The sequence below is a fragment of the Carassius auratus genome, unplaced genomic scaffold, assembly GCF_003368295.1.
Source record: "Carassius auratus strain Wakin unplaced genomic scaffold, ASM336829v1 scaf_tig00000296, whole genome shotgun sequence".
NCBI lineage: Eukaryota > Metazoa > Chordata > Actinopteri > Cypriniformes > Cyprinidae > Carassius > Carassius auratus.
Genome location: NW_020523292.1, coordinates 1 through 118,336, shown reverse-complemented (window position 1 = coordinate 118,336; position 118,336 = coordinate 1). Strand labels below are relative to the sequence as shown.

The following is a 118,336-nucleotide window of genomic DNA, read 5'->3' as shown; positions in this document are numbered from 1 at the left end:
AACAGAATCATCGGCGAGTTGTCTCTACACTAATAGCGAGGATGAAGAGCTCCCCTCGCTACTGCAAGGCCATTGGACACACATACCTGCTGTCAGGGTAAGTGGCCCAGACACTTCAGTGTAAATACTCATGGCGACAAAGCGGTATTGCCTCAGGATGAGCCGCTATAGAGAGAGTGCTGGACAAGAGATATGAATCTATAGAGAGGATTTCTGGTCGAATATCAGGACAGGGTGTGGTTAGCGGCCCTAAACAGTGTGTCATAGGCCAAATATTAGTAGCTGGATGACCAGATTTCTGATAAGCACAGGCTAAAACTGTTGGGTTGACCACATTTGGTTAAAATATTATAAACGCATTGTAAAGTCTTAGAATTCTACAATTAATCACTGTCATATAACTACTGAAATAGTCCTAAATCAAAGGAGGTATAGATGAGGAAAATATGTGGTCATCTGTGTAGACATAAAAAGAAAGGGAAAAAAGATGATTCGGAACATTAAGAGAACACGAGGTCAAAGGCCACTGCATTCATCTTCTAAGCTGTAAGGTGGGCAAACAAGAAGAACATAAAGTAAATAAGCTGACTGAATTTTAAAGCGATGTTAATTATTGAAACCAAGGGTAAAAAAAAAAATAAAAGAGGGAATGAGAGAATGTGTGACGAATATAGCTGCATAAGCATAAAATCACAGCATCTGAATGTTTTGCTTTCATAACCCTATGTTGATCTCAAACATCACAACCTGTATGATGTAGGCTAAGCAATAAACAACGCATTTACTATAGGAGGAAAGTTATTTGCAGATAAAGAATTATTATCAGGCCTTAAATTTGTCACAAACCTCAAGGTGATAAATGGCATATCTTAAGAGAAATCCACAAAGGTTGAGTACTACGGCTTTGGGTGTTATCCTAAATGTAATTTATACTGTCAGCACCTTTACACTTTGAGCTCAGGACGGAAGGCGCCCCCTGCTGGTCCCGTCACATCCATCATCCAAACGCATGTTCTTTAATTAATATATGATGAAGACATCCCTGACAAGGACCTGAGAATATGAAACAAAAATATAAAATAAAATACACTTATATATTTTCTATATTATTTAGACTAGAAACTTGATGAATTGGAATGTTTCTTCAGAGTGAAAAAACATTTACAATATTTCAGACCTCCCAATATGGTGAAATGGCTTACTCAACATAAATAACAGTAGAGTAATATTTATTTGGTTGACCATGGTGGAAGTGCAAACAAAAGAAAAGCATCCTGCTAAAAGTTTTTTTTTTTTTTTTTTTTTTTTAAGGGTTTAAACATGAGCCACTTTACAAGATCTGGCCCAGTTTGGTTTGTGAGCACTTATATGTGAAACATGACACCAAATAAATACAAGTGCAGAAAGTTGTTGTCATATTTTTCATTAAAGAAGGAACTTTTAACTCGTATTTTATACAAATATCTTGAAAACGGGATATAGGCCTACACCAGCTGTCCTTGTTTAGCATCAGAATCTGTCATTTGGAATAGAGTGAGTGAAAAACACTCAATATACCAAATTACAGGCATAATTAGTGCAATATGTCACTTTAGGCATAACATATTTACAACCTTAAGAAGACAGAAAATCAAGCCCAAGCATGGCACTTGTCGATCTCTGTTTCATTCATAACAGTATCATAATAAAAATGCTTACTTTTTTTCACGAAAGATTCAAACCATCCAACACACGGACATATGCTGGCCACATGGAGGTGCTACAACCGTATTTCTTCAAAACACAAACGGAGAACAATGGCTTTGAGAATCATTTACAACAAACTGAGATTTATTTCACATTCACATTCACTGGAGCTTCTCTGTAAGCAGTTAGTGTGCTATTCTGTATAAATCATCAGAAAATCTGCCAGGAACTGAGAAGAGATCTCACAAAACATCAGTATGAGTTATCAATATCACAGGCAGGCTGATGACCGTTTAGGCAAAAGACATCTGAATTTAAATGAACAATTTCACAATTATGCTCTACAAATAAGCATACGAGAAAAGAGACATGTAAAGCAAAAAAAAAAAAAAAAAAAAAGAAGCAAAAAATAAAAATACAAATAAAAATAAAATTGGACAAAATAAACTGAAGAATAAACATTTCATTTCTCCAGACGAAAAAAAAAATCCTATTTTGTGTTTCAAAGAATGAATGCGTTTTAGAACTTAAATTATTAACAACATGCAAGTACATATATCTAATACATTACATAGCATATATTTAATATAATAAGCATATAAATAAAAAAAATTATACAGCTTGAAAATGAAATATTTTTATTTCATGTTTTATTTATAGTTTAGACGCAAGACCAATGTAGTGGTTTATGTATTTACTTTTACAAATGGTAATCGATACGCCATGGTTACTAAACTAAAACCACGGTTAATTTTCGTAAAGAAGGTATTTAGCTCTTTCTTAAAATAGTCAGATAGCCTGACCATATTTATTGAAAAACGCGTTTTCGTGTCGACTGGAGGAGCCTAATCCAAAGATTTTTCCACATTGAACAGCAGGCTATGTTTGAAAACACTTTTAAAAATAATTATTTAGTGTATGCTACACTTGCGTGTATGAAATGAGCCAATGTTTTAGCAGATACTAACCATCATTTTAGAAAATGTTATAAGCGACAACTGCAACAACAAAAAAGGATGTCGTTTCGGACATCCTTGTCTGTCATCGAAAAATGTCTTCAAACACATCAAAGCCAAAAAGCATGTGGTAGTAAACAGATTTCGATGGGTGTTCAATTCTACACGTCTAGTTTAGAGGGAGGAGCGAAACGCTCCAGAAAGCCCATTGGCACCGTTTCTGGAAAGGGATGAGAGGAAACTGATGCACACATGGCTTTTTCTGACACTTTACTCGATGAGTGGGTCAGAAGACGTTTCGCCGTAATTAAATGACACGCAAAGAGAAAAGCAATTATACTGTGGACTAATTCATCGCCATGAAAGAGCAGGAGCTTCCCAGATAAAAGCGCAAAACTACAGGCCATTGAGAAGGTTACGCAGGTTATGTTTTTAAATGGCGACTAACCGCACCTCCTTTTCCATTCACAACATATTAAACACAGGACTTGATTGCGAGAAAATTAGCGGTCTTTCTGAGGAATGCGCACATGAGCGGGTTCACGGAGAGAGAGAGGCGCGGGATTGTTCGAGCTCATCTCTGCCGGTGAACGCTGGAGCTGAGAGCGCGCAGAGGCGCATCTCTTCCTGTGCGCTCGAGCTTGACTCCTCATCCTCTGAGCAGCACTCATGTGAGGAAGAATCAACGGGAGGAGAAGACAATTCACTCGAAATACCACACGGTGAGACATTAAGATAACCTCACGTATATAGCACAGATGGGACAATGGGTAGTGTTGTAAAACATTCAGTAATTACAATGTTTTTGCACTGTACGTGTTTCAAACTTTGATATTCCCATATTTGTCTGCTACGGATGAATACACTGTGTAGATTAACGTTAGTTATAAGAGTGATGTTGTCAGTAGGCCTGTCTGACATTTTAGATATTGTGTATTAATTTATTGTGGTAATCAATTTTTTGTCACCATTCAATTTCAGCTTAAACGTTTTAATTAAAAACGGCACACATATATGAAGCATTTTAAATACAACTGGAAACAATTACATAAGTAAAACATAGACTAATGTTTAATATAACAAATGTGTGTTATTCGCAATTTTGATATTAAAGCTTATATATGAGCTTATTAGCATTTTATCTGTGGGTCCAATTTAACCAAATTAACAGAAAATGCTAATTTACATCATACAAATCTAAGACATAAATGAAATTATGATTTCTTACTCCAAAACGGGGTTTGTCTTGTAAATACATACAATACATACATACAGAGAAACATTAGATTTATAGATTTATATAGAAATTTGATTTATAATCATGTTAGTGAAAATTAAATGACAGAACTGGTATCTTAAACATGGTAATGATAGTTTTTAATATTATTTGATCGAATAACATTCACACAAGCTTTATGCTACCACATTTTTTATGCCTTTAGCCTATATGATTTATGTATTTCTGTATTTTGCTTCTGATTTTATTTTCTGTTTAAAGAAAAGTCTTTAAAATGATTACATGATTACAAAATTGATTACAACAATAAATTCACTTAAACATTTTAAATATTAATGTTTGAAATTTTAGCTCTGCACTTGATACTAATTTATATGTTTATATATTAAAGTAATGCATCAAAATTCAAGACACAGCACAAAAAACCAAAGATGAAGAAGCTGAAGTCACTCATAATTTTCATATGGACAACTGTTTGTAAAACAAGGGCTTGTGATTTTCCAAACAAAGCCTAAACCTCTTTTTTTTCCATCTATACAGATCATGACACGGACCAACAGAAATCACAGAGCTGCAACTTTGAAGATAACAACCCCAAATCGAGCAAAAAGAGGTCACGGGCAGCGTTTTCTCACGCACAAGTATATGAGCTGGAGCGGCGCTTTAACCTGCAGCGGTACCTGTCCGGACCAGAGCGGGCAGACCTGGCAGGAGCACTCAAACTGACCGAGACACAGGTGAAGATCTGGTTCCAGAACAGGAGATACAAAACTAAGCGCAGACAAATGGCAGCCGAGCTTGCGACAACTCCTACGACAACACTGGCTAAGAGAGTGGCAGTGAAAGTCCTGGTGAGAAACGACCAGAGGCAATACAACACTGAAGAGCAGCCCAGTCCGTCTGTTCCTCCATTATACCAGTCATTCCCTTACTATCCTTACATGCTCTGCTTCCAGCCGTGGAACTCAGGCAACTCTTTAAGTGGTGGCCTGTACTGATTTACTGGAGTTATAGCATCATGTGGAAACTGATTGTGGAGACACAAACATACAGCCACAAACACAGTTCGTTTATGCAGAAGAGAACAGAGTAAACAAAACTGTCATTTCTCCATGGATTAAAAATGCAGCAAGTATAAAACAAAAAAACTATATAACGACTATGAAGCCAAAAAAGGAATATGATTTACTGATGTTCACTATCTATCATTTCAATAACGATCAGTAAGCCAAAGCTTAGACAATTCACTCAAAAGACATTCTCTCATTTGTTGTCATATCTGTCCTTTTTAATGTTGTACAGTTATGTATTTGGACAAGTAATGCACGCTTAAAATCAATGAACTGTCTTGCTTTAGATAACAAAATATTAAACCAAAAAGTGTTTAAAAATATATATATGCTTAGTAGAAGTTTCCCATTTCCCAAAGTGTCTAATTAGTTTTTATTGTATAATTTAAAAGCTTCCATTTGTAAAATGTTTTGCATGACCGTGCTATTAAACCATTCAGTTTAATATTTGTTATCTAGTGCAAAGGCATCTATGTATTTGTAAGTGTGGCACAAGTGTTCAAAAACTGTAGGTCCACTGTAAATGCTTTGATGTTGAGTGTGTTTAGCAATTTTGAGGAGTTTTTCTGTTAGCATTTGTCACTGATTAAAGTTCTTGTTTATTTCAATCACCTTGGAAAATACACTCTATAGTGCATTACATCATGTGCAATTCATTCCCTAAATCCAGCCTCAAAAACGCTGCCTTGAACAGAAAATACAGGTAGAAGAAAAGTAAAGCAGGTTTTAGAAAAAAAAGGAAATGAGCTATCATTTGTCTCGAGACAAACTAACCGCAAAAGCACAAAGCTTGAAGTGGGTTTGTCAACACAACATACAAAGATTAATGCCTTAAAGGAAGTAATTTAAGAGGATGAACTGATCAAAAGATTCTTATTAAATAATTACTTGACCGGTGACAGACAAACATACAGATAAAAGCCAATGAAAACACCATATGTAACATTAAAGTATTAATTCAATACAATTTTAGATCAACCCACACCAAAATGTACTATTGAAATTAAATATTAAATGAAGTATGCTCAAAGCGAGTCAATATAGGATTAGAAGTATCACATTATCTATAATCTGCCCCGTCTCTGACCTCGCATGCAAGACTGCGCCGTACATTTTCATAAAGAACAACAGAGACGGACAGACTGTTTTGAAAAGTCTGCAGACCTGTGTTTGAGAAGGACAGTATCACCGTGAGGTCAAACACGTTTACAAATGAAGTGCTGTTTACATGCCAAATCACATGGTTTGTAAAAGGGTATGAGATAATTAAAAAAAAATTTTCTCCAATATCAACTGTTTATATATTGAATATCTAATATACTGAGATTGGGAAGCAAAGCTGAATTAAGGGTACATTATAATGCATGTTTTAAAAAATAAAAAATAAAATAAAAAATAAGTAAATCATCTGCTGATCAATTTAATTTCATTGAGTTACACTGTAAAAAAAAAAGAAAAAAGATATATATTTTTAATTCGGAAAATGTCATGTTTAATTCAACGTGTTAGCATTTTTTTGTGATCCATTTTGTAATATTTCAGCAATTTGACTGAAAACTGTTTCTACACCAATTTTTTCATTCAGATCATTTAGCAATAAATCACAAATTGTCATTAAATTAATTAAATAATTAAACTTTAGCTAGTTAACTTAGCCTGTTCATTAACTGTAATGAATATCTGAAGGGTTTCAGGTAAATGTGTTGAAATGTGTGTCATTCCACGTGACTGAGACTGTGCTGCCTCTCACACACATTCAAGGATTAGTTGAAAAATTCGATTAAAAAATGATGGGGGCGAGGAATATAATTCTATTTCAACCATCACAATATAAAGCAGTTCACATGAGTTTAAGCAGCCCTTTCGTGATATCTGCATGATTCAGATACTGTCAATAAACCGTGTCTATGTTGCACAACATAGTCTGGCCAAAGCCCAGAGCACATTAATCAAGGGCACTTGAGGAGACAACACCCTCATAAAGGCAAGAGAAAGGAGGTTCAGTATCACCAAAATACAGCATCTATCTGCAGTCACACCCTTTTGAGACCTGCATCCATTACACATAGTCAATCCAGATTCATGGATGAAATCATAGCAACATTTTGTAAGAGCCATTTGAGGGCAAAACACGGATTTCTGTTTACAATTCACCAACAAAGTGAGGAAAGAAAATATACTAAAATATACTTTTATGCCACCTGTGTTGGCCTATCATCAGAGTCAATCACCTGGGCCTGAATGAAAACGTTTACTATAATGAAATGTACAAATTCTAGTAAATATGCTTTAACAATACTTGCAAATTTTGCAAAGATGTTGTTTAAGTGTATTGGATTATTAAATGTCTCCCAAGTTTCTGTATATTCGTTTTTGCTTTCAGTTATAAACTTTTTATATGATTAAAATAGATTAATGATGATGGCTTTTAGAAGCACAAGGCCTAAAGTAGCCTACTCTAGACCTCTCCACAAACACGTGAATAGTTCAGCTTCTGAAGAGGAATTAGGGCGCAGTTGAGAACCATATGGATGTCTGTGTTTATACAACAACAAAAAAAAAAGCTATCGTGGAAAAGTATGTAAACAGTTTTGAGTAGAGCAGACGATTTGTGCAGACTAGAGTGAGCAAGCTTATAAACCCTCACAAAGACAACAAAAGCGGTTGGGAGAGTTCGCCCACTGCATACTCATTATTACCTGCTACGACAAAACACCTCAGCAATTAAGCCTCACAATGACAGGAGGCGAAAAAAACTCAAATGTTATTTTGCCGTGTTTCACTCCGACATTCATCTGTGAGGAAATTAAAATAGGTGAGACAAAGAATTGATTCAAAACACATCAACCATGAGTCGGAGCCTCCCAGATCAACTACTGAAGAACAAAGTGTCTGTCTTCAGCCGGGACACTGATTGAGGGATTTCACACAAAGAACTGTAAGTACTTCCAGAATGACACACAAAAGGATCAGAGGTTCATTATATCTGGGGTGTCTTTTTTCTTGTTTCTGGAATGGGATAAAAAAATAAAAAAAGGTAATTGCAATGTTTTCTCTCACAATTCAGAAATTTTCTCACAAATCTGAGAGAGAGAGCAAAAGAATTAGAATTGTGCAAGATATAAACTTTAAATTCTGAGAAGAAGAGAAATAAGTTTATAAGAAATAAGTTAGAATTCTCCCTCGTAATTCCATTTTTTTTTATCTAAATTGTGAGTTTATGTCTTGCAATTCTGACTTCTTTTCCAATATTTGTGAAATAAATGCAAAATTATGAGATATACTCAGAATCGTGAGAGAAAAAGTTGCAATTGCTTATTTTATTTCATGGCAGAAATGGGCATCTAGCAGCTCATTTATTTCAGTGTCAGAGAAAAGACAAAAAATAGGTTCAATGCCCATCCTAAAAGGCATCATATACATTTTGCACAATTAGAGTCACTGAAAAGAACTGCAAAACTGTTTTCCCTATTACCCTATTTCGTCAATTTAAGATTTAACACATAGTCCCGCCCTAACCTCACACCATTGGTTGAGTCAATTTTGCAACAGATCAACAATACTAAAACTGTTTAGGGAAACAAGATACACAAAGTTGTCTCTTATAAGATGAGACATGAGAGGTATTTTATATTGGGGGAAAAATGACACATGTCACCTTCAAAATAAAAGTCATGGAGTCCATGACATGCACAAATGCCTTGCTATGATACTTGAATAGATGATCAAGGTGGGAGAAAGTAACATGAAGGTAAATTTTCACATGTGCACAGTGGAAAGAGACGTTAATGCATTCATCCCTGCTATAGAAAGGGCACGAAAGAGGAAAGAAATGGCCCAAAGTTAATACCTTTGTTTGGAGAGAGCAGAGCTTCACATTGACCTTGTCTCCTCAGGCAAATCATCCCCCCCAACACCACCACCAATACTCCAACCCACAGGACTCCACAGTCTGTTCCAGAAACGATTAGCTGATAACATCACAGTAACCTGGAATGTAAACATTTACAGTAAAACCATAAGAGATTAACTCTACGCCAGTGTGATGCATTTATCAACCATCAACTCTGAAAACACACACTTTCTAACTATAAGAACAGCTTTGTAATTCCACAGATTTAAATGTACTGGGTTTTATGAGTGTGTGGTTAAGAAAATTAATGTAAAAAATAATCAATGCATTAATGATTTTTTTTTTTAGAGATCAAATTGTTTTAGATGTTGGTTTTAGATGTCGATTGTGGTTTTTCTGACAGTTGGTGAATTAAACACATTTAAGTGTTTGGTACTCTAGATATTATAAGAGAAACAGTGTAAAACAGGAATTTTGTTTTGTTTTCAAGAGTTAATTAGACTGATTAGCTTACCTACCATAATTGTGCCTGGCCAGGTGGCCGGAAATTAAGAATTTTGTGATGTCAGCTGCAAAGGAAAGCTGTTTCAGATCAAGTTACATTTTGAGAAAAAAAATCCACCTTAAAAAGGGTTAGTTCACCCGTGAATGAAAAATTGTCCATCTTCTACTCACCCTCAAAGCATCCTAGTAGTGTATGACTTTCTTCTTTCAGAATAATCCAGTCGAAGTTAATTTAAATATTGTATTTGCTGTTCCAGGCTTATCATATGGGGTAAGCGAGTGTTTGTTGTCAGCTGTTCAGAAGACGTGAAATAAAGTGCGCGCATCTGTAATAAAAATTTCCCTCACATGGCTACGGGGGGTGAATAAAGGCCCCCTGTAGCGGATCCATGCATTTTTGTAAGATAAATATCCAGATATCAAATGTAATAATCACTTTTTTCCCACTTCTGCTGACTGTGGGGAACCGAAAGACGTGCAGGCGCATGTCGTAGTTCGTCCGAGCTGCGTGGTTAGTGATGAGAGCGGAGAAAGAACAAAACAAAATGCTGGTCATGAATTAGAGTTACAAAACTAGGATTTGTAAAGAAAACATTGGAGGATTTCGATATAAGCTAAGAGGAGACTGGTTTTCCATTGCTGAATTAAGGAAACATTGTTTCCTTTGCTCCTACATTTCCCAGAGGCGTGTGCGTGACACATGCGTCTTCCACGTCCCACAGTCAGCAGATGTTAGAAAAAAGTCAGCAGATGTTAGAAAAAAGTATTTAAGTATTTATTACATTTTAAATCTGGATATTTATCTTACAAAAACACATGGATTCGCTACAGGGAGCCTTTATTCACCCCCCAGAGCAGTGTGAGGGATGTTTTATTACAGATGTGCGCACTTTATTTCACGTCTTCTGAACTGTTGACAAACTGCTGACAGACTTGGAAGAGCAAGGACAACTTTTTATATAACTTTGATTGGGCTATTCTGAAAAAGCAAAGTCACATTCACCTAGGATGCTTCGAGGGTGAGTAGAAGATGGACGAATTTTCATTCTCAGGTGAATTAACCCTTTCAGGTAAAAAAAATTTGGATTCACTAAATTAAGTTTGAGATTATCCACTTTACACTTCCGTTGGATAACTACAGATTCACGGTTCCATTTACAGAAAAAGAAAAAACATGGAAATTTGCACGTGCGCAAGAAAACATTTTCATGCATAACCTTTCACGTCCAAACTGGAAAATAAGAGCGCCGTCAGTGCGAAGATGCAGAAGTTTTTCTTACACTTTCTCAATAGCAATGGAAACTGCTAAATAACAGATTTGTCACATTTTAAATAAACATTTAAACTAATATTACATTTTCTTTTGCTATGGTTAATTTTCTGTGATATAAAGATTTTTTAATTTTGTCACAGTTTTTGAATATGCTAATGTTAATTTGGCAACTAGGTTTTGTCCTGTTAGCATACGTGGAAACGTTTAAACCATGATTTTGTACAACTAGCCCTGCTCTCCTCTACATATTATTCTGCAGTAGTTTACAAACTCTAAACTCAAAGCAATATGATATTATATGCTGAGTTCAAAATATGCACATGAAGTTGTTTACCATAAAAAGAAATACCTCCCTATTAACAAAAAAGTGGTTTTCCTTTTTGGGCTGAAAGATGGGTTTGTGAGTGAGTGTGGGAACATGGTGTTTTCTGGCACCAGAGTGTGAATATTTTTACACTCCTCTGGCCATAGATGGCTTGCTGAGGGCTCTGATATGCTTCAACCTGTTACATTTCCACAAGATGCTTCCCAACAGGTCTGACTCTCACTCCCTGGGCTCTGTAAAAGGAATTTCAATGTTTTAATTATCGCAGATAAGGAAAAAACAAGGAGTGCATTGAAAAACACTGACACAAGGCAACTTCACTTATCAGAGCAGAGATAGGTCCTCCACTTAGAACCTCTTAGGGCTGCTCACCAACTCTGATTTGGCACACATCCGCTCCTCCACTGTCTGGAATGGTGTCCTGTTGTTCTTGCTTTGCCCGAATCATGTGTTTAATTGTCAGGAAGGTAAAATGCAAACATTCAAGGCCTTCATGACTGCTAGGTTAGAACAAAAACTACCTGACCTTGAACTGACGCTACCATGATCAGGTATTCCTGAGAAAGGATATGACTTTTTGTTTGTATTTTTAAATGATCTCTTTATGACTAAAAGGATACATAGTCAGTATTACAGTTTTACTGTGAACTAAAGCAAGGTTATATGCATTACATTTGTTATGGATCATTCTTGAACGATTCTTTCATTTTAAACAAATCTTTAATCTGACTCGGAACGGAAAAGTCGCCTCGGGAGTGATACCTTCAGTCGCGCATGCACAACATCCTATTAGTTCTGTACTGAAATTAGTTCACCTCTTTTGAGTCTTCGGGTTTTTCGGGTCATTCGTCATCAAATGACAGCCCCATAGCTTAAAGGGTTCATATAATGCTTTTTTATAGATTATTATTTGGTGTATTTGGTGTAAACGAATATGTTGACAAGTTTTAATGTAAAAAAAAAAAACGCATTATTTTTCAAATACTGTACATTATTGTAGGTCCTCTATGCCCCGCCTCTCTCAAATGCGTCATTTTCTACAAAGTCCTTCCTCCTGACAAGAGCAGTCTGCTCTGATTGGCCGACTGATCAGTGTATTGTGGTTGGCCAAAGACTGCAAGCACTCATCGTAAATTTAACGCCCCTTTTCATTATCGCGAGCTTCATCTTGTGAAGACAGTTAATAATGTCCTTAGTTTTACCATTAGCTCAAGCCTGAAAGGGGAACAGAGTTGCGTGACAGACACAGTGATGAAGCTCGTATGTGTTTGCAGTACACAATCCACAGATGGTTAACACAGCTGACTCCACTGTGTGACCCTGTCTTTCTCTCTCTCTCACACACCTGTGCGCAACACACAAATACACACACACACACACACGTGATGCGCAAAACTCCATATTAGCATTCAATAGCAAATACTTAAGTTAATAACCAAACATACTTAAAGTAGTTTATTCAGAAGCGCCAGATTGTCATAGCAAAGTCCGAATTACATTCTCTCTTAGGTTCATCAAACGGTCATCCATAAAATGCGTTGCTGTTCAGTGGTAAGTAATCTTAAAGATTCCTAAATGCATCTACTTTCGGAAAGCCAAATAAAGTGATTTTGCGTTCATCTAGAAATGCACAGCATCTCCCTGACATGGCTGCTTCAAAACTAACTGTGGTTACTGAAATCACGCCTTCTTTCTTTGCGTGAACATTTGGGCGGCATTACTTAAATATTTCCACATAGTGATGTAGACATGTGGGGGCGTGTTAGAACAAGCCATTTTAGGGGGGCATAGCAGAGTCTTAACTTCGATAAAGAATATCTCTTTGAATTTGAGACTTTAGTATTTGCAAAGAAAGCTTGTAACACTCCAATGAGAAAGAAAAAAAAAAAATTGCATCATAAAATCCCTTTAACAAATGCAGTTTGAGCCGGAAAGAGAATTGATTAGTTAATCTATTGAGTCATTCGCCCTCTCACTTTACTATGATGCCACACGTGACAGTCATTTGGAATCGGCGCCATCTCAAATCGGGCAACATTTCTAACTGGCATGCATTGCTTCAAGTCAGATTGTGATTGGTATGTGTGGCGCTGCATGAAGTCAAACAAACCTATAGGTTTAGTTTGTGGGACTATCACGTGATAAAGGAACACCTCAAACCCGAAGACCCAAAAGGTGAAGTAATCAATTCTCTTTACGGCTCAGACTGCATTGGTTATGTTTATGGGGCTATCACGATGAAGGAATGACTCACACCCGAAGACTTGTCAGATAAGAGGTGAGGTGAGCTAACTATTGGCTAAAGACACAGGTAAATAACAAATTAATATTTTCTTATTCTCATAGTTTTGTATTGTTTGTAGTGTGATCAACGTGTCCGTAAGTACTTGATGTGTTAGGGAAGTAACACGTAACATTTTAATTACATTTTGCTAAAATGACAAAAGATTTGTTAATTGTGATGGACGATACTCAAAGGACAGAGTCAGTAAAATAATCTCAAATTCCCATCACTACACTATATCAAGTAGCTTCTATTGTGGCAACAGTAATATGATAAATAAAACAAATTAAACATATTAAAAGCAATGATTACAATAAAGAAAATTACTCAATTAAATATAATGTAATATAATATCAGTTGCCAAGTAACAAAACAATTTCATTCAGGGTTTACTGATCTATTTGATCTTTACAGTGATAACATGAGGAAACTCTAAACAGATTTTAGAATACTCAAATAAATTGTCAGAGAAAAATATATGCAGTGATTATTAAATATACGCTTTACATTTGCTACAACTATGCTTCGAGTTAGTGTTTCACAAGCATTTCCCACACCACTGTATTTTTGATGTTTCCCTTTTCTTACAGTACACACCAAGTTTTAGTCATGGAGCCTTGTTAATGAGCTGAATCAGGTGTTAAATAAAGGAGACATCCAAAATGTGCAGTCTGCAATGCTTCGGGAATAAGGTCTGCATCCACTGCTTTGAGCTATCTGAACAAATTGGACCGTGACTAGCCATGAAATTTACAGCATCTCACTAAACAGGTCATGGAATGACCAGTCGAGGCAAGCAAAGAAATTTCTCAATGACAAACAGCTTTTTGTTTGTTGCTCAAGGTCAACATAGAGCAGACAGCTCTGTCCGGTACGCTTTTGTTCTGTCCAACAGGCTGAGATCCCTCCTCTTCGCTCAGCCCTGTCCACACCTGTGGAAGAGAAGTCACCTGACAACTGGCTGGCTGTGCAGTGAGAGCACATACACTTCCCTTTGAGGCTCTTGACAGGATATTTTATGTCCTTGTTTACTTTCTGACAGGCATTTGTCAAGAAAGCAGAAAAAAGAGTTGTGCTGGAGGGGTGCCAGGCTAAAGAGAGAAACTTTTGGACACCTGCACACAAAATCAGCTTACTATGAAAACCCTTTGTGGCCTTAAAGGGGTCATATGATGCAATTTCAAGTTTTCCTTTCTCTTTGGAGTGTTACAATCTGTTTGTGTATGGATAAGATTCCTAAAGTTGCAAAGCCTAAAGTCTCAGACCCAAAGAGATATTCTTTATAAAAGTTAAGACTCGTCCACGCCCTCCTAAAACACCCAGTTTAAACACGCCCCCACATGTCTACGTCACTGTGTGGGAAGATTTGCATAACACAACCCAAATATTCGCCATGTCGTGGACACGCAGTGTTTCATTGTGAAATTGAAACTACTTTGTTTGGCTTTCCAAAAGAGGACACGACTAGAAATCATTGGTTAAGTTGTATTTACAACACTGTTCCAGAACAGTTAAAAATGTGGGAGAATAGCCTACAATGCCGTCTGTGCACAAAGGCTGATTTTATAAAGTGGGGCAGTTCCATCTTTGCAAGGACAGTCTGGCACTTCTGACTCACAGGATGTAAGTATGTTTTCATATTTAAAGAATTTGTCACTGACGATTCAACGCGAGTTGTGAGCAGTGTAGAGTAGCACTTGTTGTTTGTCGTATCTCTGATCACAAATGCAGACATGGTTTTATGTGTACGTGGTGCGATACACAAAGCAACATGTAAAAAGACAGTATAAGTCATTATAATGTGTAAATTTATCCCCAATGGATGCAACAAATGGCACGATTTTAAGGGGTTTTATTGGTTTTGTCTCTTTGCCCCAGGATACGGAATCACAGTATGGTGAGGGGCATAACATTTCCGTCACATACTTGAGGTATTCAGCCAATCGCAATGCACTGGGTAGCTGGCCAATCAGCATACACCTCGCTTTTCATAACGATGAGCTTTGCAAAAATTTACTCTTTTCAGAAAGGCCGGGCATAGAGGAGCAGCAATAATATACAATATGTGGAAAATAATTCATTTATTGAACCTTAAACCACGTAAACACATTGCACTACACCAAATACACAAAATAATGCTCTTTTTAGCAATATCATATGAACCCCTTTAAAAGGTATAGTGAAAAATGAACATCCTGTTATCATTTCCAAAACCGAAAGAAACACAAAAAGAGACATTTAGCAGAATGTTCAATCTTTAAAGTGAATGGGTACTTGCTCTAAAAAAGCAATAAGAATAAATTCCATACAATTTGTGCACTATATTTCAAGACTTATGAATACCATTTGCATGGGAAATTTAATTTAAAGCTACACTATGTAACCTCTGTGCATCTAGTTAATGAAAAATAAAATTGCAAGTTACTTTCAGTCAGAGGACATGTTTTTGTTATTACATGGGTCTGAATCACGTGAATCTAATGGCTTGACATTGCTTTTGGTCATTAGCCTACATGTGTCTGAATTATGTGACTGATGGCTTGAGGTTCACCATTGTATCACAGTGAATATCAGTAACGAAAGGGTAACGGACATCCAAAAAAAAAGGCCTTATGGGCAGGTGGCTGAAATGCCTCTTTAAATGCATTGTTACAAAAGTTTAGCAGTGTTGATATTAGACATAACGATCGCTATTCATATCAGATAAGGTAATTTGGTGGTAACTATTAACCTGCCTATAGGCTATTTATAGGCAAATAAACCAAAGCATTGGATGAGAGATTGGCATTGAAACCAACAAAAACATTGTTTTGTGAAAACCTAGTCAGTGCAGAGCTCATTTGATGCTATGCAAACTATGTTGATTCGTGTTTTATTACGGGAACTGTCGTTTTAGTTTTTTTTGCTTGCTAACGCTTTTCGGTTTGAGGCTCATTTGTTTTGGCTTCAGTCTACTTAAACTGCTTACAGCCTAGTAGTAGTCTGTCCTTTTCTGTATTAACCCTTTACACCCTGAAGGCATTTTTAATGATTTCAACATTTACTTAAAAGTTGCGGCTTATAACTTTACATAACTTAAAAGAAATCAACAAGTTGGTCTCATATAATAGAACCCGTCTTAACATTTTATAAAAAAATATATTTTGATCATCATGTTTGGAGGCAAGACGTCACAACACCCAGTAAAATGTAATGCAATTTGTTTATTTATCTTGTAATTATTCAAGTTTGACATAGAAAGCATATGTGACTGGTCATAAAATCAATTTTGGGCTGGTTCACGATCATGTCAACTGCACCTGCGACTAATTTTGTGTTGATCTATGAAAGCAATGAAAAGTTAAGGCATTTTGAACCAAGGTAGCCTTTTTATCAAAAGTCCGAGAACCTCTACAAATCTGACCGTTTTACTGAAAATAAGTACTATTTACATGTGTAAATGCCACAATAAACTAATAAGATCCTGATGATCTTCCAATGCCCGTCACTGAGCACTCCTGATCTATGACGCATGGTGAAGCAAGAGCAGTCATTCCGAGCGATCAGCCCAATCCAAGCACGCTCCCGCTGTAAACGGTGACAGATTGTTCTCTACACACAATACCCAATCACTATACCCAAGATGAGATTATATTGTTTGAACTTTCAAATGATGTTGGAGAACACTTAGATCCAGGAAGTCCAATAGCTTTAGCAAAGCATCATATAATGTCATTCCGTGGGGATTTTCTCATGGTTTAGGTATCGTGTTATTGCATGTTGGCTCAATTGAGTTAAGACCACCTGCTCTAAATAAAGATATCCGATCTACTGTAGTTTACTAAGTTATAAGCCAAAGCATGGTGCAAATCTCTGTTTACATGTGCTTCAGCACATTTTTAGTTGCAACAGATATGCTTTTTGTATTCTTGTAGTTGAGACCTTTTCAACGATATATAACACAAGACTATCTGTTATGTATGATGCTGTTATGTATGATGACATTTTTTCTTTATGCTATGAAAATGAAGCACCTCTCATTTTTCAGTGATTTTAAAAGCACTTGTTAACAGTTGCACATATTCCTTCACATCTTCACTGTAAAGCCAATCATCTAAGCTTTAAAATGACACCTATTTTGTGCTGGTCAAGCAAGTGGTTTAGAAGCAATATAACTATTCCAAACTTTGCAGCGCCCCCTGTCTGCTCAGTACCAGGCAGCTTCGAGTTAAAGGGGTTAAACATAAATAAACATACACATACAGACTGATATGCTGGGTCCCGCGAAATCCGTCCAGTTAGCTCTAAAATATAATGTTATAATCTTACCATTTTGATTTAGGGTAAGGCAGAAACTGGTTTTGGAAGACGGTTGTATGATGTACTCGCTCATTATTTCAGTTCCGAACAAAATGAAGTTAGATAATGCAGCACTAATTTGAAATTTATTGGAAATCTTGCCTGACAGATTTGGTCTCTTTTTACTTTCACTACATAGGAAAGAGCAAATGACTTTCAGCTATAAATAACACCTCTAGCCTTCCACGCAAGCAAAAAGTCATGCAGGTTTTAAAAGTTGTGAGGTAAATGATAACAAGACTTCAGGATGAACTATTCTGTGAACCATTCTTTATTTATTAGATGTTTCAATTTAATCTGAAGTCGATATAACCATGCAAACCGCATATTTAAATTAAAATCATAACTTCAAACATGTCGTATCTTTTCATTTGTTTTCTCCTGTTGGATTAAGTGTATGTGATCTCGAATAAATAAGACCAGCCCATCCTCTCCATTCCCTTCTTTTATTTTCACAACTGTCTTCATGCGTAAATGCCAACACTCTGTGTGGTATTAATATATCACTTTTGTGAGTGCAAGATGGTGCACTGTGCTCTCAAGACTAGAGGCCATTAAGAGTGTCTCGGAACTATAAACATCTGGATTTATTAGGGGAAGCTTTCTGTTCACAACAAGCCTTGCATGAGATTCTTTTATTTCGTGGAAGGTGTGAAATATCCTGTTTCGCAAGCCTTAACTAGTGACGCAAAACAACACAGGCCTTCAAACACTTGAAAAAAACATGAAAACATGAAATAACTAAATCCAAACACACGCTGGGTGTATATTTAGGCACACAGATGAAGAACATGCAATTTAGACACCATGAGCCCCGTATTATTCAGGCTTTACGGATGCGTGTGATCTTTACAGTGATGACATGAGAACGATTTCTAATTCAATCAGACGAAAAAAAAAGTTACAGTGGCCCAAACAATTATTTAAAAACTTAAATCACACATAACACATGATGAAAAATACAGCTTTGCATCACAGGAATAAATTGCATTTTAAAATATATTCAGATAGAAAATAGTTAATGTAGTCTTTTTTCTCAATATTACTGTTTTTATGTTATTTTTGACTAAACACAGTTTTTTAGAGCATAAGAGAAAAGCTTTGAACTTTAGTGTTTCAGAAAGACAGCTTATCCTATATATAACAAACCAACTCAAAGAACTAAGGAACTGTCACGTCCTTCGGCTTGACCACAAGGTTTCTCAAACTGAGGAGATACCAGAGAGAGACAGACATATAGCAGCTTTCAGTACAGGCAGAGGGAAGGACGGGGGAAAGTCAGGGCAGGTGTGTTTTCAAACAGCTTTCAGGGTTTCTGCCTGACTCACAGAGCCACAAAGCTTCAGGTAATCTGTCAGAATGAAGACTTGTCATGTGCATATCTCGCCTGGGAAGTATCGTGCGAGAGTTACAGTGCGACTTATAAACAAATTTGTCAGGTTTAAGCTTAATATTCAACAAAATGATTCACGGTCTCCTGATTGTCAACAGTATAATAGAAAAAATGTTTGACTACTGGTGTGTAAACAAACTGCAGAACTGCCTTCAGGCCAATAGACATGAGACCAGACAAGCTGTATGTCAACAGAGATTCTATAAAGCAAGGCAACAGTATCAGCAGGGGATTCTAGGATATTGCTGCTTTCTCTTTTTTAGGTGTGGAGCATGTTGTCATGGGGTTTTACTCTACCTGGGCTGTTCCACAGGTGCACACGCTGAGGGGCTCTGACCTATAGATTATGTTTCCAAAACATCGGCTTAGGTACACAACAGAAGAGAGACAGATTGAGAGAGAGAGTGTGCGTGCGTGTGTGCACGTGTGGCTTGTATAATGTAACAGACTTACTGCTAAATGATTGCTTGGTAATTGAGCAAGTAGAATTGGCCAAAACTATTTGAACAATTAAGCCACACTTAAGAAAATTCATTGAATTAGATGAAAAAATATCAGGCGTCTGCAAACAAATAATTAAAAAAGAAGTCTCAGAATCGCTTTGTCTTCACTTTGAATATATATATATATATATATATATATATATATATATATATATATATATATATATATATATATAGGGTTACAATTGCAAAGCTATCCAACTTTAAAATAGCTTTTTTTATTAAAACTAAAAATAATTCAAAACTATTTTTAGCAAGTTACCAAGGAATTGTCATTTAGCTTTATTTGATCTACTAAATTATCAAAACTAGAATAAAAAACTGAAAATATACACATATTTAAAAACTATTTATAAAATTAGTATCTCAGTGATAAAACAACACTGATATGAACAAATAAAGTCACAACTGTGAGAAATAAGTCAAATTAAGAGATAAAAACAATTGTGAGAAACTGTGAGATATAAATAACAAAAGTTTCAATTAACTTTGTATTTTATTACTCTCATGGAGAACATATTGATATCTTGTTATCTAATGCAATGAAGATTTTTTATTTGCTCAAGTAAGATTTTAAGAAAACATTTTATTCAGTAAAGATGCTTTAAAATTAATCAGAAGTGACTGTGAAAACATTGATAATGTTATTTCCAATAAATGCTGATAGAGCATTAAATCAGCATATAAGAATGTTTTCTGAAGGATCATGTGACACTGAAGACTGGAGGAATGATGCTGAAAATTCAGCTTTGCATCATAAATTGCATTACAAAAATAATAAAACACACACACACACACACACACAAACATTTATTAATTATAATAATATTTCACAATATAACACTTCTTATTGTACGTTTGATCAAATAAATGCAGCTTTGTTCAGCAAAAGAGACTTATATAAAATAAAAATCTTATCGACCTCAAACGGTAGTGTGTAAATCATACTGGATTATCAGAGTGCTGAAGGAGGTCGTGCCAGTTTTTGGAGAGAGGGGAGTGTTTCAGTGAACCATGACATTACAGATTAGGCTGTGTGACAGAGAGACGGCACTGGTTTGTGTTGAGAGTTCGTCTGCCAGAGATAAGTGAGTCAGAGAGGCTATTGCAGGAGGGAGTCCACTCTGTCATGGCATATTTAGACAAGCCAAGTCCTGGGAACCACTCTCTACTCACGGGAAGCCAGACAATGGGATTCTTCAGCAGAGCAACTCTGAGAATTCAGATCCAGCACAGGTCTCCCCTCGCAGCTGAGAGCTTCACGTCTGTCCGTAATGTACACAGAAGCAACCGGGCGCCATACTGTCTATCCAAAATACGCTCTCTGTGAGAGAAGGATGATATGATCAAAAACCTTGCCAAAGGAAAGACTGCCTCTCACCCATCAGATTTAGCATGAGAGCTAGACATTAACCAGGAATTACTCAAAAAAAAAAAAAAAAAAAAATCATATTAGACCACTTCAGCCACAGACACTGCCAGTGTCCAATGAATATGGACTATTTTTGAACTATTAGCCTCATCCTATATATGGTTACCTGTTACTGCCTTGCATAGTACCAAAAGTTATTTTTCATTACTTAATTTAAACCTAAAGTATAGAATTATTTCAACCTGGTAAGTGTGGAATTAAGGTATTTAATAATAATAATAATAATAATAATAATAATAATAATAATAATAATAATAATAATAATAATAATATCAGCATTTATTTGAAATAACATTATTAAACAATAACAATAATTAATAAATGCTCTATCAGCATTTATTTGAAATAACATTATAAATGTTTTCACAGTCACTTCTGATTAATTTTAAAGCATCTTTACTGAATAAAATGTTTTCTTAAAATCTTACTTGAGCAAATAAAAAATCTTCATTGCATTAGATAACAAGATATCAATATGTTCTCCATGAGAGTAATAAAATACAAAGTTAATTGGGACTTTTGTTATTTATATCTCACAGTTTCTCACAATTGTTTTTATCTCTTAATTTGACTTTATTTCTCACAGTTGTGACTTTATTTGTTCATATCAGTGTTATTTTATCACTGAGATACTAATTTTATAAATAGTTTTTAAATATGAGTATATTTTCAGTTTTTTATTCTAGTTTTGATAATTTAGTAGATCAAATAAAGCTAAATGACAATTCCTTGGTAACTTGCTAAAAACAGTTTTGAATTATTTTTTGTTTTAATAAAAAAGCTATTTTATTTTTTTTTTAAAGTTGGATAGCTTTGCAATTATTATTAATAATAATAATAATAATAATATTTTTTGTCACTCTGTTTTGGTTTTCCTTTATAATAAATTATAATAAAAATGTGATTATAAATATAACATGTAAATAAATAAATAAGTAAACAAATACATAAATAAAGAAATAACCTTTAATGTTTTAATAATTTAAATGAATTGAATTAAGTGATTTCAGTATTGTTTTTACCTTGTGATAAAATATGAATGAATGAATGAATGAATGAATGAATGAATGAATTAATTAATTAATGAAGATAAATAAACAAACAAACAAATAAACCACCATAAAATTTCTCTTTAATTTTTTAAAAAAAAAATTGCCAACCTTTATTTCATTGGATCACTTAATTCACAGTCAATAATTGTACTTTTCTTTTTTTTTCTTTTTTTTTTACTTCAGTTGAAATAAAATAACTACAATTTTAGAGTTGAAATATTGAAACAGTAGGTCTATTTATCACTCATCCACCATATTTATGGCAATCAAGAGGGCAAAGTAAATGGCAGTGGATACAAAAACATGAACAGATATTCCAAGAAAAAACTAAGATACTTGGATTTGTTCTAGCCAGGTCCCTAAAAACATTTAGCACAGAAGCTACCAATTTAAGATTTAATCCACAATCCATCTCTGCATATAACACTGGTGAATGGAAAGAGCTGGAATAAAGAGATGGCTTCTATATTAAATATACATAAATGTCTGTGAATGTTAGATTTGGTAACTTTAGATCTTTTCTAACTTGAGGTCTGTAAATACAGTCTGGTTTTCCCCGTATGGATCATATCCAATGATCACTGTTTTGTCTTGTTATCTCTGTCATGATCCTGCCCTCGTGTCCTTGATTTTTCCTAGTCTTGAGGCAGGATCATGACAGACCCTTGTTTTGTGTACAAGCGCATGGCCTTGTCTTTGGGCCATGTGCTTGTGTTGTCTCGTTCCCTTGCCCCGCCCCCCTTGTTATCCTAGTCGTGTCGTGATTGCCCTATCTGTGTCACCTGTCGTGTCTTAATTGTTCCCCCTATTTAGATCTCCTAGTGTGCTCTGTCTTGCGTCGGTTCATTGTGTTACTTATGTGTTTCTCAGATGTGTTCCACACTTGTGACTGTGATTGTATCCTGTATCCTGTGAGTGTTTGTTTATAGTTAGTGTTTAGTGTCTTTATCTGGTCAGCCCTGTCTTGTTTGGTTATTTAGTCCTTACCCTAGCTCTTGTTTTCCCCCTCGTGGGTTTTTGTTTTCCCTTTTTGTATTTAATAAACCCTTTTGTGTTGAATCCTGTCTGCACCTGAGTTCCTCCCTTACCAATACCTGACAGAATGAACCGACCAAAAGGGAACTCAGCAGACAGGAGGCAATACTGGATGTTGTCAGCCAGCAAGCGAGATTGTTTTGAGGGCTCTCGCCTTGTGGTGTTCCGGGGGACCAGGGGAGGTCGTTCCGGAGCGAGCGGGCGAGAGGAGGAGCCCCAGAGGTCCCCACCTACCCAGCTGCCAACGGTTCCAGAGGGTCGTATCCTGGCCGTGGCCACTCTGGGGGATCAGGCACATCCCTCACCGAGTCCTGAGGTGCCTCCCACACCCGTCGGTCTCCCCGGGAAGCGAGGGAGACGGTTATCGTGGGAGTCTGCCTCGGAATCGTCGGAGTCAGCCCTGCCAGAGACCGAACTCCCCCAACCCGCCTCTGACCCAGCTGTGGTCTCTGCACCGCGCCCAAGGAGGAAGAGGAGGAAGAGGGGGCCTGCCGGTCCTGTGACCCCGTTTCCTCCCGTGCCAGCAGCGGAGAGCGCTGGCGTGCCCGTGCCAGCAGCGGAGAGCACTGGCGTGCCCGTACCAGCAGTGGTGGGCGTGCCCGTGCCAGCAGCGGTGAGCGCTGGCGTGCCCGAGCCAGCAGCGGTGAGCTTGCCCGAGCCAGCAGCGGTGAGCTTGCCCGAGCCAGCAGCGGAGAGCGCTGGCGTGGCCGAGCCAGCAGCAGTGAGCGTGCCCGAGCCAGCAGCAGTGAGCGTGTCCGAGTCAGCAGCGGTGAGCGCTAGCGTGCCCGAGCCGGGAAAGAAAGCTGTATGCAAGTCGGCAGTCGTGAGAGCGGAGGAGAGAGCCGCGGCCGACTCTGCAGCAAAGACTCTTGTACAGTCGGTTTCATCTCATAAGGAGATGCCAATTGTCCTAGCTGCTAAAGCATTTTCTGATTATTTGTCCCGTCTTGTCCAAATTTTAGAAATCCCCGTCAGTCCTGTCTTGTCCCCTGACCCTGTCCCCAGAAGTCCCAAATGTCCAGCCGTTGTCTCCCCGTGTCCTGTTGATGTGGCCCCGTGTCCTGTTGATGTGGCCCCGTGTCCTGTTGATGTGGCCCCGTGTCCCGTTAATGTCCCCCCGTGTCCTGTGGTCCCCCCGTGTCCAGTAGATGTTGTCCCCCCGTGTCCAGTAGATGTTGTCCCCCCGTGTCCAGTAGATGTTGCCCCGTGTCCAGCCGTTGTCTCCCCGTGTCCAGCCGTTGTCTCCCCGTGTCCTGTTGATGTGGCCCCGTGTCCTGTGGTCCCCCCGTGTCCAGTAGATGTCGTCTCCCCGCGTCCCGTAAGTGTTGTCCCGCGTCCCTTGTCTGGTCCTGTCATGTCCCCTGTCAGTTGTCCCGAGACCCCTCCCCGTCCCTCACCACCCAGACCTGCCCGTACCCCCCGTCGTCAGCCTTCGTCCTGTCCTCCTAGGATTCCTACCCCTCCCACCCGCCCTGGTCTGGCCCCCATGAACTTTGTGGTCCCGCCCCCTCCCCTTCCCTGTTTGTTTTTTTTTGATTTGTCACCCCAACCCTGCCGTTGTGTACTCATGTTTGCCTTTGTTATTATTTGTCATGTCTTGTTGGTTTGTGTCTGTGTCCCAGTCTGTCATGTCAGTCATGTCCCGTGTTTGATGTGCCCTTGAGGAGCGTCTGGAAGCCGCTCCTTAAGGGAGGGGTTCTGTCATGATCCTGCCCTCGTGTCCTTGATTTTTCCTAGTCTTGAGGCAGGATCATGACAGACCCTTGTTTTGTGTACAAGCGCATGGCCTTGTCTTTGGGCCATGTGCTTGTGTTGTCTCGTTCCCTTGCCCCGCCCCCCTTGTTATCCTAGTCGTGTCGTGATTGCCCTATCTGTGTCACCTGTCGTGTCTTAATTGTTCCCCCTATTTAGATCTCCTAGTGTGCTCTGTCTTGCGTCGGTTCATTGTGTTACTTATGTGTTTCTCAGATGTGTTCCACACTTGTGACTGTGATTGTATCCTGTATCCTGTGAGTGTTTGTTTATAGTTAGTGTTTAGTGTCTTTATCTGGTCAGCCCTGTCTTGTTTGGTTATTTAGTCCTTACCCTAGCTCTTGTTTTCCCCCTCGTGGGTTTTTGTTTTCCCTTTTTGTATTTAATAAACCCTTTTGTGTTGAATCCTGTCTGCACCTGAGTTCCTCCCTTACCAATACCTGACAGAATGAACCGACCAAAAGGGAACTCAGCAGACAGGAGGCAATACTGGATGTTGTCAGCCAGCAAGCGAGATTGTTTTGAGGGCTCTCGCCTTGTGGTGTTCCGGGGGACCAGGGGAGGTCGTTCCGGAGCGAGCGGGCGAGAGGAGGAGCCCCAGAGGTCCCCACCTACCCAGCTGCCAACGGTTCCAGAGGGTCGTATCCTGGCCGTGGCCACTCTGGGGGATCAGGCACATCCCTCACCGAGTCCTGAGGTGCCTCCCACACCCGTCGGTCTCCCCGGGAAGCGAGGGAGACGGTTATCGTGGGAGTCTGCCTCGGAATCGTCGGAGTCAGCCCTGCCAGAGACCGAACTCCCCCAACCCGCCTCTGACCCAGCTGTGGTCTCTGCACCGCGCCCAAGGAGGAAGAGGAGGAAGAGGGGGCCTGCCGGTCCTGTGACCCCGTTTCCTCCCGTGCCAGCAGCGGAGAGCGCTGGCGTGCCCGTGCCAGCAGCGGAGAGCACTGGCGTGCCCGTACCAGCAGTGGTGGGCGTGCCCGTGCCAGCAGCGGTGAGCGCTGGCGTGCCCGAGCCAGCAGCGGTGAGCTTGCCCGAGCCAGCAGCGGTGAGCTTGCCCGAGCCAGCAGCGGAGAGCGCTGGCGTGCCCGAGCCAGCAGCAGTGAGCGTGCCCGAGCCAGCAGCAGTGAGCGTGTCCGAGTCAGCAGCGGTGAGCGCTAGCGTGCCCGAGCCGGGAAAGAAAGCTGTATGCAAGTCGGCAGTCGTGAGAGCGGAGGAGAGAGCCGCGGCCGACTCTGCAGCAAAGACTCTTGTACAGTCGGTTTCATCTCATAAGGAGATGCCAATTGTCCTAGCTGCTAAAGCATTTTCTGATTATTTGTCCCGTCTTGTCCAAATTTTAGAAATCCCCGTCAGTCCTGTCTTGTCCCCTGACCCTGTCCCCAGAAGTCCCAAATGTCCAGCCGTTGTCTCCCCGTGTCCTGTTGATGTGGCCCCGTGTCCTGTTGATGTGGCCCCGTGTCCCGTTAATGTCCCCCCGTGTCCTGTGGTCCCCCCGTGTCCAGTAGATGTTGTCCCCCCGTGTCCAGTAGATGTTGTCCCCCCGTGTCCAGTAGATGTTGCCCCGTGTCCAGCCGTTGTCTCCCCGTGTCCAGCCGTTGTCTCCCCGTGTCCTGTTGATGTGGCCCCGTGTCCTGTGGTCCCCCCGTGTCCAGTAGATGTCGTCTCCCCGCGTCCCGTAAGTGTTGTCCCGCGTCCCTTGTCTGGTCCTGTCATGTCCCCTGTCAGTTGTCCCGAGACCCCTCCCCGTCCCTCACCACCCAGACCTGCCCGTACCCCCCGTCGTCAGCCTTCGTCCTGTCCTCCTAGGATTCCTACCCCTCCCACCCGCCCTGGTCTGGCCCCCATGAACTTTGTGGTCCCGCCCCTCCCCTTCCCTGTTTGTTTTTTTTGATTTGTCACCCCAACCCTGCCGTTGTGTACTCATGTTTGCCTTTGTTATTATTTGTCATGTCTTGTTGGTTTGTGTCTGTGTCCCAGTCTGTCATGTCAGTCATGTCCCGTGTTTGATGTGCCCTTGAGGAGCGTCTGGAAGCCGCTCCTTAAGGGAGGGGTTCTGTCATGATCCTGCCCTCGTGTCCTTGATTTTTCCTAGTCTTGAGGCAGGATCATGACAGACCCTTGTTTTGTGTACAAGCGCATGGCCTTGTCTTTGGGCCATGTGCTTGTGTTGTCTCGTTCCCTTGCCCCGCCCCCCTTGTTATCCTAGTCGTGTCGTGATTGCCCTATCTGTGTCACCTGTCGTGTCTTAATTGTTCCCCCTATTTAGATCTCCTAGTGTGCTCTGTCTTGCGTCGGTTCATTGTGTTACTTATGTGTTTCTCAGATGTGTTCCACACTTGTGACTGTGATTGTATCCTGTATCCTGTGAGTGTTTGTTTATAGTTAGTGTTTAGTGTCTTTATCTGGTCAGCCCTGTCTTGTTTGGTTATTTAGTCCTTACCCTAGCTCTTGTTTTCCCCCTCGTGGGTTTTTGTTTTCCCTTTTTGTATTTAATAAACCCTTTTGTGTTGAATCCTGTCTGCACCTGAGTTCCTCCCTTACCAATACCTGACAATCTCATTGTAACAAAACATAGTTGAATAAAGTCTAAATTTATTTTGAACTTCTTTTTAATCTATGAAACTCATTAAATGTAGTACTACAGAGCTAAATGTATCTGATTATGTTCATCATAGGAATAATAAACCATTGGGACACAAACTGGTTATTTCCAAGGCCATTGTATTAATCTGGCTATGTTTGGTCCACTATACAGAACAGAAGCACATATTTCACATCACACACAAAGGGAACAAACCTGAACAATCAAAGGTACCACAAGCACCACAGGTCTTTTAGCTGTTTATTAAGTCTCCAGGCCCAATGACACAAGTCAGTCAAGGAACGAGCACTTTCATGACTCCTGTAAAAGTGAAACAAAAGAGCTCATTAGAAAATAGAAAATAGAGATGGACTGGAGAGCTGAGGTGTCAGCTGTAGGGAATGAAAACAAATGGAGTTGAGTGTGGGTCTGAAAGCAGATCTGTGATGGAAAACTGGATAAACACAAGAGCTTCCTCAAAGCCTGCAGGCCTGCCAGTTACTGCTGTCAGAACTAAGAGTGTGTCTATCTGATTAATCATATGCCTTTCACCATGACTGCTAAGTGGTGCTATATCTAAAAACAAGATCAGAGGCTTTTGAGGTTGGTTAAAGGGGTCATTTGATGTGTTTTCATTTTTTCCTTTCTCTTTGGAGTGTTACAAGCCCTTGGTGCATGAAGAAGATCTGTAAAGTTGCAAAGACTAAAGTATCAAATCCAAAGAGATATTCTTTATCAAAGTTAAGACTGTGCCACGCCCCCCTAAAACAGCTCATTCAAACACGCCCTACATGTTTATGTCATTATGTGGAAATATTTGCGTAATGCCGCCCAAATGTTCACGCAATGAAAGAAGGTGTGGTTTCAGTAACCACAGTTAGTGTTGATGCAGTCATGTCAGGGAGATGCTGTGTGTTTCTAGGCGAAAGCAAAAGCACTTTATTTTTGTCTTCTGAAAGTAGATGCATTAAGGAATCTTTAAGATTACTTACAACAGAACAACACGCATTTTATGGACGACCGTTTTGTGGATTGTGTTCTGCAAACACATACGAGCTTCATCACTGTCTCTGTCACTCTACTCTGTCTCTGTTCCCCTTTTGGGCTCGAGTTGATGGTAAAACTAGGGACATTATTAACTGTCTTTACATTTATTTTGAAAGATGAAGCTTGTGATAATGGAAAGGGGTGTTACATTTCTGTCGAGTGCTTGTGGTGTACGGCCAATCACAATTTACTGGGTCAGTTGGCCAATAAGAGCAGACTGCTCTCGTTGGAAGGAGAACTTTGTAGAAAACGACATGTTTGAGAGTATTTGAAAAATAATGTTTTTTTGAACATTAAAGCATGTCAACATATTCTGTTACACCAAAAACACAAAATAATGATCTTAAAAAAGGATCATATGAACCCGTTAATGCCAAAAAAAGTAAAAGCACACTTATCCTATAGCTGAGGGTAATATATTACTATTTAATTATTATTTTAAATAAAAAGTCTTAAGTGTCACATGATCCTTCAGAAATAATTCTGATATGCTGATTTGGGGGTCAAAAAATCTTATTATCAATCTTGAAAATAGTTATGTTGCTTAATATTTCTGTAGAAACCGATTCACAACTTTTTGATTAATAGAAAGTTCAAAAGATCAGCATTTATTTGAAATATAACGGAGATATAATGAATCTTTCGAAATATAAGACATAATGAATCTTTATTAATGTTATAAATGTCTTTACTGTAACTTTTGATCAATTAAATGTGTTTAATAAAAATAAAAATAAAATACTATACTGACCCCAAACTTAGGAATGGTATGACACCAGATTTATAAATTAAATTGATAGCCCTAGTATTATCTTGAATAAAATATCTCTAGCCTCCAGAAAGTAGTCATTATTTGTATTATAGCACTGATCCTGAGAGGAATTTACAGCCAGACTAAATAGTTTAGATTAGGGAAGACTGTGTGCTTTTACAGAGACACAAAGGTGGAGGACCTCGGTAAAAGGCCAGAAGAAGATGACCACCACGTCAAAGTTCACAGTCAAGTGGTCTCGCAGTTGTAATCAGGCCTCTGGGGTCAACCAACACACAAACACATCTGTAATGGCAAAGCACAAGACCAATTAGTATAAATCACAGCTGAAAAAACCTGTTCTCTGCAATAAGTGGCTGTTGCGGATCATTTAAATGGCCTGAAGGTTCTGGTTAATGTTAGGAGGGTAAAACAAGCAGCTGTCAGTTCACATGATATGACAATGTGTCAACTACAGTTGGAAAGTCAGCCTCAGGGAAAGCGAGCTTCATATCAGACCTGCTGAGGCATCTTCTCAGGTGAACAGCTCCTATCTCAAACAATCATTAAAGTACGTTTTTAACTCTGTAAATGCATTTTTCGCGTATTTGTACTTTGTCAGAATATATTTTACCACATTCCATTGCAAAAAACCGAGGCATGATACATAAATTAATCATTGTTTTGAGACAATTTTTTCAAGGACAAGTTGACAGTGATTAACAACTCACTGATTCAATGATTCGGTCGTAGCAACTCACATTTTACTTCAGTTTTCCTCCATAGGCCTACTATAGAAGTCAACCTGTTGGTTACCAACATTCTTTAAATGATCTGTGTTTACCATTAAAAAATAAACTCTTACAGGTCTGTACCAACTTCAAGGTGAGTAAATGGCGACGTAATTTCAATTTTGGGGTGAACTATCCCTTTAAATATTCAAAAATATTAACTTTTACTTTAGCAAAAATATATAAATGTATATTTTTAATAGGGTAATATTACAGATAATCGTACTTTAAGTCATGTAAATTACTTCTGCATTTCATCCACCACTTTCATCAATCACTGAACAACTAGAAAAGAATACAAACATGGAGTTTCAATGCTCAGGACAATCCAGTGACAGAACCAGAGTTATGGACAGTTTTGGACCAGGTTAATGTCGCTCATCTGGTATAGGATTGCATTGCACAAAGTCATGGGTTTAATTTAGTGGTAAGACTTATTCAAAAACACTGAATATTAAATTCAATAAAAGTTCTTCATGTGTGTGTGTGTGGCAAAGCAATAGAGAAAAACCCAAACAAACAAGTGTCTCATGAGACACATCCTCTACCAAACCAGCTCTTTAATAGCATTAGAAGAGAAAGCAAACATTCAGCTGTCTGTCAGCAGTCCAGAAACTAAAGCAACACACATTTTCTCACACTTAAACTACTCCAAGTCCCTCTCTGACTCAGCTGATCAAACATCAGCCCAGGCACATGTTCTAAAACAACAATAACATCACATAATTCCCTACAAATACCTCATTTACCATCTCTGACTCCTTAAAGAACTGCGCAGGGCTGATCACTGGATGGATCAGGAACCATAAACACCTCCTCATAATCCCCTACAGACTCTACTGAGGAGGCTCATCAGCACCATTGTGGGCAAGCTCGTGCGGGCCACCCGCGACACGGATGGGAGGAGAGACATAAACGAATGCTAGGGTGGGGTGAAACACACCATCACACACTCTCAGACACTCAGAAAGTGTTCATTAACACTCCCTGTTTGAACAGATGTCTATCTGACAAGAGTATATGTCTGGAAGAGTATATAAAGACTGCATTAAAAAACCTCTTGCAAACTAAACCAGTAGCAAAACCACCCAGATTTTGTATTTTGTCTACCATTTTGTTCTCACCCGATGTTCTCACTGATTCTAAGCGTGCAAGGAGCGTTAAATCCTGCATTGCTTTAAAGATGATATAGATCATTTCCAAAAACAAATAACTCAATGTCCTCCACTGTGTGTTTTATTGCTTTATTTATTTTTATTTTTTGCAAATAGAATAGAAAGTTAGTTGAAGGACATGAACCCATAAGGTAGGACTGACGTTAGACTGTCTATCCACTGAGCCATCTAAGGATAGAAAGGTTTTCTCCAGACCTGATTTCCATGTCAGGTTTCTATTCAAATCGAATAAGTGCTTAGAAATGACAAACTTATGACAACATCACCATTCTAAGTTTTGGTTAATCAAGTTAAAATATAAAATAAAATAAAATAAATATCACTGTGCAAGAACTTTAAGATCATTCTGATCAGTTGTTGACCTACAAGTTTGAAATTGCATTGAGAATATTTCCCTTTTTTCCCCCTTGTCTTGGGCATTTGAATCAGGTTTGCTTGCAGTTATGTCCATGAGCAGCTCCATTACAGTCCACCTGGCAGACTGACTGTCAAGTTCACATTCAGCTGGCTGAGCCTGTGGCTCTCAGGAGTGGGGCTGATGATGGTTCTTCATCTCTCATCTGCTCTCTCTCATACCTTTAGAGTACAAAGGTAAAGTAAAGTAAATTTCCGAACCCTATTATCTGTGGCATGTTGTTACTTACCTGTTATATTATTAGGAAATAATTGTGTCAGCTAGGTAAAAAAAAAAAAAAAAACACACACACACACGACCCTAATAAGTATTTGGACATATGATACACTAAACAATTTATGAATTTTATTGCATTCATGTAAATGGAAATTCTCAACCAGCACACATGTATTTTAAACATTTTCAATAAAAACTAGATCAAATATTTAAAAATAAAATATGTAACATAAAATGATTATGACGTAATAAACAACAACCAAAGCAATAATATCTATATATATATATATATATATATATATATATATATATATATATATATATATATATATATATTAAAAAAAACATCACAATGTCGGAAATCTGAAATTGTAACTGTATTGTCTTATTTGCAACTTAAATATTTTTTACCGCACACTGCTGGTCAAACTTTTAGAAATAATTAAGATCGTTTATTGTTTATGAAACAGGTCTCACATTCACCAAGGCTGAATTTATTTGATCAGAAATACAAAGAAAACTGTAATTTTGAGGGAAATATTATTACAATTTAAAATAGCTGTTTTCTGTTTTAATATATTTTAAAATGTAATTTTTTCCTGATGCAAAGATGAAATTTCAGCTGCCATTACTCCAGTCTTCTGTATCACATGACCCTTCAGAAATCATTATAATATGCTGATATGGTGCAGCTTTTGCACACACACACACACACACACATATATATATATATATGTATGTGTATGTGTATATATATATATATATGTATATGTATATGTGTGTGTGTGTGTGTGTATGCAAACACAGTATACACTCATCTAAAGGATTATTAGGAACACCTGTTCAATTTCTTATTACTGCAATTATCTAATCAACCAATCACATGGCAATTGCTGCAATGCATTAAGGGGTGTGGTCTACACCCCTAATAACTCTATTTTTATTAACATTAACAGAGATTAATAAATTGTGTAATAAATGTATTGTTCATTGTACATTCATGTTCGTTAATACATTAATGTTAACAAATGGCATCTTATTGTAAAGTGTTACCATTAATATTTATTCATCATACTGTTGAACTTGACAGTATTTTCTCTCGTTATTTCTTAAGCGCTTCAAATGTGTGTGTGTGTGTATGTATGTATCAAGTTCACACAGGTGTAATTTATCTTATGAGCTATATCATATTAACTACTATGTATACGTATACATAGTAGTTAATATGATATAGCTCTTAAGATAAATAACACCTGTGTGAACTTGAGGGCAACTGACTTCATATATCTACTGAAAATGACTTTGACACCATTTGAATGAAAGCGAAACACACAATAGGTTAGTTCTTAGAAAAAGTGTAGTTTCAGTGTTCAAATACTTTTAGGACCACATTAGAGCTTGCCAACACAATAAAATAAACATTTAAACTCTCCTGTCCAGACATTAGCAGGCAGGTAAAGTGAGATCTACTCCACACTGCTGCCAATTGTTGGGAAACTTGAAGTCAAAGGTCACATGTGCACCTGTGTCTTAGACCAAACACTGAACTTGCCACCAACAGAGATCTTTCAACTCTTACGGCTTAGAGGTGCTGCTCCTTCATTCCCGAGGACACTGGCAGAAGAATTCCAGTACACACTGAGGAATTACTTGAGTCATGTACACTGGAAAAAATCTGGTGTAGGATTTGCTTTTCACTCAGAAATCACCAGGAAATTTCACAATTAGTTACAAAGAAACATTGTGACACATTGAAATAAATGCTAAATTTTAAAGTAGAAAGACTGTAATAATATTTTCTTGTAAAATGTACTCAAATAATAACAGATTTTTACAATAATAACAAAAAAAAAAGTGTCTATGTAATAGATAGCTTTTCCGATATTGAGTATTGATTAATCATCCTAGGAGGTAATTAACAAGTCTCTGAACTTAGCTATGTTCAGTAATACACTTTAAAAGGAAATCTGTGATGCATGTTATTTCAGCATAAATGCTTAAATGTACACTGTTATATTAAGTTATATATAAAGAGTTATATTAATTATACATCTGTTTATATATTATATTAGTTATTATAATACAATACACTTCTTGAGTACCAAATCAGCATATTAAAATTATTTTTGAAAGATCATGTGACCCTGAGACTGGATTAATGATGCTGAAAATACTGTTTTACCACCACAGGAATAAATTACACTTTAAAAACATATTCAAATTGATTTTTTTTAATTTTTTTTTATAGTTTTATTGTATTTTTGATCAAATAAATGAAGCCTTTTCATTTATAAGAGGCTGCTGCTGCTGCTTCTTAAAGACTTCTACAGCTAGTGCATTACTGCAACATTTTCTTTTTCTTTTCACAATTAAATCATGTCAACCCCGAACATACCTTTAACTTGAAACTTGAATTAGACTCTCTGAATAAATAATTGAACTCACACTGAAATCAGCTTTGCAAGTCAGGGAAATCCCTGCACTGCTGATTTCCTGAAAGCTGAGGAACAAAAAGGAATGGGGCAGACTTCTTCAAGTTATGAAGGGCAACGAATCTTAGAACTTTGGATCACCTGCAGAAATTGTTCCCACAACTGCTGAGGAAAAGCCACCGCCAATATACTACAAAAATACCTCTAACATAGATAGCTTTCATATCTCTGAGGTGCCATTCAGCCAATGAAGCAATAAATTACTGTACATGGTCTACCATTCTGCGGTGTAACACATGATTTTAATGATGTTCAAATCCCAAATTGGATGTACAGATGTGGCCTTTAATTGTGGCGTTAGTGGCTTTGGCTGGAAATGATCAAAAAAGTAAGAGTCAGGTTTGGCGTTCCAAGTACAGTTTAGAAGAAAGAAGATTTGTTTGAGTTTTAAGGAAGCTCTAAACCCCTCCCACAAACTTAAAGGACCACCCATTATAGCATATACGCCTAAAAGGCTTCTGATGCCCTTCTTGTGGGAGAGTATAATTTTGGGTTAAGTGTTAAGCAGGCGTTGAAGGAAACTGCCCAATTGCTCAAAACCAGTGTAATCATGTTTTGAGGGGATCCCCATGTAAAAGTCACATTTTGGTGGGGTAAAAATACACACTTTTGTTGGGATTCCCCTTGTAAAATTTGCATTTTAGGGACTCAAATTTCACTTGGGATAGCTTAAACTCGCAGGAAAACCACAAACTTGGCAAACACTGGTGTTAAGTAGGATGTCTTGAATAAAAAGTTGAGCCTTCACAGAGAGATCTTAGGTCATGATTATTAGTTGAATTACACAGGAAAGTTTAAGTATTAAATGCCAAATGAAAGGAATAAACAGACATGAGTGTTTGGACTCTATATGTGCGTATCATTTATTAAATTAGTCCCTTTGCAGCTCGAGTGTTTATCTGGTCGGTTATGCGAGAGACAGCCAAGGTCAGGCCAGCTGTGAGAGCTTACTTCTCTCCGTCCCTCTGGATCCTGCGCTTCTCGTGCTGGTGTTTGGTGATAACATACTTGAAGAACTCATAGACAGACCAACTGATGGCAGTCGAGGGCATTTGGTATATGACCCTGGCCTGAACGCCTTTGAAGTAAGCGGGAAGGCCGCCAAACCTGTAGACCGTCCGGAAGGCATGACCGAGGCCTGTGATGTGTCTTCCGCTCCGGCTGATGGAATTGAGTGCCAGAGACTCTTGTGTGTTCAGCAGCGTCTTGCAAACGTCCAGTGGCGTGGTGGCGGTGGCGGCGATGGCACCTGCCAGCGCGCCCGACACCATGTGGGAGGAGGGGTTGTAATGTCTTTGAGGTTCAACAGCTCTTCCAGGTACTCGTAGGTCATGAAGTGCAATGCCTGGAATGGGATGTTCATGGTGAGCTGTGTGGTGTAGCTGCGATAAAACGCCAACGCCCCCTCCTGCCGCCACACGCAGCGTATACAGTCCAGAACGCCACGGTATGGCGAGTATACATCTGCATCCTCTGCTTCACCACTGAATAAGGGCGGTCGTCGCAGGCCAGTCAGACAGGAAACAAAAGAGGACAGGAAGGGGAACATTAGGCAAGTGCAAGAAGTCAGGTCATGACTGAAATACAGTAGCCCCATCAAAGCAGAAATGTCGGACATGGGTGGATCAAACGCGTCTCCTGTCTGACCTACAGTCAAGCGGTCTGCAGGGAACAGAGGAGGTGAATGAGAGCAGGTGTCTATGCAAGGTTTTAGTCTGGCACCTGCGCTGATTAACCTTGAGCCTCAAGAGTGCAGAAACAGACACTGCTGTCAGACTGAGATTTGGCCCACTGGGGAATTTCGGCTAATGTTACTGTTTCAACATTGCACAGCTGTTAATTAGAGCAAGGCCAATCTGCTCCCACAAGGCTGGGTTTTGGAAATGTTTTTTATTTTATTTTATTTTTTTATGAAAATAGCCAGGAGATTAGATCTTTCTGCCATCTCCTGGCTGGGAGCACACAATGTCCTTCCAGACCAAAGGAGTCAAGGTTTGCTGGTTGGTAGGGCTGCAACAACCCCACTTGTGCATTTTTGGAACATTATATTCTTCACATGATCCCTCAGAAATCATTCTAGTATGTTGATTATGTGCTCAAGAATTATTATTATTAGTACTATAATTGATGAAAAAAAATTGTGCTACTTTATATTTTGGTGGAAACTGAATCAAAGAAAATCAAAGAACAGCATTTATCTGAATCCAAAATCTTTTGTAATATTACAAAATGTATTCACTGTCACTTTTGATCAACTGAATGCATCTTTGCTGAATAAAGTTATTAATTTATTTCAAAAAAGAAAAGAAAGTATTTCACCCCAAACTTTTGAATAGTAGTGAATGGTATAATAATTAATTTTTATAAAGTGGATATACCTTCAGCTGGATTCATTGCAGCATCATGAAGCAATGTGGCAACACATCCAGCGGCCCCTGTAACACATACCCTCAGACATTAGCACCAAAATTAGAGCATGCACAGAGTGGATAGTGACTGGACTCGAAATACAACAATAAGATATACGGACGGATCAGGTGACAGTCAGACTAAAACTGTGTTCTGAACAGCCACAAATATGATTCAACAGAGAGGTTAGGGATTGACTGGATAAACTCTGGGGAATGTAAAGTCAGGAGAAAAAGAACCTTTTGTTCAGGATACTGGCATTTACTCCACTCATCATGTCTCTGTTTATATTAAGAATCAAAAAACTGATGCAGCTTCAATAATCATTTTTCATTAATTTTCAGGCAATTCTACTGATAAACAGTAATATGGCAGCAGTTACTTACCACCCTTTCACTCTGACCTGGAGGAAAGAAACAGCACAATCTGACAAATGCAATAAAAAATATATATATCCATAACACATAAATAACAATTTTCTACTACTATACAGATAATGAAAAGGTGATGTCTTTAGAAAAGCTTATATTAGATTAGATTTGGATGTACAGCAGGCCAGTATAGTTTGCATAGTGACATTACTGTGGGTTTAGCTTAGCAATGCTATTCAGTTCAGGCATTTATGGCTATTTTTGGATTGACCTCATACTAGAAGATTTTTTAAAGAGGTACAGTAGATGTTGAGTAGTACATGATTCATGCAAATAACATAGTCACTGCCAATAGCTAGTTCCAGAATGTTGATAGCTTCAAACCACTGCCACAACTTCACTTTATTTTTGATGCTGTCCTAGCAACTAATAAATAAAGTTGAAAAGGCCTTCTGAAAAAGCAACAAAGATTTTAAAGAACATATTTAACTGATTGCACTATGTAGAAACATGCTGGCGAGAGAATTAGCAATGCTGATGGGTGGGAAAACTGGGTACCATTTGCCAAATGACTGTTCGCTCCTGGATGGATGATATCACTGAGGACCTTTTTCAACCTTTCGTAACAGGCGAAGTAAGTGCATGGGCTGGCCCCGCCCCCTACAGCTGTAACATTCAGACCCCTGATTGGCCTCCAGATTCCCTCCGTCCTCATGATTCGCCACAAAGGCATCCATCACGTTGCGGTAACGTGCAGCTGGCTCTGGCTGAAGACTCTGCATGCGCGTCTGCAACAAAGAACAATTGTTTAACCTTACAAGTCTTACTATGTAGATTAAAGTAATAGTATAAATACAGGTATTAAAAACTTCAATGGACTGCCAAAAGAATTGTATGCTTCATTTTCCACCATTTTTTCATAAAAACCTTTATAAGTTTACATTTGCAGTAATAATAATAATAATAATAAAACATTAGCTAGAATGGCAAAGCAGCACTGTATTTCACATAAAAACTTAAATCTGCAAGAGAGAAAAATTTTTACTTTTTTAAAAGTTTCCTTCTATTCATTTCTTTTTAATTTATTATCTCAAGCCTGCAACAAATATTTATATATATATATATATATATATATATATATATATATATATATATATATATATATATATATATATATATATATATATATATATATATATATTTATATATATATATATATATATATATTTATATATATATATATATATATATATATATATATATATATATATATATATATATATATATATAATAGCAATATTATTGTCTGACAAAGTTTAAGATTATCCTCTTTTTATATATATATATATATATGTGTGTGTGTGTGTGTGTGTGTGCATGCATGTTTTTGTGACATCAGGACACAACTCTGTATAATGACATGGGTATGACACAGGTATTACAAGGAGAGAGTGACTTATGAGGACATAAGCCATGTCCCCATTTTTCAAAACGCTTATAAATCATACACAATGAGTTTTTTGAGAAAGTAAAAATGCACAAAGTTTTCTGTGAGGGTTAGGTTTAGGGGTAGGGTTGGTGAATGGCGATAGAATATACAGTTTCTACATTATAAAAACCATTACGCCTATGGGATGTCCCCACTTTCACAAAAACAAACGTGTGTGTGTGTGTGTGTGTGCGCACATACACACAACATAGTGAAAAAAAATATTTAAGTTTGAATATTTATGAATCTTACATTGAAAGTAATTTAACTTAAAAACACATCATAAAAAACCAACAACCATGACAGAATAAAGCTTTACAAACAATCCATCACATATCCAAGTCATTGGATCTGTAGAACGGAAGTTTGCAGCAATACGGTCACACAGGACATAATCTAACCACCTAATCCGCTTTCCCAGCAGATCTACAGTATCACCTGACATACATGAGAATTGTGGATGCAATTACCTGTAACCAGCTTCTACAGAAACACTGGCATTGACTGAACAGGGGGAAAAGTTTATGTACTTAGTAATGTACTTGGTTGCACAACACATTTTTGTAGATTTACATTGCGGCCTTGAACCTATACCACAAAAGTCATGTTTGAACTGACATGGTCAGAGAGGCTGAAAAAGTTCAGAACAACAGCTGCAAGCCTGCAATGTGGTGAAATTTAAGATGCCTGCTGTGGCTGCATGAATAACAGTATTCCTGTAAGGAAACAATACTTCCATAAATGGCCTGGGAAATAATCATATATATGTGTCTAAAGAAGTTTCAATCTTGAAACTTCCTGTTGGAGGTTGTAGTTCCTCACTCCCCTGTCACGTTTAGACCCAAACAAGAGAATCTACAATTAATCATATAGTCACTATATAATCAGGCATTAATAATCAAGGATAATAAACCAAATCAACAGTATCAAGTTTTTACATTTTATCATATGCTAATCTAATGTTTAAATGCTTGTATAATAAATCCCCCAATGGGTTTTGAAACAAAGTAGAACTGTATTTGTTTTCAGTAATTTACTAATTATATCTGCACTTTCCATTTTAATTATATTTCCTATGTTTTCTTTTTGGGAAATCTAAGGACCAAAGATGTATCCAGACAGAATCCCCTGAGTGGGAAAAAGGATCAGCTGCCTTGTGTCAGAATTTTGTTGAACAACATTTTGCTTTAATTACAGCCTTTGGTCTGTTGGGAGAGGTCTCTGTGTCCACTAACTTTGCACATCTAGACTTTGTGATATTTACCCCACTCTTCTTTGCAGAACTGCATAAGTTCAGTTAAATTTGATGTTGAGCATTTGTGGACTTCAGTCTTCAAGTCATTCCACAGATTTTCAGTGGGGTTAAAGTCTGGGCTCTGACTAGGCCATGCAGGGACATTCACATTTTTCTCCTTCAATCAGTGTGCTCAGTTTTGCTGTGTGCTCTGGGTCATTGTCATGTTGGAAGGGAAACCTTCTTCCCATTGACAACTTTCTGGCAGAGGCCAGGAGATTTTAGCCCATCCATTTTTTCTTCTAAACAGAATCAATAGTACAATAGCAATATTATTGTCTGACAAAGTTTAAGATTAGCCTCTTGTTTATTTAATAGTATGTGTGTAACTCAATATTTTTAGCTAACTGTAAAATCTGAATAAAAGAACAAAGCCTCTTTGTTAATCTGTGAAATCAATGATGATTACTCGATTAATCGTTGTAATAATTGTTAGATTAATTGATTGGCAAAATAATTGTTTGTTGCAGCCCTAAAACAGAATCTACTGTTAGCTTTACCTTTCCTCATCACACTGCTGTGAATCAATCTCAGCACAGAATTGACATATTTTGTATGGAGACAGACTGCAAAAGTCTAAAAGCACATTTGAGAGAAAAGCTGTAAAGACATAAATCAAGACTCTTTGTTTCAAAAGAACCCTTCACTTCATCCTGACAAGAGCAGCTGAGCACTTAAAGTTATACTACCTCACAGTTTGCCAATGCATCTTGACCAGTGCAATTCCCGCATACACTTCAAATGTAAAGCAGTGTCAATGACACCTGAAGTGTCCTGTTTAGGGAAACACTAGTGATAAGTATACAGTCTGAATATCTGCCTAGTAGTTACACAACCGGTAGCATATCTATGGATGTGCTATGGTGTATGTCAAAAAACATAAAACCATTTCAGTTAGCGTACTGCCTCTATGGTAGTTCTCAGTAGACTGCGTTTGAACTACAGACCCAATGCGCATGCGTCAACAAGTCATGTGGTTTACTAGAAGCGCAGAAGCCACGTGACCTTCCTATCTCATGTTCATGTTTCATAATGACACCTCGCTGACAGACAGGTAGTACAAAGACAGATTACAATCATATCATAATCCACCAAAAAATTACAACCAAGCAGGTGCTTGTGGAATTAAATGCTTGGGACTTATATTAGTTATTACTAGATTAGTCCACATGGAATTAAACAGTGGAGAGATTACATGACTACAAATTATTCTTAACATTACTAACTTTCCTGCAATGAATATGAAGTGCAACAGTTAATTATATATGTAAACAACTAAAATCAGAGAACGGAGCAGATGGAAACTATATTGTCTGCAAAGCATGTGAGTTAGACTAAAATATAAAAGTTAGTATGGAAATCACACAGGGGAACTAACGTTAACTCGACCTTGCCAGCTTGGCGGATCTTTCAAGGGCCTGATGGTCATTTAAACTTTGCTTGAATTCTTCATAAAACCCTTGATGTTTTGCAACTGCGTTATTTACCTTCACACAATCAATAGGGAACATCAGGCAATGCTCCATGATTCCTGCCACTGCTCCTGCTAACATGTGCGTGCTGGTGGAGGCGCCCTGGGGCAAACCCTCATAGTCCGGTTCCGACAAATCATTGGCCTCCTGGGAACCATAGAAATGTCCAACAGTAACCTCCGTTTCTCCTGCAATCCGAGGTGTCAAAGTGCCAACGAGACTCTCGGAAACACCCCAAAACCTGCCGCCGAGCCAGTGTATCTCCTCTCCCGCGGAAGCTCCGGCCACCGCGGCATCGCTGCCTGATGTGTCCGCTGTCATCCGCCGCCTGCGCACAAAACCACCCGCTTCCATTTGCTGCACCCAGTCCTTTAAAATCATGCGTCCCACGCCCAGTGTTTACGCGTTTAGCTCGGGCCTCTCCCTCCTACGCACCGGGGAGAGGACGCGTCTCGTTAAACGAGAACCGCGCAGCAGGAGGTGACCGACAGAACAGGCCGCAAGGGGAAACGGAAACGCCCTCTCGCTCTGTCCTGCGCTTTGATTGGAGAAAATCGTTGTCATTCAAATCAGGACGCGCGCAGTTGTTATTTAATGGATACGGTGACGTAACGCATCTAGAGAGAGGGAAACCCGACTCATTTTTACTCTTTTTGTTACTGCCCTCTGGCCCGGTTTTCATATTAATGTTGTTCATATTTTTCTATTTTTCCTTAACATGTTAATGTTCCTAATGTATTGTTTGATGTATGGCATAATAATAATAATAATAATAATAATAATAATAACACATTTTCACTCTTTTGGACATGTTGTGTCAAAAAATCGTTCCAAAACAACAGCTGGTCTTAAGTACTTCATCATCAAGTGGCCCTTGGCCTCCTGGCTTGGCATATTTCTTGCTATATGGAACAAAATTAGGGTAATAAATTGTCAATTATGTGTGGAAAGTAGGCTACCATATACACAATATGGAGATACGATGTATAAAATACCTGAAAATATTTCAATTGTTATTAAGATAGTTAGATCCATAAATGTAACTTGCATTTATAAACATCTCCAAAATTAATTTAGTCTACATCTCTTGACTGAAAAGTGTTTTTGTTGTTGCATGTTTTAATAAAATATGTTACCCTCGACCACTTATTTGGTCTTAAGTGTACAATCTTTCTAAATTAATATTTATACATACAAGATGTATGGTTGGTTAGATAAGACAATATTTGGCTAAGATACAACTATTTGAAAATCTGGAATCTTGGGGTGCAAAAAAATCTAAATATTGAGTAAATTGCCTTTAAAGTTCTTCACATTCTTAACAATGCATATTACTTATCAAAAAATTAAGTTTTTATAGATTTACGGTTGCAAACTTACTAAATACATTCATGGAACATGAATCTTTAGTTAGTATCCTAATGATTTTTGGCATAAAATAATAATCTATAATTTTGACCAATACAACGTATTTTTGGCTATTGCTACAAATAAACCCCAGTGACTTAAGCATGATTTTATGTTCCAGGGTCACATATAATCTGCATAAACATTCATAAAACAAGTTTTTTTTTTTTTTATATTTAATCAGTCTTCATCTGTGATTCAGTCTGATCTGATCCATTGTTCAGACCGGCTCAATGAAAGATTCAACTCACATTAGCTGCAGCTATAACATAAAAAAACTGAAAGTGTTGTGACACACATCCAAGTATGGCGACCCATACTCAGAATTCATGGTCTGTATTTAACCCATTCAAAGTGCACACACACACACACACATGGTATTGAGAGTGGAGAGAGCACTGTGCATTCACTCCCACACCAACAATTCACACCAGCCTGAGACTCAAACTTGCAACCTTCACATACGAAACAGAATCTCTAACCATTAGGCCACGACTTCTATGTATAATTATAGGTGCCTCAGTCAGGTTATAAATAAAAAAAAAACAGGCATATGGATAAAAAACACTGTAAAAGTGGTGTTAAAAAGCAGAAAAAAATGGCCCATTGGCTCATAATCATTGGGCAACCACTTTTGCACCTATCTTTAAAAGGTGTTTTTAATCACTTTCATGCTTCTCTGAGGTCAAAAAGTCTTGTGAGGGGGCCCTGGAATATTTCCTTATAGGGGGCCATGGAGTAAAATGATTGAGAACCACATTATTTTCAGGAATTCGCTGTATTTGAATGTTTGCTTTAGGATTGAAGGTCAAATTATATCAACAGAAACCAGTCTAAGATGGTTCTGGTTTCTTAGCCTTATCAGGCCAGTCTGTGTCAGGGTTTGAACTGACCAGCTATAGTTTTACCAGGCATGGAGACCAGCTTAAATCATCCCATGCCAGCAAGCTAGCTCTCTGGAAGAAAATTAACTAGGGTTCTCAATAATGAGCTAATTATACTTTAAAGTAGGACCATTTTCAGCTAATTTCATTTTGGCCGTGAGTCCACGGTGTAGAATTTCTGCCGACAAAGGCAATGAAGTGTTAATTTTCGCTTACAAGAACAAAAATCCCTGGCCTTGATCAAATTAACGTTGACTGTGTGTTGTCCAGATGCGTTCCTTCAAGGAAAGCCAAGCTGGCGTGCCTGTAGAGTATCTCTTTCTTGACCATAATTCCCTGACGACATGCTCTGATAGAGGTGTCAGATTGTCTAATAGCAGGCTACTTTATTTCTTTTCCTTCTGAGAACCTGAATCAATAGGAGTTGTTTTTCACAGCATAAGCAAAACAAATAAAAGTTAAAGGATATTGTATACGGTGTCACAGCAATTACACATAATATAGACTCAAATTGAGGTGCTAATTCATTTAAGGTCTAACCTTTGGTTATCTTCGGCTACTTAAGTGAAATGCACAAAGCCACAAACCTCCTGCTTTTAAAATGTGTCTCTAAAAGCTGTCTGCAGTCCCATCAGCGTGACATTTATACATCATCTCTTATCATATTTAGCATAGAGAGAGAACCACTTATGATCTCTTCAGACAGGCTCTTCAGTCAAGATGATTTCTCTTAGCTGAAGAGAATATTTCTTAAGTATTTGAGTGTCTTATAATGGAAACAAATAATATTCAAATGGCTTTGAATTAACTGACATTCCAATCTTAAATATTCAATGATTCATGTTAGCAGGATATTAATTAAAGTTAAAGGCTGATACAGAAATAATACATCTAATACCTTACGATATTGTCTTCGTTTGTTAATGCATTAGCTAACATGAGCAATATTTTCGCAGCATTTATAAATCTTTGACAATCTATTAAAATATGATTGTTTTTGGTTGATAAATAAATATTGGATGACCACTGTAGATGTATTGTACATTGTTCAACTATTGACATTAAATTATGAAGTGTCAATAAATCATGCATTAATTATGCGTGTTTACATAAAAATTATGTAAATTATGTAATGATTATGTCTACCTGTAATGATAAATTATCTGAATTCGTATTTATTTTTTATATTTGTTTCTGATAAAGAAATGAGCCCGTCCTCTGTATGAAAACCCAAAGTCTTTGCTGCCACCTACTGGAATAAAATGTGGCTTTGATATCATCTCGGCACTTGTCTTTCTTTCTTTTTTTTTTTTCTAAATGCAGAATGCCTTTGAATCACATGCAAAAAATATTTTTTCAAATTAGGAATTATGTTCAGGTTGTTAAAGTTTTCATGTTTATATATATATAATGTCATTTCACTTCTCTTTTTTTGTCTCATAAACAGGATTTCTCAGGACAAGTCAGAGAACACAAGATATCTCACACTTCTCAGTGTAAGATACAGAAATGATGAGGATAGAGTAAACAGCTTGTACTTCTGTGTCTAGTTTTATTTTGTTGATAACATGCTCACAAACCTTGAGATCACAGGCATGCCACAAACAGGTGATATGTGTTCATCTTAATCATAATCAGTTTTCACAGTCTTCTCAGTAAAGCAGCTTTAAGAAGCAAACAGCTCAATACAATGGAGCTACTGTGAATCTGATGTGAGATCATTTGGCTCTGTCTTTGAATTTTTCCTTGTGCCTTAAGTAGCACGGTAGTTATAGACAAAGCTCTTTTAAATAACTTATTTTGTCTTGATATGTGCTTTCATCACACACTTTTAAAGGAGTGGAACACTCTCACTCTGTTAAGTATTTATATTGAGATCTATACCTTTAGGTTGCTATCCCTTTTATCAAGTACAGATTATAAAACAAGGTTAATGTCTTATAGGTTAATGTCAAGACTGGGTTTCTTTAAACAACACTTTGACCATAAATCTTTCTTTGGACCTTGGTCTAACACTGTCAAAATGCAAGATGTTGTCACTTTGAATAGTTATCTAGACATGAAAAACAACAGACAGTTAACCATGTACCATGTGGTATAAAGATTTACCAAGAGATTGTAGCTATTACAGTGACTCTATAACTGAACTTTCTGCAGCCGCTTCTCTATACTTGCCTCAATTCCAGTTATTAAGTGCAAAAAAGGCTCTATTCTGCAGATGTTTTAGACTGATGAATAAACTGTCACTGAAAAACCGCAATAAAATCAACAAAAGACGTGCTTTTTCAGCAGAATCAATGCAATCGCAATGCCCAAAAATATGGTATGTTTTGTTAGCATAAAAAGCACTGGGTTAAAAAGAACTCAATTTGGGTTATTTTCAATCCAAGGCCAGGGCAAATATTGGACAGAACACATTTTTGGTTAATTTTACAGCAAACTGGGTTGATTTATTTTTACTATATGCCTAATACAAGCTTATGTTTTTACTTCAGACATGAATTAATGGTTACAGATTAACTTAAATTCTCTAAACTCTTTCTAAATTCTCAATTAACCCCTGGTTGGCATGATAACTTCCTTTATTTTCCTTTTATTTATTTCATTTACAGTTTTGTTTATACTGTTTTTAATAAATAGGCCATGCATATTTAAACTGGCTTAACAAACATTAGAAGTCTCTGTTATTCTTTTTCAACAGTAACAGCGCTGGTCCTCGTGCCTGAGCTGGAATCGTGTTTGGTGGGTAACTGCCTTCAGACCGCCGTCCTGCGTTTCACTCATAGCCCAAATATGCTGTGACTGCCTGCATAACCTGCCAATAAACAAACAGTAAACAGCTCTGAGGACATATATTAACATCCTATATTCTGTTTCTTTATGAATAAAATAATTTATTTTATGCATGGCATCAGGCCTTTCCATCACATGAAAACATAGATGCGACACTGGTTTAACTATTAGGTTATTCACTCCGCTCCCCTGTATGTTGCTCTGCATTAAACTGAACGATGCGCAGCACAGTAACGATTTTATCTAAAATAAAATTTACACAAACCTGTACTTTACTGAAAAATGCACAAATTCGATGACACTTACAACTGCTCTCTTCAGAAGAGGATGAAAAAACCCTGCGATAAATAACTCAACTGCTGGGTTAAGTCTTGACCCAAGAGCCGGGTGACACAAAAACTACCCAAACACTTAACCCCCCAGCCCCCCCACACACAAAAAAGATCCAAAAGCTCAACCCATGCATTTGGGTTGAAAAAATAACCCACGACCATGCCCCATCATAGAATTATCTGTGTTTTCAGTCATTTATAAACTTTTCTCCTAGCATTCCAATGAGGACCCCTGGTCCCTTTTTCTTTTTATGTGGGGGAGGAGTTTTCCAAGGAGAGAAAAATAACTTGGTACTCCCCCTAGTACACTGTGAAGAGGGGCGCAGTTGTGGAGTTTGAGCTTTGGGTTAGCAGTGTCAGGACTCGTCATGGCTGCATCTGTCAGGGCAGGTCGCGCGCACAGGGGCTTTATTTCAGTGACACGACGCGGCAGTCACAGCACCACTGCCCTCAAACCTCAATATGATGCGATCGTTATTGGTGCAGGTAGGCTACAGGCATTCATTCACGGCCTTAAGACACACAACAAAAATGTAACATGGAACGAAATTGAGTGCCTAAATGGGGCTTTTCTTCGACTATGTAAATAATAATTATTTTACGTGACCTCTTCAGTGTGTGTTTCAATTGTATTTTTAATGACCATTTATCAGTGTCGTACAGATATAAATTATTATTCAGAGACCTTTAAAAGCAGCGCGCAGACAACTTGGTCACATGACCCCTGTTGTTTTTCTCAACGCTGGCCAGGAAGGACCAGTCACGAAAGAGAAGTTTACAAATTAATTAAGGCTATTCCCAGTGGCATAACAATCTTAACCAAATTCTCATATATAATAATAATTAAAACGTAAAAATATCACAAACTTTTTGTAAATGGTCTCTCCTTTTTTTGACAAACGTTTTAATAACAGTTTTGTAACAAGCTCCTTTAATGTCGGACCCATGTAAATCCAAATGGCTTAAACCTAATTATCTTGGCATAGCATTTGGACATTACCATACAAATATGATATTTCTAATAAAGTAAAATAAACACTTTACAAAATTATTCACAGGTATAAATGCAGTTTTACCAGATAATTTACCTTTTGTAACATATCAATTGGAGATATTTAAAATTTATTTTCCGATGGCCCTTTTTCTATGTAATTTTCCTGAGATAAGGGATGAACTCTCTGTTTACTCTGATACCTAATTTGCCTAATTTGTTCATGTTCATGTACCTGAACTTCAGCTGGCACTGGGGTTAACCTATAGAGGTGAGAGCAGCAGAAGACGAGGAATCAACACAGTAATATGCCCAGTAGTGTCCAAGGGACGCACAATAGTTTTAAATTATTATGATATTATGTTTACAAATGTCCCAGTGAGGTAAAAAATGTCCACAGATTTAATACAGCTCCACCAAAGACTCAAGATATAGGCTCCACAGAGAATTCACCTTGCTGAACCTTCCATGCTTTTCCTGCAGGAGTAAAAGTTATACTGTAAAAACATGCAGAGTGTTTTATTTGTGTCCTTTTTATTATATGTAAAAATGTAGTTGCACACTCCTGCATACTTTGAACAACAGTCATACTTTGTTTTGTAACCTTCATGTTTCATGAGAAAATGCTTCACTGATCAGCTATTATTCAACATCTATAAATGATTGTAGAATTTTGGCTCCTTCGAACAAACCTAAAATGCTTTTCTTTATTTGCAGGTCACAATGGCCTTATTGCTGTAAGTACACACCAAATGTGTTCTCATGTGTTTGACCAGTTGCACAACAGTTTCATCTCTAAAAACCACCTGTTGTGATTTGCCCAGTCAGCATATCTGCAGAAGGGAGGCCTGAAAACAGCAGTCCTGGAACGCAGGCATGTGCTCGGAGGAGCAGCTGTATCTGAAGAGATTATTCCAGGTGCAAGTTCAAGTTTATCACCAGACCATGCTTCCCTAAATCCCCTACAGATTGGCCAAAGATCAGTTTCTCAAAGCACTCTTTTATCATCAATAATTTGAATTTGAGAATAGATATAGCATGTAGTCTAAGCATTTTAAGTCTAGATTGCTGGTTGACCCTGACGATGTCTAAAAATTCAGCTGTGAATCAATGTAGTTTGTCTGTTGATTTCAGGGTTCCACTTTTCCAGGGCCTCCTATCTGCTCAGTTTACTGCGCCCACACATCTACCAGGACCTGGAGCTCAAGGTGATGTTCTCATTGATGTTACGTGCCAGATTCTCTCTTTCGTTCTTGTTAAATACCAATCGCCTCCGAATCAGACATTATTACATACTTTCTAAGTGTGTTAGGAAACATAGTCATTAAATTGTACTCTCTTTTTAATTATCTGCAAGTACAATTTTTTAAATACACTTTTAAGATTTGAAGGACACTTCATTTTCAGAATGATAAGAAACAAGTGGTAGATATTTTATTACTTTTTCCCTTTCAGGCTAAAATGACAGCAGTTCTCCACAGTGTGTCTTTCTGTGCAGAAACACGGCCTGAAGGTGTACATGAGGGACCCCTATTCGTTTACCCCCATGTTGGAGGATGGTGTAAGAGGGCAGCCACCGCGGTCTTTAACGCTTGGAGCTGACTTGGCAAAGACTCAGCAAGAGATTGGCAAATTCTCAGAGAAAGACGCCAAGGTTCAATATCACTGACTAGAGGAATTCGATTTTTGCAAGAGCACTTTCATAAACTCGCATGTGACACTAGAAATAAAAATACTGTGAAAACTGCCTACACACCCTTCTACCTCAGATAATGAACTAAATATACATAATTTATATGCTTTTTTTCTCTGTCCTATCACTAAAGGTCTATCCTGATTTTTTATCTTATTTGGAAAGACTTGCCTGTGCCATCCACCCTCTTTTAGACGCTCCACCCGTTGACATACCAAGACTGACTCAGGGCTCTTTGAGAAAGAAAATAACTGCCCTAGGGAGCTTGAAACCTTTGGTGAAGTCTGGTAATGATACTTCATGGTTATATAACACATACTAAACCAGATTTTCCTTGGTTGTTTTGCTGCTGCTTACATAAGACAGAGAGTCTTATTAGAATAGGACTTCTACAACTGCTACATTAAAGACAATCCACGTGCTTCTATGTTTAAAGGGTTGAAGTTGGGAAAGAACATACCAGATTTCTATGAACTTGTTACAGCTCCAGTTATGAAGGTGGGTTATGCCTCCTGCCCTTGACAGAAAAGAAATACATGTAATTTTTGAATATATTTGACCAAAAAAGTACCAAGATCAAATTTGACAGCGATTTTTTCATTTTTTTTAAAAAAAAAGTGTCTTATGCTCACCAAGACTGAAATGGCTACTGAAAAGACAGCTTTGTCATTACAGGAATAAATTACATTTCATAATATATTACAATAGAAACAGTTATTCATTCAATTCACATTTATTTATCTAGCACTTTTCACAATGCCCTTTGTTGTAAACCAGTGCACAATATCACAATATTACTATTTCACTGTATTTTTGAGCAAATAAATGCAGCCTTTAAAAGCATAAGAAATGCCTTTTAAAAATACACATCAAAATATGAATCAATCATTTTCTGCTTTTGAGCATTGCTTAAAAAAATTCATTATTTGTGAGTTTGAGAATGTGATTCATGGTATTAGCAGCCTTCTTGTTTAAAATTTCAGTTTTTAAAGTCTTTTTTTTTTTTTTTTGTAGGTGCTCAATCGCTGGTTTGAATCGGAGCCGTTGAGAGCCACATTAGCCACCGACTCTGTGATTGGTGCAAACACAAGCCCAAATAATCCTGGAAGTGGGTGAGGAAAGATAGACTTTTATGTGATCGAACTAATTCAGAATATCTTGTGCTTGGTGTTGTGGAAACTGTATGCTTAATCTTGTAGATACGTCCTGCTGCACCATGTCATGGGTGAGCTGGAGAAAGAGAAAGGTGCCTGGGGTTACGTGGAGGGAGGAATGGGCGGAGTCTCTCAATCGATCGCCAGCTCCGCCCGCTCTCTCGGAGCAGATATTTTTACAAACAGGGTTAGTTTTCAGGAAGAAGGTGTAACCTTTTCTCAAGCCATTGTTTCTGTGCTTGGCACATTCATTCAAAAGAACCGGTTGTCTTACTAATATTAATCTTGTGCTTTCCTGGGTGCCTGCAGGACGTTAAACAGGTCCTTATTGGTCAGGATGGTTCTGCCAAGGGTGTTGTGCTGACAGACGGAACCGAAGTCCATAGTAAAGCGGTTCTGTCCAACGCCACTCCCTACATCACCTTCAAACAGCTCACACCACAGGTACAGACCTGAATCCCAAGACCATGTCAGTTCTGCTCATTTTTAGATGTTTCGAAATGTTTCACTGTTCATTTCATCCTGTTCTGTTGTGCCTTGAGCTGGAGTCATTTTACCTGTATTTACTGAAGGAGTGACCCCATTCTTTGACTCTCAACAGTGTTCACATGTGAATTAGTTCAGTTTAAAGTAGGATTATCTATCTATAAATTAAAAAAAACAAAAAAAAAAATTCTATTGAACCTGTTTTTATTAGTCCAGGGTGAAAACAATATAATTATAATAATGTGGAAAAATGAACAACCATTTACTTAAACGTTAATGACAATTCTGAATAATTTATGTCTGTGGTTATCCCGGTAAAGGATGCCCTGCCAGAGGCATTCATCAAGGCTGTAGATCAGATTGACTACACCTCTCCTGTTACCAAGATAAATGGTAAGATTACACAGAATTTAACGCTTGACTTCATCAAACTAAATGTGCATTTCAACAATGCTGGCAAAGCAGCAAAAGAAGAGTGTTAATATTTAAGGCTTTGGTCCTGTGTAAGGAACTTTTAGTGTTGTCTTGACACTTAATAAGCAAGCAAGATAAGACCAAAGATAATTCATTATGCTAATATGAGCATTAGAGTATTCCAGCTGGAATTCAGAGTCCAAACTTTATGATGACATCATCACTATCATTACGTTTAAGTGGTGGAAAATGACATTCAGTACTTTAATGAATAATTCAGTAATTAAAATAATTATTCAAATGATTTAAAATAATTATTCAAATAATTTAAAATAATTATTCAAATAATTTAAAATAATTATTCAAATAATTTTAAATAATTATTCAAATAATTTTAAATAATGAATTAAAAACAAAACAACTCGGAAATTATCTATGAGCCTGTATTTTAAGCAATTTGGTCTAAATTAGTTGCTGCACTTCAAAACAATATTTTCTTCCTCAGTATTTTTGTCTTGTTTTTCAAATATTAAAACATTCCTGAATTAAGTTTCAATTGCATAAGCAAAATTTCATAAGATAAAAAGTCTTTAGTTTTTTTCTTAAAATGATCCAAATGATAAATTTTTACACATATAAAAATGTCCGCCAATAGGATAATAAACTAGTTTTCCAATTAAATATCATTTTTTTATTAAATTGAAAGATATTTTTCTTGTTTTAAGCATGAAATCACTCATTCTTAATTATTATTTTTAATGGACTAATATCTCAAGTAATTTTGCTTCTCCAGTAAATGTTTTTATTATTTAAGGATCTTTATAGATATTTGTATTGGAAACAAAGCAAAAGTACTGAGAAATTAAATAATTTCTTTGCAGTGTAAAAGATCTTACTTCGCATTTAAAAAAACATTTTGAACGTTCAGAGAACAATAAGAAATAATGTTTTCATAACTTAATGAGAACATTAGCAAAACGTTATTAGAACATAATTTTGTTAGCTGGGGTGCTGCCTTGCAAGAAGTGTAAATAATGGAGTTCAATTAGTCTTTTTCCTGTACATTTTTTTATTTATTTTAATTATCAGTCTCTGTCCTTTGCAAATGAACAGTGGCTATAGACAAGCTGCCTAATTTCTTGGCTGCTCCGAATAGTGCGGATGGACATCCCGGTCCACATCATCAGTGTTCAATCCACCTGAACTGTGAGAGTGTGGAAGTGCTGGAGGAGGCCTACAGGGAGGGCCAGCAGGGATACCCGTCCTCCAGGTGGGAAAAACCCGCAGTTGTGCTTATCTGAATTTGCAAGTCATGACCAGAGTTTCACAGAAAGCACATCTGTTGCCCGTGGACTGGGTTTATGGTGATGGTTTTCCAGTGCACCAAACCACAGCGATTTACATGATAACCTGATTCATCTTCTGGTGGTTTTGTGTAGGCCTATGATAGAAATGACCATTCCCTCAGTGCTGGATCCGACTCTAGCGCCCCCCGGCTGTCATGTGGTGTCTCTCTTCATCCAGTTTACGCCATATTTGTTGGAGGGTCACCGCGATTGGACCGATGAGGACAGAGATAGATTTGCTGACACAGGTAACTAGTGTCCTATTTGCATTTTTTTGTGTTGTCTGTGTGCACGGGTATTATAAGCCTTGTGTTTGTAAAAGGTCTTGGAGGTCTTTCAAAGTGTAATCCAGACAGGTTTAATGAGTTCAGCATGTCATAGACAAGCCATGTGTGAATTATACTGTGACTTACAACAATAAAAGTCACACACACACACACACACACACACACACACACACACACACACACACACACACACACACATATTATAACTATAATATATAACCGTTTTTGAACGAAGCCTCACACAAAGGCTGCATTAATGACCAAAAAAAAAAAAAAAAAACAGTAATATTGCAAAATAATATTACAGTAAAAAAATAATTTAAGAATTTAAAATGCAATTTATTTCTTTGGGACAGTTGATTTTTTGTAATAGATACTCCAGTCTCCAGTACCACGCGATCCTTCAGAAATTATTAAAATATGCTTATTTGGTGATGAAGAAACATTTCTTATTATTATCAATGTTTAAGCCGTCTAATATTTTTGTGGAAACCATGATAAACTACCTTTCCAAAGTTATGTAATTGGTTAATTAAATTGACTAGAAGTGACCATAAACACACATTTAATGTTACAAAAGATTTCCATTTTAAATAAACTCTTTTCAACTTTCTGCTTAAATAAAACAAAACCAAAAAAAGATTCACGATTTCCCAAAAAAGTTTTCAAAATTTACACAATTTAAAATTGTTTTAAATTATTAATAAGGTACGAAATCAGCAAACTGCAATAATATTTCACAATAATAATGTTTTTATATATAATGAATATAAAATATTATATTTGTAATTAAAAAAAGACTTGTTTCATGAGCTGTTTAAATACGCAAGTTTATGCCAAGTGTATCCATTTCTATATGACCCCCCAATATTAGGTGAGCCAAACCCTTCCTCTCCTTTAAACCATCGATAGACAAGCAGGCCATGAACAAGTCAGTTTTGAAGACAGTGACACTCTCTGTGCTAGCGCAGGGATATCAGATGCCTCAAAGTAATAAGATCTTTGTTGTAATTGGTCCTTTGTTTCTTGTTTCACAGTATTCGACTGGGTTGAGCGTTACGCACCAGGATTTAAAAAGTCTATAGTTGGCAAAGACATCTTGACTCCTCCTGATCTCGAGAGGGTCTTTGGTCTCACTGGAGGGGTATGAATATTTAAATTTAATAAACATGAACCTGGACTTTTTGTACCATTTATAACTTTTTCTCACAGGCATACAGAATCTAATAAATGATTTTGAATGATTTTTGAATAAAGTTAATTGTGGTATATTTGCACGCCGTATCATTCCTAACATTCATTGCATGCATTTTTTATGCCGCAGAATATATTTCATGGCTCAATGTCTTTGGATCAGCTTTACCTGGCGAGGCCTTTGCCCTCTGTCGCAGACTACCGCTCACCAGTCAAAGGACTGTACTTATGTAGCAGCGGCAGCCATCCAGGTCTGTGCCTGAATAAATAAAAGCTAAAACAGTACGTATTGGGTTTAGAAATGTCTTCAGTGTGATCTCATGTTTCATAAATCCAGGTCAGGTAAATGTTGAGCGTGACATGCATAACCTCCTCTGTGTTTTCCAGCATTTATGTGAGTTTGTCTCTTTCAGGTGGAGGTGTTATGGGTGCAGCTGGCTGGAATTCAGCTCTCAAAGTTCTAGCAGATTTCAAGCAACTTTGATCTTGGCCTTCAGTGGGGAATTTAATTTTCCAAAGGGATATTTTAATGAAAAGAGAGATGAAGACAAATGATAAGTGTTGTTAACATTGTATGTGTTTTCTTCTATATTTTAAATACTCCCATGATCTGTTTCTATAATATGACATGTATTTATTCAGTGAAATTAATACATGTACTTGAGTCAAGGTAGCACTATATTTGCTTTTTGACAGGAATGAAAGTGAGTTGTGAGGGACTGCAGTACAGTGTGATATCTAACAACATTGCAATTGTTCAGCTGCTGAAACAAAACAAAAAAAATAGACAAAAACGTCAGACAATTTTGTGAGTTGTAATAATTACATGATCTAGGACCATAGTACAGTGTGTACCATTGTAAAGACTGTAAATGTATCCCTCACAGCCTCATTTTGTGTTAAATTCAATATGGTGACTAACCAGACTAAGGAATAGGCTACTTTTGCAGGTTATATAACTTGTGATGTACCGTGTTACTAGAAACCACATTAAATGTTCTCACAAAAAAGCCGTGACATGAGCTGTGTTTTGAGAATAAAAAAAAAAAAAACTAATTTGGTGCTATGAAAGTGGGCCGTTTTTTTTTTTTTTTTAACACTTTTTAGCATTTCTCTAGGGTGATGCTAATTCGGAACTGCGGAATTCACCTTTGATAAATATATTACATAAAATAATATTAGAAGGAATTTTAATTTGCATAAATTTCAGGACTCTAGAAAACAAAACAATTTAAGACTGTTCATTATAGCATGCTAACTTATGTAAAACTTCTACTATTTCTGTAGTATATATATACAGTAGTATGTAAACTGCGTAGTATGCAAATTTTCTGTATTTATTTTAACCTGTATGACCCAGGAAAGTACAAATGCCAAATATGGAGTATACAACAAAGCACTCTATTTAATGTTAATGTGTACATATATATATATACACACATACATACATACATACTTACACACACACACACACACACACACACACACACACACACACACATATATATATATATATATATATACATTAACATTAACATTAAATAGAGTGCTTTGTTGTACATATATAAGATCATAAAATACATATATATATAAAATGTGTTTTTTCATAGTAGTCAACGAAATATGAAATGAAGGTGCGGCTTTATGTTATCGAGAGGAGTGTGACTCCAGGACTCCAGGCTCCTGCGGCCCTTTAAGACGCTGGTTTTTGGGAGGCGCTTGAGTTCATTTCAACACACCCGCCGCCTGACGCTCCGCTCGACGCCCAGGAAGAGAAACCACACATCTATCGCCGCAACTTTAAATATGACTATTCATTTGTTGTTTTGACGTGTATTTTATCGTGTTTACGTTGTTGTAGCGGTACTGAGGATAATAATGCTGGATGGTTGGACTAATGAAGTTCAGTTTGGATTTCTCCCGGTTACTGGGGCTCAGCGGTGAGTTTCACTGCATGGAAACTTTGTTTCTGACTGTCCGAGATGTAAAGTTAGTTTTCCACGAACCAGAGCTGTAAAACACACGTCATAACCCGCTTATCTCACCTTAACGCGCGTTAGTGACAGTGATATATTGTTTTATTATACCAGTCAGTTTTATATATATATTAAAAATGTATCAAATATATCATGTCAATTATGCAAATGTTGTTTAAGTCCACATAACTGCGGTTGCAATCAATATAAACATTTTACGAAAAATAAAAGTAAAAGAATAAGTTTCAGTTTCTTTGTGAGGCGTTTTGATTATACAGTTTGGTTTATTGTTAAAACTAATACAAATACTGTATAAATCATGTGCAGCAGGCCTTTGAATCACACAGACACTAAATCTGATTTTAACAGCTGGTCATTACCTGTTTGAGTGTGTTTTTTAAACGTTTGCAGACCGATTCAGATTGCATCCTAATGTAGTGATTATTTGTAATAATTTCAGTAGGATTGCCTCAGAGGTTTTAAAGGTTGCCTCAAGGGCTAACATGGATTTTTTTTTTTATTATTATTATTATTTTTTTTATATAAACATAAAGGTTCTTCTTTCTTAACAATAAGCAACAAACTTGATCAATAACCATTTTGGATTTTCTCAAGTTACTCCTATGGTTCTTTGGAAATTTAACACAAGTTCTTAACCTTGAAAATACAAGCTTATAGCTGTTATTTGGAACTTTTTTTAAAGTTGGTTTTCTAAGCTAGTATATCATCTTGCTTAAGGTGGGCAATATTCATTTTGTCAAACTCAATTTAGTTCCAGATTTTTATTCCAACCCTGGTCCAACTCACATACAGGAATGTGCCACTTTATGATGTAATAGTGTGGCTAAACCCCGCCTCCGCATAAGATCAATGCCTGCTTCTACAGCACTGCCTGTTTAGCCCCGCCCGCCAATTTGTGCATGTTCTAAGTAAATAACAAGAGAGACAAACGCAGGTCTACACAGAAATCAAACGATAAAGGTACTCAGAAGACAACAAGACGCTGTGCAGTGCCAAGTTGTGGAAAAACACAGTCTTTGCATTGCCGTCCTTCTGATCCCAATATTAGGAAAGAGTGGGTAAACTTGATTTTTAATGAAGATCCAGTAAGAATTTGGTACTTTGTTCATTTCATTTTACCCGTGATTCGTTTACAAACAAGGAACAATTCCACACAGGATTTTCTGAAAGATTTAAACTAAATGACGATGCTGTGCAGACTATATTGGATCAGACCGTATGTCGTACCACAAAAGTGTGAGTAGTTGTTTTTATTATGTGGTCACTATTGCTTTGTGTGTTATTACAGATCATTTGATATGTACTTGGTATTTCTATGTTTATAACCCGAATCACAGCAGAGTCTATCTGTGTAGGATGAAGGCTGACAAACATACACAACTGTTAGCTAATCATCCCAGTGGGCGTTTACTTCCGAGTCTACAATCTCCCATGCCTATTCAAACAGAGCGTTCAGACGAGGGGTTCAAAATAGGGCAGGAATAGCCTATTGTAAATTACAATGTTTTTTTGATGTAAAAAAGACTGGAATTTAGAACCCCTGCATTAGAGCACGATCCCACAGGTTTACAAAGAAAATGAAAATTATTTGAGGAACTTTTAAAGGTTCTCCTATATGACATGAAGTACTGCTAGTCTTGTCTAATATTGGGCTGTTTTTAAAGTTTGTAGTAGAAATGTAATATTCATAAGCAGAACAAGAACCAATACCATAAAATGCAAAAAGTGTAAATATTTTTTTTACAGCGATCCTGTTGCTGTACATTGCTATTTACTTGTCTGTTGCATTTTGTAGTAAAACATTCAGATGTTTTGTCAGATGCTTCGAATAGCTTTCAACCTCATTCCTGGTTTTGAAATGAATGTCTTTGTTACCATTGTAACATCCTTACAGTCCTCACTTGTCTTTTCTGCTGTTGCGTGCAGTACTTATTTGTAGTATGAATCAAGATTCTCAGTTTTAATCAATGGATTGCGTATACTGACTCACAGCAGTGAAAACACTATCAGTTGGGATCATTTGCATGGAACAGTTTGCATGATCCGAGGAAGATGTGACTAGCCCAGGGCCACATGGTTTCTTTATCTAAGGTAAATCATTTTTTTGGACCGCCATTGTCACAAGGCTGTCAAAGTGTGAGATGAGTAACTTTAAGGGAAGTGTGCTAGCCAATGCATCACGCCTCAGATCACAGCTTGCTTGGATCTGCATTTGTTTGAGATTTGTGGTTTTAGATTTGCTGTGATTTGAAACCGAAGGCAAGCTGTGTGCAACTCTTTTCTGCATTTGGGATATTAAGAGTGTGGTTAGAGTGTGTCTCTCTAATAAGGAATCAATTAACAAGCATATAAAGACTCAAATCTCTTTCTGAACAGGAATTCTAGTGTTTGGGTAACAACTGTGGAAAAAAATGTGGGACTTGGTGATTCTTTTCTGTTTATGTCAAACAAAAATCAATACTTTGGACATTCCACAGATGGTTGCTTATTGTACTGTATCAAAGCTCTGAGCTGAATCAAGAATAAAACTATCACTGAATTGTCAAGAATCCCATAACAGAAAACAACTGAAAAATTTGTCTGAAAACCATCTGCTTATATTAGCTGATGGCAAAATCCAAATCACGGCTGTTGGATGATCTTCAAAGAAAGCATCGTTTTACAAGGCAGCAGTGTAAATGGCTTTCTTGAGGAATGTTTTGAGCTGTGCAGTTTATGTGAGGCCGTGTAGCTTGGAGAAATGACTGCAAGGTCTAATTTTACCACTGCAAAGGAAACTTTAGGCTTTCTGACAGTTGAATTACAATCCTGCAAGGACTTTGGGTTCCATGTTTGTTGACTAATTTATGAGTGCAGTTTTCTTCTCACTGATAACTCAGTTTGCCCTGGATTTTGGTCCTTTTTGGCAAAGGTGATGTGAATTTAAAATCAAGTTTAAAATTTTCTAACATAGACCAGGGGTGTCAAATTCAATTCCCGGAGGGCCGGAGCCCTGTAGAGTTCTGTTCCAATCCTGTTCCAACACACATACCATGTAGCTTTCAAATAAGCCTGAAGGACTTGATTAGTCGGATGAGGTGTGTTTAATTAGGGTTGAATCTAAACTCTGTCGGTCTCTGGCCCTCCAGGATTTGAGTTTGACACCCCTGACATAGACCTTGAATTTCTGTACAGTAGAGAAACTAATGTAGATCTAGAAGTAAAACCAAGACTTGATTGTGAAAGTTTCATGAGATTGTAATTGTAGCACTCTGATTGCAATGACTTTCTGGCAGTTTTAAAGTGTAAACGTTGTCACAAATGTATGGCTTTGGGATGGACTATAGGAAATGGTAAATGTTGTGATTTGACTGTTCTAATACAAAACAATTGGCTTGTGTTTTTCATTTCTGCCTTATTGAACGTTTTAACTCTGTTCACAGAGTGTGATGTTGACTAATGCTTGACTGATTCTCTTGGCTTGAACTGGACTTTATTGATTGTTTTCTCTCTCTTATCTTTCCACAGGCTCCAGTGATGAGAGGCCAGAGGAGATGGACACGGGTGCCCTCCCCGAGCAGAATGACCACACACTCTCACAGGTACAAGAACAGTGGGTATAAGTTCTAGCTGGTTTTTGAACCAGCTGCTTGCAGATGTCAGAAATTAAATCTGAAAATAAAGTGTGAAATTTATTTAATTAAGGTTTTTTAACTACTATGGCAACTATTCCTGCACAATTTCTGCACAATAACCTTAGAGAGTATACTGTATAAAGTTTGTTAGTTTATACACTTTTAAAGCCACTATAGAAACTTTTAATGCTAAAATCTTTGATTAGTGTCAAAGGTTAAATATGATATCTATTTCTATTTAAAAAAAAAAATTTGCAAGGACAAAATAAATTGATCAAAAGTAACAGTAAAAACATTTATAATGCTAAAAAATATATATATATATATATTTCAACTACATGCTGTTCTTTTTATTCATGGAAGAATCTAGAAACAAATGTTTGACTTTCCACCAAAATATTAAGTGGCACAGCTGTTTTCAACATTTCAACATTGACAAAAAAGTGATTTTCTTCAGCTTTGGCATCACAGGAATAAATAACTTTAAAAAATATATTTAAAAAGAATCAGTTACTTTAAATTATAATAATATTTCACAGTATTACTGTTTTCACTGTATTTTTGATCAAATCAGTGCAGCCTTTATGAGCATAAGAATCTTTAAAAATCGTATCAACCCCAAACATTTGATGGAAGTAAATACATAGTTAAAACTTTTTTTTTTTTTTTTTTTGCATATTGAGGTAAACTCGCTTCTATTATCTACTAAAAATCACCAGTTGGTCAAAATCAAAAGTACAAATGAGTAAAAAAAAAAAAAAAACGGTTCAGAGAAATCTATAGATTCAGCTTTTCCAGATGCCAATAATATTTGTGTGTAATGGAAAGCCACTGATACTGATGAAGTATGGCTTTAGGTGTCCATATTTCTTTGGGCCATAGTAGATATCTTTGGGTCTTTGGTGTTTTTGTTAGTGCATGAACATTATCTTCTAGTCATACCTCAACATATCAGTTGGGTTAAGGTCAGGTCAGTGTGCTCCAAACAGAGATACTCCCAGCATATACTGTGCAGCTGCTTTGAGGCTCTTTTGTTCCAAGTTACATGGTGTATTATTTTGGTGAATGTTTCACATTCATGCTGAAACATTATCGGTCCTTGATAGTGTGCATTCTTTCAGTGAGTAACATTAGAGAGTGTAAGAGATGTCTTCTGTTCTAACCCAAACGTTTTTCACTGCGGTCGTCTTTAAGCTAACTAAAACTAAACTAAATGGTAAAAAGATATACCCTAAGCTTTGATTTGCATTTGAAATGGTTAACCATTCACAGAATGAGCAAGACCGCTTTCTTTCACTTGTATATTATCAATCTGAATATGGATTTATAGAGGCCAAAATCCTCCACAGTGGTTTTGTAACTGTTTTAATCAAATATAATTAAAGAAATCTATTTTGAATAGGGTACAGTAGGATTACCTTCTTAAACCTCTTAAATAAGGGACTTGCTGCACTGTTTGCTGCTATTTTGCACAATAATTTTTTTCTTCTGAAAGCAGTACCTGCATGTGCTGATAATATTACATTTGTGCTTTACAGGATGTCTTAATTGGTGAGGAGGGTCTCAGTGAGGAAGAGAGGGCCAGACGGAAAGCAGAGAGGCGGAAAGCCAAGAGGAAGGTGAGAGGAGTTGAACTTTAACACACTATGTACAAGAATAAATCCACTTTAACCTAGAGCTGACTGTCAGGGTAGATCTATTGAGCATTGTGTTTTTTTCTTATTGTGAACAGAGACCTAAATAGAGCCTTAAGTAGATTTTATTACATGCATTGTGTTGCTGCCAAACATACATTTTAATTTGTCTTTTTATTTTTATTTTTTTAGCGTCATCGTCAGCGAAAGAAACTAGAGCGGGGTAAAAAGGATGAAAGTACTGAACAGGTAAATTGAAACTAGTTTAAGGCTGAGGATGGTGTGAGCGGGCTTAGACAGAATATCATTAGAGAGTTTTCTATATTGTGTATTCCCCGGTATGCAAATATATCTGCGTGAGAGTACTACTTAAAGGTTATATACACATTTGAGTGACAAGGAAACATGCATGAGTGAGAAAATAAAAAGTGTGACGCACTTGATAGTGTTAAGTACAATAAGCAGTGAAAATGAACTCTGTGTGGTGCTCTCTCTGACTGACAAACACACACACTCAGGAAGCACCTTTCCCAGACAGCATGCAATCACCAATTTGGGAAGTGCATGATGTTTAATCAAATTATTAAGCACAATAAGCAGTGAAAAAGAACTCAATCTGCTGCTCGTGCGACTAGCACACAGCCGAAGTTTGCGTACTGAAAGCCCCTCTCAGACAGCGTGTGTTCGCAAAAACAGATCTCTTTCATGTTTCATGATGCTTGACACACACAATTGTCAAAATGCTCGTCGTGTGGAGTGTTCACCTAAACGCAGTCGGTTATGTGTTAAATGAATATAAACAGTTGTGTTAAAAAAGCGGATGTGTTTCAGTATATTGGACAAATTCAGCTCGTCTTAAAGGGACAGCACCATTATTTACCTGCTGCTGTCTGTCATTATTAATGTTAATGATTCACTGCATTTGACTAAATCACTGGATTTTTAGTAAGAATCGGTTCATGTTTGATTGATGCAGTGAAGACTATGCAGTGTTTTATTTATACACTTTATTCTGTAATATTACTAAGTTAAACCTAGCCTACTGAAGCTAAATAAATTAAGTTTGTTTCATATTTATTTGTTCTATTTTGTTTGTACTTTGCTTATTTGTCTCATTTTGAATAATAATAATAAAACAAACTATATCGTGTTATATATAGTTAATGTGATATAAAATTGATCATGCAATAAAATAAGATTTTGGTTATATTGTCCACCCCTAATTGCTACAAATCAGTGAATCATGTTCAGAAATGTCACTTACAACCATATTTATTGGGAATTTAAGAAAGCATGTTAAAAATAGTTGTTTTTGTTGCACACACACGGTCTAAAAATGCATTTATTTGATCAAAAATACAGTAAAATAGTAATATTTTTTATATTATGACCATTTCAAATAAAAATAGTTTTCTATTTGAATATCTTCGGAAATGTAATTTATTCCTGTGATGCTTAAGCTGAATGTTCCGCTGCCATTATTTCAAAGTCACATGATCCTTAAGAAATCATTCTAATTCAGCTTCCTTTGAAATATTTATTTGTAACAGTGTAAAAGTCTTTACTCTCTTGTTGGTTGCTAGTTGTTGTTTTTTATTACTATTGTATTATAATCCCATTTATTTCTTTTAATTTCCATAGATTTTCCATGAAAATAGCCATAGATGCTGGTGTAGCAATAAAAACAAACAATAATTATTAAAATGTGTATATATTTGTTTTCAGGGGGAGGAGAATGGCGGAGCTGATTCTGAACTTGACGAGTCTGAGGAGTCTGAGCCAGAGGAGGTGGAAGCTATAGGCCTTTCAAAGGTGGAAGAGAAGCCAGTTGCTCCTTTAAGTAAAAGTTCATCTGAAGCTCCACTGGCATCAGGGAACAAAAGCAACCGGCAGCCGACGGCCCGGTCTAGTGAGGAGGTACGAAAACTGAGCCAACTATACTGTTTCCGCTGATGGATGCTGAGAGTTTCGATTTGAATGTTTAATTGTTTAAATGACTTACTTTGACACTGTTTCTTCATCTTTAGGACCCGGGGTGGGATGTGAATAGTGCTTTTGTTGCCAATGCCGTCAGTCATATTCGACCCAAAGCTAAAAGTAAAGGAGCTCACAAGTCGAAAGAGAACAAGGAAAATGAAAGCAGACCAGGAGAAGTGAGTTTTTGTAATGGTTTATATAATGTCCTGTGGTCTGTTACCATGTGCCAGCTTCCCATACTCTTGTGTGGTAAAGGTGGAGCCCATAAATGCTGAACGTTGGGATTCTTGGTTATTAACATAGTTCATAAATCTGTTGGTGCTGTCACTTTGGGCTTATATGACGGCTTCTTTTCCTTTCAGCTGGTAGTACTGCAACTGTCCTGATGGATTGCATGTTTCACTTTACTATAGATATTGCCTTTATCCGCCGAGGTCAATTGTTTTGTGCTTTTAGAACATGTTGAATGTAAACACGTTTTTTTTATATATAACTACTGTGTGTAGTTTTGCACATGACTTCGTCCTGCATCTTCTACATGTAATTTTTTGTTGTGAAAAGTACTTCTGTGTGTCTTTCACATTTACGTTTGTTTGGTTTTTCTTACATTTAGTGTGCACTACAATTCAAAAATAGGTAATAGTAATTTTTTTTTAAAAATGAATGTAATCAAGGATGCCTTAAATTGATCAAATATTTAATAATAATGTGTCCCCAGTAACAAAAAAATGCAGCCTTGGCGAGCATAAGAAACTTCTTTCAAAGCAGTGTACTATGGTAGTGTACTATTGTCATATTCCAGTAATATAAAATAATGTGTTTTTTTTATTTTTTATATACAGGTCATTGGCTTATCAGATGCTAACACTAAAAGAAGTGCCTTACTAGTAGGTGTGTAAAATGTCTTTCTGATACAGAGAAGGGAGGAATGTCTAGTGTGTGTGTGTGTGGGTGTGTGTGTGTGTGTGTGTTTTGTAGTTCACCCTAACATTAAAATGGTCATTGTTCCAAACTTAAATTTCATAATTTGGCTTCAGAAGACTTGTCCACATTCATTATTGGAAATGTATTTCAGGATGTACTTCAAAAAGAAGTTGGTTTGGAAAGACTTGAAAGAGAATTAATGAACTGAGTTTCATTTTTAGATGATCTGTTTTTTAGCAATATTTCAAATGCTTTAGTAAACCACAAGCTTTCACATTTAAGTTTCACACTGTTTTTAAACAGGAATATCATAGTCAAACATTTGTCCTGTTATTCTTTACCTATACACATACACAAGAAAAAAAAAGACAAATGTCTTTTGAAATTACAAGGCATTCAAATTTAAGCACCTTTAATGCAATGCATTATTTTGTCAGTTAGTGCAACACAACATGCTTTTTTGTTTCAAAGACATATGTCATTATTTTTCTTCCATAATCTCTTCCATATGAGTCTTCCTTTTTCTTCACTCCAGAAAAAGGGATTCGGTTTGTTCAGGAGGGTCAGTACACGCAAGCTCTTAGTCTGTTTACAGAGGCCATCACATGTGACCCGAAAGACTACAGGTGATGCACTGATATGTGTGAAATCATATCCACATATCTTTCTTTTTTTGTTGTTATTAATTGACTTATTTTTGGAAATCAGGTTTTTTGGAAATCGCTCCTACTGCTACTGTTGTCTGGAGCAGTATCCTCTGGCCCTCGCAGATGCTGAGAAGTCCATCCAATTGGCTCCCAATTGGCCTAAAGGCTATTACCGTAGGGGAAGTGCACTAATGGGACTTAAGGTATGGACCAGTGGCATATTTATGTGTTTTTCTTCCTGTGCATGGAGGAAATCTGCGTATAGCTGTGTATCAGTGAATCTGTATGTGGGTTTGTTTGTAATAGAGGTACTGTGAAGCTGAGAAAGCCATGGAACAGGTGCTAAATCTGGACCAAGACTGTGAAGAAGCAGTCAATGACCTCTTGTACTGTAAGGTGCAACAACTTATGGTAAGGACAGGATTTCTCACTTTAGTTAAATTAGTAGAGCATGGACAAAGTTAGCAAAGACAAGGTTATGGGATCGAACACCAGAGAACAAACTATAGAACGTGCTCATAAAATTAGTACGTTCAGAATGGCCAAAATTGCTTCGTACAAAGCCTCTGCAGGGTTTTTGCAAATCTTGTTTTCTTTTTAATGAAAGATCAGTGGGAAAAAATGACACTCGGCCATGATTCACCCATATTTTTGGAGCTACAGAACCTTGGTTGGAATAAAAGCAGCTCAGACATGCCAAGGATCTCCTTTTTTTTTTTTCACAGAAGAAAGTCAAACAAGTTTTGAATAACAATAGAATGAGAATAATTTCATGTTTGAGTGAAGTATTTTAGTTTAGAACGGGGTCAGCTTTAAAAAAAATACTTCTTTGGAAGCAAAAATATTGCAATCCATTAAAATGTATACACCGAAATATAATTTGTGGCCTGTAATTTACATTTAGTCACTTTTCAAGATTTTATTCGTCACATACAAAATTATATATAGCATATATAACCAGCAGTGAAATGTGAGTCAGGTCCGCTCCATGGACAGTGCAATTATTAAAGAATACAACACAGATGAAAATATACATAAATAAAGCTATGTAAGAATGAAATAAAAGTAAACAACAAAAATATAAGAATAAAATATAAAAAATGTATATTGTAGAATTAAATATAGAACGCAAAATAATGTGCATGAGTGTAAACTGTAGTCTTAAATATTAAGATGTACAGGGATGTACAATGTGCATATATGCATTTTACTGTAGTCTTAAATATTAAGAATAATTAAATACTTTGCAGACAATGCAAGTAATGCAGTGATGAAAAAAGGTGTTCTCATTATTAGGAGCTTGGATATGATGAGGAACAGAGTATTCAGTTGCTGGAAAAATACAACACCGTGCAGGATGTTGTTGCAGCCAAGGGTAAGCAGAGCCCTTTTTCATTTTGCCTAATTTTATATTGAGCCACACGAGGGTGCTCTTGATACACTGATTTACATTAGAGACATCGGAAGTTATTCTTGACCACAATCTTGAATTACAGTAGAAGTTATTTTGTAACACACAAAACAATGAACACAGAAATTTTATTTTAAAGAACTGATTTCTGACTTTATATATTTTAAAACGTTACTTCTTCCTGATGCAGAGCTGAATTTTCAACATCATTACTCCAGTCTCCAGTGTCACATGATCTTTCTCTGCCAACATAAACATCTAAACTCTGCTTTATTGTGCATTACACCCTTTTGATAATTTGCCACACTCAATTCATTTCTCATGGCTAATTTTTGATGTTTATTATACAGCTTCAAATCAGGACTGTGCTCTCCTCCAGCCAGGGTAAGCCATCATTTAACTAATTTCAGTTTAAATCTTTGCATTTATTTATTTTTGAAATGTTGCTCTCTCCAATTAATTCTGTATCCATATTTACCTTTCTGTCTTTTCCCCTCTCTTTCACAAGTCCTTGCAATTCCTTGTGGGTGGGAAACGTGACCACAGAACTGACAGAGAAACATCTGCGGGACCTCTTCAAAATGTGAGATTCGAATCCACATTGTCCTTTTACAAAATTGGAGTTCTATAACGATTTGCAATGACTTGTGTTTTCATTTTTGTTGATGTTTGCCAGCTATGGAGAAATTGACAGCATTCGGGTTCTGCACGAACGTTTCTGTGCGTTTGTTAACTTTAAGAATGCCAACATGGCCTCCCGTGCGATGGAGAAACTCCATGTAAGGGTAACCCTGATGATAATTAAGTATTATTGTTGTTGTTATTGTTATCATTATTAATCAAGTATCTTTTGTTTTATAAAGATGTGATATATATATATAAAAGAATTAATATATATTTATGTATTAACACGCACTCTTCTCAGGGACATTTTATTGAGAATACCCGACTAGTGATTCGATATCCAGATCGACGGATTCAGAGAGTCCTGCCGTCACCTGCAATTCAACAACCTGCAGGGGCTGCTGGGTAATTCAGTCTCTTTGTTGTTAATAAGAGAAGTAATGGTGCTTGCTTTTGATGTTATCAACAGCACTTACTGTTTTCTATAAAAAAACAAATGTTTTTTAAAAGAGACACGGATGTCCAAACAAATTCGTGGTTATTCCAGGCCAAGACGCAGAGGTCCTGTCAACGAAGATGAGTGTTACTTTTGGAGGACCACCGGCTGTCATTTTGGAGATAGGTGTCGCTTTAAGCACATTCCCGATCATCGAGGAAAAGATTGGCAACCTTGAGTCAACGCCAGCCTCTTTGGGAGATGACTCCATGACTGTAGGGACTGTAAACTTCACTTTGATTAACTGTAGGTCAGGACTAGTATTGTGGATCAGAGTCTCACAACGGCTCTCTTGAGGTCAGAGTCCTTCACTGTCAGACTCCGAACCTCACAGGGTTTTAAAGCAGACAGGACTCTTTTGAGGTAAGGTTTGGGTGGTGCAGAGTGCACCGCATCGCCGCCTGCTGAGGTTTACACGGCCTCTCATATCGTATGCCCTCTTTTCTCTTCCTGTGCCAACACTACCAACCCAAAGAAGAGCCGTAGATCTGATCTGACATTTGAGTTCATCCCAAGAGAATGACTTCAGTTCTGTACTTGAGGTCACAAACCCTTAAAATTTGGATTGGGAGGATCATACCAAAGAATAATACTGTGCCATATGTGGATTTTACATTGAGAAAGAGAAAAGGCATTCAGGGAAAAAAAGAGTTTATTTAGTTTGACTTGTGTGTTTAGCTTTGATTCCACTCAATCTAGTCATTCCTTCAGATTTTTTAATTGGACTTTTCCAGCAAGTTCTCTCAAGCGCCTCGAAATGTGAGACATTTGAGGGCATATCAGTATTGCAAAGGGCTGTGCGCAATAATTTGAAGCTTTAAAAGAAATTAAGTCTCTTGATAAATGATTTTCAGTTCTTCGTTTAGATTTTTCTAGCTGTCTTGCACTTTACCGTATCAGATAGTGAGCTTTAGGCTGTTCCTCGAGTGAAAAACATGATGGATGTTGTTTTTTTTCCCTCCTCACCTAAGATGAGTGGATGTTGAAATCTTGTCGCTGAAGGTATTGATGATCTGTGGTCATCAGTATTTTATTTTTTTCATTGTATTTTCCAATGGCATGCCATTGTCATTTAGATATTATTTACATTTATCTAGAAATATGAACGTGGAATAATAGTTTGACACAAAGTGATCACAAACACCGTTTTCGGTCATCGATCATGTCATGCTGCTTCTCAAAATGCAGAAAATCTTGTGGTTTTCTTATGCAAGAGTTCCGAGACACAGGGAACTCTTGCTTTGACACTTTTCATGCTGTCAGCGCAAAGTTGATCATCATTTCCTCTTTTATTTAACGTTCTTGCTCTGGGTTTAGTGGATAAGAAGGACACCTCATGACATCTTCTTGTAGAACAGCATGCACATTTTTTGTTTAAGTTATTATTGGTATGATAATGAGTTCATCAAGCGGTACTCTCGTTTCAGTGCATTTGAAAACCAAAGAAACACTAATGTTAACCTAGTGTACCACAGACAAACACATTGCTATTTTTCAACATTAAACTATTTACGCTGTGTCTGTTAATGTCTTTTCCTCAGTTTTATGCTGTAGACACACTAGGGCCTTTAGTTTAGTTGGGGTTCTTTTGACTCTATGTGACAGTCCAGAGTGCATTGAAAATATTTGCTTTCTTATCAGATCGGTTGTTTTAGCATTAATATTTAAGCTGAGGTCCTCCATGAACAAAGGGGAAGTGACTTATTTGAACAATTCTTCACTTCCTCAAAGAGCCCTTAATAGTTCAGTCATTCATTCATCACTCACATGTAGAAATTTCTCTCTTTTTGCAGTGATTGTCAAATTTCATTAGATATTTCTTTCAGTAATCGTTCACACTTTTGTCACATTCATGCTCCGTATTCTTTTCAAAATGTATTTTTACTTTTATTTAGCACCGCTTTGGGAAAAAGTCATTAATAAATGTATAGAAACTTTATTTTCCTCATCCGCTTTTCTTTTTTGGTGCTATTCACTGTAAGGCTGAGTTTGTATTGGAATACTAGCTTACTGTCTAGTTTTCTTGAAAAAATAGTTATTTAGCATTGATCTTTTGGCTTTTTGATGCCAAAATAAATGCCTTTAAAATATAAAATACCATTTAAAAGTTTGGGGTCAGTGAGATTTTATTATTTTATATATATATATATATATATATATATATATATATATATATATATATATATATACACAGCATATTAGAAAGATTTTGCTGAAAACAGTTATTTTTTTAAATTGTGCTAATGTTTCACAGTGCAGCCAGAATCCTTTTCCGTTTTCCTTGAATAAAGTCTAAATTCAAGTGTATATGTCAACTGACACTAGATGGCCTTCTTTCAGAGGATTCACAATAAATTCACTAGTATGCCTAATAGTAAACTAAACTCCATAATTTCAACATAAACAAACTTAATATAATGTGACTGAATATTAATGTTTCTATAATTTGTACAAATATCTAGTATGTTTTGAGAGCATCAGGATATAGACATCCAAAATAACTGAACCATCACAAAATTCTTCTTTCATCAGCAGTACTTGAAAGTGACCTGTGGTTAGTGTGAGCAGGCATCCCAAATGAAGAGCACATGGCACACCGAGTATGAGAGTCAGGGAAAATACTGCTGGATATGTAAGCAAGCCTTCACTCTATCAGAGCGTGTAGGACTTCCAGCCTGCTATTGTGGCCTAGAGCCAGTGGTTTCTGGCCTGTATGTATTGTTTAGGAAAATCTATTGATAAAACAGCTGTTGTGACTTAAGTCAGCCCTTTCCAGTAAATGTGTACACTGAATTGACATTTTATTGAACATTAAAACATTTAAAGGAATAGTACACCCACAAATTATAATTTGCTAAAATGTTCTCACCCTCAGGGCATCCAAGATGTAGATGAGTTTGTTTCTTCATCGGAACAGATTTGGAGAAGTTTAGCATTAAATCACTTGCTCACCAATGGATCCTCTGCAGTTGAATGGGTGCCGTTAGATTGAGAGTCCAAACTGCTGATAAAAACCTCACAGTGTTCCACAATATTCCACCCAACTCCAGTCCATCAATTAACATCTAGTGAAGCAAAAAGCTGTGTGTTCGTAAGAAACAAATCCTGTTTTTATGATGTTTTTTTTATTTTATTTCAGACAGTTGCTTTCGCAAAAAAAAAATGTATTCCTCTATCATAACAATGCTCTCTCTATAGTGAAAAAGTTGTCACGTCTGAATCAGGAGAGAAATATGCACTGAACAAGCACTGTCTACAAGTGAAAATGTGAGAGAACAAGGGGATGGACATTTCACCACAGTTTAGAGTTAAAATGCCTTGATTATGGATCTGATTTGGGGTTATGTGGATTAGGCTACTTATGGATTATTGTGAAACACTGGGAGGTTTGATCAGCTGTTTGGACTTTCATTCTGACACCACCCATTCATTCACTGCAGAGGATCCATTGATGAGCAAGTTATGTAATGGTACATTTCCCCAAATCTGTTCTGATGGAGAAACAAACTCATCATGTCTTGGGTGGCCAGAGGGTGATACATTTGCAGCTATTTTTATTAAACTATTCTTTTTGTTGAATTAGGCTTTTGCTGTTAAATATATTTTTAAATAAATAAATGCATTAAATGTAAAATAAAGTCCCACCTCCTGCCACAACTTTTTTCTTGTTAAACTTGGATTATACAAGTATAATTACTAAATTGTAATTCACTGCTTTACTCTGTTTTCTGGCAGTATAAAAAAAAAATGCAGCATAAAGAGCTTTTTTTTTGTTTGCTTTTTTGTGAAAACAATGGTAGTATTTTCTCAGACTGTGCTGCCCTTTATGGATATGCGGGGCTGTTCTATAATGGCCTGCGTTATGAAACTCGCAACTCATGCAAAGAGAGCGAAAACAGGAGGTGATGGTGGGGTAAACCGGAGGAGGTGCTATAATTTGAAAAAGCAGTTGTTTATTGTTGAAGAGCATGTATTTATTTCATGGCACCGCAAATTGTGGCTAAGGGCAGAGCCCGGTCTCGCTGGGTAATTACAAAGCCGAGGCAGCGCCCCACCACATAAGAGCCTGTGCCTTTCCTTTACACACACACACAGTCAGTGAGGACTTTTTTTCGTCTACATCCATTAGATACACTTGCTGAAGAACCATCATCATGCTGAAGTTGTCACTTGTGTTCTCAGCTAATGATGCCTTGGATTTGTAAAATATTTATTTATTTAAAGAACGCTCCCCAAGGCTGCATCTATTTGATCAAAATACAGTAAAAACAGTAGTTTTTACATTTTCTACTAATACATTTTAAAATATGATTTAATTCTGTGAATTTTGTATTTTATTTATTTCTTTGAAAATCATGGAATTTTTTAATAGAAATATTTTGTCACTTTTGATCATTTGCTGAGTATCCTTGCAGAGTAAAAGTATTAATAAAAATAAATAAAATCCATTAAAATCAATTAATTTAATGAAAATTAAATCAAAATTTAAATACATACGTACATACCTTTATTGCCCCCAAACGTTTATGTTAATTTCTTTAAAAAATATCTTGCAGTTGTGACTATATCGTCAAATTCTAACTTTATATTTACTAATCTGTTTTTTTTTCACAATTGCAACTGCATCTCTATATCCCAAAATGTGACTTAAATTGTACATATGACTTTATAATTCACAATCTGACACAATCTTACTCTGACTATCTCATAATTTCTCATTAAATTGAATCCTGTGTAAAGCTATAGAAGCTCTGATAAAGGGTGTTTTTTTTTTTTTTTGTCAGTACATAATTCAGTTAGCATTGTAGATGACTGCACCATTATTATAAAATGTGGAAAAACCGTAATAACAAAGAATGATTAGGTGTGTCCAATTTTTTTGGCTGGTATAGCGAATGTCAAGAATGCCACCCATGAGTCACATAATGTATATTGGTAGTAATAGCAGTCTTGTTGATTTGAGGTGCTATATATATATATATATATATATATATATATATATATATATATATATATATATATATATATATAATTTTTTATTTTATTTTTTTGGCAGTTTTTCCTCTCTCTTTCAGTCATTTTGCAAGGTTTCTCTTTTATTAGCTGCTCTAACAGGATCCCCCTTCCTGTCTTGGTTTACCCAGTGGGAGGGACCTGCATTCAAGCACACGGTCACACCAACTTTGGCACAAAAACAACTTAATTGCTAGTTTTCTATTCACAATGAATACATGAACAACAGAGGTTAAGTGACTGAGGAAACTCTTAAATATTCTCTCAAGATGGTACAGCATTTTCCCCCTAACGTTTTACAATTTTTCTCTTGTTTATTTCTAAATCTGTACATGGAAGTTATGGTAATTGTTGCTGAGGTGCAGCCCACCTTCCACACAGTTATGGATATGATTCGCTAGAAATAGGCCTGCGAATCTAAAATGGTCCTTCTGAGGTTTGTTAATAGACTATCAGCATAACATGCTAATTTGGTCACAAACTCACAGACATGCAAACATTTAAAGTAAGTACAAATAAAACAAGAAGCTGTTTGTTCCATCAATAGAGTGAAGGACTGTGGATGGGGGCGAAAATGAGTCTTGAGATATTTAAGACAATTCTTACTGTGGTTTAAAGAGAAGGATGTCTTGCTTTTTTGGGAGTGAGGTTTGTGGTCACCTCACTGAAGAACCATCTATGTGGTTATGCAGCTTCTTTTAGTTACTTGGAATTGTGAAAAAATGGATATATTCAGGAATTTAGATCTTCCTGTGGCTTAGTGTTACAAATTTGGACATAAAAAGTTTAAGTGTGAGCAGATCAAAATGTACGTTGCACTATCAAATTATAATAGCAACTCTTAATTTTTACTCTACATTACAAATACATTACAATACATGACACACACACACACACACTTACTTGTGCACACTAGTCCATAACTGATTACAAATGACATGAAAATGAACATTGTAGTTAGTAACATAATCTGAATTACACATATTAGGTAACTTTTAATTACTTTCAGATTACTTGAAGTAATTTTATCACATGGACTTGAATGTGAATATTGTGCATATTGTGCATATTGATGATTAAAAAAAAACAAGGACAAAGAAAATATTGAATTATATGGAATAACTCTAAACATTTAGTACTATAAACACTATATTCAGATGCAAAAACCTCGAAGTCCATCAGAGACTTTTTCTTTCAAATGAGATTAAGATATAAATCAGTGTATATAAACCTTTATAAAAATTGCAAATTCTATACTGAATAACTTTTTAAAGTCATTCAATCGTTTAGTGAAAACAAACGTAAAGATGGAGACATCTGTGGGAGGGATGTTGGAGTGATGGGGGGAGAGAGAGGGAGAGGGAGGAGAGGGAGGAGAGGGACAGAGTGTATGTTCAACTCTCTCCTTCATTCATTTTTCTCCAGTGCATGACTGACGTGTCTTACGTGTGGCTGCTAGGTGAGTGAAATTTGACTTTTAACTCTTTAGTGCATCTTCTTGATTTCCTAATGATGTTCTTAAATGTGCTTTCTATCTCTTTCCTGCCCTTCGAATGCATGCTTTATGTCATAATGAGTGTTATATATTGGTTTATGAATAAATACTGGGATGAGGTGAAATATATTATACGCAATGATATCTAATTTGTATCTCTAATTATGTGTCTCCACATAGAGATGGTGAAATAATAACTTCTTATTCATGTTTGTTGTTTGGATACTTGTATAATCATGTTGCTATTCATGCATACAAACAGTACACCCTAGTTGTTCCTAATTCTTTCTTTTTTTGTCCTGTTATTATGTTTCCTGATATCAAACCTCTACTAAACTTTTCTTCCGTCCATTTAATTGCATTTCATTTCATTTTTAGTGTAGGTCAAAATGCAAAAAATCCAAATGATCTTGAAATAGACTTAACTGTTATTGTGCATGTTGTTGTATTATAAATATTGTATAATATTGTTTTTTTTTTTTTTTTTAAGTGAAATGTGGCCTGGACCCTGTTACGGAGCTATTTGATGTTTGATGTTTTTTCTTTTTTTTCTTTAAACCTTTTCTTTAAAAAGTGTTTTTGCTAAAATTTTTCAGATAAAGACTACAGTCATATCCGCAATTTAACACAAGCTTTTTAAAAAGTTGTATTTCATTAATAGTGGGTCACCTCATAGAGGCTGTCAATTTGCAATCACATGACCAGACAAACACCACTCAATTTATCTTTGTAACCCACACAGTGCAACTTAAAAATTACTTTTAAAATAAGTTTGTAGTTCATTTAGTAACGAGGGCCACTGTTGTTTTGTGTTTCAGAAGCCTCACCTGTGTTCAATCATGATTCGGGTCATCTGTCCCATGTGTGTTCTTCTCTTTGCGCTCCTCTTTGGGTGCATGAGCGCACGTCCTGACTCACCAGGCCGATCACGGCGTGCTCCTGCTGCCAAAGTGCGACTGGCAGGTAACAGCCAGAGAGAAAATGAGGGACGAGTTGAAGTCCTGCACAACGGGACATGGGGCACCGTATGCGATGACGAGGTCGACATTAAACTCGCTGATGTGGTGTGCAGGGAATTGGGTTTCCAAAGTGGCTTAACATGGGCACACAGTGCCAAGTATGGAGAAGGAGAAGGTGAGGGAATGTCTATTAAAATACATCAATTCTTTCATTATTTACTAATGTTGTTCCAAACCCGTTTGACTTACTTTCTTTGGTAGATGTTTAGCAGAATGTCTGTGCTGCTCTTTCCCATAAATGAAAATGAATGGTAACCAATCTAGCTGAACTGTCCCTTTATGTATTTACTGTCTGAATAGCTGAGGTTTAAGAGTTTTAATCTCTGTCATTTGTACGTTTAACTGTGGATTATGTGAAAGGCTTGAGCACAGTTGTGTATGAAGGCTGTATTAAATAGACGTTTCTCACTCGTGCAAGTGCACAGCGCTACTGTTCTTTACATCGCCTAAATCTACATCGCTCCCTGTAATTTCACTTTAAGGCAGCTATAAAGACAGCCACTAACCCAAAGCATGTATAACACTTAGTTGGCAAGACAACACTGTCATTAAAACTAAAACAAACCCTTGAGACCGCTTCACTAGAGCTTTTTCGTTACGCTTTTGATGGGGATGCTTCTTTCCCATATTAATTGTATTGTGCACATGAAGTCTGCAGACTTCAACTTTATACATTTGCATTATGTACCATTCCTTAAAAATGCTTTTATGACATTTGTGGAGCTATTTTGGTATGTTTGCTATGTTATTATTCACTCATCTTTATGGTGTGTAGAACACAAAATACGTTTTAAAACTGATTGATGATTTTAAATTAAATTACAGTGATTTGAGACAGAATATTTTAAATGTAAAACGATGTACCATAAAAATATTATAAAATGTATCAATGTAATGTGTGCTGTGTTCCAAGTCTTCCAAACCCATTCAATAACTTTACTGTATGTGATGAACGGACCAAACTGTAATTCACTGATAATCTTCTCCTCAAAGTTTTTAAAGAATAGTTCACCCTCGGGTCATCCAAGATTTGGAGAAATTTAGCATTACATCACTTGCTCAACCAATGGATCAGTGAATGTGTCCAAACAGCTGCTAAAAACATCACAATAATCCACATGACTCCAGTCCATCAATTAACATCCTGTGATGTGAAAAGTGTCATGGTTTTGATAATATTAATAATAAAAAAAAAATTGATCATTAAGATGTTAACTTCAAACAATTTCTTCTGATGAAAATGTAAGTCCTCTATACATAATATACACTAATCACATGACGTTTGCAAGTGAAAACAGTTCTTAACAAATATGTTGGTGGATTTTGATGTGAGAGGACAACACTTTTTCACTCAATGAATCATTTGTTTCTTACAAACATGTAGCTTTACACTTCACAAGACATAAATTGATGGACTGGAGTCATGTGGGTTACTTGTGGACTATTGTAATGTTTTTATCAGCTGTTTGGACTCTCATTCTGACGGCACCCATTCACAGCAGAGTATCCATTAGGGAGTAAGTGATATAATGCAACATTTCTTAAAATATGTTCCAATGAATAAACAGACACTTCTACAGTTTGCATGGCCTGAGAGTGAATATATTTTCAGCAAATTGTATTTTTTGGGGTGAACACTTGCTTTATAAACTTGAGAACCTGATCAGTCTGAAAGTCACTGAGAATTGGAACGATATGCAAGTGAGTAAATGATGAGAGAATTTTCATTTTTGGGGTGAACTATCAGCTTTTTGGGGTGCTCTTGCAACCTGTTACAGGCCCAATCTGGATGGATAATGTGAGGTGTGAAGGAACGGAGAAAACTCTGAAAGACTGCAAGTCGAACGGGTGGGGTGTTCATGACTGCAAACACACTGAGGATCTCGGGGTGATCTGTAGTCCGGAGAGAAGACTAGACCAAGTGCATCCTGGAGTCACCAGAAGAGGGCACACCATTGCTCTCAGACCAAATGTAGTCACCTCAAACCGTTGGCAGGACATTTACTCCAGTTCAAGGACACCTGCACATCTCAGACAAGGAAATGGACATTCCCAGGATCATACCAGTTGGGATCAATTCTCCAGACAGCAGTTTCATAATCCGGTAAACAGAGATTAAAGTAGATCTGACATTCTTTTAATGCATACATAATACATCTGATATGCATATGATTAATTGTATTAATAAATATTAATTTATATTTAATAAAAAAAAAATCATACTTCTGTGTACTAAACAGAATTTCAGTCATAGGTTATGCTCATGAGAAAATGTTTTCAAACTTCTTCCAGTCTGCCAGTAGGGTGAGGATCGAGGAAGTCCGTCTCAAGCCGATCTTGATGGTCACAAAGAAGCACGCCCTTGTTACGGAGGGTGTGGTGGAAGTAAAGCATGCTGGGAGATGGAGACAGGTGTGTGATAAAGGCTGGAGTCTGAACAGCAGCAGAGTTGTGTGTGGGATGCTTGGCTTTCCTGATGCGGAGCAGCCCAACATGAACACCTACAAGTGAGTCCTCGGCTTCTAATGAAAAATACAATATGAGCACTGGCATAGTGTCTGAGGCTTTGGGGAGAATTAGTATTATATTAAAACCCAACATTTTACACTAATTCACTGTTATTGGCTGATGTTAGTTTTGTTTAATTTCATTGTTTTAGTACAGGGCCTCCCAGAGTTATTGCTAGCGACATAAAATCCAGTCCAGACTGCAGCTGATTCTGGCCAAAAACTGCCCTCTTGGACAGGAAATGACTGTCTGGCTGAAATGTAGCAGAACACTAGCAACCAGCTACAGTTTTATTTATACATGCTGTTTATGTCAGGTTAAATGCATGTAAATGTGGGTTAAATGCTACTGTAAAAATTTTTTAATCAAAAGTAATATTATTGAAATTTAAAATAGCTGTTTTCTATTTTAATATTTTTTTTTAATGTTGATTTTCAGCAGACATTTACTCTAGACTTCAGTGTCACGTGATCCTTCAGAATCCTGTCTGTATATATATTTTCTTTTTGTTTGTTTGTTTGTTTTGGATTTGCTATGTTTGGTGGACCACACAGGGAGTAGTGATGATGATATTCTAGACAAAGTTCATGTCTAAGCACTGGAAGATGTTTGTCTCTGAATATAATGGAAAGTAAAAGATTCAAGGCCTCTTTTGGTTGGAATGGCGCATCTGTTTTCCTTATCTCCATGCAGGCACCTTTCACAAACCTAAACACTTAACCAATGATTAAAAGACCTTTCAAACCTACTGATGCTATCTGGACCTTAATGTTCCTGAAATGAACAATCTGTTCAGAAAGCTTAGGTCTAAGTGAGAAGTCTGGAAAGGGACATCAGTTTAAAGTCTTCAAAGTGTCTGTTGTTGGAGAAAGAGTTCCAGGTTTGTTTTAATGATTGTATTGAACTTGCCACCCTTGACTTTCTGATGTTTCCCTGAACAGTGTTTTCAACCAACCTGTACTGTGACAGTGCTGTCTCACTTGGTCAGCTATTTTAAGTATGTAAAGAGCAATTTATTGTTGGGAGTTTCTGGACTTTTATTCCGATCGTGTTCTGTGCTTTCAGAGCTCTGTCTTTGTAGTGGGTTTGTGCATAACAGTTATGGTGCTGTGAATGCAAGGCTACTGGAGCTTGATGCCTACAGATTCTTCTTGTGGAGTTCTATAGATAGGATACAGGATATGTGTATTTATAAATCAATCTATTCTAGAGCATAAATACAGGATCTGAGATGACAAGGTCTAGTTTTTTTTTTTTTTTAGAAATGTTCATTTCTTAGAGCAATTTTGTGCTTATGTTTCTCATCTTTACATGCCTATGTACCCATCTACCTACCTTCCATTAGTTTTTACCTACCTACTTATTCACCTATACAACTACCTTTACTACCCATATACAATATCTGTCTACCTCCATATTTTCTTCCATGTCCTACCTATCTGCAGTTTTTTTTTACCTACCAAACTAACTACTTACAACTTACAACTAACAGTACCTACCCAGAATCTGCCTAGTTATTTTCTTCCCCTCTTACCTACCTACAGCCACCTTAATATCTTTTGTTTTTACATTTCCACTTACCTGTACCTGCCTATCTTTTTTACCTACCTAACTAATCTAACAATCAGCCTACCTAGTTACCTATTTAACTACAGGATCTACCTATCTTTCTACCTAGCTAACTATCTTTTTTACCATTATGCTTACGGTTTGTTCTCACCTACCTACTTCTTTAGCTACCTACCTATCTACCTGTTTTTTTTTTTTTTGTTTTTTTTTTTACCTACCTAACTACCTAATAATCTGCTTTTCTCTTTCATTTGTTACTTCCTTTTCATTGTTGCCTCATTTTATAATTGTCTTACAGGAGGCCGCTGTGGCTCAGAGTCATTTTTTGAGTAACCACAGTGCACTAACAGCACATCTATTTCATTTCCATCGTCTGAATGAGCTTTGGCCATGCTGGCATGTTGACCCATATGCTCATTATAAAAAGCAGCGCTCTATCTTCTGGGTCTGCGGTCCCCAGCTTTTTTAGTCGTAGGTTTGTGCTGGAGCATTGTAAGTGTTGTACATGCTTTCTGCTGATGTACATTTTTAGGCTTAGTGCCCTTTTACTTGAGAATCGTAATCTTGAGGTCACAGGAACACCTAAGTGAGCTTTTGTTTATGCATGACTCAAAGACATGCCACAAACAGCAACTTAGAGATGCTGCTTGAACTTAAATTAGAGTTTATAGAGCTAGCTGTGGCTTTTGTGGTTTACATCCTAGGGAATCTCCATTCGGCTCCTCCTCGTCTGTGAGCATGTCCAGTACCTGACCTCACCATGTCGTACGTGCATTTTGTTAAGTCTCCACAGAGCACCAGACTTGGCAGTAGCAATCCCTCACGCACCCTCTCAGTGTTTCAGAGATCGCGAGCCGCCCCGCCCTCACACTGCCTCTTCTGGATCCTCTGCTGAAGATGCTGTAATTAAATGTTGGGCCACTTAGAAGATATCTACGCTTCTGGCGAGTAAGCGAAACACAATTATAGCTGCGCCCTTTGGCTGCTGTGTCAGCAGGACATAATCTGTCTGTGTAAATTGAGGAAATTGAAAGACTTAAGCCACAGTTCAGCCTCATAGATCCTTAAATGAGCATCTTAAGAAATGAAATACAATATTTTAATGAGTCTGTTTCTGTCCTTTCAGTCTAAAGCAGTGCCTCACTCATACTGTGTGCAGAAAGAAAAATCACCTTCTGTATTTATGAAGTTTGTACAGTGATATCTGGCTCAGTGTCATTTAATGGCAGGCTTTAAACTTTGTATTTTCTGTCCATTGAGTATCACCTTTAGGGTTCAAATACCATAATCAGTAAAATATGTTCAAGTTTGTGGCATGAGAGATTTTTCATTATTTGTATCATTTGTATTGTATTATACAGGTGTGAGACAAAATATTTTTTCTTATGATGAAAGGTGATGGCCAAATATATGATTAGCAAACAAAACAATAAATAATTGATAAGGCTATTTATGTATTCATTTTCATACTTTTTACAAAAATTAGCAAAAAAGAAATAAAATTAAAGCACATTTGTTTTTTTCTAACACATCATGTTGTCTCAAGTCCATAACTATTAAATAAAACCATAAGAAGACTCTTTCGACTCTAAAAAACGAAAAGTTCTAAAAAAGAAAACTTGCATTGCTAATTTTGTATTATGCAATGTCTATTAAGACTGGTCCTTCATCTGTGAGATATTCAGTATATATTCTCACTATATCACAGATTAAAGTGCCCAAATACTTAATAAATGTTTAAACAGCATGTTTCATAAGATGTACAGAGAAAGAAAGATTTGTTTGTGTATGTGTATAGACTAATGCTTAAAACAGTGGCATGATTGTTCTCCTCTAACAGACCGACTCATTCTATCATTAAGTTTTCTTGGTTCAGCAGGAAACCAAGGGTGGAACTTTTGGACTAATTAAATGAGCAGGTGGATATTTCTGGGCCAGCAACTGTAAGAACAAATGAATAAACAGACAGTTATTGTCTAAAAAATCTCTTCATGTTCAGAGTGGAGCTTATAAATCAACTTGATTTATAAATTAAGAATAAAAATAAATAAATAAACTTATTCTATATATCAATATATAATAATTTTTTAAGCAAGGGTTAAGTTTTGATATTGGCAATGGCAATGACATTTACTTGTTTGATCAAAAGTATTGCTAGATACAATTTAGTAGTCGCTGGATATTGTTTGGGACAGGTCTTAGCGTCCCTACTAAATGAAGAAGTTAAACAACAGATTAATGAGTTACTCAAAAAAAAAAAAAAAGTAATAAAATATGTACATAATTATTATATAAGTTGGACACTGAAGTGGGTTGCTGTTTTGTCACTCTTCTAATGAAGATACTTTTTTGCCAGTGTCCCCAGGCAGAGAAAATGTTTTGGTCTGATTTTTCAAATATTCATCAATCTCATTTTTTAAGTGACGTTTCTTTGGTCTGTTTGACCAGCCAAAAATACAGCTACATTTATCAGTCCATTTAAATGTTTCAAATACAAAGACACAATATACATTTCAAATACATATTGAAATTACATTACATGCACAAATATACATTTTATGTTTTATAATAGTTTGACCACAATTCAGTTGGTGACAGATCAATTGGAAATCAGCTGAAATTCTCATCTCATACCATTGAATTTATCAGTATTGTAATAAATATTTGAGAAATTATTGTTTTATGTGATTGTATTAGTCTATAAGAGAGATAGTCAATGTAAATAACAAATAACAAAAAAAGGTTAAACAGGGTACATTAAACCTTATCATTCAACTGAACTGTGCTCGAATGTTTTAAAGACTTTGGTTCCCTTATCTGGTCTTACTCTGCACATGTATTAAACATTCGTCCTTGAAAGCGCACGGTTTTCCAGCTTCTTTACTTTAACTTCTCACATAATATCAGTGCTATGACCTATTTCGGATGCGGACGAAATTACAATATATACACTCTAAAAACTGCTGGGTTGAAAACAACCCAATTTGGGTTATTTTGACAACCCAGCGCTGGGTCAAAAAGGGACGAACCCAGCGCTGGGTTATTTTAACCCAACCAGTTGGGTTATCATATTTAACCCAGCCTGCTGGGTTGCCTTTTTTATGGTTTAAAATGACTATATTGCAGGGTTTCAAAAACCAGAGCGGGTGTTTTTTATCAGTGTATTTCAGAAGGAAAACTACTGCATTTAGAAAATGTTCGATATCATTTCGCATGTGCTTGATAAGGCAGCGTTTGTGAGCTCAGTACCGCTCTGCAGCCGTTACCGGAGAAACCTACCTCTCCCGCTCTTAGCGCCTCCTGCTGGCAGAAAATAAACTCGCAGTGTAGCCATGTGGGGAAACAATGCATTTCTACGTTAAAATTAACCCAAATTGAGCTAGGCATTAAACCTACAAATGTTGTTCATTTTAAATATCACTTTTACACACAAATGATAAATATCAAAAGGAAAATATTTATTAAAAACAAGAGAAAAGTCAAAAAGTAACATGTTAGAAGAAATGCAGAAAAGGATGGCATTAACAGCTACAGATTTCATAAACAAAGCATTGAACATTTGATGAATATAACTTAAGATCAAATTGGACTTTGTTCAATTGTATATATTGTATAAAAATATACGAAAACACCTACAATAAATTTACAATTAGTTAGGTTTTTTTCCAACTATTCTGGCATGACAGTACACCAATAAATCACAACATTAACTTTGATATTATAACATTTAACAGACGCATGTGTGTGTGTAAGAATGTGAGCAGGTGTATGAATGACAGAGTGTAAACTTTTCTACTAAACAACACAGAAAAAGCATTTAACTTTTTTTTTTTTTTAACAAATTATACACTTACAGTTTGTTTCATAGTCCATGAATACAGATCATGCATCACGGTCAATTTTCATGATCTCTTTAGCATAACTGATGTAGTCATGAAGAAGCCCCATCAGCACAGCATGTGACATCTTCTACATCATCCAGGGCAGCGTCCTCCTTTAAAACCACTGCTGCATCAGTTTAGGGGAAAGAAGATTCTCCTCTCTGACCAGCATTCATCCCAGTCACCGCCTGCTCTTCATCAGTGGCCTAAGAGAAACACAAAAAAATTAAACATTTAATTAAACTATCGATTTTCAGGTAGAGGTGTATTCACATCCGTAAGGATACAACAACAACATTATTTTAGTCTTAGTAAAAATAAAGATAACTTGATGTTATTCTGAAGTTTACTCTCCTTAAACCGTCTGTCCCTCTCTTCAGAAGAACACCTCCTCCTCATCCTCACACAGGTCTGTGAGTCCTCACACAAACAGCTTCTGTGTCTTTAACTCTCAGCGCGAGGACAATGAAGACACAAGCTTGACAAGTCTGAAATATTACATGTAAAACATACTTTTAACAGTTACCACTTCAACAGCCTCAAAATAATTATGCTAGTCTTTACTACACAATGCCGTTTCCTTTAGGAGACAAACATACATTCAGTTTAACCGCGAAAAAAAAGACAAATTCACATGAGCGTAACCGTGACCATAACCGTCTGTTAACGCCTCAAAAAGTACAGATAATGTAAAATCTTATGTAAATATGACAAAATACATTGACAGACGTTATATTAAAAGTACATCCTCCGTTCAGTACCGTTACATGAGGCAGTTAAGACCTCCATGTCTGAGGCAAAAACCGCGTCCGTTTTTTATATATATATAACGTTAAGCTCCTTTGTTTCCGCCTTTCATAAAACCTTCCGCCTTTCATACAACCGGGTAAACAATAAAAGATAACTTTACATTTTGAATATTTACTTACCATAGTCTTTCACTCGCTTCTCGCTTCTATCACGCTGAGAAAATGGCGGCTGCTCGCACTGGAGACGTACGATCTTGACGTGACGTGCGTGCTCTCCTTCACGTCCGCGTCCTCAACCCAGACCCGCTGGGTTAAAAAAAAAAATTTTTTAAACTTATTTTCAACCCAAACTTGGGTTAAAACATCCCAAAGTCCTATCCAACGGCCTCAACCCAGCAGTTGGGTTGAAAAAACAACCCAGCGTTTTTTAGAGTGTACACTATATATATATATATATATATATATATATATATATATATATATATATATATATATATACATACATACACATATAAACACACATATTAAATTGTCTGATCAAAATTATTGCTAGCGACAATTTAGTAGTCGCTGGATAAGGGGACATGTCCCTAGCGTCCCCACTAAATTCTACGCCTGTTATTTTAAGGCTGGAGTTCTGTAGCTTTAGACTTGAGTTATTGTTAATACGCTACAGAGTGTCATATGGTAGAAACATCCGAAATATTTTATGAGGTCATTAAACTTGAGATTCCACGCAGCATTTGAATTTGGTTTCTTTTCTGTTGACTGATATTCTCATGTGAAATTCATTTAAGACTGCTCCATCAGGAGAATATTTTGAAAGTTTCCTATTTTGAAAGTCCATTTAAGTAGCCATTTGATAATCTGTTTTGTAAGTGCAGTCAGAAAAACCGATTCAGCAAAATCTAGAGTCTATTAAACACACATCCAGTGACTTACCAGGTCAAATCTTTTATAACTACCACATTTAGTTGGACAGACGTTATAATAATGCCAGTGATGATAGCATGTGTCACTGTGATGACGGGTGCATTATCGAGAGTAGGTTTTCTCTGGTGGATCTCTCTTTCTCTGTCTCTCTGTTATTTTGAGTGTAAGTTTGTCTCAGATTGTTTATTGGGGGAAGTCTTGCTGTGCCTGTTCTGGAATTCCAGTATGCCAGTGGAAATATCTGTTTATAGAATGTACATATTTGAAAGCCAGTTTAGTGGTAGATTAACTTAGGACAGGGTTCTTCAAATCTTGTCCTGGAGGGCCAATGCGCTGCAGAGTTTAGCTCCAACGCTGATCAAAGTGCATTGGCCTCAGGACAAAATTTGAATAACCCTGACTTAGGACATATGTGTGTGTTCTTTGATGTCTAGTCTGTTGGCCATACATTTTTATTATTATATAACCGCTATTTACCAATGTAAATGAAGATCTGGTAAAGTGAGTTTTTACTATAATTGCCTGATGATGACAAAACCAAATGTGGCCTATGGCTTTCTGTAAATCTATACCGTTTTATTGCCAGTCAGTGTACTATTGTTATTTTTGCTGGCTAGTCCGGGGTAACAGCACCATATAATACAAAAAGAAAATTCACAGCTTTTTTCCCCCAACTTTAAATATGTTCTTTTTTTTATTATTTACAGAAAAATATGGGATAAGAAAGTCAAGGATACAACAACCAGGTGAATTCAGTTGACTCTTCGTTTACAAATATCTCCATGCCCACTAAAACAATTTTCTTCACTATCCATCAGAACATCTTCTTGTACTCTAATTAAACTCTTAATGTAGTATTGTTCTTGTGACTTATAATGTCTCCTAGACTGAGTCAGATGACCAAAAAGAAGGGATTCTGGGTTGAGAAAGTACATTGTCTGGGCACAGAGCCCAGCCTGGCGGAGTGCCATGCCCAGCTGTCAATCCCTCGAAGCCCCACCCCCTGTAAGAACGGACGCCATGCAGTGGCCCGCTGTGTCCCAGGTCCACAGTTTGCTCGTATGTCCTCTGGCAGACCCCAAGCACCTCACCCTGCAGAGGTAATCCTAAAAAATGTGTTTAATTTTGGATGAACTGTCTAAGGTCAATTTGAACATTTAGTGTGCAATGAACTGATTGGCTATTATTAAGGGTGGATTTGACTTTTTAGTGTATAATGTTATACAACACATATATATGCATGTATGATATATTTTTAAATGTTTGCAATTTAACGGAATAACAAATCCCCAGTTATCATCATTACATTTTAATGGGTTACACTGAATAGATAACTTCAAAAATGGAATAAAAAGCACTATAATTATAGTTATATTTATCATACTATAATACAATTTAAACCTAATTATGCTGCTATTGGAATTAAAATATCATGCTTTCAGAAAAAAAATGTTCTTGGCACAAAATAACATTTTACAATATACTAAAATAGAAAACTTACTGTTAGGGGGTTAAAAAAATGTAGACTTAGTACTTTGCAAAGCTGCGACCACATATTTCGGGTTGGGGCTAATTTAATTTAGAGTCATCCTATTAAAAAAATAAATAAATTGAATTTGTTGACCACTAATCTGAAGACTGGGGAAGACGTGAACCTCACTGGTGCTCCCCAAATGTCTGTTGTGGTTATAACCCTGGTTCTTTGGGCCTGAGATGGAAAAATATGATTTCTTGAAAGTAACCTTGCCGGTCTTTTTTCTTCTCTCTTAGCTGTCAGTGCGTCTGAAGGCTGGACCACGCCTGGGAGAAGGAAGAGTTGAGGTTCTCCGTGAGGGGAAGTGGGGAACTGTGGTTGACCACCGGTGGGACCGGATCTCAGCTAGTGTGGTCTGTAGAGAGCTGGGCTTCGGCTCTGCCAAAGAGGCTCTTACCGGAGCATACATGGGTCAAGGTGAGAATTAGTTTAAGCTTGAAGGATCCCAGTAGGGATAGAATAAGTAAAAGATAGAATTTTCATTTTTTGAAGACCTGTTCCTTTAATCTGCTTTGAGTCAATATGGTGTTTATAGGAAGAAGGTGATTCAGAACTACGAACATGATTATGATCATACTGAGTCTGCCATATGATTCCACAGTAGTCTGAGTCTGAGTTTAATTTGTAAGCTCTGCTCATCTGTGGGATACGCCTGTCTGCAGCTGAATGTGAAAGGAGTCAGAGATTATGTTTTACATTAGCGATATCACACTCTTCAGGTGCAAAACATGAACTGCATGTCAGTGAGGATGCTTTAAACCGAGGAGCTTTCACTCAACTTTCAGTGGCTCAGATCCACACTGCATGTGAGTTTACTTTGGCTGAGAGAGAAAAAGCACACTGGTGATCTGTATTCCAAGAGGCATCGGTCCACTCTGACAAGACGGGATAATTGCTCTGCCAAAGAGAAGTGATGAAAGTAGCTATTTATCGAAGACTTCCCAATATCGTTTTGATGGAAAAAAAAGCTGCAATGTTGTTTAAAGAAAGTAAATGAGTGAAAAGAGGTTTGACTCATAGATGATGTTTTATCAGATGCCACTGTTCAAAGAAGTAAAAGAATGAAATGTTATTTTATGGATGATGATGATTTTAATATATATGCTTTATTGCACCAGTAGTGACCTATATGAGAGTCCAGACACTTGAAATTAACCTGTGTAAGGTTGACGCATTCAATAATCCAGTCAAGGTCTCAGTTTAACATTCATTAAGTGTCAAATATTGTAAATGCAAACAAGCTTTGTGTTACTTGCCTGTTGGCTGAGCATTTTATTAGAAATTACACTTTTAAAATTCAGTTTAAAGCAACCAGAGTACCTGTTAGTTTTAACAACTTTTAAAGGGATAGTTCACCAAAAAATGAAAATTACCCCATGATTTACTCCCTTTCAAGCCATCCTAGGTGTATATGACTTTCTTTTTTCAGACCAATACAATCAGAGTTAATAAAAATAATTGTCCTTGCTCTTCCGAGCTTATAATGGCAGTGAATGGGTGTCGGAATTTTGAAGCACCAAAAAATGTATCTATCCATGATAAAAAGTGCCGCACATGGCTCTGGGTGGTTAATAAAGCTCTTCTGAAGTGTGAAAAATATCCAAATGTAAAACTTTATAAACTGTTTCCTCTAGCTTCCTTTTAACATGCACGTTCACGAGAGTGATGTTCATGCGAATGACGTAGTACATAAACGTGACTCCTCTTGCTGATTTTTTTTATCATTTGGTTGTAGAAGTAGCAGGAATAGAGATCAAAGCTTATGATTTCCGAACGTCTGTAGCGTTGAGGTATTTAGGTGATTTATTGATGTATATAATTTTCCTAGTGCAGCAGAGGCCACAAAAACATATAGTGAGTGAAGAGAGACACAAATTAGCGTTTCAATGACAGAACAGAACTGGACTGTTTTGGGACAGGCGGTAAAAATAGGAAATCTGTTGGGATGGGTTACATGTACCAGACTGTGGTAACCACATTTAGAAATGATCCTGAATAATGGTGCTAGTTTTCCAGACATTTAATATAGCATAAAGTGATATTTCATCCAAAACTGAGGCCTCATGGCATTCCTAACCTTTTTTTCTTCTTCTGTGGAACATAAAAGATTGGGTCGAAACAAAATGGATACCAATTTGAAAGAAAAATGTTTTTCCACAGAAGAAAGAATGTCATACAGTTTTGAAAATGTCTGAAAACTATCCCTTTAATGTGCTTAGTGGTGAAAACAGAGTAGAAGATGGAGTGTAATTGTCATTGTATTGTGGAACACATTTTCTCAGTGGCCTTTTTTTTTTCTGAAAATGGTTTTATCCAGTTTGATCATGGAGTTAGCATGAACTGTACACGATAAAATAGATCTTTTAAAGCCAATGCAGCATGAAGCAGCACATTCTGTTGAGACACTCTGATGCCTGACCTCCCAGTAAGATGAAAATAAACCTATCTTTCCTGAAGTTTCTAGATGATTTAATGTCTTGAGATTTGTTTGAATGCTGTATCAGCCGGTTTTACTTCAGTGAGACACTATAGGTGAGGGATTTCAAGTCACATTCACACTTTGCAGGCAAAACGTATAAGCATATAAAATTTATTATAAAGCATTTTAATCTGCTCCTTAAATAGGGATTATAGTCATCCTATGAAAGGAAAACACCATTAATGCGGAATATATATATATATATATATATATATATATATATATATATATATATATATATATATATATATATATATATATATATATATATATATATATATATTCCGCATTAATGGTGTTTTCCTTTCATAGGATATATATATAGTTGCTGGGGTATATTTTTAGCAATAGCCAATGCATGGGTCAAAATTATCAAATTTTCTTTTATGCTAAAAATCATTAGGATATTATCATGTTCCATGAAGATAATTAGTAAATCTCCTACTGTAAATATATCAAAACTTAATTTTTGATTTGTAATATGCATTGGTAAAAAATGCATTTGGACAAATTAAAAGGCGATTTTCTCAGTATTTCAATTTTATTTTTCTCAAATAGTTGTATCTCAGCCAAATATTGTCCTACCCTAATAAACCATGCATCTATGATCTATAAATCTCAATAATAATAAAAAAAAGACACCTAAGACTGGCTTTGTGGTCCAGGGTCACATATGTTGTTTTATAGGGAGAAAAAAATGTCACTTTTCCTTTGCTTCTATTTTCCTGTTATTTACTTGCCTTTTGAGCATTTGCGGTTTATTTATTTATTTTTATACTGAGATTTATTTGTTTTTTCTTTTCAGCTAAAATGCATCAGTTATATATATTAGGGGTGCTCCGATCACGATCGGCCGATCGTTATGCGCATCTCGTCAGTAAAGCCGGTTCTTTAATCAGCGATTAATTCCATCAGGTGCATGATTTCACATAGAGCAGCTGTTACCACACAGAGCCTTTGTTAATAGAGAAGATGCGCAAATCCACTTCATTTTCAGGGTTTTTTGGTGCATCTTCTCCGTTAACAACGGCTCTGTGTAGTAACAGGTGCTCTATGTGAAATCACGCACCTGATGGAATTAATCGCTGATTAAAGAACCGGCTTTACTGACGAGATACGCATTAACGATCGGCCGATCGTGATCGGAGCACCCCTAATATATATTATATAACCTTATAACCCCTAACCTTTGATTACATCATGTAATATTCTCTGTGATGGAACATTTCCCTACTAACTCTCAGGGTTTTATCTCTAGCAATTTGCTTCCCAGATGCGATAGCCATATAGGGTGCTGTGTTTCCTCTTGGGGTCTATCATTTTTGTTTAAAACTAAACAGCGGGTGATGATTTATTTTGTATTTTGGTAGAAAAAGGACTTTTTGAACTTAGCCAAGTGCAGTGCATTAGCACATAACCACTGTTATTCCACAGCTGTTAATGCAGCTTTCTGTTTCATTTACGTACCCAGATTTTCCCCAGCATGTTTTTCTGAGATATAATAAAACTATATAATTACGCTCATAGTAATGGTCCTGTGGTATATTATGCAGAGTAGTGGATTTCACATTCTTATGTGATTCACATCTGAAGTTTTAGCACAATGCTCACGTTAGGCTCAGATTTTAGTGGCCACCTCAAGCTAAAAAGACCAACGTTTGTATATCACAGTAAACAAGAGGGAAATGAACTGTGACATCTGATATGCAGTCAAGCTCTTTTATATCCATAGAACTTCAAGAATGTGATGATAATGATTTCAGAAAATAAAAGCGCACCTCTGAATCTGATCAGACTAGTGTGTGGCCTTCTAGTGAATTATGAGGAATTCTGCTTTAACACGAAACTTTCAGAAAAAAGAGAGCAGTAAAGAGAGTGTTCTCTGTGCCTGAAAGTACTCAAACAGGCCGAGTGTTTGTTAATTTTTGTATTTTATATTTGAGACTTTTAACTTGTGAAGCCTTATGAAGACATTTACTGTTTGTTTGTTTGTTTTACAGGGACGGGGCCGATCCACATGAATTCAGTGCACTGCACTGGCACAGAGCGCTCTATTTTGGAGTGTTACTTCCAGGAAGTCCCTCCCTGGACATTCAAACACAGCCAGGATGCTTCTGTCAAATGTTATGTTCCTAAGACAGGCATGGAGACTATGGTGAGCAAAATGATTACAATTACAGTTTACTCTGATATGATTCTACATGCTTTGAAAAATATGATCAGTCATGCTATCTGTAGCTCCCCAGAATATTTGGGCATTTAAGCCACTCTTAAAAAGTATTTTTATTATGTGATGCTTTATTTTTGATATATATATAAATTTAAAGGCAGATGTCTTAGCATTAAATAAAATTTATTTTAAAATAAATATGCATTGCGTACAATGCATTATATTGAAATTATTTGTAATAATTTCTGGCCCTCGATTATTATTGGTCAAGACACCCTAAATTCGCTGTTAGTCACAAGGCTTCTTGGAGATTTTTTTTTTTTTTTAATGGAATTTTTTTATATAAAAACTTATTCTATCAAACATCAGTTTTAAACTAGTTTGTTAAACAAAACAAACAAACAAAAAAATATAAATAGCATCTTTGTTTACAGATTATGCAATGCAGTGATGTTTAGACATGTTTAAATGTGAGTTAAGTGGCCAAAAGTGTTCAAATACTGTATGTGTAGTTTTGATGTCTATGATTGTGTTTGTGTTTTAGGTGCGGTTGGCGGGGGGCAGGGTCCCGGCCGAGGGTCGTGTGGAGGTGCTAATGGAGGTGGGGGGCAGAAAGCGTTGGGGGACGATTTGCAGTGAAAACTGGGGAATAAATGAAGCCATGGTGGTATGCAGGCAGCTGGGCTTTGGTTTCGCCGCACATGCCCATCAGGTGAGACTGCTGAAGAATGTTGTGTTTTCCAGAAATATCGCTCTGTCTGAATATGTCTCTTGTCTTGTTTGATTTGGTTCCCTCAGTCTGTGTGCGTTTGAGAGCTCATGTTTAGGGGGAAGGATATTTCTGGGCAACGTCTGTGTTATACAGTAGTTGTTTTGTGGAGGTGAAGAGGTGGGACAGGTTAACGGTAAACTGTGTATTTTCAGACAGAATTGCAGGTACATTTGATGTGCATCCTGCACATACTTCAACTTTGTTTCAAGCAATAGTTGAGAACAGGAATCAAGACGGTTATACTTTCAGGGCACAGTGCTTCTCTCAATTCTGTCTCTGTACCACATGTGCAGTGCTGTACTGCTTATGAGGTAAATCTCATAAAGAAGGCATCATACTTTTTTATAAAGGAAATTAAGCCGGTTTATTTTTAGCATTGAATTTTATACTGATATTCGTTAAACTTAATGTGAGGAAAAATATAATAAAAATGGAATGGAAACTACATGAACTACAAAGATTCATATATCGTAAATCAAATATTATATTAGTAATAATAAATATAAATAGTATATTCAGTACAAATTCAGTTCAGTTTTTTGATGATAATTGAAATTTTTTGTTTTATTGTCATAAAAATAAGGTCACAATGAAAAAAAAAAAAAAGAATAAAACTGTATTACCTTATTTATTGTAATAAGCTCCAATAGGCATATATTGACCTAAATTAGGACAAAATAAAGATAAACTAATTAAATGAGGCCAATACACACACACACACCAATTTATATTAATTGGCCTAATTTAATTATTAATCGATTAATTAATATTATTATTAATTAGCTAAATATTATGGTTAATTAAATTTATAAAATATTTAAGTAACAAATGCTCATTTAAAACAGTTTTAGACTCATTGTAACATGAACTAGACTGCATGTCAGCTTCATAAAAAGTATTTCATGTCAAATACCCTATTAGTAAAAGGTTTAATATACTGTATTGTATTGTTCTGTACTGTACTATACTATACTACACGATACTACACTATACTGTACTACTATTACTATTACTACTATACAATACATACATCTGTATATTACTATTTCATATGGATACAAATGAGCCTTCCTGTGTATAGGACACACATTACTGGCAAGGTGACCCAGCGGCAAAAGAGGTATTGTTGAGTGGGGCTCACTGTGTGGGAACAGAAATGTCTATCCAGCAGTGCCGCCAAAATAGTTACATCCATTGCCCTCGAGGAGGCGGAGCTAAAGCAGCGGGTGTCACCTGTTCTGAAAGTAAGTGATAACTATCTGATCTGATGCACTTTAGAATTGTATCTGCACTAAATGATCCAAATGAATAAATGAACATCCTGTTTTAGCGGCACCTGATCTGGTTTTGGATGCACAGCTCGTGCAGGAGAGCGCTTATCTGGAAGACAGGCCTCTGCACCTGCTCACCTGTGCGCATGAGGAGAACTGTCTCTCCTCCTCTGCCAGTCGTATGCAGTGGCCGTATGGGCACCGCCGTCTTCTGCGTTTCTCCTCCCGTATCATGAACTTGGGTAGAGCTGACTTCCGTCCACGAGCCTCAAGAGAGTCCTGGACCTGGCACCAGTGCCACAGGTGAGGCTTTTCTTCTTTCTCTTGCTTTTATGTGTATACAGAATTAAACCATAGCCCGATTGCTGCTAGACAAATATTGTATCGTTTAGTCATGCTTTATAAAAAGGTCCCCTTGTTGAGTGCCCAAATAGAACCCAAGACCTTCTGTTAAAATAAATAAAATAATTCTACAACGAATTCATGGTGTTTCAGGGCAAAAATCTAAATTTTATTCACTGGCTACTGAAATCCAGTTTAACAAGGGTCTCACCTTATTTGTGGTATTGAGGGTGGAAGGCAGTGCTGGTCAATCATTTCCCCCACCTGCAATCCCTGCCGGTGCCAAGACTTGAATCCATGACCTTTGGGTTATAAGACCGAGACGCTAATCATTAGGCCATGACTGCCCCAAAGCTCATGACTGCATCATTGATTCAGTGATGTCATCATCCAACTGTCCCCAACTAAGCAAGCCAAAGGCAACAGTGGCAAGAAATCAAATCTCCATCACTGATAGAAAAAAATAAAACCTTGAGAGAATCCAGGCTCAGTCGGGGGCCAGTGTCCCCTTGGCTAGAAGAAACCAGCATGGTGTGGTTTAATTACTGGCTGCAACACAAGTCAGATTGTGCAGAGGACTCGTATTGTTCTCGTGGTCTTGTGCCAATGGTCATCTGATTGATTAGGTCTTCACAGGGGATCTGTCTCTAGGGCTCCTCTAGTTGACATGGTCTCCGCTGACATTCAGGGCTGTAGAAGTTGTCTCTAGGTGCTGATCCACCATCTGGACTGGATCTGGGTGACTATGGTGAACATGGAATAAAAATGAAACAGATTAATATTAGCATAGATGCCATTCTTCTTATGATGTAACAAGTACATCGGGTGTTATGGGAAATGTTACTGGTTCTGGTTGACCTAATTAATGCAGCCAAACAAACCTTTAACATATTTGATTGATAGAAATCTGACAGTGTGTTATATGCAAACCAGGTTAAAGAGAGAGGTCTTTAATCTAGATTTAAACTTGCAGAGTGTATCTGCCTTCCTCCCAAACAGTGTTATGTAGATTATTTCGGAGTTGTGATGCTAAATAGGAAAAGGGTCTGCCATCCGCAGTTGATTTTGATATTCTAGGTATTAACAAATTGACAGGATTTTGAGATCCCAGTGGACGTTAAGGACTATAATGGACTAATAACTGGGCTAATGTGGTCAGACTTCCTGATTCTAGTAAGAACTCTAGAGGATGCATTTTGGACCAGCTGGAGTTTGTATATTAAGCACGCAGCTTGCAACTCATGTTTCTAAAACTGATCATGGGTGGTCAGCAAGCTTCCCATCATCTTTTAGATTAATTAGCTGCGTATGAGTGCCTCCACTGTCTTTACATGTGTTCTGAAAATAATTGCAAACCCATTATGTGGCTACAAGGTGCTCTGTTGTGGAGGAATTGTGGGTTTTGTGTGTTCACAGGCTAATCCTGTTTTATTAATCTTTTAAAACAACACCAGCAAAGCTGTCATCTATTCAGATGAGCTAAATAAACAGCTCTGCAAGTTTAACCCCGTGAGCATAAGAAAAAACTTCATGGAAAGGGTGTTACCGTAGCAGCCAACACCTTCATGTAGGAGCAGTGAGGTCATTAGGCAGTGGTCCATAGTGAACCTTTGTTCCTCCCATGTTCACTAGTCAGCATGAAATATAATTCAACTTGGTTTTTACATACTGAAATAAAGTTGGTGTAAAACTGTTGTCATGACTCTAGGGTGTTGTGGGTGGTTGCCAGCAGTGCTGGGTACAAATTGTACAAATTGTAGTCTGTTACTAATTTGATTACTTTGTTTAGGTAATGTATTCTGATTACTATTAGATTACTTTTATTTTATATACATTTATTGATATGAATATTTTTGATTCAGGCATTATCACAGCATTGAAGTGTTCACACATTATGACCTCCTCACACTCAACGGAAGCCGAGTGGCTGAAGGACACAAAGCCAGTTTCTGTCTGGAAGACACCTACTGCCCTGATGGTAAAAGTCTAATTGTGTTACATGACATAAATCTTACATGAATGCCATTCGGTTTATATGAAAGCCACTTCTGCCACATAAAAATAAAAAAAGTTAACTGCGATAGAATCAGAACTGCAAAAATTAGAATGTGAGATAAAAAGTTGCATCTACCTTTTTTTATTTTTTATTCAGTATTGGAAACTTTTATATAGTACAGCTACATATAACTGTTTTGTTTTTTTCTTCAGGACTTCACAAACGCTTTTCATGTTACAATTACGGAGATCAAGGCATATCGGTGGGTTGCTGGGACACTTACCGCCACGATATCGACTGCCAGTGGATAGACATCACTGATGTCAGTCCTGGAGACTACATCATGCAGGTGAAATGATTCAGAACATCTGAACCATGGAATATGGCAGTCATGGCACAAACTTTTTTCACTATTCCTTGAAGAGTAGATTTTCTTTTCAGAATGCAGTTTAGCCACTTTTTCTCTGTCATTAACTTTGGAACACGTTAATCAGCCAAATCACTGTGGGCACTGTGAGCATTTCCACAGCTGAGCTTCACATGCAGAACCAGCCAATCAAAGGGCAACTTTAGGGGCCAATCAAGAGTCAATTTATGCATCCCAGTCATAAAATATAGGTTGATGTGAAGCTCTGTTTTAATTACAGTGTACCTTTGTGCCTTGACCATTTTCAAGATTTATTTACTTGAAATGTGGCCATGATAGATTTGCATGTATTTTAGGCAAGTTTGGCAGATGCTAATTACAAACCTGCATTGGGCTGCAGCTATGTATGGCATAGCGACGAGCCATGGTGATACTAGGTCAGAGCTCCCATCTCCATGTTGAGTGATGCCAGCTATCCCATGCCAACCCATCCGAGCAAAGACGCTGCATAAATGAAGCATTTATATTTGATGATCCAGGCAAACGTTCTTTGAGTTGCTTGTCTTTAATTCTACACCCAAAATAACCAAATGTTCAGCATTCCCTGCTGGAGGAGCAAGGCATGCTATATTCCCCTCTATTAGACATGGTCAATTAGGTTCAGACGAATATATACCCCGCCTGTTTTACAGGCACTTTCTCGTTCAAACATATGGTCAGACAGACCCAGATCTCCACAGTTAAAGTTGCACACTGTCATTAAAAGTGCAAAGAAAAAAAGAAAAGTGAGACATGCATTTAAATGTGCTCACAAAATAATTACCTTCGGCTACTAAGAAAAATATTTCCACAGTATTGGCAAAAATAAAATAACTTGTTTCAGCATTTAAAATGCCTAGTTGGCATAATCAAATTAAATTTTCCATAGAATAACGTAGCTCAAAGAAGCTCGTTTGACCTCATACCCTGCTTAAACCGCATGTTTTCATACTAATAAATTATTATATTGTTACTATATAACAGTAACTTGGGAGCCTGATTTTGCAAAGTGGTTTGATGAGCAATCTGATTGCATAACATTTCCTGACAAGCCTTACATCCTTGTTGGATGTTTCACTACTGGTCATATGCTCTCCTTATAACCATGTATGTGACAAATAGAAATCTTGAATCTTGAATGTGTGCAACTGTGAAACTTTTACAAATGCCTTGATTAAATCACACTAGTAGCTATATTTAATATAATATAATATAATATAGTAAATTATTATATTGAATAATAGTAAATTAGTATTATAGTATATTTTTAGTATTATAGTAATTATAGTCAATTATAAATTATTAAATTGAATTATTGTACTTTTTTATATTACTTTTAATATTGCTTGGTAGAAATTGTGGTTTATAAAAAATGGCGCACCTGAATAATATTTGAGGTATACCTGTGTTTGATTTTTGCTGTAGTAGAAAAAGTGAAAGTCTCAGGTTTTTTTTTTTTTACTCGATTGTAATTCCTAAAGGGGAACCCATGGATAATTATCCTTACCTTACAAATTGATCTCATTACTAACCATTTCTATTCATTCTTGTGTGTGTTTTGTCAGGTTGAGGTAAATCCGTCCCTGGACATGGCGGAATCAGATTTTATGAACAACGTCATGCGTTGTCGATGTAAATATGATGGACACAGAGTGTTTATGTATGGCTGTCATGCAGGTATGATCCCCATAGCAATGATTGAACAATGACATGTATGTATGCTAGTGTCTAAATTCTGATACACTTTCTCAGGTGATGCCTACAGTGCTGAATCTGAGGATTTATTTGAACATCAGCGTCAGATCAGCAATAACTTCATTTGAGCCTGTTAAAAAGAGGTGAGAGGAGAAGATGTTAATTAATTGGTTCCGGAAATGCGGATAACAACCTGGGTGAAAGAAAAGATTTTCTCAGCTGATCTCAGAACAGTGTACCAGTAGCACCACGGAGTGGACAAGATACTGTATGCTTCATCACTTAACCATTAGAGGGTTAGTTCACCCAAATATTTGATTTGCTCATTTTTTTTCTTCTTAGTATTTTATATTTGAATTTTAGCTTTTGAATAAAATATGCAATATGCAATAAATATAGACTGGACCTTCAAAAAGTACACACAAAATATATAGATACAGATTTGTGCACTATTTTTAAGACACTGGATATCTGTATTCCTCTCTTGAGTATGGATGTCAATGAATAATAGTTTAATTTTCAGTCTGTCTGTTCCTGACACACATGGTTTTGTATCAGAACACCTGGAATATACTTTTGTGATATGAATGCACTATTTGTAATTTTGAAGTTTGATAGTTTGTCCAAGTCCTTTTTACTTTCATTTTACTGAAAAGAGTAGGTGGTATATTCCTTAGAAATTCTCATTTTTTGTTCCATAGAAGAAAGTTACAGTGTCGCTTAAGGCCAATTCACACTACACCGACAGACACTGGCTAATGGCAACAGACACATTGGTCAGATTTTGTCTGTTGGCCGCCTATTGAACATGTTGAATCTGCATTTGTCAGGTCTTTGAATGTCTGAGAAATTACATACTGGTCAGTTGTAGGCGCTGGTCTGTGGTGCGGATTGAATTAGCCTTTAGTGGTCACTCTTTTACTAGTAGACTCTGTTTTCAGATTAGTGCCCAGGGCTTTGGAATGAGGTGGTGTGATGACTGTGATCCTTTTGCTGCTCCGCCAAACTCTTGCTGGCTCGGTTAGTTTGACATTCAATGAAAACCTGTGCGGCGGAGGCCCTTGTTCAGAGCTGCAGGAGTTAGTAAATAAAGTCTGAATCTGTATTTTTGGGTGAACTTTTTCTTTAATTATCATCCACTCAGTAACTAGGACATTTATTTCAGAGACTAAGTAGTTGTTGTTGACCAACTGGTTAAAAATGAAACGTGTGTAGTTCTTGGAACCAAGACTAGCATTAGAAAATAACTATTTTTTTTAAAGTCTACATGCACCCACATATTTATTTCCTGATTCTATAGCAAACATATAATGTATCGTTATTCAAAAAAATGCATCTGCAGAATGTTTACCCCCCCCCCCCCGCCCCCCATTTTTTTCATACCAAAAAAGAAATCCAAAATATACTTTTCTTGACTAATTCATATAACATAAAAATGCAGTGTGTTCACTTTTTCTGTTCATTAATTAGCTCTATATCTAATTTCAATTCTTCTGTTTTAATTTATGCACTTTATTGATGGACCTCTGTATTCTGGAAGAGATGGTTCATTCACTACCATCTTTCAAGACACACTTCTGTTTGTATGTTTGTTTATTATTTGCCTCCTTTTTAAATGTTTTTGCAACTTTTGATATATATATACATTTTTCAGTTGACTTTCCTGAATTCTAAAAGATAACAAAGTATACTGTATATGGTGAAGATAATTTATTTAACACATTGTTAAACAAATTTTCTGGATTAGAGTTTTGTTAGTTTCATTAGTTTCATAGTTCATAGTGTTAATAAACGCTTGATAAATGGTTGACTGCTTTAATTTCCATTAACATGTTTAAGGTATGATTTGTGGATGAATGGAATTGGTTTTCTTAGTCTTGCATGTACTTGAAGCTTTTTTTTTTAATCTATGAGTATAAGGGATACTATGTGTAGTGTAAAGCAGTGATGCTGGGAATGAACATTTATGGACCAGAGCATTATATCTATTCTTAAAGTATTTTAACCCTTTGTCTATAAATAGCAGGGTGGGGTGCGGTGGTGGTGGGGGGATTTGACCTGTACTGTCAGTTTTTACTTTTTAAAACTTTTGCACAGTACGAGACACCGTAATGGTTATTGTGCATGTGATAAATTTATATATAATTTATTCCTACTGTTTACATTGATTCCAGTGAATAATCTGTACCCATTTTCAGTTTATAGATATCACTACGTCAATTTATGTACTTTCCATTTTCATAATATAGGTGTTTTTTTTTTTTTTTACATTTGTAAGATTATAAATATGACTTATTCCCTGTATTGACTTCTTCCCTGTATTGGATACTTTATTTTCATCATGTTACTCCTGATTTATTTCACCTAAGCTTTTATTTATGATTTGCATGTTACAGTACGCTCTTAGTATTAATGGTGCATTGATTTCAATCCATAATTCACAGCAAACTTTTTATTATATATATATATATATATATATATATATATATATATATATATATATATATATATTCATATTCATATTCTTCTGGTGCTAAATGTGCACTTTTCTGGGAGTTTTTCATGGCGTAGTTGAGAGTTTAAGCTCTTGATGTAATTTGCAATACTCTCAGGGATGAAATATGTGTATTTTCCAGTTTGTTCAAAATTATTTGTAAGATCGGCAAGTACACAGAGATAAATGGGAAAGTAACACCACAATCATTCCAGAAACTGCAACGTGATGTAAACTCTTGTTCCTGTTTTGTGATGGGTGTTACAGGAGTAAGTCTGCAAACGACTGATCTCAAATGTGAATAAATATCACTCATCAGGTCTCATTTAGCTGCTTGTACTCTGTTTTATGCTCACTGTGTACCATGATCCATTGCACAGGGACTCCATTAACAATAAATGTGTTTGTGAAAGACTTTCTCTGGGTTTCTTTTTTCTTTTTTACCAAATAAAGGTAAATGGCTGCTCTTCAGATGAGAAACAAACCAACTGAAAATGAATGAATAAATGAAAAATCCTGAAGGGTCATCTAGTTCCTATAAGAGCTCTGGAAAAAGCTGTAACCACCAGCCTTAGGACATTGTGCACATTTCAGATAGTCTGTCTATCTGAAAGCATTGGACACTCATGACCCAGATCACAGTTTAGCCCTCATATCAGTGTATTTGTCAAATCTGCACGTGGCACAGCTAGGTGACATTTTATTTGATTAACAGAAGTGTGACATTTTTATGAAAGTATGGCAGGTCTACCATCATTTTGTATAGATTTGTTATGTTCACTTGGAAGGATCTGTTGTATTGCAGAGCACAGCGATAAAACAAGTGAAGCTTAGGTCAAGAATACATTATGAGCTGTTAAATATTCACTTTCAGACTTGTTTTGAACCCCAAGTTATCTTGTTAAATCTTAACTTGTGAAAGCCTTTTAGGGTATATTTATATTCTTTATTCATATGCTCTCTTTGACATTCAAAACATAATAGTATGTCTTTTTTTAATCATATTTAATTGTGTTTTTCCTTAGCAAACATATCCAAATGACATGATTTAGTCATACTGTGCGCTGGTTTTGTGTTATAATCATTTGCGTAAACTCCTCTGGTTCCTCACAGTTCTGCTCTGGCATTTCCTGCAAATGGCAGAACATATGCATTGCAATGGGAGTATTGCCTGACAATTACAGTTATATATACAGCAGAAAATGAGAGCTGTTAAAAGCTCTGATTATAGGGTGGAATCGGGACGGAGGCATTTTTCTGCCCGTGCCACAGAGACGCGCCAGGAGGATTCCTCTGAAAGCTCCACAAACCGACACGGCACTGATGGATTGTGGGATAGAACAAGGACTGAATACTCTCAAGATGAGCTAACCCAACATTGTTAGCATAGTGAGGTGGATTTGTTAACACTATTTGGGATCCAGCATGGGGGATGAAAGAATAGAAAAGCTTTGTTATAATACTGTATCTAAAGAAAGGAGTCTGTTAGCATTTCCATTCATATCTGAAATCACATGCTTCCTTGCTTAGTAAGTAAAAAAATAAAAATAAAAAACCTTTAGGAACAAAGTAGCATGCCTGAATTCACAGTAGGCAAAAACCCTCCAGATTACATTCTGAAGTGCACTAGCAAATGTTTTACACTATCATTATGGGGTAGACGGGCCTATGTTTAAAAATCTTGATTTGTAACTTAAAACTGGCTGTTCATAAAATATTATTGTTCAAGACAAAATTTTATTTTGAGCAAGACGCTAACTTTATTTTGCTAATTTTTTTTTTTTTTTTTTAGTTTGCCTTATAGTTATAGGTTGTTACAGTTTACACAAATATTAATATTGTGTCATCATGTTCCAAACCTCTGTCACTTTCTTTCTTCAGTGGAACACAAAAGAAGATGTTTTGAAGAATGTTTGTAACCAGACAGTTTTGGTTTCTATTGACTTCCATTATATATTTTGACCCTATAGGTCAATGGGAAAAGAAACTGTTTGTGTATCCCCTTTTTGCTCCACGGAAGAAAGAAGGTGATACATGTTTGGGACCACGCAAGAGTGAGTAAATAATGACAGATTTTAATTTTTGAGTGGAATTTGCCTCACTGCTCCCATACTTGTTTTGTATCTTAAGAGTCAATACTTCATAAAGCAATGCCATTAGACCATTTCTGCTCCATAAATGTGACTGTTGGTTATCTGACAGTGAAGGAAAAACTTCAATTAAGAATACTATAAATGTGTGTCTCCACCTAGTGGTCATTGTTTTAAAATTCAAGCATCTGAGAGCAAGCAGTGATGTGTTGTATGCAGATGCCATCCACATTAACAGTGAGTGATTCTAATAAACTAGTTTTTTTATTTTATGAAGAAATGTGCCACAACAATATTAGGGTATTTGTAGGTGCATTGCTATGCACTTACTAGGACGGTATGTTTGGTTGCTTGGCATTTCTAAACAAAGGATTCCCAAAAATGTACAGCTTTTACCACTACCACACATTTTGAGACATTACTGGAAAGTAAAAAAATAAATAAAAAATCTCTCCCAGAAATACCATAATACACAAGTGTAAAGAGAACAGTAGGTGGTCTTTCCTTTAGTCATAGTCTGTCACCTCAAATGTGTCACTACAACATGAAATGACAAATTCTGTCCTGCAGGCTGAGGTTAAAAGTCCTATCTCATAACCCTGCTTCATCTCTGAACCTTACTCAGTGAAAGTTAATGGAAACGGCAGCAGTGGAGAGATTTGCCCTTTGACCAACTCTCAAGTGTGAAACTGTTCCCTCTAGGGTCCTGTAGGAAAGGATTTTGTATAGGTTTGGCTTGAACTTTGGAAACGTCACACTCTGTCTCCCTCCACTGGCCTGCATAATTGAAAGTGCCTTTGCATGAAGATATAGCCACAATGGTATATCAATGGCAAATTATTTCAAGGGCAGATTTCTTGGTAAAGGGTTTCTCACACTTAACACTTGATGTTAAAGGTGAAGTGTGCATTATTAGATTTTTTATTTTAATTTTTTAACCCAGATTAACGGAAGAGACAACTTTAAGAAGCCACTTATAAACATTCTGTTCAGCCCAACAAAGTAATGCACATGAGTTTGAACTGGGATTATGTCCACCAATGGCAGATGAGAATATGGATTTTATTACCACCACAGAATAAGTAAATAAATTCAATTCAGGCAGATTCTTAGCTAAAGTTTACACAGTCATCAGACATCTGAAGAATGCGATTTATTGTTTTTGCCTTATTATTTACAGCTGTGATTTAATGATTCAGAGTGATTGCACTGTCACTTAAACCACAAGAGGGCGGGGTCTTCATAGCCCCTCCCCTGCTGTTTGAAGGGGTTGTGAGATCAAGTTGTTTCTGCCCTGCTCCTGTACTGACCTTGCCCACGCAAAAATAAAACTCTCTACCGTACAGCTTTAAAACCCTCCATCCTTACCAAATGACATATATCAATATTTTATTGGCGGAATCATGTCACTTCCCCCACCTGCCTCGCTTCACTCCTGCTGTTTCCTCTTATTTTTAATTATCTTGCAATGTGCTCACCAGTCCAAACATATTACAATAACTACACTGAGTACAAACATTATAGTAACTCCCAATACCAAAGGTCATTCAGGCCTGGTAAAGTTTAGGCCTTCATTATTATAGTCTTAGCCTCGGATGGCCTGTCCACAGACCATCCACAATCTAGTCACTGACCGTTTGATGCATATCTGATGCAGACAAAAATAGCAAGATGTGCTAATCACTAGATTTACAAGTGATTTATAATATAATATACATTAGACATTTATAAACTGTATTAATTTAATATTTGTACAGATTCTGTACAGGACAGAATTCATTTGTTTTTTTCAAATGTTAACATTTTTAAAATTATGAATGACTTTACCTGACTTAAAATAGCCATTGCTCAGGCAGTCATCATCATTTCTTTAAGGACACAAGGAACCTGCTTTTGAAACCTAAATGTTTTAAGATGGAGAAGATGCTATGTCTTCCAAGGATACGCATGCCCTCCTAACCAAGATAAAGCACTGTAGCTCTGTGTCTCAATTCATCTTATGTACCGATAAGCTTAACTGTATGCAAACACTGATTAAAGTGACACATGGCTTTCTGTAGCCTGTATTTACAGCATACTAACTAAACAGGGAGCAGAAACCCTCTGTGAGTACAGAATGGAAAACAGATCCAGTAAATGACTCTTCAGAAAGCTGCCAATCAGTTCAGCAGCTAGTATTATGAAGTATGAAGCTGCAGATTATCTCTGACACTTTTTTACTATTAATTAGTTGTGTCTGCATATTAATTTAGCATTGGAGAATGTCTGTCTGCCAAGAGAAAGTCACCCAATCCAATCCCTTTTGTTCAGAAGTTTTATATTTCTATATAAACTAGAGAAAGACAAGAAATTATAATTATTTTACCATTGAAAAAAAAAATCACATGTAAGGTCTAAAATATCAATTTATTTGTGTATTTTAGATGATTGTATAGATGCTGTGCCTACGGCACTATGGCTTGCAATGATTCTCCCATTTTAGCTGTGACTTCAGGAATAATTATTTTAATGATATCGTCTATAATTAACAAGCAGTCATCTGATTAATTCAAACCGTGGCTAATCTCCACACTCTAATGTGCTCTTAAACAAACAGATATCATGCAGGAAAAAGGGCAAATTTATGGCTGATGGAGTGGAATCCATCAAGATCAGGGAAATGTGTAATTAAAGCGAGGTTATGAGAGATGGACTCGAGTTCCCCTCCCTTGCTCTCCTTCCTTCCTCCTGCTGTCTTATTAATCTCCTCTATCGGTCTGTTGTTCTGATTATGGATGTCATACAGCAATAAAGCGGGTTGAGATCAATGATCCTGAAATTAAAAATGAAAGTGAATTTCCCCAGCAGGCCACACTGCTGCTGTTACGGTGCATGAATATTCACGTAGAGCAAAGCGAAGCAAAATCTGCATCTAAAGCTGATAATTCCCCGCAGGCAGGTGGAACCCGGAGGCATCCTTACAGTCAAAGCATGCATACTTGTAAACATTCCAGTGGAATATAATTATCAGAGCCATAACAATGCTCTGTATGGCACTTCTCACATTTAGTGTTTTTTTTATGATGTTGCTGATGTTTTGCAGCCTATTCTATTCTTTTCTATTCTATTCTATTCAAGGAAACCACACGTTTACCATTTTAAAGTTGTTACATTGACCATATAAACTCATTTGTTCTACAGTTTAGTTGTCTACCTGTCTACGATATACAAAAAAAAAAAAAAAAAAAAAATTCAGCTACAAATTACAGGATGTTAACTCAAAATAAAGTACTTGGTTCCTGGAAAGAGGCAACAATAACAATTAACTGAAAATGAGTTACTGTATATAACAAAACAGATGTCATTTTCTTTAAAAATGTGCATTTTTTCACTAACTTTATTAAATGTGGCATCTTTCATGTCGACATTGTTACCATCAATACATTATCATTTTCCATTTACACTGAGTGCAATAAAATAAAGATGATTATTGTGCAAAGATTTTTGGTGGCCAATTTTCAGTGTTCCTTGGTTATTTTTGTTATTGATGTTTTAAGCAGGCAACTCTCACTTGCATCTTTAAAAGATCTACATGTCCAGGACAAGCGTTAATGTCTAGCCCTGTGGCCTGAGAGTGAGTTACATTTTCACCAAATTCAGAGTTTTGGGTGAACTATTCCTTTAATACTCTATTTAAGATTATTTTATGGTCTTATTGATTTATTAAAACATGGTAGTGAATCCCATAAAATATAGTTTCTTGTGTGTACAGAAAAGGACTCACTCTCGAAATTGCATTGATTGTAACCATAGGAATATTGTGCCATTGTGCCATTCTGTAAACGCAGTTGTAATTTTGTGTTATTTTAGAGAGTTAATTCTGTTGTAGAATGTGGTTGTCGAACCTGTAAATTTTTGCACTGTGTGGTATAAATACTAAATACTAAATAGTCACTAAAATGTGAACTGACGCTTGAATTTAGCTGTTTACATGGGCCACGTAATGCATTAGAAGAGTGAAAAGTTAGCCTAAATAACACGTTTTTTCTTTCCATATAGTGCATGTTTGAAAACTCACCCACGTGCAGGACTAGAGCAAGTGGGCTGGTCAGGACAGATAAATCAGTGCAATGACTGACAGCCACTCATACCGATGGCCCCGCCTTTAGCTAACCCAAACATAACTTGTTGTGTTTAGACAAAGCAGGCTGTCAGCATGAGGTAAGTAACTTTCTAGCGTGTCATCTCTCTACTGATGCCTGCAAATTAATTTTCCATCGATTCACAGAGGTCTCAGAGAGGAAATGGGGGGATGATGTCCATCTCCGGGGAAAGGGGAGCGCTGTGCAGTAGCAGGCTAAATATCAGTATGGATACCACGGGATGTGAAGTCTGGAGGAGGGAATCCATGACATTGATGAATCATTGTAATCTCTGTTTTTCACAGAAGATGAGTAGAAAAGCAAGAAGGTCTACAAAGAGCTTTCCTTACCTTTTTTTAGTACAGTGCAAGTTTGCATTGCAGACTACTCTTGTGAGGGGATATACTGTTAATGTAACGTGTTAAGTGTTGTCTCCATTATGCATATTATTCCAACTGACAAGAAATCAAACATTGTTCTGATTTTACTTTTGGAAATCTGTTTTGGCTGAAAATGCTCTGTGGTTTCCCAGAAACGGATTGCAGATACAATCTTTATGGCATCCCACAAACACTTCAAAACTTTAAACTTAGCTTTTCTTTTAATCCATGGACAATTAATGCAGTAGTCACTCCTGAAACTTTAAGTGACAACCGCATTTACAAAAATTCTACGTAGTGTGTGTTGAACCAAACTGAGCTAGCGGAAATATTCAAAAATGTAACGCCGTTGTGGATCTTTCTTTCGTATGAGCAGTACTATAAAATAATAGGGAATAAGATGAATGTTGACTCATTAGTGTTGCCAGATCTTACTAGAAAAGAAACAAATAAGTAAATTAAAAACAGGCTCATAAAAAACTTAAATCATATCGCAACCTGCACCTGCCTACTTTACTTCTACTCCATAAACCTTCATTTATGGGATTCACTGCACTTTTTAAACCCCTTTTACAGTGTGAACATAGATTGCTGTGCTAAAGCCAACATTCATGTTTAATTTCTATGCCACCAAAGTACAAAAATAACAAACCTTCTTTCATTGGTCCCTCCCCAAATTCTAATGTGTAGTACCATTGTATATACAGTATTACACTGGGATAGTATCAATGTAGGAGAAATGAGACATCACCTTTAAGGCATTTGGTTTATCTGTGATGCTGATGTGCTGAGACATCTGGAACATTTCTATTTGTCACCAGCATGACTATGGGAATCACTCTTTGATTTCTCTTATTGATTTGACAGATCCTAGGGCCATGAAGCTCTGGCATGGAAAGCAGGGGCAGAGTGATGGCCTTGTGTGTTTTATTTGCTCAACAATCAGGATTTCATTTTCAATAAAAATTGGCAAAAAAGTTAATGCAAAAAAAACTGAGAAAAAATCATTAGGAAAGTTTGGAAGCAAGTAGGCCAGTGGCAGAAAACTTTCTCCATCCATTTATCAAGTGTATGATGGTATAGCACTACCATGATAGATACAGTGTTCAATGAAGCAGATATCCCCCCTGAAATATTTCAGCATTTTTCAGATTTATAGATAACGGAACACACATAAGAAGTTGCTATTTCAAAGCTCCAGGAGACCATGGCCAAAAAGCAAGTTTTTATTTTATTTTTATTTTATTTTTTGTCTCAGTGGACCTTTAAGATAAAAGAAGACATAAGTTCAAATCAGGGTTTGTATCATGATCCAAACCAAAAAAAAATAAAAATAAATAAATAAATAATAATAATACTTATTTATATCAAATAAATATTTACCGTAAAATAAATATATATATATATATATATATATATATATATATATATATATATATATATATATATATATATATATATATATATATATATATATATATGTAAATAATAAAATCTCATTGTCTTTTAGGTTAGGCACTAAAATAAAACTAAATAAACAAAAAACCTACAACTAAAAACTAAAACTTCATAAAAACTATATTAAAACAACAAAATGAAAAATCTAAAATCTAATTCAAAACATTAACCAATTTTAGGCATGTGAATAGTTTATTTCTGCCACATTTTAGACAAATTCCTTTTATCCATATATATAGAGAGAGAGAGAGTTATATATAAGAGTATACAAGAGTTGAATTAAAAATCAATTGGCACATGCTCCGTGTCAGTTTGAATGGACTTGATGCATCTGCAGAAAACATAACTGATTTATTAGGTTTGTCAAAATAGACTTAATAAACTGAATTTGAAATTGTACATATATTTCTTATTGCTTACATCTTTGGTGTTTTGTCAAATTTGAGCACAGTTAAACACTGTTGAGGTTTTAAAACCCTAGTGAGATTTGAGTATTTTCTTTTTCTTTTTCTTTCATTTATTTACGAAAATACTCTTCGCATTGCTGTATATTAAACTAATGCAAAGGGGGGAAGTGCGTGTTGTTTCGGTGTAGTTTCATCCCTCTGCTGGATACCATGAGAGAGCATATTCAAATATTTCTTGAGATCAGCTGTAAAGAACCAACACTATTAAGCTCAAAATCAATATAGGGGACATCACCTCTGTTATCACACAGCAAAGTAGATTTATGCTCCATGTCATCGGAAAATAAATCTCATATTCATACTTTAAATTAAAGCATTGAATGATGATGTTTAGACTGAGAGAGTGGAAAAATAGGCATACAAGCAGATTAAATATCACTGCAATAAACAGGAATAAGTATTAAAAATAAGTCTAATCCCATTTTTAGAGTTTTTATTTCCCCCTTTGGTAATTAAAGGGGATTTCTCATATCAGAGGGGAGTCCAGTTTAGAGTGTTTTACTTGCCGGAATCCTATAAATTAATCTAATCTGTGCTTTTAATTTTTATTAGACTAAAGGGCAAGCAAGGTGAGCCAAAAACTTAAAAGGATATTTTATCATAAAATGACTATCCTGTGATCATTTACACACCCTCATGTCATCTCAAACCCATATGACTTTCTGTCTTGAATATTGTGTAAGTAAATTTTTAGAAAGAATATCCTGGCCACCCTTTAATGACAAAAAGTAATATAAAAGTATCGGTAAAAGTGATCCATATGACTCATGCTAAAGTTCAAGACTTCTGGAGGTATATATATATATATATATATATATATATATATATATATATATAATATATATATATATATATATATATATATTAGGGGTGTAACGGTTCACAAAATTCACGGTTCGGTTCGATACGATACACTGATGTCACGGTTCGGTTCGGTTCGGTTCGATACGTTTTAGATACAGCAAAATGTAAAAACATCTCAACTTTTCAGAATGCCGCAAGCGCACCGCGGGTCATGTGACAAGAACCAACCAATCAGCTTCATCCTTTCCCGTAACAACGTTGAGAGCTCAGCCAAGATGAAGGAACAGCTGATCGTAGTTGTATATGGATTGCAATTTTGAAATAAATTCAGTAGCAGAGCGACTGCAAGCGATTTTTAGAGCTGCAAATCCATTTATCCTTCGCTGAAATTTCCGCGTCTCATGGAGAGAGCACGTCATTGTTGCTTAGCAAAGACAGACGCCTCATGAGCGCTTCTGCCCGAGCGCTTTGGAAAGGAGGAGAACGACATACCGTTGTTTTTTATCCACCGCTCTCTTGCCATCACCATTATAGCTTAAAGGGAATCCAAAGTGCACCCAAACACCAGACCTGTTGGTTATTGGGGGATCTTCTCATTTCTAGTCTGTTAAACGCATTGGCTATTTTGCAACGAGCCTTCAGCGCGTACTGAGTGAGCGAGCGCCTGCTGAGTAGTACCCTAACATAAACATATAAGATGGTGTTTTTTTCTTCTTCGGGGGTGTCAGGGGCGTTGCCTGTTACGTTGTTTGGGTTATTGGGCTACCTTGTTGAACGCATATCATTATATTTCTATCTCTCTCTCTTTTTTTTTTTTTTTCCAAATATAATTAATTACTCCAACGAACCGTTCGGTATACATAATGCGTACCGCGTACCGAACCGAAAGCGTCGTACCGAACGGTTCAATACGAATACGCGTATCGTTACACCCCTAATATATATATATATATATGCCTACAAATTGCTAAAATATGTTTACATAAATTTTAATGTCATTAATGTCACATCTGAAGAAAACCTTTTTTATTTGTCTTTTATTAAATCATTTTACCTCTATAAGGTTGGTCCATCTGCATTTACATTAAGCCTAAATGTAATATCATACTACTTATAATTATTAAACTACTTAGTAATATTATACTTCTATTATAATACAACTATAAAATGACGGTAAATGATGGTTAAATCTAAATAAAAAAAATATATATATTTTGATATGGGGAGTCATTCAGGTCATTGTATGAACTGGAACAACTGGTTCAGTGAAAATATTTGAGTTTAAATAGTTCATTTGCAAATCATAGATTCTCAAAAAACATTGATCACTACATATTAACTTAAGAATATATATATTTTTTAAAGAAAGTCATCAGTTTTCCACAAAATGTGAATCATAAATTTAAATGAACAGTTTTTTTAGCAAAGTTTCCTAAATGTAAATGTGAAAGCTTGTGAACAACACTATTTACTTAAATCACTATAATCACTTTATGAAAATCAAAATCTTCTCATCCGAAAAAAACTAATTTAATGCTTTGTCACATTTCCTGATTTCATCCTAGTGGGACTCATTTTGCCAGTGATTCTTTATAGGATCTGTATAGATTAGGCCTGTAGTGTAATGTGTTGTGGGGGCCAATTAGGATGGTGTGTTTGGGGAGAGCAGGGGACACATGATGGCATCCATCAGCTATTTGGTACACTGAAAGCCTATGAGGATCTGCCAAGGACATTGTATTGTATTGTACTGTAGGCTATGCATGGATTTGGCTAAAAGGCTAAACCAAATTCTAGATCCAAGCAGGTGCTTTTCACTTCTCAAATCCCAAATTCATAGAAAACTACAGAGAGCAAATCATAATGGAGCAGAAACCCAGCAATGGAAAATTAGAACAGTAGTAAAGGACACTGTTGCAAATTAACGCATTAAACCAGTGAAACAATTAAAGGACCATTCAAGACTGGACATGAGCCGTCACTTTAAATGGCATGGATCCATAAAATGTTCTTATAAAATGGTTAGTTGATCAGAGTGGCAATAATTTCTTAAATTAAAAAGAGCTATTTTTTAAAGAATAGGGTCGGATGCACGTTATGTAAGATAACTTATTTTTTCAAAGTAACATAATTTAGGTTTTCTTTTCTATGTTTAGGCTTTGAGTTACTCAAATCGAAACTATTCTAAATATTACAATTATTAAAATTCATGAAACTAAATTAATCTACTGTGTGTTTAATCCGTATTTATAAATGATTAAGTAAGAAGCCTAAGGTACTGTTTATTCAGCAGACTTAGCTCCGCCCTCCAACGCAGACATTGGCTGCCCCCTTTAAATATTAACTGCAGGGGCTTGCTATTGGATGGATTCTTACACAGCAGATTTCATAAAGCAAATGATGGGAAGTTGTGTAAAATCACTGAGAGACATACTCAAGGTCCATAGGGAATCTTAATATATTGAGAGGGAAGTCATTTATGAGCAGCGCTGGACTTTCATTCATGTAAGTACTGCTGCTTTTATATTTACCGCAGCATCTTTGAAGTTAAAGCGGCTCCTTTGATCTGATCTATAACGGCGCATCTAATTACATGTTTTAAGTCGACCAGATGAGACGAGACAACTGTTTTGATAAATATTCTGGAGATCATATGAGAATGCTCAGCTTCAGGTCTTTTTGCTCTTTCGTCTTAATTTACTAATATATTCACTTGTTCTGCTAATAGGATTTTAAAGACTTTTTAAACAAATACGAAACATCAAAAGAATGTTTTTCATTTGCCTCCTGTAAGATTTTAATTTTATTTTATGTTATTTTTTGCTTTGCTTTGCATCCGTGGTTTAATCATCATTATCATCGTCATCATTCATAATAACAATAACAACAACTATTAGGCTATTATTAGTAGTAGTACAATTTCTTTTCTATTACTAGTTTATTTTCAAATGTACTTCATTATTTATTTTTTAAACCATTTCAAAACTTTATTCAGTTCATTAGTTAAGGAAACCTCCATCATCTTCATTTAGACTCTGATTGTTAAGATGAGATGCTGTATATTTTCTTAAAGTTTACTTTAAAGCAGTGTCTTATTGTATAAGTTGAAAGATGCTTGAGGGACTGTGCTGATGACTGTGCTGGTGTTTGTCGCAGTCCGATCGGAGAGCCGAAATGCATGAATACACACACAAGATGAGAGTAAATATTATTTACAAGTTGAAGATCACAGTCAAAGAGTTTAGTATTGCAGATTGATTTAATAGTTGTACAGGGAGAAATGCTCATGTGACATCATAATGCATATTATCTTACATCTCTGTTGTGATTGCAGCAGCTGTGCTGTGTGATGATAGCTGCAGTGAGATGAAACTGATCACATCATTTCTAGTCAAACTGCCTCCTTGAGATGCAGAGCTGCTGCAAGGACAGATTCACCTCTTTTTGTGGTTCCTCTGCCTATCTGTGTCTGGATTTATGACCCCGTAGCTGTGAAGACTTTTTTAGTTTGGAACACATCCAGCTCTCACCTCATCCGAGAAGCTTTTACATCATCATATTACGATGACAGATGACAGTACATATGGTACTCTCTGAGCACTGGTGTTCATGCTCTTATCCAGTCGTTTGGAGTGTAAAGCTATAAACACTAAATAAATTACAATAAAACGAAATGTTTACTCTGCTTTTACTGTTTTTGAGTTATTAATATAAAAGGGATAATGCTATAATATAGGAAAGGATAGAACAAAGTGACAACCTATGCTTAGGCCTTTAATCAGTCTGGCTATGCATTCTGTCATTAACATTCAAATAATCACTGTGCTCAAACCTTTGGTCCAGAAATATGACTAATATAATGCTTGTTTGAGCATTTTCATCTCAAGCAGAGGAGCATATACTAAGCCAACCTTAATCTAAATTAATTACATGGCTTTGATGTTAGAGTTTACTGGGTTGATTAGTGGAGCAGAGACATCTATATTCCTGAAATCATTACTGCAAATACATGAACTTTTCTCCCCCCACTTTGTGTTTCTCACCAACTTGAGCATATCATCTCTCTTTCTTTGCCATATACTGCACAAATACCTTTTCTGAATTCAGATTTAAAATTTCCTCTACATTGTAAAACATGAAAGAAAACTATATAAATACCTTTAAAGATATCTATATTAGTGTCTACAGTCTACACCAAGGAACAGTAATGTTCTGTTTATTAGAAGCCCGCCACTTTAAATGCTTCAGCTTTTTAAGGGGGGATTCAGATTGGTGGTTGAAATCTTTTTATTTATTTTTTAATCATTCGTTAACTTGAAAAAAATCATTTTGAAAGTGATTCCAATTATATTGTATGTTATTATTGCTATAGTTGTGGTTGGACTTTGCTATTCCTTTAAATGAATGATAATGCTATCAATCCATCTATCCATCTATCTTTATAGTTAAAATTATTGTCCAAGGTGTGAATGCCCCTTTTTAAAAATAGGGCCTAATGTTTTGTTTTAATATGAAGGAATTTTCCGTATTTAATTTTCACAGGTGTTGTACCTGTTTTTTTGAATTACACATTGCATTTAGTTGTGTTTTATAGGGTTAAAGGTAATGTCCATAAGTTAACGGATTCTGTCCTGGCATATACTTACTGTACAAGTACCTTTTCCGTTTTCATTATTGACATTAGTCACCCTCATGTCATTTCAAACCTGACTTTCCTACGTGGATCACCAAAGGAGACCTTCAGCACTTCAGCAGAATGTCCAAGCTGTTCTCTTCCATAAGTGGATGGTTACCCAGAGTGTCAAGCTCCAAAAAATTACTAAAAATCCCTTAACAGTAGCCCATAGACCATGTTTTTTTCTGAAAATGTAGGAAAATGAAAATGTTTTTTTCTTATCTTTGTGTAAGGAACAGAATGAAATTTAATCTGCTTTTCACCTTGAAATCTTGCTACTTTACCACTTTAATTATATGGATAAAACCCATGCAGCTAACAAACATATGTTCTAAGAATGTTTTGATAATATTTTTTCATAATCATTTCATAATTATGTATTTTTCATAATCTGGAAATGTTATTTCTGAATGTTCTCTATAAAAAGGAAAACAATTCTTATTTCATTGGTTATGTGAATGTTAAAGACAACATTAAGGGAAATGTTCCATTTTATTATTGTGCAAAGTACAAACAAACAATATGAGAATTCAAATTTTAAATAAATGATTTAGAATGTTTTGAGAATATCATTAAAGACCACATACATTTGAACGAACATTCTAGTAAAAACTGGAAGAGAGTTTGTTTTTAACTTTTCCAGAAGGTTCCCTGTTTCCTGCTATGAAATCTGCTTGGATATTCTGCTTAAGGTAATTACTTGTTTTCCACAAAAAAAAAAAAAAAAAAAAAAAAAAAAAAAAAAATATAAGGGTTTATAATTTATAACAGATTTTTCACTAATGGGTGGACTTATTATTTTAAAATTAGAACTGGCGCTTCGTTGTCTACGGCTACATCTGCATTTACTTTTATTTTTACACATGGAATTTGCAATATTAAATGGTGAACAAATTATAGTTATAAATTATATCGGAACAACATATGGATACATTTGCAAGTCAGTTCTACAATCTTTTAATGAATTTAGTTAATTCATTGATAGACAGATATATAGATAGATTGATGGATAGATAATAAACATGCAAGTGAGTTCTACATTCTCTTAATTCGATTTAATGATAGATAGATAGATAGATAGATAGATAGACAGACAGACAGACAGACAGACAGACAGATAGATAGAAGAACAGACAGACAGATACTTAAATGGATAGATGGACAGATATTATACAGTCCTCATACTCTTTGTCACATATTGATTTTGCTGTCTTAAATGTCTTTCCCATGTGCAGTGAGATAGCTTCTACTCTCATTTTGACCTGTCACATGTTTGCAGTCTCTGTATTTATGTCTCTGTGCTGTGAGTGTAATGCCGGGAAGGTAATTGCCTCTTAACACTTTAGAAAGCCATTCAGTCTCCTAAAACCCAATGAAAGTGCAATTTCTCGAATGTGTGGCTCAGTTCAGGATGTTTTACAGTTCCTCTCACTTCGGAGTCATAACCTTTTTGAAAGAGTTTTTTACAGATCAGGAGGTGAGTATGTATGTGATCTTGTCCTAGTTTGTTTCCAAAGATGTTTTTCTTTCTAAAAAACAAAAACAAAACAAAAAACCCCCAATGAATTTCACAGATGACAATGTCAGCATGGATATTACTGCTCACTACGGGTGTGTCTGTCCTGGGACTGTCCTGGGGTCAGCGGACTGAACCCATGTTTGCCTCAGTAACTCAGAGTGTTTTCCCGCCGGACTATGAGAATAACCCTACGCAGCTCAACTATGGCGTGGCTGTCACTGACGTGGATGGAGACGGAGATCTGGAGATCTTTGTTTCAGGGTGAGTGTAGTCTTCAGATCACATGCATTGTTTTCAGCAGTATAATAAAGTGAAGCATTTATGACATTATGTTTCTTTAGGTAAAATACTTTATCACTTTCTAGAAGTTATATGCTGCTTTTGTGTTATTTGAGTGAATTTACATTTTTGCGATATTGACAGAACAGATGCACTGGCCAAGAACATTACCTCAGTTTGTGGCTTGAAAGTGATATTTTAGGAGAAGCAGAAATGTCAAAGCAATTATTAAGGATTATTGGTAAACCATTTGTGAAATGATTTGGATCTTATTGAATTTACGTTGATGAAAATAGATGTTATTGAAGAGTTCAATGTTTTGTTTGAGTTGTGTTCAAGAATGAAATTAAGTGCAACTGACAGAATCAAATCTCTAGGGAAACTAGGATCAGTTTCTCCTTCAATTAAATGACAGCCGAGGTGGAATTGTGTAATTTTAGGTCAGTGAAATACACCAAAAACGATGGTCCTTCGTTGGTAACTGGAAAAAAAAAAACAAATTGAATATGGTTATACATTAACCCTTCAAGGTATTTTTATTTTTATTTGAGTTGAATTTTCAGGGAATACATCCTGAATTAAATTTATTTTTCCTGCCCCACTGGCTTTGTTTTTTGTTGACTTATTTCGCTAATATTTAAATACTTTTTATATGAAAAATTGTATTGGAGAACAATACATACTGATGAACAAGACATAGTGATGGCCTTTTTTTATTTACACAATTACACAGTTACACAAATGTTCTGCTTTTTTTCTCTTTAGCTACAATGGCCCAAATCTGGTGTTGAAGTATGACAGTTTTAAGAAGAGGCTTGTTAACATTGCGGTTGACAACCGCAGTTCTCCATACTATGCACTCAGAGATCGACAGGGCAATGCCATTGGAGTGACAGCATGTGACATAGATGGTGATGGCAGAGAGGAAATTTACGTCCTTAACACTAATAATGCCTTCTCTGGTATGAAATGGTTCCATAAACAAGGCTCTGAAGGAAATGCTAAAGTAAATGGATGTTAGTTTCATGTAAATTGTTCATGTCATTTCATGCAGGGAGAACAACATACACTGACAAGCTCTTTAAGTTTCGTAACGGCCGGTTTGAGGATCTCCTGAATGATGACATAAATGAAAACCGAGATGTTGCCAATCGTGTGGCTGGTCGGTCAGTCGCATGTGTGGACAGAAAGGTAACACTTCTAATAAGTTTGTGTCAAACAAAAGCTTGATGGTAAAAACACTTTTTTCAGGAAAACTGACCAGGTGTATAAATAAGTAATTTGTATGTTTTCCTGTAAAATTCACACAGATCTTCCAAAATTAGGATTGCCATCTATATTCTGGGATTAAAAATAAATAATAATTAAAAAAGTTGATAAGTTCATTTATTTTTCTACGTCTTCGTTTTTACAATTTAAATTGCATTTGCTCTTAGTATAGTATGTTTCTCTGTCAAAACAGACCTGTGGTCCATTTTTGGATGGGAAACCAGCAGATGTTGTGAAAGTTTCCAGCTAACATGGAATGTTCTCAGTACTTTGTCTAATGTCCTGGCAAGGATCTCTTAAAGTTATGAAAAAACGCTCTTCCAGTAACGTTAATAGAACATTCGTTCAAAGTTAGCTGGTCTTTAATAATGTTCTTAAAGTGTTAACACAAAAAAAGGGGTTATACATCATCTGTTTTTCTTCTAAAACATTTTAGTTGGACATTTACAGGTGCATCTCAATAAATTAGAGTGTCGAGGAAAAGTTAATTTATTTCAGTAATTCAACTTAAATTGTGAAACTCGTGCATTAAATAAATTGAATGCACACAGACTGAAGTTTAAGTCTTTGGTTCTTTTAATTGTGATGACTTTGGCTCACATTTAACATAAACCCACCAATCTACTCTCTCAACAAATTAGAATACTTCATAAGACCAATAAAATAATAATAATAATAAGAAATTTTTTTTTAGTGAATGGTTGGCCTTCTGGAAAGTATTTCATTTACTGTACATGTACTAAATACTTTATAGGTGCTCCTTTTGCTTTAATTACTGCTTCAATTCGGCCTGGCATGGAGGTGATCAGTTTGTGGCACTGCTGAGGTGGGTATGGAAGCCCAGGTTCTTTGACAGTGGCCTTCAGCTCATCTGTATTGTTTGGTTTCTTGTTTCTCATTTTCCTCTTGACAATATCAGCCACGCACACCAACACCATGATCATTTAACCAAATTTTGGTGTTTTTGGCAGTGTGGGCAGGTGCCAGATCCTGCTGGAAAATGAATTCAGCATCTTCAAAAAGCTGGTCTGGCAGAAAGGAAGCATGAAGTGCTCCAAAATTTATTGATAAACGGGTGCAGTGACTTTGGTTTTCAAAAAACACAATGGACCAACACCAGCAGATGACAATGCACCCCAAATCATCTTAGACTGTGGTAACCTAACACTGGACTTCAATCAACTAGGGCTATAAGCTTCTCCAACCTTCCTCCAGACTCTAGGACCTTGGTTTCCAAATGAAATACAAAACTTCCTGTCATCTGAACTTTGGACCACTGGGCAACAGTCCAGTTCTTCTTCTCCTTAGTCCATGTAAGACGCCTCTGATGTTGTCTGTGGTTCAGCAAATTCCTTGACACTTCTGTGTGTGGTGGCTCTTGATGCCCTGACCCCAGCCTTAGTCCATTTCTTGTGAAGTTCACTCAAATTCTTGGATCGATTTA

The 118,336-nt window shown here is 36.5% G+C and overlaps 5 protein-coding genes and 1 pseudogene across 6 annotated transcripts; 5 read left to right on the top strand and 1 right to left on the bottom strand.

The window, feature by feature from the left end:
- The first annotated feature begins 2,884 nt into the window (after positions 1-2,884).
- Positions 2,885-5,020, top strand: LOC113068977 (homeobox protein zampogna-like). The gene is made up of 2 exons (XM_026241939.1): positions 2,885-3,364; positions 4,420-5,020. Exons 1-2 carry the CDS (start codon positions 3,079-3,081, stop codon positions 4,875-4,877), a joined length of 744 nt encoding a protein of 247 aa, XP_026097724.1. The 5' UTR covers positions 2,885-3,078; the 3' UTR covers positions 4,878-5,020.
- A 29,838-nt stretch (positions 5,021-34,858) lies between these two features.
- Positions 34,859-41,729, bottom strand: LOC113068981 (mitoferrin-2-like; annotated as a pseudogene).
- A 5,183-nt stretch (positions 41,730-46,912) lies between these two features.
- On the top strand, positions 46,913-54,964 carry LOC113068980 (pyridine nucleotide-disulfide oxidoreductase domain-containing protein 2-like). Its single transcript, XM_026241944.1, has 16 exons — positions 46,913-47,101; positions 48,324-48,343; positions 48,431-48,524; positions 48,741-48,814; positions 49,105-49,260; positions 49,433-49,586; positions 49,736-49,797; positions 50,314-50,411; positions 50,499-50,640; positions 50,763-50,897; positions 51,260-51,332; positions 52,467-52,623; positions 52,793-52,947; positions 54,024-54,130; positions 54,311-54,431; positions 54,594-54,964. Exons 1-16 carry the CDS (start codon positions 46,984-46,986, stop codon positions 54,662-54,664), a joined length of 1,737 nt encoding a protein of 578 aa, XP_026097729.1. The 5' UTR covers positions 46,913-46,983; the 3' UTR covers positions 54,665-54,964.
- A 927-nt stretch (positions 54,965-55,891) lies between these two features.
- Positions 55,892-69,443, top strand: LOC113068979 (uncharacterized). 2 transcript variants are annotated; one of them, XM_026241943.1, is made up of 16 exons: positions 55,892-56,120; positions 59,685-59,758; positions 61,330-61,410; positions 61,618-61,674; positions 63,151-63,342; positions 63,453-63,578; positions 64,245-64,293; positions 64,862-64,952; positions 65,035-65,176; positions 65,280-65,384; positions 66,270-66,348; positions 66,735-66,768; positions 66,893-66,967; positions 67,061-67,163; positions 67,310-67,413; positions 67,519-69,443. In XM_026241943.1, the coding sequence occupies exons 1-16, from the start codon at positions 56,066-56,068 to the stop codon at positions 67,586-67,588; spliced, it is 1,437 nt and encodes a 478-aa protein (XP_026097728.1). In that variant the 5' UTR covers positions 55,892-56,065; the 3' UTR covers positions 67,589-69,443. The 2 variants fall into 2 exon arrangements, with proteins under 2 accessions (XP_026097728.1, XP_026097727.1); XM_026241942.1 differs by having other exon boundaries at positions 55,893-56,120; positions 67,556-69,443.
- A 4,428-nt stretch (positions 69,444-73,871) lies between these two features.
- LOC113068978 (lysyl oxidase homolog 4-like) lies at positions 73,872-97,464 on the top strand. The gene is made up of 15 exons (XM_026241940.1): positions 73,872-73,976; positions 74,831-75,146; positions 76,810-77,135; positions 77,324-77,538; positions 85,379-85,417; positions 85,558-85,771; positions 86,442-86,622; positions 90,685-90,839; positions 91,399-91,566; positions 92,708-92,870; positions 92,957-93,200; positions 95,102-95,217; positions 95,448-95,584; positions 97,207-97,318; positions 97,394-97,464. The coding sequence occupies exons 2-15, from the start codon at positions 74,852-74,854 to the stop codon at positions 97,462-97,464; spliced, it is 2,436 nt and encodes an 811-aa protein (XP_026097725.1). The 5' UTR covers positions 73,872-73,976; positions 74,831-74,851.
- Positions 97,465-111,583: 14,119 nt separating this feature from the next.
- On the top strand, positions 111,584-116,814 carry LOC113068976 (cartilage acidic protein 1-like; the record flags this gene model as incomplete). Its single annotated transcript, XM_026241938.1, has 4 exons — positions 111,584-111,655; positions 115,400-115,605; positions 116,389-116,585; positions 116,678-116,814. Coding segments are annotated over exons 2-4 (540 nt in total), but the record flags the coding sequence as incomplete, so codon positions are not given.
- Between the last annotated feature and the right edge of the window lie 1,522 nt (positions 116,815-118,336).

What these genes read in the sequence shown, in the direction of transcription:
- LOC113068977 (XM_026241939.1), top strand. Translation starts at nt 3,079, where the DNA reads ATGGCGACTAACCGCACCTCCTTTTCCATTCACAACATATTAAACACA. An exon ending in TTCACTCGAAATACCACACG is followed by an intron (nt 3,365 to 4,419) that starts GTGAGACATTAA and finishes CCATCTATACAG; the next exon opens with ATCATGACACGGACCAACAG.
- LOC113068980 (XM_026241944.1), top strand. Translation starts at nt 46,984, where the DNA reads ATGGCTGCATCTGTCAGGGCAGGTCGCGCGCACAGGGGCTTTATTTCA. An exon ending in CAGGGATACCCGTCCTCCAG is followed by an intron (nt 52,624 to 52,792) that starts GTGGGAAAAACC and finishes GGTTTTGTGTAG; the next exon opens with GCCTATGATAGAAATGACCA. An exon ending in TAGCAGCGGCAGCCATCCAG is followed by an intron (nt 54,432 to 54,593) that starts GTCTGTGCCTGA and finishes TGTCTCTTTCAG; the next exon opens with GTGGAGGTGTTATGGGTGCA.
- LOC113068979 (XM_026241942.1), top strand. Translation starts at nt 56,066, where the DNA reads ATGGTTGGACTAATGAAGTTCAGTTTGGATTTCTCCCGGTTACTGGGG. An exon ending in AAGAAGTGCCTTACTAGTAG is followed by an intron (nt 64,294 to 64,861) that starts GTGTGTAAAATG and finishes TCTTCACTCCAG; the next exon opens with AAAAAGGGATTCGGTTTGTT. An exon ending in CAACCTGCAGGGGCTGCTGG is followed by an intron (nt 67,414 to 67,555) that starts GTAATTCAGTCT and finishes TGGTTATTCCAG; the next exon opens with GCCAAGACGCAGAGGTCCTG.
- LOC113068978 (XM_026241940.1), top strand. Translation starts at nt 74,852, where the DNA reads ATGATTCGGGTCATCTGTCCCATGTGTGTTCTTCTCTTTGCGCTCCTC. An exon ending in CCCAACATGAACACCTACAA is followed by an intron (nt 77,539 to 85,378) that starts GTGAGTCCTCGG and finishes TATTATTTACAG; the next exon opens with AAAAATATGGGATAAGAAAG. An exon ending in CGGAGCATACATGGGTCAAG is followed by an intron (nt 86,623 to 90,684) that starts GTGAGAATTAGT and finishes TTTGTTTTACAG; the next exon opens with GGACGGGGCCGATCCACATG.